Source organism: Leuresthes tenuis, unplaced genomic scaffold, assembly GCF_036924035.1.
Source record: "Leuresthes tenuis unplaced genomic scaffold, fLeuTen1.0.hap1 SCAF_8, whole genome shotgun sequence".
NCBI lineage: Eukaryota > Metazoa > Chordata > Actinopteri > Atheriniformes > Atherinopsidae > Leuresthes > Leuresthes tenuis.
In genome coordinates, this window is record NW_027325362.1 from 11,019,630 (window position 1) to 11,149,786 (window position 130,157).

Consider the following 130,157-nt stretch of genomic DNA (forward strand, 5'->3'; position numbering starts at 1 on the left):
AACTAAAACTTGTGAAGATAAATTGGATTTCAGATGCACTCCTGTTTGTTTAAAAAATCTTTATTCCTTCTATACCGAAAACGATGACTTACAGGTATTTCTTTTAAGTCTACATTATTAAAATATAGTAGGATGACTGTCTCACATGCACACACACATACACACACAGTGGTGATGAGTGAGTGGGAGCTACCGGTTCATGTTTTGGATCAACTAAATTAATGTCACACATCTGGAAGAAGGCTCCTGCCTGCTCCACCCTCCGCTGTGCTGCGTTGGTGTGATTCCCAGTTTCCCTTTGTGTGCGTGTGTGTGTGTGCGTGTGTTTGTGTGTGTGCATATTGGTATAAAGTTTCCAGTGCACCTCTCTTGGAACAGACCACCCACTCAGAAGACCAATAGAGTGACCACGGGGAGACCAGATACACACAGACACACACTTACACACACATATGCAACTCTGTCCAAAATCAACTCTTCCCAATATTCTCAGAATAGAACATGTTGTTATCAGAGATTGAAGAGATACCACAGCAGCTGACATGCTGACTCAAAGCTAAAGATAATATCTGAAACTGAGGAGAATGTCATAGCAAGATGTTACGTACATTTGAAAAAAAAAATGTTGCCTCAGGTGAACTGCTCAGTAGTTGGAAAATATTAGAGGTTTGAATTCAAACATCCGAGCCTCACTATGGCTTCTGATGTAAACTAATAAGATTCTTCTATGCGGACTGCACCTTCAAGTCCCACACAGAGAACTACTATGACAATCCAGCTGTTATGGAGGTGCAGCCTGAGCTCTTAGACCTAATTGCTCTTTTCAGGTTGACTAGCATTTTGCATGGTGCCCCAGCTGCCATCCGTTTAACTCAGCATTAGCTTTAAATACAAGAGACCAAGATTCCCAATTATCCCTGACTGCCAGGGACCATGTCGATGTGTTTGACAATAAGGCAGATGCAGTAAAATGATAAGCTCATCATGGCTGCTCCTAAGGTTTTTTTTTTTTTTACCTAAGACCATTCTGCCAAAATTTGGTTTAACTGTAAGCTTCTTAATGCCTTCAATAACACTGAAACACAGCAGAAAATTGTTCCTTCGCATTTGTTCTTCATTTATTTATATTTTTTCAACAAATAGTTCAAATTTGAAAAAGTGTCAGTGTAATATTCACTCACTTTTAGTATAATATATGTGAATCAAGTAACTCAGGAAGGTTTGTTTCCATTAATAAAAAAAGATATGATATAGTCACTAAAAAATGTGCTCTTGCAAATGGTAGAGCAGGACATTAAAGGATTATCTAGCAGAGGCCTGAACTAGTCTGACCAGACCAGTCATTACAAGCTCAAGCTTTATATTTTCCTTTATCCAACGCTGCTATTTCTTTATTTTTTTGGGACAAAGAACCGATGTGATAATTGATTGTTCAGGTCAACAAATATCAATTCTAAATTCAAGTGGAGATACAAACAAAATATGTCAGGGAAAGGTTTGAGTCTTGTCCAGGTAGAAAGTTTTGCCTGCTGTAGACATTCCTTCGGTTCCCAGTGCACATATTAAAAAGTTCCTCCCTATTGTGCTTTCAACACAAGGACTGGTGACTACATTTTGAACAAAAAGCAACTGCATCACTTATGTGACCCTGATGTGACTCTTCAGCAGTGCATGTTCAGCCTTCATCAACAGAAATATGTAATAATCCTCCCTTTATGCCTCACGTGGTGAAGGCATGTATTGTGTTAAAATCATTTGGAAATCAACAAGCTTCTTCTCCAATGTGTTGGTTACAACTGTGATGAGTCCTGCCCTACACCATGACTCTGAAAATATTCAGATTTCACATATATACCATTAAGCTACAAAAAAGGTCTTCTTATTTTTTTTCCAGAAAAGTCTGTCTGCGTGTCTATGATATTATTTGAAAATACCAGCCCAGTCTCACAAGAAAACATGAAACATATTGGGTCCATATGGCACAATAAAGGTACAGAAATGATGTGAAATGTTTTTTTTTTATTACCTAACCCTAACAACGTATGTTTTTCTGCCTAAACTTAACCACCTGCAACTAACAGTACAGTAGGAGACTGAAACGTTTTTGGACACGATTGGGTCAGATGAGGCTCAAACTGGGTTCTGTTGTGTCACAGTTTTCTGTGTAACACCATCCTTTATAAGCATTTTTAAGCATCTTATAGATGTGTAATAAGACATAGATTTGAAAACGTAATTTACTATTTTTGAGCACATCTTACAATACCATGAAATGCAAAACAGATGTCATGATTTAAAAAAGGAATACGGAAGCAAGGAGTGATTTGGGGGCAGTGTAGTAACTTTTCAAATTGTTGAGACTTTTTCTGAAACTGCAGTATTTGTGATGTGGACCAACGTAGGTATCAAACAGTCTGTCATAGGATCAGGTTATCTAAATGAAACAAAATCTAACCAAACAGTGACTTAAGATTAAACTGAAACTGACTCAAACTTGATTTAGTTACTAGATTAATAATATCTCAACTGTCATAGGACATACAGCTGCACCATTACAACACCTCACCCTCCAACCTCAGAATGTAGATTTCTTTGAGTCTTTGAAGTTGTTGAATGAGGAAGTTTGTGTGTCAACCAAGAGGGTGACCATAGTGCCTGCACATAATTTCAACTCATTGCATGCTAAAAGGTAGATTGATGTTATGAGATCGTGACCATTTCGTGTATTCCTTTGAGATCAGGTTTGCCGTGTTAAACAAATCCAGTGGATGTTTTCCAGATTTGCCCTCTTTTTTCCCCTTCTCCGAGTTGCTCACAAATTGCTCTGTGGAAAGAGGATCAAAAATAACTAATAATATGCAGCAAAACTGCATACACAGATAAAACACCTAGAGAAAGGGCAATCTTTAATAGCTAAATATAAGAAAAAATTAATATTACAGCAACAGGAACTTGTTTCAACATTCACATGGGTACTGAATATCATTTCAAGAAAAAGATTGTCTTAAAAGTATTAAATTACCCTTTGGAAATATTGAACATTAATAACAGTATTGTCACAATTAGCCGAAATGAGCAGATTTTTTCCAGTACAGGAGCTACAATAGGACAGAAGCGTAAGATCCTACCTGTTAGTATTGTCCTCACATGGTTCATATTTCCATATTTGTATTGGAAAGACCACAGAGAAAGCCTCTCTGGGCCAAGTTAAACTCTACCAGAACAACACTGTTTGATGTGCGATGCTAAAGGCAAACTAAAATGACGCAGCCTGGTTCTGTTGTCTGAAATTGTTCTGTGCCCGATGACCATTTCAAAGGAGCAAGATGATTGAAGTGGGAATTTATCATAGTTCTAGACCTGAGTGATGCAACATATTATTTTATTGACTTTCAGGTGTTCAAACTTGTTCAGCATTAAACTCACTGAAAACTTGTTCCCTGAGAGAAAAAAAAAGATCGATACAGATAAAAAGCCAGAAACTGTGAGCTATATGTGGATAAGAAACAGCCAGCTCAGAGCCTGTTTTATTTCAGAATAAAGAAATAGAACTTCTCACATGACAAACTGCTTCTAACACTTATCTCTCCTTCTACATTGAGTGTAAATGGTTCAGATGGTAGGATGGAAGTGTGAATTGTTACGGATCGATAAGGACAAACAACTCCTGCCAATTATAAAAAGCATAGTAGGTCTGGTCAAAGCAGTAAAAACTAATTAAAATAAGATACCTTGAGAGTCAATGCTTTTTAGATGTTTCAGCTGCTGTTTTCAAGGGTGAAGTCTTTTCTTTATTCACACATTATGTTTTAATTCTGTTTTTCAACATGACTTTTTTTTCCAATGCCTTTCTGTCTAAAACACAAACAAAGGAGAACAACATCAGTTGTCAAGGAGTCAAAGATCTCTCACAATTACTAATGAAAACAAGATGACAAATCTTTGACACTATAAACCAGCATGATTGTCACAGACTAAGAGAATTTCCAGTAAATGACTTTATAGTGGAAAAATCCTGTTGATAATTGATCTATTTAGTCATATCTATACCAACAACACTGAGTCACAACCCTAAGATACTCCCAACTGAACATAAAATGTTATCAGAGGACAAACTCCCTTGGCTTTCCTTCACATCCAGCAAATATCTTTGCGCCTGCAAACCACTCATAGTGACACCCGAAGTGGGCCTTTAGAGGATACAACAAAAACCTTTTTCTTTCACACTTGATGAGTGAAGGGAGAGGGCTCTCTCTGTGTTCTTATCATGATTCATGAAACATGAAGAAAGAGAAGTGTCCACAAGGTCTACATTTTCCATATACATACACTTAATCATAGTTGTTTGTTCACTGAAACTGCTGGACTTTACTGAACACCTCCTTGACCAAACAGCAAAGGCTGCCTCTTGTTTTCTCACATGCTTTATTGCTTCATAGTTTAGAGGTGATGAAGCAAAAGTGGTCACCATTTGTTGATCATACTTTCACAATACTGGAGGATCATTGGTCCGGTCAAACATGTCAGTCAGCTGCAGTAATGGAATGCTACTATGTGTATTTACACAAGTGCAGCACTTCAATATAGTTTAATACAGAGTATTTTTACTTTCTACCTCTGCTCCACTTAATCTGAAATTAAAATATTGTGTTTCACAGCATTTGCTTCATATTGTTGGTTGCTAGTCGTTTGGCAGACACTGCACTGTATAATAAACGAACAGTGAATAACGATCTAATGATATGCAGCTTACTACTGTGCACTACTTGAACATTTTTACCTGGTAGGTCTGTGTATGAATTTTATTTTGTTTTGATGTTAACTATGCAAGCCACATTTTTTAATGGCTATAATAGCCTGCTATAGAATATGCTTGCATATCATTACTGTTAATAAGTGCTCTTGCTTTAATTCTGGTCCATCTACGTCAGCCAGCTGCCAGATGAGCAAGAAAATTTTAGTTTTGTCATGTAAATTTGGATGTCCTGTTTTCTTTATGAGTTAGTATTCTTTTGTATTATGTCCAGGTGTTGGAAGTATATTCTCTCTGGCTCGTTGCACCAGCCTCACCGTGGTTATGAGCAAGTCGTAGTTTCACTGCTAGCTTCACAATTATGTTGCTGTTGTACATTACATTATTTTTTCTCTGTAAAGGTCAAAATAAACCTGAACAGCGTGGATGGAAGTCGAATGGGCTGAACATAAATTGTGAAATTTAAACAAAGATACAAATCTGGTTGAGTTGTGTCAGCAGAAGTGTTGTTTGTACTATGTGTCCTCCAGCTCAGACTATGACTGTGTGGAAAAAGGAGAGGAATTTCATCATCTTCTAATCAATTAAAATATTAATCCACACCATAGTACGCAGTGCAGTTATTTTCAGTCTGTCAACTAGGACTGCTTTGAACTCATGTTGCTTTTCGTAGTTACAGCCTGCTACGATTCAGCAGGTATTGTAATTGTACAGTATGCACACATCAAACACGATATTGTGACCAATTTCACTAAATTCACAGCGTGTAGCTGCTAGCTACACACAGTCGACATGCTCATTTTTTAGCTAATTTATCCTGGATTTATGGGATGTATCTATCTCCATGCCTACATTTTGGGAAACAAATATCGAAGACACAATGTGATCCTGAGGATTTACAGAGATGGGAAATTACAAAAAAAAAAAAAAAAAAAACCCAAAACAGTTAGAAATTACCTGTAAGCTGCAGAAATAATAAGGTGATAAAAACCAAACCAGAAATGAAGGTACAAGTAATTGGAGTCTGCAGTTTGCTTAAGATGACCCCACAGACGTGAACCTCTTCCACAGACTAGCTCTGATAATCAGATGGGCAACTGCTTCAGACACGGCACAGAGGTTATCAATGTAAATTGAATTTGTGTGACATCTCAGACGAAGTGAAGGACACTGCATTACATCAACCCATGGTCAGTTTGCAGAAGAAGAAACTCTTCTTGCTCCTCTGCACAAAATTGCCAATTTTGCTGACGAAAATTAAACGAAAACGGAGAATAGGCAGCACATTTTTCAAAAGTGAAGCACGGCAGTGGGAGTGCCATTATATGGGACTGAATTAGTTCAAAAGGAGTTAGGTTACCATGGTATGTGGACACATCAAATACCAAAATAATGGCGGACAGGATGACCTTCAGTTTGCAGAAATTCTGCAAGCTTCCAAAGATAAAAGGGAAAACTATGACCTGGTCAAGTATGTCATCTGGGTTGACCACAAGAGAACACCTTTGGGGTATTTTCTCTTTCAAAGTCTTTAGTGGATCTCAAGTGGATCTCCTTCTCCTTGTTATTCTTCAGGCTGAGGAGGATTAATAGTTGATGATAGATACCATTATGGATGAAGATAGACAAAAAAAAGTATTGAAAAATCAAAAGATTTTAATCTCAGTCCTGAAAGGTATTCTGACCTCTCTCACTATGGAGACTGGAATAAATCTCAGGAGTTAGTTTTTAACTTTACATAAAACCAAATACCTGCACTTTAAAGTGTATATTATTTTGAATCACATGAAATATGATGTATTCTATGAAGCATATTCTTTGTTCATTTGTTTTAAAATTCTGTGGAGTATGCTGTATTGTGTGTGTGATTTCCCACAACAATCCATTTCCATATCTGTACCAATATTTTTCTAGCAAGCTATCTTGATTTAAAAACATCAAAGTGTTTAACTGATCTTCGTCTTTCGAGCACACATGCCTGAATGCTATGCATCGGATTAGTCATGAACATGTAATCACAATCTTAAAATATTTACTGTGTATAGTTTCAAATATTCATGAGAGTTGGGAGCAAAATGCTATGCAGTGACAGGTCAGTGAGTTGTCAGCATGATCATATTGTGGATGATGAGATGAACCTGCATTTTAAGCGGCTTATTGTGCCGTCTAGTGTTATAGTTTCAGTGTCTGAGATGTATTTGTTCTGTTCCACAGTAAATCGAAAAGGAAGCACCAAGTCTTTGTCAAAACAAAAACCCACAGACACCTTTGATATAAATACCGTCATTCTTAAGTCTTTAAAAAAAACACTAATCACTCATCTCAGACAAACTCAGTTTCAACATTAAAAGTCCCAAAGAAACAGCACTGTTGGGATTACCTGACATTCATAATTTGATGCTTCTTACTGGAAACATATGTTCAGGCAGAGAATAAATTGGCCATTATTCATAATGGTGCTCTAAAGAGATGTTAATGGGAAAATAGATGGGGGAGGTTTCAGTCTTGAGAGTTCTCATCAGAAATGATCCATTGTTTCCCAGGCAGCTGAAATATGGACATTTTTGATACACAGATTCAGAATGAAATGACAAAGTTGGTTCCAAGAGTTCATTGTGATTTTAGAAAGTTAAAAAAAATGCCATTGCTTCGAGTGGGAAAATTTAATGTAAGAGTTTATTTTCAGTTAAACTGAACAGTCTTGTTTCAAAGACAAACTGATTTGATCAGTGACTCAATCACCACATAATCCTGGACTTGAATCATTCTCAACTTTATACATACTTGGTTTGCGGAGAGAGATTACTGTAAATGCCTAGATCACAGAAATGCACAGAAGACTATCTGACATTTTGTTAAACTTAGGAGTGATGTGAAGTTTTGGCATATTTTCTGGAAACGTTCTTCTCAGTTTCCTCCCACAACTCAAATGCATGTGGATTAGACACCTAACAGTCTGTAGGAGTTGATGTAATCAATCTGTGTGGTTAACCTTTTTGTGAGCTCCATGATAAGAAATGTTAAACACTTGGAGTTGTTGAAGCTAGGCTTCAGGACAGTGCAGCCATAACATAAGGCAACATGCTTAACTAAAAGCCAAGCTGTTTCTGCCAAGAGGTCAAAGTTATATTGAAAAATTTACTTTTCTTTCACATCTAAGATGCTTCATTTCTCCTCTCTCAGATTTTCCTCTGTTCTTGGCCATCATTTCTTATCCATTATCTTCTAAACAGAAAACATTTTTGAGGAAAAAACATCAACAGAGAAAATGTTATATTTCAAAAAACATTTTTCAAATGAACAAATCACGTTTCACAAACCAGTCAAATGAATTCCTGTTGTTTTTTGTTGAATGCTGTTTTGTTTTTCATCTTTTTTATTTTATTTGCTCATCAGGGCTGGTCTGCACTGCATCTTTTGGTGCTACGTACAGACAAACTACTAATTTGATGAAGGTTGCACCTAAAAAAGCTGGGGTATATTTGTGATTAAAGAAACATGCAGAAGAAGTCTTAGTTTGATACATTTTCTATTAGATCAACCTTGTACTTTAAGTCTTTCATTAACCAAACCAGTTAACTCAGAGCGCACACTTATTTTTAGCTCTGCCCTGAAGGAGAATCTGCAGTGGGAGGGCGGGTCCAGTTCTCTACCGTGACCATTTGTTGAGGAAGATCGTCAATTGGTCCACACTAGTATTTACGCTCAACTTAATGTTTTACGAAGACTGTTTAACAAGCTAAGATCATACTGACATTTAAAAATGCACAAAACTATGGGAAAAAAATTCTTAGGTGCACACACCACACATACACAAACATGCACACACAGAGAGACATGCAGTCTCTTGCAGATAAAGGATAAGCCCATAATTCTCAACATGAATACATAATGAAAAGATGTTCTGACAGCTTGTCCTAACCTGTCTGACCAGATACTACCCTGTCTGTTAATCTTATGTCTATGTGCATGTGTGTGTGAGAGAGAGCATGTGACACATCCAACAGGTTATAAAGTCTGTAGGTGGACAACCATAGCACCTCTCATTACCCCTCTTCCCTCCTTCTTCCTTCCGATGTGATAAAAGATTATCCCATTATATGATGAAGGCCTCTCTAAATTCCCCTGCTGCAGCCAAAATATCCCCTAACACCTACACAGAGGCACTGAACATATGGCTCAGACACACATATGTAGCGAAACTAAGAATTTCTGAGCTCCCTCCTCCCCTCTTTTTTTCTCTCTGCTTTCTTCTTTGGCAGCTGTGCATCATCTGAGATATTTTCTATGAAACCTGGTATCCATAACTGCTGCTCATGATTCCGCCCTGGAGTCCTACTAACATCATAATGTTTTAATCTGTATGGTCTTGACCCTGTTCTGTTGTTTAGATGTGACCTGAGTGGGAGAAAAGAGGCTCCCTCTGCACACGCTACAGCTGTGCGCCATTGTTTCAATGAGAAAGCATCTATCCATAAAAACGAACTTGCGAAAAGGAGACATGGTGAGTCATGAGGGAGAAACCAGGAAACATGACAGCTAAGTGTGAGATCCCCTCACACACAGTCATGCCACCTGACTGGAAAACGACCACAGGCAGCCTTCAGAGTTTCTCCACACCTTTGTGCAAAGAAGCATTCGTTATTAGAAAGGTCTAATTAGCCTGTGTCAAAAGTCCACAGACAGCGTCATATGAACAAGCCTCTCCCAAAGGCCAACTACCTTGTTGTGTGAAATCATATTTCATTTAAAAATGAGTCGCTGACATTTTCTAAACAATTCTCCTCCAGGCACATGTAGCAGTGTTGCAACAGGGCAGCAGCCAGGGTGTAAAGAAAAAAGGCATCTGTGGTTAATCATTGTACATCATCTGGGAGCTCCTTTCTTTGACAAATGAATATGTAACTAAACACAAAGTGTCACGTTGACGACTGTTTTCATGATTTTGCTCATCCCATCAAAAAAGGATGCTTTAGGACAACGGCACGTCTATCCACAGGTGACGCCTCCTGACACGACACTAACCTCCGGAGAAAAGATACCAAAAGAAATACGTGAATATAGTAATTGGACCTCCAATTACAACATAACAACCTACAGTAGAGGTGTGAGCAGAGGTGTGAGTGTGCAGCTTTAAGAGCTTGATTAAAAGAGTGTGGGTTGAGAATGTCATAACCTTGTACACATAGGATGGGTGGAGACTCCAGACGTTGTGGAGACAGAGGTTATAAACTTGCCAAAGTGTTTTCTCACGAAACACCATTGTCAGTCTGCTTTTGTGTTTCTGATGACTAACGATTGATACTACGCCGTTGAAAAACTGTCAGTACGTGAGTGCTAGAAATACAGGTATTTCGGGGAATTCTTTCAAAACACAAGTTCAACTCTCTCTGTTTTAGTCACCATGTAATTTCTCATTGGACTGGCGACCTGTCCAGGGTGTACCCTGCCTTTCGCTCAATGACAGCTGGGATAGGCTCCAGTCCCCCGCGACCCTAAATTGGATTAATCGGGTATAGAAAATGGATGGATGGTTGTAGATGAAGCAACTAGAACAACCAGATGAGCCAAATGATGTCATTGTGTTTGACAATGTTCACATCCACGTGACCAGGCTTGTTGTGGCACGGTTTGCTAGGGTTAGGGTTAGAAAAGAACAGGCAGCAGAGGTAGAAAGTACAGTACATGACCAGATGTCATGAATGAACATTCATTAAAGGGTGTGAGAAGATATTTTCCCTAGACGCAAACAGAGAAAACCACTGCACGCATATGACGTGAAAGGATTTCCAAAACAGAAATGAAACCTTGTAGTTTTATGAACAGTAAGTGAATGAGTTTTACTGTCTAAGAAGACATTCACAGATATTTACTTCTCTTATTGCCAGGACTCCTCTTAACTGCTTTGTATTTGAAGCTCTAACTCCTTCAGTTCTTATATATATGATACAGATATCACTGAAAGATCAAAGGAAATGTTTGTTTGTATAATACTCTACATTCACCTCTGAATAAATAGATATTCTGCATATATACACAAATGAGTGTTTTATCCCAGTTAGTCATTTCCCAAACTGGAAAAGCACAGTATAATACACATCAGCATTCAGCCTGACAAATAGAAAAATCTTTTTCCTCAACAAAATACAAAAAAAACCAAACAAACAGATGAAAAATCATCTCAAGTTTTTGATCAGAGAAATTAAATTGATGTCAGAGCACTTTATATTTTTGGTATGAAGTACTCCATTTCTAGCACAATGAGGTTCTGAAGCATATATAAAATGTTTTAGAGGAGTTTTTAAAAACACGTAGGAGAGTTATGATCCCCATTTAATGACAATTGCAATTTTAATGTTAAGTTTGTTTAAAAAAAAAAGAAGAGCCAAAGTGATCAAGAGGACTTGTATACCAGTGTGCCAGCAGCTGTAAAGTACATTTTTTCCTCTTGTTTGAATTGTTTTTTGTCTTTGAGTGGACTTTTTTTAAGTATTCTTTTTATTCTATATCCTCCTGTTATGTCTGACTTTAGATTATATTCAGAGAGTATCTTTTAAAAAAGCCAAGAAACTAACTGGACTCTTGAAACAAGTTTCAAATAAAAGGCATAAATCAAAATCACCTAAAGGTTCTAAAGGTGACCATAATGATGATGAGGGTGATGATAATAATAATAATAATATTTAAAGAAAAAAAACACAGATGGAAGGATCAGGAAACAAGACTGTGGCATAACAAGTCTTACAGGTGAAAGGAGATAAACTGGAGATTTAAGCACTGTTGAAGTGATCAGTTAAGAGGAAACAGGTGTGCTAACGAGCAACAAGGAACAGGTGAGTTAAGTGGTTAACTGAAAAACAGACAGAAAGGTGGATGAAAAATAAAAGAGAAAACAGAGATAGAGACAGAGATATACAGGTTAAAAAAACAAACAAAGAACCATAACAGTTGTTGGAGATTTGGCCATCTACACTGTATATTTCCTTCCTTCTACCTTAGATGTGTGTGAAGTGGAAATTTCTCACTTTTTTTACCCCCAAAAAATAAATTCACTTATTTTTCCTTTAACATCAGCATAAAGCATTTACTCTATAAGGAAATGCGTCTTTTGTTTTTCTAATATCTTCACATATCTTTTAATAATTAATGAATATTTTTTTACACTAGAAAAGAAGTTGAATGGATGCTGTTTCTTTGTTTTCAGTACTTTTGAAATCTGAGAAATTTTAACCCCATTTGTAAATTTAGTTTCTGACTCCTTTCCACCATTTTTTGGTGTCTCTCAGGGCTCTGTTCTTTGTCTCCTGTTATTCACAGCTCATACAACTTGTCACGCATCTTTCTAGATTTACTTTCTTGTACCTCAGGACACACATTTTGTGTCAGTTACTGTAAAGTTATTTTTGTCCTCACTTAGTAAATCAGCAAGTGGTTTGTTACAGGGTGTTCAGAGTGATAAATGTCAGCTTATGTCAAACACATGGTTATATCACCCATTTGCTAGGTTCTCTTTACTCGGTCTCACATTCACTGTACAGTTCAGAATCCGGTGAGCTCCATCTTCACTCCTCAGCTTGCTTGGGAGGGTTGAATTTGCAAAAAATGCTAAATATAATGCCTATGCCTCGCAGTCACCTGAAGACATGGAGTGACGTTGCATTTTTAATTACTATTGTTCTGTTTGTAACTAATTTAATTTACAGTGAATAATGGCTTTTTTATTGATTTTTTTCAATGTGAAGGAAACATACTTTAGAAGCAAATATTTTATTTACATCACCACATGTATTGTATCTGATAGCTCTCATAGTTAACTAAAATAGCACAATGGATGAAGCAACAGTCCAGTCACTGATCAGCCCCACCCTTAAGTAATGCTTGCAGATGAATGTATTATAGTGCAGTGTTAGGCAAGACTAATTTTATAATCCCTATTGCATGTTTTTGTCACAAGGAAGTTGACAGTGTTTTGAACAGAGAGCAAATGAACGTAAAGACGGGATTACAAACAATACAAGTAAGAATAAAAGAAGTGAGTAATGGAAAAACGTTACATACATAGAATTACCTAGAAACTCAAGGATAATTGCACGGTGTTAAAAGTATGAATTGTATTGTAGAGCTAAAAAATGTAATTAAAGAAAACCACAGTTAAATGCCCAAATAATGTTAAAGGTCCTCAGTTACATTGTTGTGTTTTTAAGTATGTTTGGTAGAGTCTTATATCTATAAGGAGCATTTCCAGTTCTTCTCTTTTTCTTTTAGTTTTGGACCTCGGTCATATTGAGTCAAAAATATTTGCTTTTGCTGAGATTCTGAGGTTGTTCTACATCTTTTTGCACCTATTTGTCCCTTTTTTCTCACCAGTTAACCACTCCCTGTCATAGGAAAAAAGAGGTGATGCTCAGTGCCTATCTTCTACCCTCACTGTTCGAATTGTGGCCAAATTCAATATTCTTTTAGATCACGTAAGATTCAGTTTTCTACCACCCCATTTTTATGCTTTGACTAAGTCAAGTCTGTCTCGTAGTTCTTATGACGTCAAGGCTTGATTTTCACTCTGAGATACAATGTCCACAGTGGGCATGTGCTTTTCTGAATCATATCCACTGTGCTGAGTTGTTTACAGATCAACTAGTGTCAAATTCTAGATCCCACGGGCCACTGACTAAGCTGTATCATGTTAAAAGGTCTACTACAATACCTGCACAAGTGAAATAATTCGGTCTTTTATTTTCAACAACTTAGCAAGAAACAAACCTGTCTTTGCTTTGTTATTGTGGAGTACTGCATGTGTTTTTCAATGCACCATATTTAATATGACAAACGTGAGTTACTGAAATGGGGGATTTTGAGTGAATAAGTTTATCTTTTGTATTGTCATTGTATTTCAATACTACCATATTGTGCAACTACATACAGTAAGTGAGGATTCCTTCGGTGCAGTTACTTTTCTTTTAGTAGATTATCTGAGTCCTTCTCCAGCTATTTATTTCTATTAGGAACTTGACCTTTCACAACTACTTCTTTTATTTATTTATTTATTGTCTCACTACTATTTCTCCTTTTTGGTTATTTCACTGTTGAAAAAATAAACAAAAAAAAAATCACCAACAATATCAAAAACTGTATGAGGCGATACAATCAGTTTCACTCACTGCAGATTAAGATTTATTGACAGCATAAAACTTGCTGTTACAAGTTTGGGCGTGACTGCAGCCACTTCCACTGAAGTGTGACCTTCCACCAGTCTTTGCCTCCACTAGTCAGACTTCTCCTGTTTGTCGGCTCTTGATGGTCGCGTGAACCCCAGAGACGAGCTGCTGACCGGTGCTCGGCTCTATTGATCTTTCAATTGTGTAACTTCTCCACAGGCTTCTCAGTTCTGTATAAATCATTATGAATCTTGCCTTCAGGCATGGCAGAGAGTCAAGCCTGGTTCATTCTTCATCACTTTCTATACACATACACTAACGCTGCACCACAAACAGTCAGAGGCAGAAATAATATTTTCCTTTAAAGCTTCTTGAACTCTGCAGATGGGAAAACATGCCACTATTTTTGCCAAACCACTTCTTCCTGGAGGTTAAGTTACCTCCAGTTTATGGAGGTCAGCCAGACAGGCTGTTATGGAGTACGCCATCAATAAGGCACAAAAATAATCCAATTACATAGTCTCAATTTGGTGCTCAGACCAGTTATAATTCATTTATCTTCAGTGGATGATCAATAGGCTGTTGGTGAAAGTTAAGGGCGAAATTGTGCTTTGCTGCCCTCTACCGATTTGATCTGACATTACATCTACTTTTTAATGTTGACAATGGCTGAAGCATAGAGATAAAATAATTGGACTGTCCTTGTGATTTTCCCAACAGATCAAACTCCATGAAGATTTGTCATAACGAACCTTTTCAGGTACCTTGGAAGTGAAGTTAAAATCTGCAGAAGTGTGCACATTTCCAACCATTTTTCTGTTGCAATGAGCTCACAAAATGAAAACTGATGAAACTCAAATTGAAAAGTGCATTTACAAACTTGGGGCCTTTGTGTTGTCTGTCTGCATATTGTGTTATTACCCTGCGCTGCCTATTTTATCATTTATTGTAAAATTATATAATTTCCCTTTGGAATAAATAAAGTACTTTTTCATTTAATGTCATATGTCACACACAGACTTGTTCATATAGTTGTTAAATTGATATATTTGTTACTTAGGGTTTGTCCTTTAAACAAGGCACAACAGATACATTTGAAATCGGCGGTAGTTTTAGGAAGCCTTTATAACACTACGTGCTTTTTTATGACGTGTAGAAAAGATCTGCACTATTCTTCTGGGTTTTCTTCTGTTGTCTTTCCTTGCAAACTTTACAGATACCTACAAGCTCATGTGGGGAGGGTATTGCTTTGTTTGAATCCAGAATAGGAGAGGCCTATCACGTCTCCCCATTCCTGCATCTCCATTCTGTCTTCATCAGTCATGTCAGTATTTAACATTTGAAATGTTGCTGCTGGGGCTTCATGGCTGCGATGTCCACAGAGCAATTTACGCAACAATTTATGAGTAAAGCCTGAGTCTGGTCAAATATTTTGAAAGCTTGAGGCTGACAGTGAGTTGGATGACTTCACTAAAGCAAAACAACGCATAATGGATTGGTTCATCACAGTGTGTCTTTTTCAATCTACTTTGTACTGCTTTGTTTCTCTGTCAAAGCCATGCAAATGAAGGATTTCTGTGAAATAATAAAAAATACAAAATACTCTAACTAAATCTTGAAATAGATAAAGATAACGATGCCTTTTGTCTAACAGACAAGCCCTATTATTTTGTTTATGATACTGATCGGTGAGTAAAACAGTGCAATTGTGAAAATTCCCCATTTTCTTTTTCCATGCAGTAGAAGTTCAACACATGAAATACCTCCCATTAACACAACAATTCTCTCAGTGGGGCAGGTTTTCTGAATTAGAAACATTTATTAGATACTGTTGTGTAAGTTGGTGGTGGATGTACAGAGCTTTAATTAGTAGCAGATGAAAGGAGAGATAGATTCTTGTGAGAAACTCATTTTTGAGCCTTGGTTACTTTTAAAATCAAAAGCAAAAAAATGATGGGGAAAAACAGATTCCACACACACATACTTCACATTAACATCAATTCTTGGCGGGAAGAGAAGGAGCCGGATGAGCACACAAGTAACAGAGAGAGAGCCACACAGCAGAGCGAGGCCTTTATAAGTCAGTTCATACAGTGGGGAGAAAAAAACAAGAAGTAGTGTGAGGACAGTATTATCGTATCTCAGCAATAAGCTGTTTGTGTAGCAGGTTGGCTCTGTAAGGTAACTCACAGGTTATTTTAGTGCAGTCAGAGTCAGAGGCCAACAGAAGATCTGCTTTCCTGATAAAACAGCAAACAAATCTTTACAGTGCAGAAAAGCCTCCAGCACACAATAACAAACTTTTGGGACATTTATACTATTTGATTTAAAAAAGAAAAAAAAAACACCCATCTGAATACAGAAAAAAACTATTTTACACTGTAAATTTGCATTTGAAGTGTGTGAAAGTGGATACTTCATATTACAATCCAGCGAGAGATGGCATGAAATAATCAAAGAAGATGTGGAGTCAGAAAGGCAGGGTAAGTCTTTCACGTTTGTTCTTTACGATACTTTTATCTTCTCCAATAATTTTGTGTGATTTGTAGCATTTGTCGTCATATGCAGAGTCTAAGTTCTATTTTTTAAGATCTTAAAGGGGAGCTAATGTTGTTTCAGTCATAGGGAGGATATGTAAACTTTCACACTTTGAAGTAACTTTGATACGGGCCCTCTTTATGAACAGCAACACTCTACCATCAGAGGCAAAAGCAGCCTTTTAGTTGTTAAACTAAAAGTTAATGACAGAGTTAGAAGATTAAAAATCTAGCATTGTATGCACATACACGCACCCCTCTGGCCCCTCTTAGCCCACGTCCACCATTGTAGTTTGGAATAATACATTTTGCCACAGTTTGATACCTGACATTTATCTACTAACTCCTAACGGCATTTTCAGTTTAATAACTCTTTCTTATTATTTTTGAGCTATCAACTATAACAAATCTAATACACTTCAGCATACATTGTTACGAGAGCACCTTATAAGGTCATAGAAATAGCTGACTTCATACATCACACTTTGATTAGTGAATATATTTCACATTATATCCTTGTGAAGCCCTGAGGTTGTATTTTCAAACTCTTGAAAACATCCAAAGATTGTTATTGAGATTCATAAGACAATTGTCTCAAACATAATGACTGTCATCCTTAAAGCACCTTACAGAGATGGCACACTGGAACACAGAGTATACTGAAAACGTGGACAACATCTTAGACACAAAGTACCATTTCCACAACATAATCAATAGCGATAGTCTGATTGGCATCATTGTATAGTAAGCAGATATATCTGAATTAGATACAAATATATCTCTTTCATCTTGTTTTGTCTCATGCACACATAAATTGATGAACGTGAAAAGACTGCATCAGATACCTTTGCTACTAGTAAAGGAAAAAAACATCCACACTGTTGCAGTTAGACTCATCAAAGTGGCCTATTTTCTTACACATTTTTTTATTTATGATAAACATGGCAGTGGGATATCACGTTTTCTGACTTCAATGGGGCTCAAATGTCTCTCCGTCATTCTTCTCACCACCTCAAGAAGGTTCAAGAAATAAGTTTTTACCAATAAAACCAAAAATGAAACTAACACTACTGCGATCTTTATTGATTTATTTACATTTATTTTATATTTTAGAAACAGGTAAAGCTACTCATTAAGCAAGTGAGTCAATTCAGGCCTTTTAGTGTTTCAAAAATCTCAACAGTAATGAATGTAGTTCTGACTCTCAGTGTACTATTACTCAAGATGAGTCAGTGCATCAGTGGAAAGAGGAAACATGGCAGCACAAAACACTTTCAGCATTTATATCTCCTCTGTGGAAGTGATGATTCATTCCTCTAGTCTATTGTTCACAACATGCAGGACAGGGTTTTCACGTATTTCCTTTTTTTTTTCCTAAAAAAAAAAGTCTGATCTATTCAAGTTATTTACATGAACTCAGGTTTCAGGACATCAAATGTACTGAACCACTGCAATGACAAGAGTAACTGAGAAGAAAAGGCACTGTAGAAATACATCTGATATATATCTAAACAATAGAGTGGGCTGAGCTGAGTGACTGGATGATATTTCTGTTTCTGAAATCACATCAGATCAACCTGAGAATTTAAAATGACTCCATGTTTTTGTTAATCACGGGCTACAATACAACACAGCCCTTTAATGAACTAAACAAGAAAAGCATAAGAGGGAGGATAATCTCCTCTGGAAGATGACAAACAGGAGATGTGAAGCTGCTCTGCTCCCTCTTTGCTGCAGGGATGATAGTGTTTCTCTAAGGGTGGAAAAACTTCTAAAGCTGCCTCTTTTTACTGCCTCTCGTATATAATTTGTTGCCAAGCAACCGTGGGTTTGCAGAGTCCCCTGTGAATAATATTTCCTCTTTTGTGTTCTAAGCAGAGTGATACAAGCACTACAGACAACCTCTGCAGATATCACACACATCCCTGGTCAGTGCCATCTGAAGGTGTGTGTGGCATTCAATTCAGCTGCAGGTCTGATGTACATCTTACATCAAGATACTCATCTTGGAGGAAAAATGCATGCTTTAGGATACTATTGCAAGTTAACCTTTCTTCACCAGTTTGTAAAGTAGTCTAAGATTTCATTTTTCCGATGCATTGACTCTCCCTAAACCTGCCTCCTCTGCTGCTGCTTCTCTTAGAACACACCAGCAGCCTTTCCTCAGACTACAACGTGCCTTGCTGGCACACATGATTACATTAAGGCTTTCTGAGGTGAGTCTTAGTGGAGAAATTGGTTCCTCTGACTTTAACATGATGGATTCTTGCCTCTATATATGTTATATGATCATTTAAAATGGTGGAAAGGAAAGAGAAAGAACCCCTGCATGTTTTCAGTGCCGTCCGTCTGTCTTGGTGGATGAGTTGGAGTGTTTATCTCATAAGAGGTGAGGATAAAGTCTCGGGTCAGATTTGTCTCACTTTCTTTAGAATGGCAAAATTAGGTATTAGCCTTGGCAGGGGCTGCGACCTCTGATTCTTCAGTTTGTTTCTGATTTGGGAGGTACTTATCAATATTTTTCAATGCTAACGTGTGGATGGACTGTAGTTCTGTAAAAATTGTTCCTGTTTTTTTGCGGAAATAAGAAAGATTTACAATTACAAATACCGGTAGTAGTTTGGCCCATTATTACGATGTTTAGGGAGTAACCAAAAAGTCTAGAATAATTTAGTGTTTTCTGACTTTTCATTAAGCTACAGGGACATTATTTGCGCTCCAAAGTGTTTTAGTACTCTGATATCACGTTTGTGATATAAGCATAAAAGGTGCAAATTGTAGGAACACTCACACTTTCCCCTCATGTTGTTGAAAAAGCTCTGGTTTCCCTCCAAATTTCATCATGCAGAAAATGGTCAGATAAAAATCTGAACCAATGTGCACCTCCCTCCGCCACTTTTGTGTAAATATTAGTCATTTGCTTGTGGCAGTATCTATTCAGTCAGGAACAATGAAACCACTGTTGAAAAAGCTGGCACACATGCAGTCAAACAAAACATCTTGCACAGTTTAATTGGAGGACAGTCTTTTGACTTCTTTCAGATGTACGGCATTTCAGCTTCTTAAATGCAAATTAAAAATGTGGACAGAATCATGCCCAATGCTTCAGTTCTTTTGTTTTTTTGACCTCTTTGGTGTGCAGAGTGGGGGAGAATGTACACTGTACCCTAACAGTAGAAACTGCTGTTTCACGTTAATATGCTGCAGTCAACTGAACACCAACTATCATAACAACTATGTAATGTGGTGATATCAAATATTGTATTAAAATCATGAGTTGATAAACATGTCACATGACAGAAGTGCCTCCTTTTGGAAGTGAACAGTGATTGAATACATAACAACATCCAGTGGTTCACACACACACACACACACACACAAGAGTAACAACAACAACAACGACGCTTTGGATTAGTGAAAAAGATAAATAAACAACAAGAAAAAAATCACAATCTTGAGTCTCAGTGACAAAGTGATTATGGACGTATACGCTGTCATCTGTAAACAAAACACACACAGACACACTTGCACTCTAAATCTACAGCGGAAATCCTTCCTGTTTTGGTTAGTCGTTGATTTTCAACCTTATTTCACTGGTGTACTTTCACATATATTATCTATCTCATTTATGTACTTATATTTACAGATCTGGTCAATGAGAGCAGTGTAAATTATCGTTTTATTTCTAGTCAAAACCAAAAGAATGAAACTAATAAACAACGTTGCTAACTTTACTCTTCTCAAAGTGCAAGACTGTGACAGGGGAAAGTGCATGAGTCTGGCCAACGAATCACTCAACAGATGCCGTCATATTACAGTAAAGTCTATTCACACATCAAACCATGCTAATAGAGCAAGCACACGCCAAAACTTTCCATGTAAAATCTTCATAACACGATTCCAGCATGACAATAATATGCTGACTGTGTACTGTGCTGAGCAGAGTAAAGGAGACCTTCCTAAAGCCACACACAGCAGTGTTGTACAGTCAAGGGATGGAAAGCGAGAGAATGATTTTCCTAAAGATTTTCTAACAGTATGCAGTATGCCAATATGCAGGTATTATTACTTTAACTCTCATAGTTTAAAAAAATAAGGTTTTGTCTTGTTTATATATTCAGTGTTAAAGCAAGTCTAAAGCAAGATTTGTTACCAATAAGCCACCTATAAGACACCCGTGATTCATTTCTCACTCCCTGGTCCAACAGGAAATGGTGAAACACATTACTATCCAAACCCATTCACACTGGTCAAGACTGTACTTGTTGCTTAGCAACACTGAAGCTGTTGGACATGTTCGGCCCTGCAAAGCACAGTAACCTAAAAAGCAGGAGAATCTGATGAGTTTTTCTGCCAATAGTAAATGGAATTTGCTGTTGGATTTGCATTTGTTAAAGATCATGAAAACCTTTTCTGTGTCGTGATTCTGCATGGGCATAAATATTTTTTATTTAGTTATGGAGTTAATAAAGGCGGTACAGAAGATGAGCTGGGGCTTTTACGACGTTCCTGTCTGGGCTCTTTTGATTCGGGTAGCTGCTATAGGTGACACACTGCTGTGTGCGGCTTCACATCAACTGACAGTCTTCTTCTGGCAAAGACAGTACAAAGCAACATGACACATTGGGGTCACAAGAGCCACACATTTACATCCTCAATGTCACGCACACAAATGGCAGTTCAACTTGCTAAACACATACACACAAACTAATTTTCATAGCTCTGCCAGAGCAGAAATCATTTTCACATCGAACAAGAGAACATCACAATCCAGGTTCTTGACGCATGCAGTGTCCTGTTTACTAAGATTTTGTTACAGGGTCACAGGGGTTTGCAGAATGCAAATATTGAGTAACATGTAGCCTTTTAGCCTGACTTGTGTGATGTTTGAATACTTGCACAGGAGACTTATTCAGGCTTATTTGGAATAATTTCACTCTGATATGATTTAAAACTTGAAGTTGACATCGTTTAGAAGTGAAATCTTCCTCGTTTCATTGTTCCTTCCTCCATCTCTGCTCGTGAAACAGCTCCTGTTGACAAATCTTTAGTAAATCTGTGTGGTTAATAGTTGCAGCTGAGTCAGGTGAACTGTCCCATGAATCATAAATATTGTGTAGAGTGTAGTTGTGTATTAGTGAATATTTACAGGGCTACAAAAGAAAATGAATAATAGGAAGAGAGACAAGGGCTTGGCACTGCTTCAGTATTATCACATAAACACAGACTGAGTAGTCTGTACAACTGAGCTGTGGAGATGATTATGTGGGGATTGTGTTTGTGTGTTTTTGCTGTGCGCTCCTTCTGTCTTCATCAGCCTCCTCCTCTTCCTCCTCACTGTGTGGGGGAGCAGTCGTCGAGATCCAGCAGCTCTCGGACCAGTCTCTCTCCGAACTGCGCTCGGCTGTAGCGTTTCACCGCGTAGGCGTCGGACATCTTGTAGAGGATGTATGCGTTGTTGATGGCAATGCTTATGGTCAACCAGAACACCTGTTGCCAGGTCTTGTTTGGCTTGTGGAAGATAAAGTACCTGTTTGAGATAAAAAATAGCACACTTAATCCAAATTTTCCACTCGAAGATTTTTATTTGGAACCACAATAGTTTACATGGCCTCTCTTTTTTTTTTTTTTTTTTTTTTTTTTTTTAAACACACTGCCAGCTGTGGGAAGTCAGACCAATTAGTCCAGGTTTTTTTTTTGGCTGTTTGTGTGAAAGGTGAATTTAAAGATTTAGCAGTTATCAAAATAGTTAGTTAATTAGTTAATAGAACTAATAGTTGTCATTGAAACTCTACTTTCAATGGCAGGAGGACTACTTTTTTGTTGAAATACTTCTTTTTATAATTTTTTGACCTCCTAAGATTAAACAGCAGTGTGTAAAGCATGTTGGCCCATTTTCATCTAGTTGAGCGTAGACATGCAGGAGTGATTCAACTGCATTATCTGGGTGTGTTAGTCTAGTTTTGCGAAGCTTGATTTGTTAGGATTTCTTTTGTCAGACAAACCTCTGTTTATTGAGACAGCAAGAGTACCGGTAAGGTATATCACATACAGATTCTTGTTTGCAAGAGAGCAAGCGAACAAGCAATATCTTATCTCAAAAACTGCTGCATCATCTTGAACAATTTCATCAATGTTGCACATACTTGCTGTACTTGTCGTCATATTTGCAGATGTAGCTGAGGTGCGCGGCAAAGGCCTCCACAGCCAAGGGACACGGGATCTCTCCACTTTTCCTCTTAATGATAATACCTGCCATGAAGACACAGACCAAAACAGAGCCTTCAGAAACCAAAGATCCCACTGAGATAACTAGATTTTTTCAAGAGTCTGTGGTCACCTGGCCTGAAAACCAGACAAGAAAAACATGAGGTGGGCCACCCAGGTGGGAGCTTCACCGCATTCTTTTTGTTGCTTGTTTTTAATCTGGTCTCTTTGTTCTTTGATGCCTTTAAGGCTGCTTTGTTAATGTAAGAAAACAGGCAGGTTCTGTATGTATCTTAATGATTTCAGGCTTGACAATTTGGAATTTGGGAGTGAGAATTTGGAGAAGGTGGAACTTTCAAGAGTGTTTGTTAAGAGAGACGAATCGAGTTAAAACAAACAGTATATTCCACTGAAATACCATGCTGTTTATAGTGATGTTAATTACTATCTATGTAACAGTTATTCATTCTAGTCCAGTTTGTTTTGCTGTATTCTATATAATAAATAAATATCAGGATTGTGAACTATCCTGTTTTTAATGCAATCTTTCCATACACACCCACACACACTTAAACAGTGTTATACGCTCAGGGCAAAGAAAATCAATGCTAGATAATAACAGTTTAACTGATCTGAGGACTCACTTCCACACTCCTCCATCACAGAGCACAGACACACACTGCAGCCCTAAAGAAGCTTTAAAACCTAACTAAACTGTTTAATCAAGAGCGGATTATGCTGTACGAGGAGGAGCATATCATGATCCTGTCCCCTCCTGAAAATGGATTATCATGGATTAGAAGCTCTCAGTGGTTCTCCTTGACAGGAATGTTTAAACGATTAACCAATTTCTGCGGACTGTAACTGGCATCTTACAATGACAGTGAAGCTAATTTTCACAGAAAATCCTTGATTATTACTATTATTAACCACGGTCCAAAGCGGTTGTGTTTTGTGCAGTATTGTGTATAGCGTGCACAAAAAGGAGATGTCAAAAATTCTTAAAATCAAGACCTTTACGGTAAGTACAGACGTAAGATCAGTTCAGAACCACATCAAGATGCTTTGGGGAGTTTATTCTCTTATGTACCTTGTTTATTAGGGGAATAAGCGTTGGTGAGGAACCTGAAGTGTCCCTTGTTGTACCAGCCGATCAGGGACATGCTGCCTTTCATCATCACACGTGACTGGCCACGCTGCGCTGGCGTGGACCCACAGACCAACATGCTTTGCGGTAAGCCAGTACAGTCGCTCTTCCTGGTGCTCAGCAAACCACAACAATAGATATCTGGAGAAAGACCGCAAGAGAAACAGCACAGCAGGACATTTTCCTATTAGTACAAATAACTCTGGAAGACTCGATTGTACTTGTATTTAAACAGGTGCATCTTTTTACCACTGGAGGAACTGATCTGTTGATTGACAGAAAATTTACTTGCAATCTTTTAATAACTGGGTGATTTCCCTGTTTTTTCTTGACTGGTTTTTGCCCTTTAGAGTGACTGAAAAGACATCTGTTTATATCAGTAAGGCTTTTGAATAACTGCAATGGCAATTTTTATTCATTATTGTACTGTATAGTACAAGCACTCATCCATTAATTGATAAAATAATCAGCCAGTTAAATGAAGATAATCTCTGTGGTTTTCATGAAGTCTGCTGCTGGTTTGTAGAAAAAACAACCGAACTGTTTAGACTGTTTATCTCTCTCAAGGCTCTAACTTCGCCATCTCTTCATTTCTAACACAGATGAGCTGTGGCGAAACAATTATGTGGCTGACTGCTGCTGATTTGTCAGTGCTCTCAATTTGAAAAATGATGTTTATCTATGTAGTTCATGTGTGTGCGTCCACAGCGAGTGCCGCAGAATAATGAAGAGTAATTAACTCTGCTGATTAATCCTGCAAGATAAGTTTGAGAGAAAAATAACTTCACACACACTTTCTTTTGTTCATTTATTTTTTCAACATCTTACGATAGCCTCACCTAATTAAACTGACAAAATATTGATTATATCTCAGGTCTTCTTTTCTTTACTAAGTGCTCTTCCTGTTTGAGTTGTTGGCATTGTTAAAAGAAAAAAACCTTCATAAAAAGTGGGAAGGAAAAACTTGAATTTCCAAATTAAGCTGGGAGATAAATTGTTCTCTCCAGCTTTCCTGATTGACACATTTTCTGGCCTTTTATTTTTATGCCCTCCACTTCTGCCAAAAATTCTAACCTTTCTTGGGCTCTTGTCTTGAGTGCAGGAGTGAAGAGAGGAGTGAAGGAACTCAGGCATGTTCAAGCTGTTCTTCTTATATATTGCTTGCTTTTGGTCATTCTGGTTGACTGACTCCCACCTCAATCTCACTCCAAGCTTAAATGGAAGAAACCTGTCCTTCATTGACTCAGCCCCCCCACTCCCACCCCCACCCCTTTCTGTGTGGCTCCTTCTAGTTTCTGTGTGCCTCCTTCTAGTTCTCAGACGTAATTTCTAATCACTAAAGTATTCACTTTACCTTCTGTTTTTTTTTTTTCCGGCTGTGACAAGGCTAAACACTCCCTTGAATATCCTTTATTTAGTGTACTAGTTGCCTGACAACAGTTGCAGCGATTTCAGTGAAAGAGTCAGTGGACATTAGATGCATGCAAATAAAGTGAACTAATCTCCCATCTGCTCACTGAAAGTCATGAAAGTGAATATGTTTAAACTATCATCGAACCACCCTTAGAAATAATTTAAAAAAAATTAAAATGGTGGAGGAATGAGATGAGGATTGAGATTAAAAGATGTGCTTCAAAGCAAAAACAGAGAGAGGGGAAAAAAACAGGGGACAGATCAATGATTTCATTGTCCCCTGTATACCTTGTTTGCTGAATTCACTGAAAAGGCTGAGGCTCGTGATAGATGGGCCTGTGAAGATGATGGTGTTCTTGCCAGAAATATTCTGACACAGCTGCTTGGCAACGAGGCTGTGGAGCTGAGGTTTGTTCTTCAAGGTGGCCAGACCGTCTGTGCCCTGTCCCTCTTTCAGATGGACTGAGATCTGCAGAGTGGGCGAAACCAGACAGGACATTTACATAAAACAGATACAAAACCAGAAAATATCACTGCACTTCTCGTTCCAAGCACCTTCTTGATCATGTTTAATGATCATTGTATACAATGTCTCCAGTTTAACTCCAGATAAAGACCGTTGCTGTTCTCCCCCTGTGCCCTGTATAAGATGAGACTGCCCCCCCCAACATACAGTAACTTAACTAGACTATGCAACTCCAGGAGGAATTGCAGTGGGATTGCTTAAACTGTCCTTAATCTGTCCTTATCTCTTATTAAATGCTAAAAATTACAAGATGAATCTTCCAATGTGTGTGTAAATAAACAGCAGTGAGAGAAGCTGTTGATTACCAAATGTCCATCAGTTGACATCTCCAAGTGGTAGCTGAGGTTTCCATGGTGATGTTATATAACACTGTGTAACTCACACTCAAATTTCACTCAAATTCTGTCCTGATCTACTGCAATTTAAGGAAAAATTATAACTCCCATTACAACAAAAAATTGTAACTCCCATAGAGACAGTTGTGAACACCACACGCCTTTTCCACACACACATCAATGTGACATTTGTATTTTTGCACCACAAAATGTGGACATACAAACAAGGTAAAAACAGGGTCTTGTCTGGTCTTCACTGAAAAAAAAAACTGGTAAGTTTTAAAGGAAACACGATGCAGTGTTCGACTTCCAAAGAAAGCCATTATCAAGTATGAAAAAATAGAAATGTATAAATATCTGCTGAGGTGATTGGCGTTAGCCTGATTAGCTAGTGTCTAAGTTAGACCTGCAGCTATTAGACTAAGTGGTCAATCTGTGCATCTGTGAGTGTATACAGATGTTTGTGTATCTGTGTGGTGCAATAGGTAATGGGATCTCATCGATTCGCTTCACTAACTCATTTAATTGCTTTGATCCCCTTGACACAGCTCGTTTAGACAGAAAATCTCAGTGGGGATGCACGTCAGCATACAACACACTGGTAATATGAGTTAATGCCAAGTGGCTGCAGTCACTAGGAACACTAATGCTTATTTGTTAAATGGATGTCATAATGGAATGTGGCTTTAAACGACAAGAGTCTGTGATGCTTTTTCCATAGAACTCTTTGTTTTTACACAGGAGATGTGGGATTACAAGAAATAACGTGCATGGCTAAATTAATCAATTCGTATTTTGTAAACAGTTTCACTAAAAGAAAAAGGAAATGGGCAAATTAACATTCTGTTTGGCGTCGCTCCTCTGTCCACTAATGCAATTCTGGCGCATGTCCAAACAGGAGAGGGAAACTTCCCCTGCAGTGTATGTAGTTGTATGCCTGACATTAATATATTTATGGGTTCTGGGCAGTAAAAAGCCTTTACATCATAATGTTGTATTCTTGTACTTTGGTCATTTTCCAGGGCTATTGTTAAATTTGTACTCGGCCATCTCCTTTTCTATTAAGCGGTCATATACAGAAATGTCTGTTCAGTTAGAGAGCAGTGGACAAAAAGTATGTACGAGTTGTTTTTAAAGATGTCAGTAACAGGTTGTCAGCCATGAAGCTGTGAAAACTGCTAGTCTTCCAGACTCCGCTTCTCCTCATGTGTTCTCCTCTCATGTGTGTCTCTTCCCATGTGTGTGTTTCCATATCATGGGTCATCTGCCTCTCATGTTTGTATGGTCACTTTTTCCTAGAAGTAAGTGATCTTCTCTTCGGTCATCATGGTAGAGATCTATAATCTATAATTCCATGATCTTGATTGCCTGTACTGTAAAAAAAACCTCTCAGACGTAGCTCTCACTGTATTCCTTTTTTTTTTCTTAATTGAATTTAACTAAATTATGGGAACTGAACCATGGAGCAGTGTGAGAAAGTGGCCTGTTTTAACAAGCTATGTGTGTAGTTTTGCTTGGCAGCAGCAGAGAAAGCGAGATGACATGATAAGATGCTCTGGGCAATATTCTGCTGGGAAACAGTAATTTGACACGTACCATCTTCTTAAACATTGCTGCAGACTATAGCACAACCTTCATGGTAACTCTAATTTCTGACATATTCAGCAGAAAAATGTGCTTTGCCACACTAAAAAAAAAAAAAAAAAAGTGTTACGGCGTTTACTCTCAGTCTGACTGAGCTACTGTAGGATTTGCTGAAAAAAACAAAATCAAAACAAGTCAGATCCACCTGGCAGCTTACAGGACTTAAATGATCTGCTGCTGACCTCTTCATCTCTCATAGACTCCAATATTTCAAAAGTTCAGATATGTCTAACTACCACAAGGTAACCTATTCAGTCTAACGCAGGTGGTTTTAATTTTGTGGTTGATCTGCATATTTTTGTAAGTTTTCTTCTTTATCTTGTCCTCATTAATCATGCTCACGTACGTACAGTAAACCATAAAGTCATGGTTCATTGTACGTACTTCAGGATTAACCAGGATGTTGAGTCTGATAGCTCAGATTTTTTTTTTTTTTTAAACAAACAATCACATCACAACAGGCAAAGTTTACTGACTGTAGTGTCTCTAATGGAGGCTCTGATACTGACAGCAAAATATAAAATAGATGAGACTGATCAATTTTTAACAGTCCGCATGACAGCTGCAGCTCACTCAGTCCTGCTGTGTGTGGCTGTCTCCTCTGATCTAGTCCAAAATAAACTAGCCTAATTATCTCTGAAAGTTGTGCTTCGACGCTGTGGTCCAACACAGCCGGCAAAATACAGTGTAGTGCTATACCTTCATAATGTTGTAGCTTAAAGGGAGGAGGTACTTGATGTACTTTGAGTTCTTTACTCTTTGACGCACTGAGGTAAGCATAATGCTGTATGGATTTGGTAGAGAAAAAAAAACTGTCCTGTTATCTGGTGCATTGGTAAATGCTTAAAAAGGAATATACTGCAATTTCTTTTCGGTTGAATTTTCCTTTGTGCAAATACCTCTTTATTTCTAGAATTGCAGTGATACAGAGAGAAAGTCCCTTCTACCTGGCACAGTTTTGTGGAAATTCAATGTTTTATTATGATCACAAAACCATATTTTCAATAAAAACAAAGAAATACAGAAGTGATTCTGTATGCTGTCAATTGGAGTTGTCATATCGGAAATCAGAATCAGCCACGGGTCAGACCTACATAAACATAAATCAAATCAGCCATAAAAAATTTTAAAAAACTGCTGAGTGTTGGTTTAAAGAAATAAATCACGGAACAAAACAAATATATCAACAGAAAAACAAAGATTAAAAACAAACAAAGCATCTGTTATCACTCTGATGCCTGGGATCTGAGTCATTTTCCCTGCAGGTCAGTGATCTGATCGAGTAACTAGGACACCATTTCACTAGAAGACATGTTGAATTTTTAATGCGATTTTATTTTTTCATCAAAATTCCATTCACCTCTCTTCTTCTGAGCAGAGGTCTCAGATCCAGACTCCTCCAAGTTCTCCACCTCTAAGATAAATGCATAACGCCCTGTCAAGAATACCAATGCAAATATTTGCATGCGTACTGGTGTAAGCCTGCATGTGTGTGGGTGGCAGATTGGAAGTTCTGCACAACACTCATGCTGTTTTATGACTTAATAACCTGCAGCCTAGAGGAATAATGCTGGACAATATGTGGCATAAACACTGAATAGTAAATATTTGGGGTGGTGTGGTTTCTTATCCTGTTTCATGACTACTGTATTGGTTGGAGTTGGACAGGTCTGTCAGTCCTCCTGCAGAGTTGGGCCTCAGCTAATCGGTGGTGTTACATAAGCAGGCGTAGGAGTGGAAGGGTGTATCGAGGGCAAGGTTGTTATTCAGCAGAGCAGCTCTGCCTTGCTGAGATGTGACAACAAAGCTCTAAACCTGATTCACTAGATATTCGACTCTAAAACAACACAAAAGGGAAAAAAATGTTTTAAATCACACAACCAGTATTTTTACCTTGAGTGCATTTCTCCTGTAAAGACAAGTTTGATCAAGTTCTAAAATTGAAATTTGCAGCATAGAAATCTACCAATGTGAAACAGATTTTAAATTAGATTTTCTTCTTTTCAGCACTTCAGTAACTGGCTGAGTGCAAAATAATGAAACACCAACAACCTGAGTGTAGAAATTTGATATAGATCGAAGCTTCTGATGTTTTCATTAAAGCCTTTTTGACTTTCGGCAGAATGGAAGCCTCTCTCATATTTGATGTAACATATAATAATTTTAGCACAGAATTTCAAAGCAGCACATTTAAACAGAATCAGAGCTGACACACATCATCCATTCACTCCTTTTTCAAACTATTACCACTGTTATTGCTGCTGATTGACGTTTACCCCCTTTCGTTCTGTGTGTCTACCTGACAGATGAATCCAGTGGAGGTGCACTGTCGAACCCAGAGACTGAACTTTCTCTTCTTCCTCTTCCTCAGCTCTCTTTCTGTACAGGTGGTGATAAACACAGGGTCCTCGTCTATCAAGGGCTCATGAAGAACCTGCAGATGCAGACAGTATTCATGATCTGTATTGAATATTTTAAGTTCAGCACAGATCACCAGTCCATCAATGGGCCAACACAGACTCACACGGTCCTACGGACAATGTAGGTCAACATAAACCTTGCTGTGAGGTGACAGCGCTAACCATCTCACCGCCATGTGGCCTTATTGAAATTTAAACATGAAAATACACAACACAACACAACAGTGACACATAGTTTCAAGCTGCATGGCTCCCAACCTGTAAACACAAGCAGTTTCACACAGAGAATTGCAAATGATAGAAAATGAATCCATGTACATTTTGATAATCAACATGCAAATAATTTTTTCTTATTTTTAAACATATGAAAAAAAAACACCTGCTTTTATTTACTTCCCATAATATTAAACTAAATATCTTTGAATTTTGGACAGTTATGGTGAGAGGAGACAGTTTTGCTATAGAACAATGATTCAACTTCAATTTACTATAGACAGTAAATATAAGAAGGACTGAGGCTTGTGTCTGAAAAGAGAAGCAACTGCGGAAAATGTCTTAAACATGCATGCATTTATCAACTCACCAGCAGGTAACCCCTCCTCTGGCTAGAAAAAGAAGCCAGACTATGTAGAACCAAATAAAAAGTGCCGTTTTTCCGAGAAATTCAGATAGCAACTGATGTTCTGACACTTCTGGCTACCTACCCAGAGGAGTCTAACAAACTAAGCCTCTCACTCATAATGACCCTAGCTCCAGCAAAAAAAGATCAAACTTGTGAGAGGCAGACATACAACAACTACAACTATCATTAAAACAAACAAAGTAGCTCAACAATCTCCTGATGGAAATTTAGTTGTCTTCCAAAAGAGTCCCAAACATATTCCCAAGTATCCAAACAGCTTGTTATATCATCACTGGCAATTCAAAGCAGTTAAAAAGTAAAACACTATTTTGAATGGGTTTTTTTGTACTTACCTTCAGGGATATCATTTTAATCTCAACTACTTTTATTTATTACATCTGTACAAGAGGACACTATTCGTCATGAAAACGTTCAGATTTAAGGCATGTTTATCCATCTATGAAACACATCGCGTTAGTCGTTCCACAGCTAGATTAAAGGTGCATCAACAATTTAACATCAAAACACAACAAATATTTGCATTTCAAATTTTTCACCACTCTGTGTTTTTCTGGTATGTTCCCTGCCTCCACTCCACTGTCCATCATGATTTGAATGAAGCTCAAGCAGGTGGGGACTGCCCTGCTGCTGCACTAACAGCAACAAGACATTTCCCAGTCAAATTTGGAGCTATGAATTACTGAAAAATAATGAAGCTATCCCACCTTTGGATGGATGACAGCACTAAACCACAAAGTCCTTCTAAGAGAGATCTCATTTATCTGCTGTCACACGTTAGCACTATGACAGATTCTGCAGGTTCACCGTGGCTCTTTAGCTTGTCCTAACCACTGAGAACAAGCAGGTTGCATTTATACAGCGACTCATTCGCATAAGTTCATTAACCCTGTATTGGATAAAGAAAGAAAGAAAATCCATTTATCTGCTCACAGTCATGCAGTGCAACTGCGACAAATTCCCCTAAAGATTTTACACTTGCAAATCAATACAAAGCAGTGGAACACTGCCAGACTGACAGAAAATATAAAGCATCAAGGCTGATAGGAACTGATATACCATGTTTGTATGTAGCAGCACTGATATTCCCATGCTAGTGCTCATGTACACTCAAGCACACAAAGCTCAGAAAAGCACAGTATCTGCTAAATCCAAAGGTGAAGCTGCATTTTTAACAAAGGGATCCAGATTCGTACTAAAAGTTAATCTGTTTTGCCTTTTGACCCAGGCGCAAATCCCCACCAAGTTGATTGGAATTCAGCTTGGGAATTTTTGCATACTCATGTTAACAAACAGAAATCTGCAACAATCACACCTACCATGCAAAACATTTGCATAATGAATAGTTAGTGACTGGTTTAGCACACCTGAAACAGAGAATGAACAGCTGCCCACTTATTTAGTCAGACTGGACATTAAGGTAAATGGTGGGATTAAAAGAAACAGGAGATAAAACGGAGCATTACAAACACGAGTGCTGCAGAAAATGCAGTATGAAAAAAAATTAATGGGGCTTTTGTAACACAAAAACATGCAAAAATCTGCTACTAGACTCTAGAAATAAAACAATCACATAACACATGAACATATGATGGGGTCATTAAAGTAAAAATAGCTGGGTTTCTGTTATACTAAACCTACCATCTTTGAGTTTTTGGAATTTACTATTGCGTAATTTATTATTTTACCCTTAAGAAGTCCAGAAAAAAAAAGCTAAATTGAGTGAACTACAAATGAAACAAGAGATCAAATAATAACTAAAACCCTTCTTTCCCAGAAAGTTAGTCTTTGAACGAGCAGAATAATGTTACTGGAGGCAACAGTTGGAGTCTGTGCCAGTCTCAGTGTCTGGACCCACTCTGCCCCTGGCACGGACACACAACAGATAAAAAAACTGGCCTGGATGCACACAAACTCTGTCACCGCTGACCACACTCGCACATGCCGTGCGACAGCTAGCCTGCCGTCCTTCTGTTAAATTTGGCATTTTTAGATGGAAGTGAATTGAGAGCTTTTGCATGAAACTGTATTCAACTGAACCCCCAATGATGCTATAATGAAATCAGCTCTACAAGACTGATGCTTCAACCACTCTTTGATGTCTTTCACAATGACTGTAGAACAATTACACTTTACAAACAAGAAACGAAACAGTCACTTTTTGTACATTGTTATCTTTTTAGAACTTCTGCTGCAGAGGTGACATCACGTGGAGCCCGAATATGGTTAGCCACCCACAGGACTTCCTCTTGATGAGGGAATATGAAACAGACGAGACGAGACTCTGAAAGTAAATTGGTTTGCTGCTATAACAAACAAACGGGTAGTTGAATGAGAACATCTCTTAAATTAACTGGAAGCATGACTGCATCTTCTAATGTCAAGCAAAACAGTTTCTTTGGTCAACTTTCCTCACATTCCTCACAAAGTTGAACAGTAATCTAATTCAGCAGAAACTTATAATAGTTGATTTTTATGAGGCAGAATAACACATGTTGGCAACTTTTACTGGAAAATGTTGCACAAATAAAATAAATGGAAGGAATACATAGGTAGTCTCATGCCAACTGTGCTGCTGAAAAGAATTCCAGCCTACCCAAAATAAAGAAGCAAGCCTGGTGCTCCACTGCCCCAGTTGCATAAATGTAGGTCTAAAACAGACTGAGTGCGACAGAAAACAATTTCTGGAAGAACTGGAGGGCCTGTTTAAAATAGTTGCCTTCCGGCATACTTGATGTGTGGATGGTTTTCAAACTGAGGTTTGCACAACTTCAAGCAAAATCCTTTACCGCAGTATTTTACAAAGAAACTGGGACAATCCACATCTGCCGCATCATAAAAAGCATGTAATTCCATGAATTGTAAGGTGAAACAGTATCTAAACAGCACACCATTTAGCTGAGAATGAAAGAAAGATTGAACCAATTCTCAACCTTGTGTTATATTTAATCCTAAAATGTTCCTTATATCTAATCCTAAAAATATTTTTTCTGTGGTTTACCACCTGTAAATTAACTCTTTATGTTGTTTAAAACTTGTCAAATTTCTGGAAATGCTGTGCAAACAATGAAAGCTTATAAACTTGATGTCAGCTGCAATGTACATTGTGCTGATCCCTAAAACCAAAAGAGCTCTAATAGAACAGACATGACCTTCAAACACTAACACCCCAGAAGGAGCCACGACTCTGCCAACTGGCAACGTAAGTGAATAAATAATCAGTGTGAGACTGAAATATGAATTTATGCAAATTGCTGCGTTTTGGAGTCCTGTACATACCTGTGTCTGCGAGGGTCTGAAGGTGCAGCTGAAGGACTGCTGCAGCGAGTCCAGGAAGGGCTGGATCTTATAAAGGCCCTGGTTGCTTCCCTGTGATGGCCGGAAAGCCACAATGTGGAAGTACTTGAGGATCTTCTCAAAACGCGACTGGCTCATCTTCAAGGCGATGCTCCGGTTGCTGAAGAAGCCCGAGCTCCAGATGCTGAGAACCGACTCGCAGCGGTGCACACTGGTTGAAGTGACAAAGCCCAGGAATGCCTTCATCTCCTGGGCTGTGACAGGACGCCAGCCTTCATCGGAGCCGAAGCGCTCCTGGAATTTCTTGGCGTACATATTTGTCTGGGTGACCATGTTTTGGATGCAGTTGTCTGGAACAAAGAGCTGGAAGAAGTCCAAGGCTGTGGCGGTGGCTGACATCTTCTGAGCAGGGCCTGGATCGGGGAAGGAAACAAAACATTATGGCAAAGGAAACAGGACTGATTGACAGACAGAGTCCTACACGGGCTTCCTCACAAAATAACTGTCACCATCTACAAGTTCCTAAACTTTTAAAACACGCCTTCAGTTTGACAGACTTTGCTGAATAAAAGGTTTGTGACATCTTTAGATATGATAAAATTGGAGCTGACATACAACACTGTCAAGGCTGAGTAGGACGCAAATAGTTTCTTGCTTACATAAACTACATTGTCTCCTAAAGAGAAAAGAACAGTACCACAATGATCACTTGGCTTTTTCGTGAATCAGCCACGGCAGCTTTTGGTGTTCATGTCAGACGCCCAGGGCAGCAGTTGGAAAGTTTACACGACTTGACAGCCACCACACTGTGACGCTTGTCACAGAGTGGCGTCTCTCTGCTCGCGGACGGTTTCAGTGTCGCGTTGCTTTAGTGACATGGCAGGCAATGAGTCCAAATCATGTCCCACTGTAGTCAAATCAGGAGAGAGTCAGGACTGAAAGACATCAAAACTCCGTCTGCTTCAGCTGATAAAAGATGACCATTCGCCATTTCGTATGGTCACAAAGAGAAAAAGAAAAAAAAGAAAATATTGCAGAATGTTGCTGAACACATTTGAAATTTAATCAGAAATAAGGTCTCATACTGAATAATCTGGAACACCTGAACATTTCCTGAGAGTATATGTTGACAAGCAAGCTGCTTGTTTGCTAAAGGTGAAGGATGTAGGTGTGGCTCAACAGCGCAAACTGTTAGCTGACTGGATACACAGTTAAACGATTAAGTCTAAGTAGAGAACAAAGAATTCAAATAGCTTAGTTGAAATAAACATAGTTGCTGGTTAATGGCTGAAAAACTTGATGCTATTAAAAGTGATGGATGGATGCTGAAAGACAGCAAAAAGTCTATACTTAAAGTTTTTTCTTTTTTTTACTTTTTAAGGAAAGAGTGAATTATCCCATTAACACAAATATTCATACTTATTCATGAAACTCCCATTTGAGCTTTGCTGCATCCTGCCTCTATCAGCGGTCCTTATAATGCTTCTAAAACTTAAAACTCGTGCCACTTGTGTCCAAGGACACCTGTTTATAGCAGGACTATGTCACAGTCAAGTTATGAGGGTAAGTGGATTGTCTGCACTGTTGACCTGCGAGACAGGATTGTGTCACGGCACAGATCTGTGGAAGGGCACCAAAAAGAATCTCTGCAGCAATTCAGGTGTCCATGTGCACAACAGCCTCCATTGTTCCACAGTGGACAAATCTGAAATAACCACCTGTTTTCTTGGATCTGGCAGCCAAACTGAGTAATCATGGATAGAGGGTCAAACAGGTAACCAACAAGCCAACGATTACAAGGAATGAGATTGGATGGAGCACTCCACCAAGCATGTTTTTGTGGTTTTATGACCAGAAAGCAGCAAAAAATAGACACCTCTGGTCTGATAAAATGAAGATCAAACCATTTGCACATAATTCTCAACAGTGTGTTCAGAGGAAACCAGGCACAGAGCATCACCTCATCAAGAACATCCCTACAGCCAAATATGGCAGCATCATTCCCTGGCTCTGATGCTCCCGATCCAGCCTAGATGAGCTTGGATTTGTCTCCTAGAAGGAGTGGAAGAAACTCCCTAAAGAAAAATGGGCCAAGCTCGTAGGCTCATTCCCAAAAAGACTCCAACATGCCATTGCTGCGAAAGGTGCTAAAGAGAAGAGTCTGAGTTCTAAAGTTCTGAAGTTTTATTCAAAAGTAAATAGGATGTTTGGGTTATTTGAGTCTTTTCAATGAATACAAAAATCCCTTTAAAATAACTGGTTTTGCTTTGAGAGAATGGTGTACTGTGTGTAGATTGATTGAAAAAAAAAATCCTTGTTAAGAAGATAACAAAATGCTGAGAAAACTCCAAAGGGTCAAAAACCCTCCAATAGCATTTCATGACAACATAGCGAATGTACAAATATTTGAAATGCAGTTTAACTGATAAACTGTTTTAAAAAAATAGATAAAAATGAATTGATATTTGACAAAGCCACAAAATCAACAGAGGACTGAAAAACACGTACAAGCACCGAAGGATATAAAACAGCACATGTCATTAGCTGTGAAGACTGTTCAACAACCTGTTCTATTCAGACACCAAACTGAACTTAATCAGACTATATATTTGGAAAAAGTATGCACACTGTACATTTGCATTCTCAATGTAAAGCTCCCCCAGATGGCGCTGAGAGCATTTCAGGACTGCAGTCATGCGAGAGTCAGCTTGAGGTTAATAGTGAAGGATGTACAGTGAAACTGGGAGAAAAGATTGACAAGGCAGGAGTCTTCCCTTCTTAGTTTGGACGAATGTGGAAATTACTTCCAATGTGAAGGGTCTCTGCCTGAAACCTTTTAGGTGTTGCACGTCACACAGCTAATACACAACACAGTGACTTTGGTAAATTAGAGATTTTCTCTGAGCTTGTTCAATAAACCTGAGGATATCTGGATATTTAGCAGAACGACTTCAAGCTCAACTGAACAGCATGATGAAATTATCCCTGAACATTATACGGCCTTTCTCTGGTTCTAAGTGGTTTGCTGCAGCTAAAATACCAAAATGTTGAGTTAAAGATAACGTGGACAAGACTTTACCCTTAATGGTAGGCTGCTGAAGTGTGGAGGAGGACAAATGCAAAAAAGCACTCCCACACAGCGGGTGCTTGAGGACAAGACAAATGAAGCAGCTGGGACACAGCAAAAAAATCCTCTCATTTACATCCCATTAGGCTTAAAAGATGAATGTAAAATTTGATATGGCTTCCATGCCAAGTCCTTGATAAATAATTTCAGACTGAAAGTCTACCAAGGCAAAATGATTCACCTCTCGGAGAGACGCCAAAAATACAACATAAGAGAGGACTCATGATTTATAAGAATAATGGAATTATTGCTTCTCCTGCTAATCAAATATACTATTCCTCCACAGTCCTAATAAATATCTCCCAGCTCATCTTCAGTCTCACTCTGATAAATTTATAATTTACACAATTCTTATTTCTATCTACCGTACTCAAATTATCTGATATTAGTCTACAGCAGCATGAAATAATTAATTTCCCATATTACTCAATATAAAACTCTGTTTACGACACAAACACACACACAGAAAATCCCTCATGATCATCAGCTGTTGTTGTATTTCAATTGTTGAGGGACAAACATCTGCCAGGTAGAGCTTTTCTATCCAGGGATTAAAGAGTGAAAGATTACCGTGTATTTGTGTATAAATCCTCCACGTAGCTCCTGCAAACCAAACATGCTTTTAGCTCTGTTTTTAGTGGAAATTACAGGGAAAGCCAAAGAGTTGAGAGTGTTTTCTGACCATCTTTGCTAAAAGGGTTTTTCTGGGGTAGATTTTCTGATGTCAGTGTACAGTAAGCCATAAAACAGAATATGGGACAAATGTAATGTTTTACCCTAATGCATTACATCAGAAAAATCTCTTTGCATGTGTAAGACCTCATCTCATTCCGTTACATAAGAGCAATCACTTTCAATTAAACAGCTAAATCCTTTAAATATTGGAAAAATGCTGAGAGTTACCCGACTTTGTCTCAAAAGGCTGAAAAAGAAGACCTGGTAGCTTATTCAATTGTTTATTTTTACTCTTTTTTTATTCATGTGCCATGAATAGGGTTTTGACTGTTTCAGTTCTGCATTTTGTGCTTGTATTCCTGGAATGAGTTGGACTTTTTCAGGGAATTTTTTTCCTTTTATGTGAATATTTGGACCAGTGAGTGTCAGTGGCGTGTATCTCTGCTTATCAAAGAGCCAGCCAAGTTCTCATTCCATTCTGTATATATAAATGCTTATCATTTTTTTTTATGTAAATAGACAAGTATTAGTGGCAACATGGAGACAACATAGATGATTAGAAACACAGGGTCAAGCAGATAACCTGGCATATTGTGTGAAGCAGTAATCTAGCAGACACGCTCAGTGAATGAATAAATAGCTCTTTAATTCCCTTCAACATCATGACAAGGTGATTATATAATCTAAGATTTGGACATATGCTTCATAATCTAGTCCTTAGCCTCCTTCCTTGCCCTGCAGGAAAAACCATTTCACATTGAGATGAAGACAACACATCAAGTCTAAGCCTGACCTCGTGTTCACCACATTTTTATGTCAAAAACCCAACGTGGTATCCCAGCCCTGCACCTGTTTCTATAGCAAATCAGCACAATCCACTGAGAGTTTGTATGAGGTTGACTTGATGCTTCCTGACAATGGCTGATGATTTATGAACACGGTGCACAGTGTCCAAAGAGTGGAGCTGTCACATTCACACTGTGTCTGCGTCAGCACAATGCGACAGACAGGGAAATGGGCAGGGGGGCAGACAGACAGACAGACAGACAGACAAGTGACAAAAGAAAGGCAGACAGGCGGGCAAAGAAGTCTAAACCCATGATAGAAATATTACGATGTGTCTATCATAGTCCAGCATGGGGTGACTTAGTGAGAACTTCATCCATCTTAAGCAGCTTGTCATACCATTAAACTCTTTAGAGACACAGAACCATAGGCCAGCGCTCTCACGGGCTGTGCTTGTGTAAAGAGATACCAACTACATTTTAATAAATCAAACCAGAATAAACAAAGCAGGCAGACACACCTGCTGCCACCGTAGATTAAGTCAACAGACCAGGAGAGTCCAGGATGTGAAAGTACAGAGCATCCTGCAACTATCTGTTTTACCAAAGGACCTCAGATGTACCCACGTTGTTTAGGGTGATGGAAAAATGCACCAGTCCATCCATATGCTTGAATTTTACAAAGCAGGATTACTGAAGTTAGCTGGATAACTGGGCCTTAGAAAAATCTGAAAACTCCAAAGAAGAGAGAGCTATCCTATATTTTTCTTTTTTGCTATTGTTGTTGTTTACTCCACTTGAACCCACATTTAGCATGCACTGTTGTTCTTTTGTATGAAAGAGTTAATAGGTTACTGTGTGAGCAAAGTAGGGCTTGTATCATATCTGCTACAACTTATGATGGCTCCAGGATGGCATTTCTGATGCCGTGAATAAAATGAGACAGATTAATGGCATGGTACAGAAGAGGAAAGACATTCATGTACATAAACTTTAAAACATTCAGGAATAAAATGTATAGTCAAAATTGAGACTCTTAACTTGTTTTACAGGTATAAGTTCTGGTAATCAATTTAAGGCCAACATGTGCATTAATTCTGCATGCATACATCACACTGTATTTGTAGAGCAAAGAGAGGCATCATGCTGTTTCTCTAAATTACACACCATGTTCCGCTGCACTGCTTTGAAACATGAACACACACACACACACATGACAGCATGTGTACCACAGCACCAAGGGGTGAAGTATCAAAGGCTAAGCGTTTGTCATTAACTTCATACAGCTATTAACGATGCAGTGTCATGCTACTCTCCATCACTCACCACGCACGTGCACGCGGAGGAAGATACACGCACACACTGGCGGAAATGAAACGAGCATCCAGTTACAGTAGGTTTCAGCCTTGTGGTGCCACAGAAACAGTCTGCCTGACCTGAAAAATATGAGCCTCACTGTTTCTATCCGTGTCTATCCCATCACCTCACAGCCCCGGGGTGTTCTACCCCCCAGCACGGATGACCTTATTCGTGTCGTCGTGCATCTCGTCTCACCGTATGTCTCTTTGTACGGCGGCACCGTGACATCTTGCAGACTCTCCGTCCAGCCCTCCTCCTCTGCCTGATTACGGGACAGAGAGCCGGGGGGACCCGCTCCGCTGCTCCCGGTGATGCCACCACCCGCTCCCCCGATGTTCCTGCTCTCCTTGTCGCACTGTTTTTGGTGGTGGTGCAGCGGCTGCTCCTCTTCTCCTACCTCGGCTATGTAGTTGTCGGAGTCAGAGTCTCCTGAGGTGCTGTAGAAGGGATTGTCGCTGCTGTCATCTCCGGATTCGCCGAACACATCGTCGGATATCTGCAGGCTCTCGTACCTGGAGCGGGCCGCTTCCAGGAGAGACAGCGCCTTCCGCCCGCACTCCGCCATCTCTCTCTGTGGTGATGCTGCTCTCCCCCGTCTCCCTTCTTCCTCCCTATTTCTCACCCTGTCACTACGGCTTCAGTAGCGTGAGAGTGGTCACGATCTTGCAGGGACAGGGATGTGTGTGCCTTGAATGCGCGGCTACACACACTCCCCACTCTAAGATGTGAATTATGATCCACCTGCCCTCCCGGCTCAGATGCGGAGCCCGGTGGTCAGACGCGTGGGGAACCGGGGAAGCTGTGCTTCAAGGGTACGGAAATGATTCCGCCCCTTGCTGTGCCAACAGCGCTGCGCACTGGTCAAATCTATCAATACTTATTAAGACACGACATCCGGGTAGAGGGAGCATATATTTCTCCACACGGAGAAATAGAGAGAGTAGTGGCTGCTGCTGCGTCACCTGACACCGAGACCCCACCGTCCACCAATAAGATCGCGTTTTCTGACCCAAACCAAGGGGAGTGGCTGTATGGAATCACAACGCTGCCATGATACAACAATTCATCTATAAAGCAGAAAGTGAAGAGGATAATCCCACTATCATAAATAAAACATAGATAATAAATAGATAGATCAATGTTTAGTGCAACCCAACGTTTGCTGTCCCGACAATTCTCTGAAAAGCCTCCAGCTGATCCAAAATGCTGCAGCCAGAGTTCTGATGGGCCAGAGAGATCATATTTCTCCACTTTTAGCATCTCTTCATTGGCTCCCTGAATAGAATTGAAAGTTCTTCACCTCACATATAGAGCTCTTAATGGCCAAACTCCATCATATCTTAAAGAGCTCATAGTTCAATATTTTCCCAACAGAGCACTTCACTCTCAAACCACAGGCCCACTTGTGGTCTAGAGTTTCTAAAATTTGAATGAGAGGCACAGCCTTCAGTTATCAGAACTGTTTCTTGTGGATCCAGCAGCTAGTATTTGTTCAGGAAGCAGACACCCACTCTACCATTAAGATGAGGCTAAAAACTGTCTTTTTTATCAAAGCTTATAGTTAGGGATGGCTCAGTTAACCCTGAAACATACAGATACAGCAGCCTAATAGGACCGCCCAAGATGCCTCTTTACTCATTCTGCTCTCTTTTGCTCTCCATGTACAAGAGACATTATTGCTATCATTAGCTTGTTGTTTTCTTCTCAGCAGGTATCCATGACAGAAAATAAGAGAAGACCCAATGCAGAAAACATGTCTAAGGCTCTTAAGACTCACACAAATGCACAAGTAGCCTACTTTCAGGAGATGTTAGGGAGTAAGGGGGAAAACAAGTGAAAATAATTGCTGTGGCAGTTGTTCATATCACCTGCTGGTGCCTGGTCAATGGCGCTGTATCTGCTGCATTAATGAGGTTAATGATGTTCAGATTTTTCAACACAACTGAATGATGACTGTCAACATCATCCTGGGTTTCAGTAAAATGTTCTCAATGACTTAACTGTATCTCTAAACCTAAGCCAGACAAAACCCTGTGCAGGGGTAAACTGCACACACCAGCTGCCGAGAAAATGTTTGTAGTTCATAAGATGTATGACTGTATAGAACAGTGTCTGTGTGTGATTTCATAAGGCCTCAATTGACTTTCAAGGACAAACAGGTGGTAACTTTCAGAAAATTATGCATCAAACATTAAGTTTGTGTTGCACTAATATGTGTTAGCTGCACAAATCTCTTGTCGGACACCAAACCCTCCTATGTGCACCATTTTCCATCAGACTCCCAAAATGAGTCAGCAGGAAAATGTGATCCAATATCACACTAAAAACTCCTCAAATGGAGAGGAGACAGTCTCTGAGTCATTTGCCAGCACTTCAGATGACAACTCCAAAGCAGACAAGGTAGCAGTCTCATCCTGGGCAATCTAATTGCCCGTGTTCCCTTGAGTAACCCCACAACAGACCATTATATATCAGAAAAATGCTGGTAAATTAGGTTGTTGGTTCACTTAAAGTTCTGTGCATTCTTTATCCTTCTTAGTTGTACTGTGGCACTGTGTCATCAAAAGGCTAACTGCAACATGATGCCCAAATTGAATTAAACAGATCTAAAATTGCCTTTGCTTGAACAGTCTGTATGGACAGAAAGTTGTGACTGCATGATAATTTGGTCTTGCTGAAGTATTAAATCAAAGCTGATGCCTGATATTGAAAGCAAACACAAAATGTTAACATTTCAGTCAGTACATTGTGGTTAGAGTTAAATGATCAGATGTTTGCATTTCAACCCTCACACTGGAATTATTACACAAACTTGATTCTCCGCTTATTGAACAAGGCATCACGTAATCAGTATAAAAAAATGTTCAATGTTTCATAAAACACCCCCTTTTTTTAATGTGATCCTATAGAAGAAAGCCTGGCTTAACAAAAAAAAAATTAAAGTAGTACTCATTATTTCTGAGCAGATGTTTAGGTTCTATTGGTTATGTTGACCTTGCTTTTTCCTACATCTCTCTGTTCTTGAATCATCAACATTAAGGTGTGGTTGTGTGTTTAATGTTAAAGCTAATTATGGACAAATACCTTAACAAACAATATTATCATCCAATTGCTCCATTTCATTATGGATGGTGTCACATAAACAACACAGTTGCTATGTAATATTTCATTTTGTGGTATACACACAGTTTATAGAATAAATACACAGCAAAAGTGACCAATGCAGTTTATCACATCGCCAACATGCTGGAAAGTTAACAGATACTTTGGTGATCAGCTTAACAGACTAAACAGACTATGTAAATGCTCCTTATTTTTCATGTTATTGCACAGATCACATGACCATTTGTGTTGTGCAGCCACCCCAAGGCTGAAATGGCTTTTTTTTTCTCATTACTTCTGCCAAGGAGGATATTTGGTTGGTGTAATGTGTCGGTTTACAGGTTTTCTAAAAGAAACAAAAAAAAAAGAAAGCCATGACCAAATCTGTATTAAAATTGGACCACAGATGGCTGGGTCCAAGTTAGAAGTTATTGTTTGTTAGTTTGTTTCTATCTGGCCTTGGTGGAAGCATGGGGTTTAGCTCAAACTGATTTTTTTTAAAAACTGCAATGATGTCAATTCAGCTTTGTTAATCCAACAATGCATCTTACAATGCATCTGCATTTGCAGAATGCATTTGTTGGTATTAGAAATCACAAGAAAACTCAAATAATCAAAGATTATCTATCTAATTTTTCATTTACTGGCTTCCCCGGCGTGAAATCAGACCTACCGCATTCATTAATAACCTGTAAATAAAGCAAACCTAGCAGTTCAGTTCAGCTTTAACTCGAGTTCCTCTGAAATCAACCTTTTAGTTGCCTCAAATAACTTATTCTTTATTTGATAAGGGTCAAGGACATAAATATGATCCTATGGAAGGAAACACTTGTTTTGGTAAGTGCAACACAGCAAAAATCTATGTTGCAAAAATTTGCATTCCATATCTAATGTCAGGTTTTTATTGAGACTAAATAGACGGAAAGAGGTTTTCTTATAGCTCCTTATAAAGTGACAAATAATATATCACAAAAACATTGTCTAGAACCTCAGCAAACAGACACACAACGTCCCTCCCCATTGTCTCAATGGTGTATGCGTGGTCACACAATATGTTATAACACCAGAAGCCTATAGAGAGCGCAGTCGGATCATTTGGAGTATATCCTCTTCTTCTTCGTTGGTACTATTGCCATGTTTGCGGAAGCTTGGCTGTAGCAGCTAGCTCAAGACTTGTCACATTTATTTATAAATATTATATCTAGCTGTCTTTAATAACTAAAAATGAATCTGCCAAAGGGACCAGATTCTCTTTGTTTTGACAAGGATGTTTTCATGAAGGTGAGAATCTGTCAGCGTTTCTTATTCTGAAGAGCTAACGATAGTTTCTGTTATTAAAATTGTTAGCATTATTTCTACCGGTAGTTGGTATTCTTTGATGCTTACATTTCTGTTTCTTGTAACCTCTTGACAGTCAGTGAAAGTACATGTTAAATCCACACAGTTATTGTTTAAAACGCAAACAGTGTTCTGCACTCGCCACAATCAATTTCAGCAAAAGAGCTTCAGAAATGAGAAACTATCTTCACCTCTAGTATCTCTTATTCAAATTATTTCCCACACATGGCTGTTAACAGACCCAGTGCTCTCTCTTCCTTTTGCCTCTTTGTCTGCAGGATGACTTTGACGTTGATCAGTTTGTGGCTGAGTGTCGAAAGCAGGTCCAGCTGGAGGAGATGAGAGAGGACCTGGAACTGTACTATAAGCTGTTGAAAACGGCCATGGTGGAGCTCATCAACAAGGACTATGCAGACTTCGTTAACCTCTCCACCAACCTGGTCAGTAATTATTACTGAGTAAAAAAAAAAACCTCTCAGATGGAATGAGATTGGGGGAAAGTGGGTCAGGTAGATGTGGGAGTAACTAGTTTTACAGATAGAGCAGGAGGACATTTGAATATTAATTTGAGTGAACAGATCCCTTGAATAAGAAGGGATGAAATTCCCTGACAGAGTCCTATAACAGAGCAAGTAATTAATACTAATCAATCTATATATACTGTCTAAACTGCTGATAAAAGTGTTTCATTGGGTTGTTAACGTTTCCTTAAATACTGTCGGAGATTAAGATTTAGTGTGTTTTAGTTTTCTTTTATTTGAAATAAATGTCGTTTATTATTTGAAATGAACATTTATCCTATGTTTAATGTCACTGTAATTTTTTAAAATACTCTCGTACAGTTTTTGTCTGTGACAGTAAATCTGAGTGACTGTAGACTGCTTCTGCTCTGATCTCTACTTCTTTGTCTCAGGTGGGGATGGACAAAGCCCTCAATCAGCTTTCTGTGCCATTAGGACAGTTACGAGAGGAGGTCATGGTATGTACCCCCCTGATAAATGCACTGTGAGTTTTTGTTAAATCCTGCTTGGGGATTGTTTATGCACATTTCTGTTTGTTGCAGAGTCTGAGGTCCTGTGTCAGTGAAGTGATACAGGCTATCGACAACCAGCTCTTCAAACAGGAAGTCTTGCAGAACAAAAAGGTTTGAGTCCTGTTCAACACACTACATTCTGTTGTCGTCATTAGTTATCTTTACAGTGCTCTGTTTTTGTACAGTGTAATATGTCATGTTTATGCCAAATTATGCAATTTAATTACAACAAGTTATATTTGAGGCAAAACAGATTATGAACCAGTTTTTAAATTTTTATGCTACTTTCCTATCTTAGAATGCAGACAATACCCTGCAGCTGCTCTTGTTTGATAGATGACCTCTATAGATAATTTTCCTTTTATTATAATCATCCATCAGGTGTGTGTGTTGAGGCTGATTCAGGTGGTACGTTCTGTGGAGAAAATTGAGAAGATCCTCCACTCACAGAACTCCAAGGATTCTAGCTCTCTGGAAATCAGCAGGTGGGAAACTCAGAAACTTCCTGTATCAGTTAGTAGGTTATGTTTCCAATAATGATCCATAATCATTATTTGACTAATTAGAAAAACATGCCATTTATAAGCTTATCATGTCAGTATCTTTCCATATGGCTGAGTGACTGACTATCTCTCTATGTATGTACAGTCCCTTGTTAGCAGGGCAGATCCTGGAGAGGATCGCTACAGAATTCAACCAGCTGCAGTTCCACGCGGTACAAAGCAAAGGCATGCCCCTACTGGACAAAGTCAGACCTGTAAGTTTAAAGTGGTCAGTCAGAGAGACAGCTAATAAATCAAGAGCCACTTACTCAGTCAGTCAAATCACTGGATACTTTTTTTGTCACTCCATTATAATTACCTGTCAAAGATTACCAGTCTTTTTGCAGTCTTTTCAGTGAATGCTGGATGCTAATAAAGATAACATCAGTGCCTCCATCTACGCTATAAAGAAAGTGCTACACCACGTTTGATGTGCTTTGGCAGCGTATTGCAGGGATCACCTCGATGCTGCAGCAGTCTCTCGAGGGCCTGTTGATTGAGGGTCTGCAGACGTCCAACGTGGACATGGTCCGTCACTGTCTGAGGACATACGCCACCATAGACAAGACTCGAGATGCTGAAGCTCTGGTGGGACAGGTGCTAGTCAAACCATACATGGACCAGGTAAACATGCCAAACATCTCTTAAGATTTGAAGGGACCTCAGCTTTATTGGAGTAAAATATTTTGATACGGAAATTTGAAAAGGTAATAGGTTTAAATTTGCATAGAAAAAAGAAACGATTAAAAAAGAATATAATCCCAATGTTAATACGAGCTGTGTTGTTTCATATATCATTATGGCAAGCGTTTGTAATATGCAAATAGTCATTTTCCAAAATAATTTTTCAGTGTGATATCGAATCTCTTTCTTTCTTCTCATTTTAGGTGATAGTTGAGGAAGTGGTGAAGTCCAGTCCAAGTGGTCTCCAACTGATGTACTCCAGACTGTTGGAGTTTGTTCCTCATCACTGCAGACTGCTCAGAGAGGTGACCGGAGGAGCCATATCCAGGTATTGATGTTTGTGTGAATGCACATGAATTCATATCCATCAAAGATTATTTTTGTTTTCTTTTTTGGGTTTTGAATGAATAAAACTAATATTTCATTATAACTGCAAAGCGTCATTAATAACGTTTTTTGTTTTGAATCAGTGGGGGGAAGTGTTTAAACATTGCATTGTTTCCTTTCCTTCTCAGCGACAAAGCGGACACGGTGCCAGGTTATGATTTCCTGGTGAATTCTGTGTGGCCGGAGATGATCAAAGGAATAGAGGAACGGTTGGCCTACATCTTCAATCCTGGAAACCCTGACATATTCTACGAGGTACAGCTGCAAAGTTGGTGCTTGTGTGTGTAAAGATTCACTTTGCAAACATTTGACACCTTGCGTATGACTGGATAAGTCGGTGAGTGATTGCGTAGATTGACTGAGGTGTGTGTTTTCTGTTGTCCTCTAGCGTTACAGCATCAGTATGGAGTTTGTTCGGCGGTTTGAACGACAGTGCAGCTCGCAGGCCAGCGTGAAGAGGCTGAGAGTTCACACCACGTATAACAGCTTCCACAACAAATGGAACCTGCCCGTCTACTTTCAGCTACGGTGGTTATCAACTGAATACTCTTTACACTTTATACATATATATATATACCTTAGGTGTCATGTTCATATTGAGACTTAAAGCTATGTATATCTGCTCATTACTAATAAGGTGAAAAATATAGTAAAATCTCTTATTTTAGGGAATGTCTATAAATGTTTGATAGGAGCTTTTCTTTAGAGTTCTAGTGTTACCTAGAAATGTTTTGGTCAGTGTTTTGTGAATATGATCAGATATCAGTATAAGTGGAATTTCTGCACAGTGTGCATTTTTGTAGAATTGACAGGTTTAGCTTTAAGGGCTCAAGAGGCGAGCTTAGATTAAAATGGCAGCCTGTCAGCATTTTCAGTAGATAAAGACAAGTTGGCAGACAGTCACGACTTGAACAAAGCCCAATTTTACAGGAATCTGGAAAGTTGCCTGTAGCTGTGGAGTTTCAAACAGAATGATGACTCACAGCAAAATGAAAATGTGAATGTGTGTCAGCGTAATACTAAACACAGCTCATAAACATAACACTTGATAGAGCTCGACAGAATGACCAATGACCAAAAAAAAAGTACAGAAATGGTTCTGCTGTTTGTCAACCTCCTTTCTCCCCCTCAGTCACACACAGTAAAGTACACAACATGCAGATTCATCATTGCACGTCAAAGCAAAGATTTAAGCTTTGCGTCCCCATTTCACAATCCTTAACTCCAGAGTTCAGCTTTTCTGGACTGTCAAAAAATTTCCAGTGCAAATGTTGTTAAGCATGTTTCTATCAGAGCTGATGTAAGAACCACGCTGATAACAATTTGTTCTGTTCTCTCTCGGCATGCTTCACCTTGTTTTTAGCTACAAGGAAATAGCTGGGCGCCTGGAAAACGCCATCAGTGATGGATTAGAACCAGCCCCAGGTGGGACTTAATTTCTTAATTTCTAAATATCAGTGTTTACCGAATGTTTTACCCACAATATGTTTGTGTATACGTTCATTTACAGCTGGCGGTGCATACCACCTGCAGGCATCTGAGGTGTTGTGGACCTGTTTAGTCAGGTGCTGGTCAGACAAGGTGTATCTGCCGCCTCTGGCCCATCGCTTCTGGAAGCTGACACTGCAGCTGTACTCACGATATGCCAAGTTTCTTGATGAGGTAAACCTTATCACTAGAAACTAATGTAGATATTTATAAGGTCGTTGCTAGATTGGACCAGCTTTCTTCTCCAACCTACCTTAAGTCTTGTCGCTCTGATCCTGTTTGCCCAATTAGTTGTCAGTTGCATGTTCTTGTTTCACTCAGGTTTTGACAAAGACTCCATCCTCCGAGGTGCTAAAGGAGCCGATCAGGCCTCTGCCGAGCTCGGCCTCGTCCACATCCAGCCGAACGTCACTGGACGAAGGCGGCAGTGAGAGTGGAAGCCCCACGTCTCTGTCCACCAAACAGCTGGTGTACATTGCAGCAGACATCCAGAAACTGCAGCAGCAGGTGCACTTGCCCAAACTGAGATGTCTATCTTCAGAGATATATACAGCAACAATGGATTCCTTTTGTGGATTGATAAGCCATTATTCAGTTCAGTTCAAGCTTACAGAGTTAATCTTGGCCACGAGTGGGCACTGACTTCACATCAGTGCTCTTGTCTGAATTCAGTTTACCGTTCTTCTTTCCTCACTGACAGTTGCCTTTCTCTTAGGTCCCAGACTTGTCAGAGATGGTCAAACAGCGGTTAGAAGCCACGGGATTCAAAAACTTTGCTGTTGTGGAAGGTAAGCTGTGAATACTATCCGTACAGTAGCTAGTTTAGTTTTCTACTTCACTTGAAGTGTTTTCTTGATCTTGTCCAGCATATATTTGTCAGTAGTAGTAGTAGTTTTTTTTTTGTGATTTAGCAGCCTGTTAAGTGTCTGCTGGCTGTTTCTGGGTGCATTATCGGGTAGAGCTGCACATACCAATTATTTATGATATCGCTAGGGGTGCAATGGATCAAAAAACTCACGTTTTGGATCGTTTCGTGGATTTGGCCTCATGTCTGCACCTATAAACACACCCATAGCGTTTGTGATGGCTTTAACCCGGTCGGATTGTGCAACAAGGGGCTGCATAATTGCCGCGGTGATACGCGGTTGTTGAGCAGCCTTCATTTTCTCTCCTGTCAGGGGGATGTTGCTTCAGATACGTGGCCATGCTTGATGTGTTTCCACTGTCATTTGACTTTGTTGTGCCACAGTGCCTACACACCGTCACGGTTTTACCCACTAACCTCTTTTCCCCGTACAGGGATTTAAATGACGCGGGGCGTTCAAGCTCCTCCGTTCCTCCGCTCGCCATGACCACGCTGTGACTGGACTGAACATGCGCACAACTTTTTTTCATAAATCAATCCGCGGATCGCGTGCGTGCCGAACCGAAGATATTGATCCAAACGGATCACGGATCAATGATGATCCGTTGCACCACTAGATATCGCAATACTGACCTAATAATTACAATTTCACTTTTTCTCCAAATGGCACAGCTGTTTTTTCATGCAGCCATAAATGCAAACACATTCAGTGACATTAGTTTAAACTTCCTTATGATATTGTGCTAGAATGCTATCTGAAAATGTTGTATTCCTTTCGTTGTTTTTTGTTCTCACTCCCAGACTTTAACTGTAGGGCGCTCAGACTGTGTGTATTTGTGTATGTACAGTCACTCTCTTCTATGTCAGATGCTCTTTCAGAATCTAAGGCTGGTCTGTCAAGCAGCATTCCATCCCTGAAAACCAGGATGACGCAGCATCTGACTGAACGCTGCTGCCGCTTCCTGAAAAGTGCCTCAGAGGTTCCGCGGCTCTACCGCAGGACTAATAAAGTGAGTGGATGTGTTTCTGCTGCATTTCATCATGTTATATTCCGTCATGTTTCTTGGAGCATCCATGGGGAGCACTGCTTGACTGATTTGGAGAAAATGATGTGACGTGTTTGAATCGTTATTTCTGTAGGAAATGCTTATATTAAAGGTGAGGCTTTCACCTCGGAAGTTCACCAGCCGGTCAGATTTTGATGCACTGATGTTACATAAAGTAAAAGTATGAATGCATTTGTACAAATGTGACTCATCAGTAATGAGTGTTTTATTATTTTTGGCAACATTTAGACTATTAATGGGCTGATAAATGTTTCAGAATAAACGTTGAATCTGTTTGACTAAAGAAGAAAAGAAAAAAGAAAAAGAACATTCCCGTAATTGAATTGTTTTGAGTGGATCTGAGAGTTTTCTGTCAAACATGCGCTTGAACTGCTCAGTCTCTTTCAGTCTATTTGCCTCATAATGACCAGTGATATCGCCTCCCCTTTGCAGTGCTGCTCAGCTGTGTTTGTCTGCATTTACAACACTGTGTTTTGTTACGATCAGCATTTTCGGTAGCATTGTTGGCAAGTTCCCTGCTGCTGTTATTTCTTTTTGCAGAGTGAACAGTGATGGCACGCTCACACTTTGATAAGTAACGAGTAGTTGCTGATGCTGAGGGTGTTTTCACAACTGAAAGTTCGAGCTAGTGTTTGTGTTTTTGGGGGGATACTGATTAGATTTCACAAATATTCCATCTTCTCCAAAAATGCTTGGACAGCGTTGACTTTTTTATTTTTTTTAAATCTCTTTGGCCATGTTTTAAACTGCCTCTCATCCTCAACAAGAGGAAAGTAATGAGAAGAAACCCATACTCCATCTTTTTGGGCAGAAATGAATTAAACTTTTCAAACTTCCTCACTGTGAAGGATCTGCCGGTGCGTGCATCAGCATACATGGACAACGCGTTACGACCATTACATCAGCTGCTGACTGACTCCACGGGGCTGGTCACCCCCCATACAGCACAGGAGTGGCTGCGAGTTGCACTCTCTGAATGCACACAGAAGTAAGTTTAATATACGCACTGATAGATATAAATAGACCCAAATACAGTCCTAGTAATGAAGACTTTAAAAGGGTATCTTTGCCTAGAGTGAGTTGTTCCATTTGATATACCTACCTGTTCCACCTTGTGCTCAGGTACTACGAGACCATCTCAGAGGTGCTGAGCTCCGTGAGAAAGATGGAGGAGAGTCTGAAGCGTTTGAAACAAGCCAGAAAGGGTGCAACCACGACTACCTCAGCTGGGGCAAATGGTGGACTTACAGATGACGGCAAGATTCGTCTTCAGCTGGCACTGGATGTGGAATACTTGGGCGAACAGGTTCGTGCCATTTGAGTTCACAAGCAGACATGCGTGGAGACGCATGTCAAACGAGGTTCATCACTAACAAATAGCGCAAAGTCTAGTCTAAGTTAGAGTGCAAACTGAAAATTGTGATCCAAACTTCTGTGAGGTCATTCTTTTCTGTTGTACGTTTCAGATCCAAAAAATGGGTCTTCAGCCGAATGACATCTCCATGTTTTCCACTCTGGTGGAGCTTGTGAAAGAGGCCCGAGAGCTTGCTGAACAGAACCAGTGAAAACTCCCCAGTGACTTAAAACCCTTGAACACGCTGCACTCTTCTTCACAATTTCTGAAGACATGGGAAAAGAAACAAACATTTGTCTTGGTCGAGGCAAAAATTGTGGTCTTGTAACAGCTTATGATCATCGGACTACGTGGAAAGAAAAGCACTGACACTGCTGAATTCAATATGCAATCTTCAGAGCTGCAGTGCGCAAACATTTCAGAGAAAAAGTAACTGGCTCTGGTGTTGGCTATTATGGATATAAGGGACTGCATGGTACAGTGGTCTGATATACCACTGCATGGTCAGAGACACTGCTCTGTGCAAACTTGTGCTTATCATAGGTTGGGCCAGAATGTTGCACACCAAGAGGCTCAAATTTTATGTGTAATGTGAGAATATCGGTCAGAGGATATTTGTCTAATTTCTGCTGCTTAATCGCAGATAAATCGTATAATGCATATATGCTCAAATCAAAGTTGTATAAAATGATATGTTTAGCATAATTAACTTGGGAATAAACTAAAGGATTTCAGATATATTTTAGAGTAAGTGTTTTATAAATGACTTTTTCTTTCAGGACTTGTGAATGCTTTTTTGCTGGGTGAATGAACATTTCTGTATTTTAAATTAGGCTTCTTATTTGTTCAAATGGTAGGGCTGCACTGTTGGTGAGAGAAGGCTACACAATCATTTCTGACATGATTTATATTTTTACAGTATGGAAAATGTATTTTTATTATAATTATTTCAATGACAATTTCCTTTAAACTCCCAACTTTTCACACCTCTCCCGCTTGACCTGTTTAGACTTTGACAGTTGATAAAAGACTTAGTTGAAACATTTAAATTGTCTGAGGTATTGACGGAAAATGCATACATTTGAGCTATATTTGGAAATGAGGGTTTTATTTCGGCAATCACAAAACAAAAATAGACTCTCAGTTACAATATACAAGACGTATGCCATTCGAAATACACAGAAATGGTTACTGTACCTATTGTAGTGAAATATACTGTACAGAACGCAGCCAAAATACATTTTACAGAAAAGATAAACCAATTAAGATTTTAGGAAGCTGACTGAAAAAGCTACCCTACAGTAACATGCTTTCATAAATACTGACACAGGATCCCCAGTGACTCCTAGGCTTGTTGGGAAATCGGTTTAGTCTGAAAAAAAAAACCTATAACACTATCGAATGTTGTCAGATCTTTGTTGAACAAGTTTGTGCGTCATCTGGCATAGTGGACATTCTTCATGTCTACGTTTTTTGTATATTCAAAAAACTATCCACCTTTAGACTGTGGGGTTGGTGATCTTGCCAAGCATGAGGATAGAGTTATAATATCCTTCTATGACTGAGAAGAAGAATGGCCTGTTGATTGATAATGTAAGAGGAGTGCCTGCTTCCTGATTCTTGTCCTGAAGTTCTGTTCCCTCCTCAGACATCTCAAACAGCACCTTGTTGATGGCCTGAGATAGGAGAGAGAACTATTAATTAAAGAAACAGAAAGTGATTTTAAAAAAAAAACAAACATATAATGACAAGATGATGGCAGCACTGGTTTACCTTGTTTATGGTGAAGGGTTTGATGTTGCTGAGCTGGCCAAAGTCAGCCTGGGAGCCCATCAGCTTAGCCTCGATCTCTGGGTTCATGTATGTCAGCAGATCCCGTAGGTCAGTCACAGACGACGTGGAGAACTTAGGGAGTGAAAGCTCCACCAGACTGGAAAAGAAAACGGATTTATTTATTTTACAATTAAGTTTTAAAAATGAAATGGGATTTTGCCTGACTTTTTTTCCTCTAAAAATCTTTATAGACTAATTGCATTACATTGATTATATGATTGACTTGTGCACATGGACTATAGTTTGTTAACCTGAAGCTGGTACAAAGCCACAGCGTTTAAAAAAAAAAAAAAGAAAAGATTCTGCAGACTTCCAGTCTGTCAACATGTGATAGGGACAGCATAAGTTGAAGAAGCTGAAAAGGACAATACTAACCCCTCTTTAAGGTGTTGGTGCCAGCCTGACATCCCATTAGTTAGCAGATTAGTCTCTATGTTAGGGAGGTTGACGCCTTCATGAGGGAGGACCAGCAACATGTAGGACCGTTTGCTGAGATTCAGCTTCACAACAGTGCACCCCCTCACCTTTAAAATCACAAAACGAGAATAACACAGATGAGTTCAACCCCCCCGCTTATCATTCTAGCAGCTCATTATTTTACGACTGCAATAAACACAAATACAAAAATGAACCCACAAATCTTCTGCACTTATTTTTACCTTATCGTTCAGGTAGTGGTAGTGACCTGTGCGGGTCATAAATGGAGCCAATACTGTTGTTGTTTCATCCACGTGAAACTCCTGCAGGGAGGTCTTCTCTGGTTGGAAAGCTGTCATCCAGTTGCCTTAAAAGACATGGCCAAAGAACAAAGTCAGGTACTGAAGGGTGCTGTGGTAGTTAATGGGGCTCCAGTCATTTTTATTTGTACGGTTTTAGCTTGTTATATCAGGTCAATGCACAGTAAAAAAAAAAAAAATAAACATTTTGAGAAACTTTGCACCGCTAAGATTCAAAGCTAGTTTTCACATTAAACTATAATCAAATGAGAATATTCTGTAATATAAACCAACACAGACAGACCTTGGAAGCTGAAAGAGGAGATAAACAGAAGATCGCTGCTCGGGTTCAAATCTTTGAAGATGTTCTTCACCTTCCCATTTGAAGTCTTCTCCACAAAGCTGTTCACCAGCGTCTCTGCCTCCTGAGGTATGGAGAAGTCCACGCCTCGGATAAAGGATGTGTCTGAGAAGTCCTGCGTGCCTTTAATAAAGTCCCCAGATAGGTGAGCATCCTTGCGAGCAAAGGCCCAGATCTGGGTAGTGATTTTGTCTTTATGTCCATCATCCACCAGAGAGTTAATGCCCTGCAGAGTGCTGAGAACCTTGTGTCCATCCACTAAGGACACACAGTCCTCTCTGTCAGTGTCACTACTCAGGCCTAGGAGAGCCTGGAAGAAAAACAGATGGACAGTTAAGAAGACAGGATCAGCAGGTTCCTGCTTAACAACAGAAAACCTCTTAAAAACTATCTACACTGTATAGACTGCTCTTATAACAGTACATTAAAAACAGGCACCTGGAAAGCGCTTGCTGTCTTCTTGGAGGCTCCTAGGTAGAAGTTGACAAGCGACCCATATGTGTTGACTGGAGAGAGGAGGATGTTGGTGCTGTTCTGCTTGCTGCTGAAAGCCTGATACATCCTCAGGCCAAAAGTGTTCATCAGCTCTGCCAGGACCGCTGTCCTCACTGTGATATTCTGCTTCTGAGCATCCAGTTTTGACACGTCCCTGGTGTCTGGTGTCAAGACTTCAATATCAAGGGGTACCACAGGAATCGTTTCAGGAGGCTTAACAGTCTGGCTTTCTAGGGTCTCACAGCTGACATTCTCTCCAGCAAATAGATTGAAAGGGTGAACATAGACTCGGTTGGCTTGGCATCCCGAGAGGCAGCAACACAGCAGGAAGACCAGAAGAGGTGACTGTAGTTTCCTCATTTTTCTTTTGGTTTGTTAAATAGATGAGTTCCTCTGGTGAAGGAGAGCAGGACACACACATATTCTTATTTTCAGTTGAGTTAGTGTGTCAGCCTATAAACAACCTGTTGTATCTTGGGGAGTTAGACATTATCTATCAATGTTACAGGATTATAAGCACAGCTTTTGTCACAAATATGGCTACATCTGGTTTTGGGTCTCTGACAGGATTGGTTGTGATGAGCATCCACCTTAGAACTCCATGTCAGTCACTGATTGATTGATCTTTGAGTGTTTTCTCTCCAGCTGGTTGGGGAAGGAGAGCAGGCATTATGTTCAATAGAAAATTTCAGGCCATTTTATTGGCCTGAAATAATATTTTGATGGATTGATCTACATATCTGTGAAGGAGAGTAAGTTTATTGAGTAATCTCTCTTGCAAAAACAGGACTTTATCCCTTGACTTGAACATGGAGACATGTGGACTGATGAACTCTCAGAGGAGGTAAGCAAACAATAGATTTTCCCCTATTTGGACATGCACCACAGGACATGGCCTTGGTCCCTAATCAATAAAACACATGCACAAATGTTCTTAAACATAACCAAAACACATGAGGATTCTGTGAGGATAATAGATGGCTGCCTCGTGATTATTGATCATTTCTGTTCAGGTCCAGGTTTTTCAGGTTTTTATATGATCTGGTTCACAAATTGTAAAGGGAAAAACAAACTGCATTGTACATTTTTACAATTACGCAACCCTCAAACTAAACTTAACAATTTATTTTCTAGTTTTGAAGATTCTAATAGATTTGTTCTTCTAGTTATGTACTTTCAAAAATGTACCCTCATCTGAGACAAAGTGAAAATTTGTTCTTACCTTGAGTGTGTGCAGCTGCTGAATGCAGTTCAGAATGAGGTCCTGACTTCTCTGCTCCCTTACTTAAACCCAAGTGGTCAGCAGCGGTGCTTGTTTTCTGGTTACAGATTAACCAAAGTAGCATTGAGTCAGGGGCTCTGCTGTCACGACTCACAGCCCGCTTTGTACTGAAGAGTTACCGTTATAGATTAATCAGCCTGACAGGGAGAAAAAAAACTGGGGAGTCAAATATGAGTTCACCTTCCACAACAGTGAGGCAAGATAGAGAAGGACAACTGACTCACTGAAATGTCACAATATCATCAAGATGTTTATTTGTTTAAGGAGAGGGTAATAAACTGAGTTAATTATGCGTGTTCTTTGTCATTTTGCTTGCCATGTGGCTCAAACAAAGATCAAGTGAAGAGTCAAACTCAGCACTGGTCCAATTTCACAAGAACAAAGAGTCAACGATGGTTTGATACTATTATCATAAATCTCTCCATATCATCACTGTAAATGTAATATTTATTGTATATTTACAATTATGCCCATTGAAATATAGAGGGAATGATATAAACAACAAATTATGTCACAAAAATAAATAGAAGCCAAACTTTTCAGTAAAGAATGTAGAACATAGGGTTCCTTAATATTACAGCAGTATTGTAATAAAATGACATGTGAGTGGTATGTGCAAACCTGTATAACGTCAACCTGAGGTCATGCTCAGTGGATTCTTCTGCAGAAGCAATATCTAAATGACCGTACTGATAAATATGGGGCAGTGATGGTGCAGTATCAGTTAATGTTACTGGCGCCTGTGGTTGCATTTCTTGAGGTAGATCTACTCTCCATGATCACAGAGCAGGTCCACCATGTGCTGTCATCAACAAACCTGTGTGGGAGAGGGACCACACATTCAAGATAGTACCAGCTTATCTCTGTGCTGCGTCAGTGGATATTTAACTTCCTGACAGGTGAACCGAAAAAAAAAAAAAAAGCAATGATGTTGAAGTGGGCGGACATGTGTCACCCTCCCTCATCCATCTCTCTCAATTTCTTTTCTGGCAACACAAAGAAAGAAATGTAAATGGCCCTGGGAAAAGAGCAAACACTTGTCAAATATTTAACTAGTTCACCAGCAAGCAATAAAAAATTATATTTACTAATTAAGGTGACATCCATGGTCTGGATGAGGAAAATCCTTTAAAAGCACACCTGAGTCAACAGGGTGGAGTACACCAGATTTTCTCACAAGGAATAGGAAATTATATAATGTCTAGTGTTTACAGTCCTGGTTTTATCTTTTACAAACATTGTTCCCGTAATAATGACAACCATTCTGGAAGGAAGAGTCAGCAGAGAAAAGAGAAACATCCATTCACTTTTGCACCCTTTTGCCCACAGATTAATGTTCAATCTGACTGTTATTACACTTTTCATTGTAATTTGATTTAAGTTTGCTAACGGCTGCTTGGAGAGTTTGAAACAAAATATTTTGGAAACATGCCTTTTCACAAGCAGCGTTATTCCTTTCAGCAGTAGCGTAGAATATTGTATCTCTATAGCTTTGCTATTATATACAAAGAAAAAAAATATATTGACATACAGATATCATGAAGAGATAATTCAGTGTTTAAGTAAAAATATTTATATCTGATATATATATATATATGAAGCATTTGTATATTTTGGAAGGGTTAACTTGGATATTTTCTGGGCACAACAAACAGCTGTTGAACACAGAAACTGAAATTCTAATCTAGTTTCTATATTAGCTTAAAAATACAGTATTAGTACACAGTTTTTAGTTGAGACGTGTGGACTTGATGCAGCAATAGTCGTGTCAGTTCTCTGCCTCTATCATTTCTTTAGTACTTCCTTATCAGCACAGTTGCAGCTTTCCAAAAAAATTCACAAGATGTTTAGCTAAACAAATATCTTAAAACACATCCTGAAGCTTGAGGTGGACAATCAAAGTTTATTATAGTTAACCAAGTGTGTGTTTCACATGCTGAGTAATATATTATATATACTCACATATATGTTTGGTAATGTCAGGAACTTTATAGGCACTATAACAAGGTGGGTACAGAAGATAAAAGCTGCAGACTCCAGCACCTGAAGCAGACTGGAAGGTGAACAGATTCACCATGTGGACCCTCTTGTTTCTCAGCAGTGTGCTCGTCACACATGGAGTACTCGGTAATCTTCACTTCCTTTGACATTTTCTTTCTGTATTTTTTTCTTTTAGATAAAAATAATTAGTTTTGCATAGATAGTGTTGGGCAGTAAGCGGCAACGTTTGAGTGGGAATTCTGTTTGGGCTTGTTGCCCTCGTTATCACTCATTCACTCTGACTTTTTGTTATGTTTTTCTTGTAATCCATCAGGTCAGTCAACTGTGGCTATGGAATCAGAAACACCAAATTATTCAGGTATAAACATAAGGACTAAAGTCAGAAATATCACTGAAGTGTAATCACATTGTCTGTATTACTTTTTTTTACCCTATTTGTGGTAGAAGGTTGAGATACTGTTGCTTTTATCTTTTTCTGTTTATTTTCAGCTACACCCTGTGGTGGGTACCTGTACAGCAGCAGTGGCACTTTCTATAGCCCCAACTATCCAAACACCTACCCAAATAATGCCAACTGTGTATGGTACATTAGACCAGGCCGGCAATATATTCAATTAGAGTTCTCTAATGTAAAGTAAGTGAATGCACTGCTTGTGTTTGATTGCAAACTATGTTTAGTCTGGTATTTAACACTCAAAGCTGCTTTTTTGTCTATCACAGAACTGAGTGTAATTATGATGACATTCAAGTCTATGACGGCTCTGGCACCAGCTTCAACCTTCTGGGGACATACTGTCAATCAAGGAACATAACCTTCTACTCCACTGGTTATTACTTAACTGTGCGCTTCAGCAGTGATAGTAGTGTAACCTATTCAGGATTCCGTGCTCACTACAAAATAGTGGGTAGGTTATTCTGATGATGGCACTTTGGGGATTTTGTGGCCAAAAAATTGAGACATTAACAATGGGGATTCTTGTTTGTTCTCTCTAAAGACAGAGGCTCTTGCACAAACAACTGTGGCTATCGGGCTGGACCCTGCTCTTGCACCTCAGACTGTACATATAAAGGGGACTGTTGCTCAGACTATGAAGGTAAGCAGTGATAGAAAGTTACCAAATGCATTCATTCAGAATTCTAATTGAGAAATTCTCTGAGGGACTTCAACATTATTTGAATAATTTCACTTTATGATGTTGTGTACTTTTATTTTTATTATGTTTCAGATGGATATAATAGCACATCTTTTGTTACTTATAACAACACACACACCTATCTATTGTGAATGTTTACCTTATTGGTTAACAAAAACAAACACTGTCTCAGCATGTTGACCTTTATGCATTGTGATTTGAATAGCTGTTAAAGCCTTTAATAATAAAAAAGAAAAGAAAGTTTAAAGAAACAGAGAACATTTGTGTTTGTGTTTCATTGCTGCTGCGTCATCGAAACATCAACACTTTGGATTTATATTGAGACTTTTTAGAGAGGGGCTGAACATTAGGGTGGTGAACCACATTGGAAGTAAAAATAATCAAATATGCCTCTGTTATCCTTAATTATCTGACATTATCCTTCACTTTTTGTCAAATAGCTTACTGTTCATCATCTACTCCGGTCCCAGATTCCACAGGTATGAAAAAAAAACCTCTTAGGTTGCAGCTGATTTATCTTCAGCTGTTTCATTTTTAATGCTCAACCTGTTTTGCAATCTCAGCATTAACCTGTGTCTCTCAGCTCAGCCCTCATGTCGATACAACTGTGGTAGTTACCTGGGAAGCTGCTCCTGCTCAAGCTCCTGTCAATACTATGGCAACTGTTGTCATGACTACAACTGTAAGTGCCAAATCAACAGCATTAGCTGGTTCCTCATTGGAAATGCTCACACAGATATGGTGCGATAATATTAGTTTGTTACAGTTACTCAATAAACAGCTGGTGTGAAATACCTGTGTAAACAGGTGCAAAACAAAAACATTGACTCTCTTTTTCATTTTCCTTCAGCATACTGTGGATCAACAACTACAAGTCCCACCACTAGTAAGAAAACCTCTCTACATCATGTAAATGACAGAAGACACCTGATTTTAATTACTAAGAATGATTAATAACTCTCTTGTATTGCAGCTCATCGTTCATGTCGATACAACTGTGGTAACCACCTGGGAAGCTGCTCCTGCTCAACCTCCTGTCAGTACTATGGCAACTGTTGTCCTGACTACAACTGTAAGTGCTAAATCCGCAGCATTAGCTGGTTCTTCATTGGAAATGCTCACACAGATATGGTGGGATAATATTAGTTTGTTACAGTTACTCAGTAAACAGCTGGTGTGAAATACCTGTGTAAACAGGTTCAAAACAAAAACATTGACTCTCTTTTTCATTTTCCTTCAGCATACTGTGGATCAACAACTACAAGTCCCACCACTAGTAAGAAAACTTCTCTACATCATGTAAATGACTGAAGACCTGATCTTAATTACTAAGAATGATTAATAACTCTCTTGTATCACAGCTCATCGTTCATGTCGATACAACTGTGGTAACCACCTGGGAAGCTGCTCCTGTAGAAGCTCCTGCCAGTCCTATGGAAACTGCTGCTATGACTACCAATGTATGTACTCTGTCCCTCAAAGCAAAGACGAGAAGCCACTCTACACTGCTGAAAAGTATTTTGCATCACACTATTACAACGCATTGCTCCAACATTATTGTGTAGCCAAATATACATACACTTCTCATGGGTTAAAGTGGCAGTTTTTTTTCCCTGCTATCCCTGACTGACAACTACTGATGAAATGCAGCCAGCCAGCTCTGAAAACAGCATTAGGTCTTCATTTTTCAAAAAAGGGACTGCTGCTTTCCACTTAGAAGACTTCAATACTTAAAGAAGACTTGAAAAATAGACTTTGTTCAAATTCATATTCAAATCTTTATTGTACATTTTTGTTTATAGTTACATAACAAACAGTATCTGCACACATCTTACTCAAAAAGAAGAGGTGTAAAATATTGTTAATTCTCTCCTCCTAGCTTACTGCGCGTCAACCGCTGAAACACCCACCCCAGGTATGAAACCCACAACAATTGTGATGTTTTTATTTGAATGAATCAGTGTCTAATTTATTCTGCCAGCAGGAAATATTGATGATATCTTATTGGTGTCTCTCAGCTCAGCCCTCATGTCGATACAACTGTGGTAGTTACATGGGAAGCTGCTCCTGCTCCAGCTCCTGTCAGTACTATGGCAACTGTTGTCATGACTATTACTGTAAGTATTCTGGCCCTCAAAGCAAAGCAAATAAGCCACTGCACACTTTGATCACAGCTGCTGCTGAAAAGCATTTTTTCTTCACACTGCAATGTATTGTTCAGCATAATAACTTAAGCAAAGCCTTCCTGAAAGAATTTGTTGAAAGTTCTCCACAAATGTTATATGTAATATCATAAGATTTCTAGACAGATTATGATGCAAGTAAATGAAATAAAATGAGGTGAGTTTGTCATTTGACATGCTCATTATTGACATCCTGGATCTGAAGATTAGCAGATGATTTACTTACTGATTTGATGTATTAGATTGGAACAGAATAGAGTATTTGCTATTGAAGTTGATGGTAAATATTGAGGCATAGACTGTGTCTTTCAGTGTAGTGCCACTAAAAGCCACTAGTAGCTGTCTCCAACAAATTGACTTTCAAGGAGCATCAATATCTCTAATGACAATCTAAATCAGTTATGTCATCCCACCTGTCACCATTGAAAATAATCTCAGAATTAAGTAGATATTGAACTACACAATATTTCCAATTAGATTTGCACTCTTTAACTAGCTGTCTTATCTAAATTTGGTTACTTTTGTCTTGCTGGTTATGTATTGCCTTATGTTGTCGGTACTTACATTAGGAATTCACAGTTCTCCATAAATGTAATGTTTAGAACCCTGAGGAGTTAGTTGTGGGTAAGAATAGGACAAACTCTTGCACTATGCACTTATTTAAGAGTAGGAAAAATACTTCAGATTTCCAGACAAACTCAATTCTGAATGGCATTATAACATCTCCCCACATGTTTGAAAACTCAAAGAAACTACCAGTACGTAGAAAACAGAAGGTTCAGGGAGAAAAAGAGGTTTCAGTGCTGTAAAACCATCAACACACACCTCTTTATAGGCAGACTTACTGCATTGCTATGCCTGACTGATAAATACTATAAATTGTTACACATTTTCTACTCTCCACTTATCAGAGTTATTAAAAAAATAGGTGTTTTACATCCATCCACAGAAATAGATCAAACATTTTTTTTAATTTTGAAATATTTTATTTCACTGTGCAAAGTCTTATTGTGTATTGCTCTTAACAGCTACATAATGAACCACATCTGCATGTGCTTTACTCAAAAAGAAGAGGTGTAAAAGATTGTTAAATATTTTCTCTCCACTTAGCTTACTGTCCATCATCCACTGACAGACCCACCACAGGTATGAAACCCTCAATAACTGGGATTCTTTTATATCCGAATAAATCAGTGTATAATTTACTCTGCCAGTAGGAAATCTTAATGATATTATGTGGTCTTCTCTCAGCTCAGCCCTCATGTCGATACAACTGTGGAAGACACATGGGAAGCTGCTCTTGCACAAGCTCCTGTCAATACTATGGAAACTGTTGTTACGACTACTATTGTAAGTGTCGCATCATGCAAAGCTCGACACATTCTGATCAGTTTTCAAAAAGACAAGTAACCATTTTCTTTTTCAAACAGCTCATTGCGCTGCCACAACACCCACAGGTAGGTTTCTCAGTGTCCAAAATGAGTCTGCTGCAATTGTAGTTCACTCCAGTGACTTGTTGTCCGCCTTCAACAGGGCAATGTGGAGGCTCTCTGTTTGGCTCGGGCACCTTTTCTAGCCCTAACTACCCCAACTACTACCATGACAATGCCTACTGCGTCTGGCAGCTCAGAGCTGCGTATGACCAAAGAATCTTCCTGTCATTCAAACACCTGCAGTATGTAATACATTGTGAAAATTATCAAAGGGGAAATTATGTTTCTTTTCCTCCAGAAAATACATACAAAATCCACCATCATCATGCTTAAATTTGTCCAGATTTTTTTATTTTTTCACTTATCACAGTGTTATAATCTTATTAACAGACTGGAAAACTGCTGCTCCTGCGACTACATTTCCATCTACGATGGGCCATCTGATCATCATGGATATTTGGGGAAGGTGTGCAACAACAGTCTGAGCACTTTTTACTCCTCTTCCAACTACATGACTGTGGTCTTCCGAAGTGATCGTTCTGTGGTCGCCCAAGGATTCAGGGCTGAGTTCATGAGCACTCTGAAACCCAGCTCAGGTACAGTTAGAATTAACTGTGGGAATCATACATCCTGTTCAAATTTCATTACGTGTGTAGATGCTTAATTGTCATTTACCTGATCACCACAGTTATTAAAGCTGTTCACTTGAAAGAGAAGTAAGCATCTTTGCCATTTTGCCGTACTATTCTATCACTGGGCGTCTTATACTGGGGGGTGTCCTGTGGACTGCTCTGGCCCGGGTGGCTGGAGGGCTCTGCCCCTTGGTGTGGGGTCTCTTTTCTGCCCGGGTCGGGACCGTCTCTGTGGTGGCGCTCCCTGTGGTTGTGGACCGTGAGCCCTCTCAGTGTGGTCGGCCCCCAAGTTGGCTTTTTCCCTTGCCTTAGGTCTGGGTGCCCGGCCATGACTCTGTCTAATAAGTGCAGTTGGTCTGAGTCTGTTTGTCTCCGTGTCTCTCTGGGTATTTATGGGGGTGGGAGGGTTGGTATGTTCTATCATTGTTGTTTTTAAGCCTCTGTGAGTCACTTTGTGTTGCTTTTAAAGTATGAAAGGTGCCATATAAATACATTTTGATTTGATTTACGCTTTCATCCTTATGGATATTTAATTAAGAAGCTGTAATTCATTTGTCAACACCATCTGTGCCAGGTGGAGTGGACTGCTCCTCAGACAACATGAACATCGTGATTGAGAGAAGTTACCTGAACTCTCTTGGCTATGACGGCCACAGTTTGTACCTGAATGATCCACACTGCAGACCACGGGTCTCCAGCTACCAGGTGGTCTTCAGTTTCCCCCTAAACACTTGTGGCACCATTAGAAAGGTACACAACATATCATCTTCTGGATAACATCAGAAATATGCAGCTTTTTCTAACCATTCTGACAAAAATGACTAATATATAGGACAGGCATGCAGATTTTTATTTTCCCGTGTCTTCTACATTGAACAGTTTGACGGTGGCAGAATTATGCACACCAACAATATCCGTGCCTACGCCTCCAGCCATGGAGAGATCACACGTCAGTCTCACTTTAAGATGAATGTCACCTGTTTCATGGAGCAGGACTCAGTGTCTCAGATTATGTTTGTTGTTAAAAACGGCGGTAACAGCACCATCACTGGCTCAGGCCGATACAATACCAGCATGGCCTTCTACACATCGAGCAGCTTCTACAACAAGGTGTGTTTGCGTAGTGAGGGGACGACTATGGAGAAAATCGCTGTTGGAAATGCAGGATGCTGACATTTAGCTTTCTCACGCACACACAGGTGACTCAAGTCCCATATGAAGTAACTCTCAACCAGAACTTATATGTACAAGTGGACCTGAGGAGACGTGACAGCAGCCTGATACTCTTCCTTCACACCTGTGTGGCATCACCATCACCCTTTGACTTCAGTTCTAGACCATACTATTTGGTTCGTGATGGGTAAGATGTTTTTTTTTTTTCAGCTCTACAAGCAGTGTTGACCTACACTGGATTCTTTGCCTGTTTTCTAACTAAAAACACGTGTATTTTTCCCTGTTTCACCCTCAGATGTGCTATGGATAACACCTACTGGCCTATCAGTTCTGGCTCACAATCTTTGGCCCGTTTCGGTTTCAAGGCCTTCCAGTTCCTGCGAGCCACAGATTCGGTGTACATCCAGTGCAAGGTCCTGATATGTCCTGCCACGGACGGCAATTCTCGCTGTCGCCGTGGCTGCAGCAGACGTGGGGCCAGAGACCTGGGATCAGAACACGACAGCCAAACTCTGGTTGTGGGTCCCATTAAACTTAAAGGTCGGTATGCATTAAAACATAACTTTGAAATCAACATTGTTGAAAACTTTCTGAGCCAGATGAAACTAAATTTATGACTTCTGTTTGGTTTGTCAGGCCCTGAGAAAAAGGATGAGGGGAATGAAAAGCAGAAAAAGGCTTAAGTGGACACACCAGCAACATGCTCCAATCAACTTTCTGTTCCCTTCTTTGACATACTGAATTATACTTACCATTTTCTGTCTCTCTTACAACCCGATTAAAAGCATCATCAAAAGACAATCTGTGTCTTGCATACTTCAAAATGCCAATTCACAACTGAACATTAAATACTGCTGCTTTTAATCTGCGTTACAGAGTAAAAAAAAAAAAAAAAAAAAGCAGAAATAGAGAACAAAAGGTGAAGGTTCGGTTAGAAAACACTTTACTTATAAATTAGTTGGAATAATCCATCTCACAATAAAATGATTTGCTCAGGGACCGCCAGAAGGCTTAAACATTCACCACTACCTATGAACCTACGACACAGAGAACATAAGGCCATTACTGGATGTCCCCATTACAGGTAAATATGGTAACAAGGAGGTGCTTCTAAAAACAGTAACTATGTTTCTCCACACATGTTGCTAAGCAATAGACAACAGTACCCAAGACAAAGGACAATCCTTCTAAAGTAGCAGTCTTACTGCAACACAGTTTTGATTTTTTGACACTAAACATTGATCTAACCAGTCAGAATACAATACTCAGTAAATATTTAGAAAAGCACTGCGATTCAAATGATGAATCTCAGTTATCACAAAGGCTGAAATGTGGCAACCCCGGTGCTACGTGGCAATTCTGAGAAAATGTTCACATGAGACACAAGACTTTGTGATTCTGTCCTAAACACAGAGATACTGGATACAATATAGAAAGATTAGAAGATGACATGATGCAATTAAAAGGATAAAACCCTTTAAACAAAAGTAGTCATCGTGTTATCGTGATGGAGGAATTTCAAAACAACACGACAAAGTAGCTGGCTGACCAAAAACCACCAATACAAAGTGTGGCCAGGTTTTTACTGCTGATGCCATCTATACATTAGAGCTGGCATCGGCTCTAGTTTCTTAGCAGCATTTAATAAACAGAAATTTGGCCAAAAATAAAAAAATTAATAAATAAAATCATAGCTACCATAGTACAATTACAATGGCCAAACTATTTTATCCTAAGGTTCTGGGTCTAGCTATTGTAATAAGAAGAGGATATTGTAATAATATCTATTCGTCTTCAATATAACAGTCCTCTCCAACTTGGACACAAGAAAGTGACTATGTCAGGCACTGCAACGAAATAGCGATAATGCACCAAGCAAAGAAATAATTTCAACAAGGCTTAAATGAGATCTCTCAAGGCAAATAGTTTGACTTTGAGTTAATGTCATCAGAGGGATAAGTAGATGCAACTCCACGAGTGTTGAGAATTTATTTGTGATGCTACAATTTGCAAAAAAAAAACAAAAAAAAAACCGGTTTCATTTGTCTGAAATTGACTTTGTATTTTTCTAAAGTAACATACAGTTGAGAGCTTGTGTGAAAAGTTCTTGACTCTGGTGAGCGCAGTTGTGCTTTTGCAAGACGTGATGCGCGTTTACAGAGATTTACCACATATGAAATATTTCTTAGACATTTTTTATGGTCAGGAAAGCTAATCTGTTCATTTCAGGTGTTTATGGGAACGTCCTACATATGAACTGCATTGAATAGTAAATAAATGTTTTATTGTTTTTTTTTCAATTAGAGCCAAAAGTCAAAGTTAATCCAATATTGGGTAACCTACATCCTGAAATAATGTTCTTCTGTTGAGCTAAGAAGGGAAATGGTTAATATGGTTTATGACCATATAGAAATGCGACTGCCTCCACCACAAATAGATTCCCAACCTGTCAAAAAACACTGATCATTCCTTTGTAATACACTGGAATGGGCACCTTTCGTTGTACAAAATTAAATCATCTGAATGTTGATATTCTCCTGTGTCAGTACAGCTTTTAAAGACTAAGCTACATAAAGGCCAAGTGAAAGACCAATAAATAAAATGACTTTAGAGTAAAACAAAGCGGTCCATTAAAAGTTCTCTCTGTGTTCAGCTGTTACTTGTGCTGCCCACGTGCAAAGTGGCAGGCAAAGTCGTACTTGCTCTTGCACTTGTGACCACAGATGTTGCACTGGAATGGGTTTTCATATCCATGGCACCCCATGTGGATGGTATAGAGTATGTTGTCAGGAAAGTAGATGTCACAGTGCTGGCAGTGATGGAGCATGTGGGGGTCCTGAAGAGGGGCAGACAGGCCCGGGGCCGGTGTGCTTGGTTGGCTATTGGAGATACTAGGAGTGCTGGTGCGCCCGCTGTGCTCGCTACATGGTCCACCTCCAGGACTGCAGTTACTGTGTGGAGGGGCCCGGGGCTCTGGGGTAACTGGTGAAGAGGAAGAAGCATGAGCCATGCTGGCAGTGACAGCCACAGGAGCTGTGGCAGGGTGAGGCTGCTGGATGAGGAAAGGCTTCTCATCCACGACAGACTCTGCTCCAGGAGACATGGGAGGTTGAGTCTGGGCCTGGGTCTCTGATGGGAGGCTGGCCAACTGGCCTGCCAGGGTGGACAGTTGATTCAGGGGATTGTCCATGACCATATCGTGATGATGGTGACTTTGATTCGTGGAGAGTCCTTCCTCGACGCCTCGACTCTGATTATCATAGGTTTCCTGACGTAAGTGGGGCAGCTCGTGGGAGAAGTCGTTCACATTGTCAGCCTTGTGCACCACCATAGAGGGGGGGCTAAAATTGATGAGGAGCCGTCGACCATAGCCCAGCGAGCTGGCTTTTTTCTGTAAAACACTCAGCATCTTTTTATGGGAAAGTGACCGAGCGCCTTTCATAGGCAAGAGTTTGTGACGTCTGCGTCGATGGTGTGATAAGTTGCTACGGTCGCTGCAGCGGAAGGAGCACAGCTCACACTTGTAAGGCTTCTCACCTGTGTGTGAGCGCATGTGGGCCTCCAGGTGACGCTCATAGGCTGAAGCAAATGGGCACAGGTGGCAGCGGTGTGGTTTCTCTCCTGTTTGTTAAGAAAATCAGGCTTAATAGCAAAATCTTGCCAGAACAGCATTTCTCATGATATTCAAGTACTCTAAGACGCTCCACTGCAAATATCGTAAATACCAAGAACTTTGTGACAAATTAATAAACGAAATAAAAAAACCTACAACTGTGCCGTTCTCTCAGATGGTTACAAAAAAAGATCAAAACAGATCAATAAATAAACTATTATGTCTTGCTAAAGTAAGTCCATGTGTGGGAAACACTACAGTATTATCCACAAAGCCTTACCTGTGTGAATCCGAATGTGTTCGATGAGTCGGGCTGTGCCTCTGGTGGCATAGTTGCAATAACGACATTTGAGCTTGCCATCATAGGTCCTCTCAAAACCATCCACCAAGATCCCTGAACTGTCTTCCAGTGATAAGTCAACTGAGGGGTGATCCAGACCATTCTGACTGCAGTCTGCAGGCACCAATATTTGCATTATATATAACACAGAGAGAAAGTAGATGAACGTCACACTAGCATTCTGCAACATAACATGATTACAGCACTTTTCCATTGTTGAATAAAACTATGGTAAACTGTATAACATGGGTCATCTTCAAAATGGTGATTAAATATTCTCCAAAACTCAACATTTTGTGGGATTTGCTGTAAAGAAAAGTGGTCCAGCCAACTAGAAAGGAAGTAAAAACATGTTACATTTAGATCAGCAGTACTGTAAACGCCTTTCTCACTTACTTTAACTTATTCAACTGTTGCCTGGCCTTAAATTGGCAGCATAAAGCTTATATTTTATATATATATATATATATATATACACACATATATATATTATATTATTTTATATAACATTTTCACACTGAAATACGAAATCGAAATACCCTCACACTTCTCAATACTATCACCTACAACTAAGAAATATAATCGAAAGGAACAGAAATATATATTTTGTGACAAAATCATGTTAAAAAAAAGTCTAATTAACTGATAAAATACAAGTTTGTGCTCTCAATGATTTAACACTGGCATTCATCAAAGACATGTACAGATACTAACAATAAACATGAGAGCATTCACGAGACTTCCAAGAGACTCCAAACACATACGGTTTTACGCTGCAGATGGCAAACAGCTGGTTACCTGCTGGCAGCTCATCTGCCTCCTTCACGCCGCTGACAGAGCCCGATATCATGTTGACATGCTGTGTCTGCTGGCTCAGATACTCCTGGAAATCCTTCACAAAGTCCAGCGTGTCCGGCTTTTCCTCCCCCATTGGAAAAGGTGATAGTAATGCAAATGCACACTGAAACAGACATTAAGACACGTCTTACTGTGGCTGACAAAGTCATTGAGGTGTGTATCACAGAGATTAATCTGCATCAAGAACTTCACTTGTAACACAACTAAGATTTTATGGGAACAACCATGTAATTTAACAGATTTCAAAAGAGTCAAAGTAACAATGTAGTTGACACATCAGCAAACTGATTTTTAAAAGATTCATACCAACCTTCTCGAAGACAACCAGCTAGTTAAATGTAACCAATTTTGGTTGCTTTGATTAGCCGTTTAGATGCTAGCCAGACACAAAGACAATATAACCCAGCAAAACACTGATTGACAAGCAGGAAATCGGCACGATCAGATGTCTGGTCGGTCGCTGCTATACGCAGCTTCTCACCATCGTCATGTTGTTACCAAAGCTACGTACGCTACGTTAGCCACACAGCTAACGTTAGCCTACCTTGGAGAAAGCCTTTTAGTCAACAGCAACGCCGAATGTTGAACAACACGTCATTATTTAAGAGTACAACGACGTTTAAATATGTTTCCCATTCGACAAAACCAAACGATATTTCAGACAAAAACAGCCTGCTAAATCAAAACAATTAACCCATCGAGGGGTTAAAGTTCACTATGAGTGCTCTGATAAAACCTTCCCGCTACAGCTACAGCTACAACATACTCTCAAAGAAAGGTTCCTACCGGTTTACAAAGTCCACAGTTTACAAAGCAATGTGGTGTACCTGATAAAGAGTTTAAGAGAGTTTAATACAGTTTGAATCATCTACACACCATTACAAAAAATATAGAGGAATGCAGTCAAATGCTAGGCAATTTAAATTCAAACAAAAAACAAACAAACAAAAACAACAACCTGGAACTAAACAAATGAAAAATATTAGAAAAATAATGTCCAGGTCCATGCTAGTTGGTGCATAAAGGAGTTCTTGAAGCGGTCAATGGCCCTAAACATTTTTTTTAATTAGATTTTTTTTTTAAAGGAATATTGAATTTATTCAGTATTATGGCAGGCTGAACAAAAAATAAACATCCTTGCTCATATTTATACCTTAAAAACAAATAATTAGGTCTTATCATTTAAGGTGGAGATTTTCACCCTTTTTCTCCTAATTTTATGTCCAACACCAGTCCAAGCTATTTTACGAAACATAAATTGAGAAACTAAATGAAATATTGTTTTCATCGATTGTTCATAGAAAGTATAAGAATATTTAATATGTGAATCTCTTTAATTTGGATTTTAAAATAAACATCTTTGGCTTTACTGTTGAGACAAACTTTTACTTCAATTAATTTCCCCACAGATATTTTCTCAAACAAACTTGAAGATAAAACACATAATTGGATGACAGTCCCAATTTCAATACAGTTTTCTGACATACGTAATGAAACAATTGCTCCTACTAATTCCAATACCTCTGACAACTATGCTGCTGTTGTAAAAGTCACTTGCTGTCTAAGTCTTAATTATTGTTCCTTTGAAAATTTGCATCATCTCTCATATTAACATCAAACACTATGGCGTGTTCCTTGCAAGTGAGTAGAAATGAACTTTTCAAGAGAAAATCAATTAGCTAAATCTAGGCATGTTCTGAGACCTTGGGCCCCTAAGTCCCTGTCTGGTAGGGTGCAAAAAACATACTGATAAAGAGCAAGATTATGAGCTGCGACAGTGAAGTTATGCTGTGCTCAAGGTTCCCTGGTATTCTCTGATTTTCCATGCTTAGTTTTAGCATCAACATATAAAAAAATCCCAACATCCGTCTTACAGACTGATTATTGTTAATCTTTGTAAATTCTGTGTCACCAGATTCTAACTTCAGAATTTTTCTGTAGACTATACAGATGAATAATCACAATTGATACTGACAGGTCCTCACTCATCAAAAAAAAAAAAAGCATTAGTATTAAACTTTGAATGTATCATATTTCACAGGTAAGACGGATCTGAAACACCCATCTCTTGTCAACAGCTAATGAAATTAACTGATAGCCTGTCTGTTCACGTCTATGACATGACACACTTTCAGATGTACAGCTTGTAATTATGCCCAAGTGGTAAATGAAGCACAACAATTACAATACTTCCAGAAGCTATTGACACATTCATTCATGTTTTATCACAATCAATAATTTAACAGTAAGCGCGCAGTGGAGATCACATTGCCCCATTTGTGTCAAACTTGTAGGAAAACCAGTGAGGAGAAGATGATAAATGACCAATTAGATAGAGACCTATGTATCCTTTTACTACATTACAACTGCTGGATTACAGCAGTAATGTAAACCTACCATGGGTGATCTCTAGACTTTGTAACATGAGTCACTCCTTTAGTGTTGACTTTAGAGTTTATCCACCTATCTACACTGGATTCTTTACAGCAAGTGGGCTTGTGTATAATATGTTTGGATGGTATTTGAAAAAAAACCCAGATAATATTCTGCTATTGTAACTTCTGCTTTAGACGGATACAAGCGTCCCCATGTACAGCTGCTATTGTATGGCCTCAACATATAAGTACAGTTGAACAAACTGGACACTAGATGGCACACACATACCATTGGTGAAATAGCTGATTTTTATTGTGCCTGAAGTGCTCCACTTGCTCTATGGTGCTGCCCAGCTTCATTCTTCAAAACTCCACCTATCAGGACCACCCATCACTGTGTACAGACTTTGTCTGTCAGCTGACCTCGGCTGGTCCTCTGGCAGGACCATGTACAAGAACAAGGGATAACGTGACAGTCGACCATGTCAGTTGAACCATGACCACCGCAGCAGCCAATTACATCACCCTTTAACAGCCTGTCCACACTAATGTTATTTTATTGCAGTTTAATTATGCTCAGGTTTCTATGAGGGCTTGAACCTGTTGAATAATTCACACACAGCCATGATGATTTGTGGGAGCCGAAAGATAAAGTGCACATTTCTCCATGCTGTAATTTGTTTAAATAGTTTTGTTGCTAATTCCTCCAATTATGAATTATTAAACCCCTAATCCCATTTTTAATTTACTACAAAGAATTTGCTGATGTTCAAAATCATGTGGCATTAGGACTGAAGAAAGCATTTATTATACTAAAAAATACAAAAGGGAAATAAAGTGTCAAACTTAATTTTGCATTCATGATACAATAAGCTGCTCTGGTAAAGGACTGCTGCTCTGCTATTCAAACTGACAACAAGTAATACTCTTACATTATATTGAACAGATTCTGAATTTAACATGCCAATCTAAAACTTCTATCAGTTTTGAATCAGCTATATAATTACTTTGTATCCTCTAAAGGTCTTTCTTGAGCTCTAAAACTTTATAAGACTTATAACACGAGTGAGCTTGAATATACAAACTGTGACACGTAGAAAAGCCTCAGTGTTATCCACTTGCTCTTCTTCACATTTGAAAGGCCGGAATGAAAAGGTTCCCCCTTTCCCCTCCTCTTAATCACTTGATTTACAGACCATTTGTGGTTTGACGCCACACAAGACAATTCATTTGCTCCTCCTTTCCTGAATTAAATTGGAATTTAATTTAAAGACAGTCTGCAGCAGTTTCTTAAGGCTGGGTGTCATTTGTTGTGCTTGTGTAAAAGAAGCATTAGAGATCACCCTCCTGGAAAAGCTTTTTAATCCTGGACAAGTGCAGCCATAGTAACGGCAGACGGGAGCCTCTTGGAGGCAGAAGGGTGAAGGGGGACTTGGACGAGATTTATTCTTCTTTGACTGAGACTGTTTCTTTCTTGAGGTCTCCAGCTCCACGTGGAGCATTTGTAAAAGAACTGAGAGGTGGGGGATAGGATAAAGGAGGTATATATTAAGCTTTTCTTTCCTCTCACCACTTAATTTCCTTGCAGGCGCGCCTTGCGCTGTTGTAATGAATGTAATTGCTGCCTTTGATGAGAATGCTATTATCTGGATCACACTTTACATGGGCAAACAAGACTGGCCCTCCCTCCACCTCCAACTCCCATTTAACTCAGCAGTCAGACCCCCCAATTATGCAGGGAACAAGTGGCTTTTCATAAAACCAGCGTGTCGCTGTTGATTGGTGAGGCTTGGGGCTGGCTACATGTGGACAAAGGATAGATTAGATGTGATATAGGCACACCAAAAACCCCATTTCCTTGATTAATTTCCTGCATGCCCCACAGAAAGGTTTCACTCTCCCCTTGCTCAATTCTATCTCTCCTTTAAAGACAAACTTTCACCATTTGATATATGTGACAAGTCAGTGGACAGACAGACAATACTGAGGCACTGCTCAACATATTCACACACACCTTAGTCTGACTCTGACAACCCACCATGATTCTGTCCAATATTCCAAACAGGCTGAGATATCGAGAGCAATCAAAGAGACTGTCACATGTGACAAATTATACTATTACTCCTCAAAGATTGTCATCCTGAAAATATATTCATAGCCATTTCTTCTTTACTGGTGAGTGACTATTCTTCTAAGCAAGCAATTCCCTAGTGATAAATTGGTAATCAATTAATTTGACCATTGAGCTTTTAGCATAGCTGCAAGCGATCGGCAGCATTCACTTGCATTATCTGGTTCTAACTCATTGTGTTGTTGTGATATGATGGATGCTGGCTGCTTGACCACCTGACTCTTAAAGGTTTATACCATCAGAAACAGGTTGCCATCCGGACCCAGTCATCGCTGAGAAAGAATTGGCCAATATTTTTGACTGAAGTGGCATTTTAGCAGTATTTATTTGATGGTCTCGCTACCAAAACCATAGGCCACAAATAAAGAAGATGGTATAATAGCTTTTGACTGGCCAGCTAGCTCCCAACTTGAAATGAAGTGTCCAGTTGTGAGTTATCGTGGCCAAACGTCATTTGTACAGCCTGAAAAGTGGGGACATTTTTCTAGCTTGTCACTCTCTGGCTATAGCTCATTGTCCTGAATGATGCCTCTGAACGCACAGTTGCACTAATACGAGCATTTCACTCTTGCTGTGAGAAGGCTGGTAATGGATTAGCCTGTCCATAGGAGGATAATATAGTGCATCCACTGGCACATCTTTAAACATCACTGGTTAACATAGGGAGTATCAACTCACCGCATGCCTGCCACCCTGCTCACATTTAGCAGTCATCATCATTATCGCTTAAACTAAAACAAACCAGAAACATCTTTTTTTTTTTTATCTTAAGCAAAAATCAGTCCATTGCTGTATTTTCTCAAATGATTGAGTTTTCAATTACTTGTTTGGTTTATGGAATGTGAAAAAAAATGTGAAAAAAACAAAAAGTTGGTCTTTATGTATGATACAATATCCTCATATTTATTTCTCCCGATTAACAGTCGAAAATTCAAAGATATTTACTTTACTATTCGACAAAAGGCACCTTTGCTATTTTTTTTCTTTTACATGGCTGCTCAATTATCAAACAACCATTTCAGCTTTGTTCTTATTTACTTTAGATTCAGCCAGTGGCACAATCAATTCAAAAGCATTTCTGATTTTGATTTAGCACCGTTTTATGCTTCTTGCGCCTTGGAAAGCAGTTTAATTTGCTGTTCCTTGGCTTTGTTATGAGACATGGAGTTTGATATTAACAAATCAAAAAGGTCACAACATCCTTTGAAACTCTTTTTACTCCTGATTTTGAACTGTAGAAAATATTTAACATACAATAAATGTCTTCATAAAAACCTTTAATTTCCTCAACGAGACAAGTTATGAAATATATTTTTCTTTAGAAATTTGGATCCTTATACTCATCCTTATGCATCAAGAATCTTAACAAAATAGGTCCCAGTATTCTTTGATCAGATCTGTTGAAGCAGTTATTGAGTCTGAATAAAAAGTGTTCTGAATTGGACAGCACTGCTAATGTGCAGGAAGTTTTAGATTAATGAGGCCTCTGCTCTTTGAGGATATCGATCAAATGCAATCTGGCCAGGAACGATTTCCCATGCTCCCCTGCTGTAATGTTAATAATGTATCAACATCATGAATGAAATTGGTCAACGTATTTCTTGTGGCATATGCTGGATAAAAAACTCAAAGCTCCAGGAAATGTGAGGGGCACTTTAAATGATCTGTTTTGATCTCTGTATGGATCTACTGAAGTGGCTGAGGTTGTGTAGTAGAGTGAGTGAAATGAACAGTCTTAATGGGAGGGGAGGTTTGGATTAATGAGGTATCAGCCCCTCTGAGGGTAGACACAGAAAAGTTTCTTTTTTTCTTTACTCGCAAACAAACTGTGAATCTCTACAGTCAAGATTAAAGAAATGAGAAAGAGATTCAGGTGGGAAAAGTAAGTTTTACTCAATATTATAACTTTTAAAAGAATTTACAAACAACTCAAATGCATCAGCAAACAGTATTGCAAATTCAGAAAGCGTTAACATCATTGCCATATCGATGACAGTATGTTGGTCATTTTCTGAAAATACAGTCATGCTTAAAGGATTTAGAAAAGAAAATGCAAAAACAAGTTCAACAATGCTTTATGTACATCATGTTTTGCAGTGGAGGCCACAAAAAGATAAACGAAGAAACCAGAGAGACAGAACAGTTTTTACTTGTTTTTATGCTAATTCTCAAAGTGAAATCCATGCTAAGATCACCATATTTGACTCTTTTCATCATTACCAGAGATGGACCATATAGAGCTCTAACAATAACAGTTATTGACAGTTTGATCAGGAACAATTTCCTATGCACCCTGCTGCTTTTTTCCTTTAGTCAGAAGCAGCTCTGGCATTTCCCTGAGGCCATCTCTATAGATATAGTTGGATTGCTATTTTGGATTAACTGCCTCTGCCGAGCAGGTATTTATGGGCAAGGTTATTTAAAATGTTACACTGAAAACATCTTGATCCTGGACATTTCTTTTATCCAGCTCTGAGGGAGACATGCATTTTCTTGGCCCTCTTGCATTTGATTCTAGTTTGATGATATATTTTTAAACTACAATGTTTGCAAATGATAGCAAACAGCAGCAGCACCAAGATGCTGTTGTGTTATGCTTTAGTATTTGGCTCTGATCTGTGAGGGCTGACAGCTAACTGCAATAATTTAGGTTCTTTTGTTCAGAAATGATATTTTATGATAAAGGGTTGATTTGTAAAAATCTTCTGAAGCATTGTGGTGGAGAATATTGATATGGTAAAACAGGATAGAATATGGTGTATACTGACAAAATAAAGGTAGCTGCCCTGGGAGGGGCTGTAGGTTTTTGCCATTGCCAGGCTCTAGAAACCACACCAGTCTCTGTCAGAAGCTTCTAAAGCTGCGTCCTTTATTTGCAGTGGCTCCCTTGCCTTTGCTCCTGCAGGCATCGTTAGCTTGATGATGATGGGAGCTACCTTGGCCATAATGGGCGGGTTGACTGACCTTTGACCCCTCATTGATCTGCTGGCTGTGTCCAGCTGGGCCTTCCTCAAACCCAGTCAGCTGGAGAGATGTTTAAAAGCTAACACTCCAGCTCCCATCCATACCACTACACCCTCATTAATTACATCATTTACCTGTGACAGTGACAAACCTGCACAGCCACACCACAGTTTATTAAGGTCATTGTATAAAGCCCAGGCCAAGCCCAGTCCTACAGTGTGTGTGCGTGTGCGTTTGCACTCAATGAGAAGTAAAAGACTCTATCCCATACAGTGTGAGATTATGAGTACAGATGCACGCTCCAAGGAGAGTGGGACTGCTTTGTCCTGACATGCAGAGCTCTTCAGTAAGGAGTTTCATTTGGATTTATCTGACATGTTGAAAAGCAAAGATTTCCAATTATTTCATACAGACAAGAGTGTGAGCACAAATGTTTGCAACACAGAGGAGAAAAATAACTATCCAGCAAGGTTTATCATTGTTGTCCTTATAAAACACTACAGGGGAAGATTTTTGACATGTTTTTGGATGAAATATAAAAGCTTGCAGATTTAAGACCACTTTCTCTTTATGTCTTCTCTGTTTTTACTTTCAGTGCCAACATGCTGACTCAGTTCCCCTCCGGTCTTTGTTGTCTTTGCTGCTCAGGAGCAGCTGGATGTTTGTGTGCCATTTATTCCTCAACTTTTGTTGCTACATTTGCATTGACTCATATTTCTGCTAGTGTATCCAATTCCATATCCACCTGAAATCACCCTCTCGCACTCTCACCCCTATGTCTTTTCACCTCTTACAGTATACCCCTTCCTTTTCCCTTACCACAGCCTTCTACACAATAAAAGACTATTGGTTTCCTCTTGCCATACTTTTCCCACTACACGCTGGTATTTCAATCTCAACTCAATCGAGAAGGCTGACCTGCAGACATAAAGAATTGGCTTTAAGGCTTTCAAAATGGAACTAAATCTCCTGCAGGTCACACTAGGGGAAAATAAGCGGCAAATGTAAGTAAGCATGAAATAGTTTTTCATAAATAATCCAAATGACAGGTAGCTTTCTAATGGTGCCAGGGGGCTGTAAAAGAATATGTTGGCAATCTCTCCCCTATTAAAGTGAAATAGAAAGCCAAATACGTAATGCCACTGACGGAAGAGTTGCATACTTGGGGCCGTTGGAGGAGATTGAGGACGCAGTTGGGTATTAGAGACAGTTGTAGTTGGAGGTAAGGTGGTAAAATGATTGCTAGCCTTACAGTCTAGGTCTTTCCACTGTGGGGAAAAAGAATGCCTGTCCTTCACATCAAATTAATTGGTCAATAACTGGCCCCTTTTCCTGCTTGTGGACAGGTAGGCAGCTCTTATCTGTCAAGGTGAAAACCAGTATTGATTTGATTTGCACTTATGTTTTCACAGATAATCAGTGTTCTATTTTTATCAATATAAAATGCTGTGGCAATTTGCAAAATGTCGAAGACTAAAGGTGAAAACAAGAACATATGTATGAGTATTACTGGAAATATCAGTGACAAAGGAGATAAATAGCAAAATGCCTCACAAAAACCCTAAAATAGCACAGAGTCAGCTAAAATCAGAGGCTACAGTCACCAAGGTTCTACCTTGCATTTGAAAAACCCATAATGGGACAATCCTAACTAGTTGGAAAATTTCATGGCAATGGTCCCATCACTAATTTACAACCAACACACAACAGATAAAAAAGTTTACAGGGCTCCTAAATATCTGGTAGGTTTAGCTGGCTCCCTGACAGCCATTTATATTGACAATTCACACCTTGTTGTTCTTTGATAGAACACATTTTGAGGTTAAAAACTTTATAGTGATGACAAATACAGTGAATAAAGAATTGTGGGTGTTTTGAGAATGGCGAGTTCACACAGGTGTAACCTTGAAATTTCAGAAAACAAAGGAGTCTTTTGAAGGATCTTTGACTTTGGAACAGTCCTTTAGCGAGATTTGACAATTGGCATAGATGTGGCAAAGTCAGACAAAATGAGAGATGAGGCAAGGTGAACCCTGTACAGGCACAGCTATACCTGTGAATTTTATCTCATGTTTTAGAGGCTGAAAAAAACCTCCCAAAAAACTATATTGTCATAAAAAGAACAAAAAATGAAATCTTCTAGTTGATCTGAAATACAGTTAGATTTTCCTGATTCACATTTTTTAGGGACCTAAATGTGTCTTATGTGTGAATTAGATCTATGTGCAATGCAATAAGCATTGTATATATTACAGTGTTGTATTTTGTAAGATAGAACATTTTGAAAGGCTTTGGTGTGAAATTTACTAAAACTGACATGAGAAAAACTTCCTCTTTAGACTGAAACAGCACTGAGGTGGCTGACTGACATTTAATCTGTGAGGCAGAGATGATCTCAATTAGGTTATAACTTAAGTTTCAGTCTCTAATAAATGACGTAATATGGATGATACTGTTCTGTATTTCTGGTAGGACTTGATACAGAGCACTAAAATTAATGTCTAGAATCCATATACATGTTTCATTAGTTTTATTAGAGGAATCATCCACAGCTGCAATCTCCTATAATTTACAGCCAACACATAGGAGGGGGAGACATGATCATGATCATATTCTTTTCATGAATAACCTGCATACAGAGCCAAGCAACGCAAACATGACAGAAAAACAGAGCTAATCAGTTATTACTTCCCGATAGCAACAATGAAGCTAACTCTGAATCTGTCTGTCATCCTGTTTTTCTCTGAGCTCTCTCCAGCAGTGCAATCCAATTTAATGCTTATTCTTGTCCTTTGTCTTGCTCACACACTCTACCTCTTCTTCCTTACTTTCTCTCATAGCGTTGTTTTGGATCTAGTTGCTGCATCTGCCACATTTTTTTGGAGCTTTACTTGCAATAACAACAGTGGCCTCTGTGTTTTTTAAAACTTTATTCATTATGATGAAAGTGTAAAGTCATGTAAAAGATTGCTAATTTGATACTAGCCCTGTATTAGTAGTGTTGAGAGTTAAAAGTGTTGAGTGGTTGTGGTTGAAATTGATGTAGTTGGTTAGATCTAGAATTTTTATATTAATGTGCCACAATTTGAGCCATGTCACCTGAACTGTGCCCAACAATAGCCTGAGGATAAGTTTCCCTCCCACAATTAAAAATCAGGAATTCTGACACCACTGCATTTTGAACATGTGGGCAATGTCACCTATTACATGTTTTCTGGTGAGACTGCTTTGAGGTGTCAAATAAATGTTCATTTGAATAAATATGTTTTGTTTGAGTACATTCTATTCAACTGGTGTATTAAAATCTATGCCTTTACCCTTCTGTGAATCTGTTTAATGTAAGAGCTCATCGTCCCCTCCAAATAACAATGACCATAAAATAGTTCAATCACAAAGACCGCAGTATTTTAGTTTATGTAAAGCTGTAATTTTCTTTATGGTTGGTGTGCACATAATGATGAAAATAAACATTCAGGTCACACATAGCATCTATTAAACGGTTCATTTTTCTGTGTCTGACGAACGTAGGGTGTGTTAAGATGTGAGGGAGATGGAGTTGTCGAGGGTTAGTGTGAATACTTAATTAAATGTGCAATTTTTGGGGGGCAGAGATAGTGTTTGACTCCTCACCATCAGTAAGAAAGATTGAACATTTAAAATGACATCTGTTTAATTCTATAAGTTCTTGATGATAATTAAGATAAATTAAGTTCCAAACAAAGTATGAACTAGTGCGTTGATATTCATTTACATTTATGTACTCTACAGATCTTGTTAATCATCCTAAAAAAAGGTGGCTTATTTTGAAAGTGCACTTAATAGAATTTGGTGTAGAAGGTATTCTGTTTCATAGACTTGATACACTGAAGCCACTTTCATGGGTCAGTGCCTTTTAAGCATATGTAAATCTGTTCCATTCTACTTACAATGCTCCAACATATAAACTGTCCAACAACCAAAATATGTGATGAGCAAACGTCTGTGGAGAATGACAGAGCTGAGATCCTGTGGGACTGCTGGATCCAGACTAATAAACTGGTAATGGCTAACCAAATGATCACCGTGGTGGTTGTCAAACAGAAAAAATGTTGTTAAAGCAAAAAAGGGTTGATTGTACCATTTTATTATTGAAAATGTAGCTGTGTGCAGTTGCACGACAACTTGATGATGCATGACACCAAGATGCATTTTAACCACATTAATTGCTAACAATAAACTGATCATTGATTAAACAATTTATTTGTATTATGAGGGCAGCTGAAATTCCCATCCCTATAATTAGTTTAATATAACTCATTCAGAGGCATTACTCCTGTTACAATTCAGCTTTCTTTTTGTATCCATTCAAAGATGAAATAGTCAACAACAACAAAAATCATTTATATATTCAGAAAAATGACAAAAAATACAGAGATTATCATTAATAATGCCTAACAATGCCTTTCAGGACACTCAAGGTCATTGTGCAGAAGTGTAGAATAATGTGTAAAACTTAACAATCAAAATAGTAAAAAACATTAATTAAGAGTGAATGAAGAATGGACAATATGACAGATGGAAGACATTTCTCTTTCTGCTAGTATGAATAAGTAGTACCCCATGAAGAAAATGTGTCTAATTGGGCGGTCCTTTAGAACAGGTTGTGAACAAGTTCAATAATGAATAAATAAAGGCCCTGAACATCTACCATACTGCATGTGACGTTGAACAACTGATTCCAAATTAATGGACTTTGACGCTTCCATTCCTCTGGCTTTTCACTAGATAGTGGCACATGGCTGCAGTCAGGAGGCATTGTCATTTTGAAACAAGCATGAGTTTTCCTCCAGCTACTGCAAAGTTGGTGTTGTACCAAATGACAGGTTGTCCTCATAAATATGAATCTTAATCTCACACTGGCTCTGCTCTGCTCAAGTTTCCTCTTGAACATGCAGATGAGCCATGCTAATCAGGTGACAGTAATAGCCCTCTTTACCACCCTGTGACACAAGAGAGGGAGATAAGAGAGTAAACAAACACCCATTACTGTCCGTCACAAGGAGGGAGGAGCAGGGACGATCAAGTTTCGACATACTTTGTGATCATGTGCTCCTCACTATATTCACCTACAAAACAAGAGGGTCAGCAAAGTTGTGTCCGTGCGTAGGATATTAGTGTCAAGTACGAAAACACATTCTTTGGTCTTCGACCTGGGAATTAGATTATTTTTTTTTTGTTTAACAGTCTCGTTGCTGTTTTGTGTTTGCTTGTTCCCTCTGTTCTCCTCTTTAATTTTGGAGCATTGATCCTGTAGTGTGTCAGACAGCTGGAAGTTCCCAACTAGGCTGATAGAAAAGCAGTAACTGGCATTTAAAGTGCTGTTAGTTTTGATTGGTTAGTAATGGGCTCTTATTCATTACCCAATTTATTGATCAATCAGTAATCAATTTTAGCTCATTCCTAACCCATGAGCTGGATCTCAATCCATTTTCTGAAGTGTCTGATGTAAGAGGAAATTGACCCCAGTCCTGCACATTAGTATTACTGACGGGAAGCTCTGATGACGCTTCCTTATAGAGTTCAGCCATTTAACACTGGATTTCACACATCAGTTATGTGTATATGTTCTGCTTCACCAGATTCAGGGGCTGTCTGAGAGATTGAAGTTGAGGGGAGATTGTCAGCCATCTCTGGCCTGTGGATGCACCCTGTCTGTGGTTCTTATCGCTCTCAAGTTTGATCTGCTTGTAGGGCTCTAAGGTAACACTTTCTCATTCCTCTCATGATCACATCCTAGATACCAACAGCTCCTCAATTATGCAGTGACACAGAGAGATCACCTGTCTCACTGGATGAGGACAAGATAATGTGGTGACACTCAGTGTGCATTACACAAGCTCTCTGGGTCAAGGCTTTGGGTTTGTCAAGCTCTTTAATAGGCAGTACAGCCAGTTAACCTTATTTGATTGTGTCTTCATAGCCACTGATCTATGAGAAGGTACAAATATTTAACTAATTTGCACGAGTCATACTTTCAGTATGTTGCATGTGCAAGCTTTTAGAAAGTAAAGGGATTTATTTCGGTTGTCTTATTTGATGCTTTTATCATTTTGTAATCTCTACCATGCAATTTTAAATTGAAATTTTCTCTTTGTGAAGCACTTTGTAACATTTGCTCTTGAAAAGTGCTATATGAATGAAATATACTTACTGTCTTACTGTAGGTGTGACACATTCTATAAAAATCGTGACTGGTTATCGGTTAAAAAACACTCACAAAAAAAATAGTTTATAACAAAAACAGTTAATCTACTTAATTCAGGATAAATTAAGTCTATCTTATATGAAACACATTGATAAATAAAAATGCACAGTAAGTAATAGTGAGCATAGAATGAACAATTAGATCAATAATGGTGTAACTACGTTTGTTATATTGCGCAGATGACATCTCTGTCGATACTAAGAGACAGAAAATGGGTCGGCTTTCATCAACTGCTGTAATTTCTTGCTTGTCTCTATCAGTAACTGTTGGTTAGCAATCAAATACAACAGGCTGGCAAAGAACCATTACCTCAATTAGTTGATTACCTTAACAGCTACTTTCTAATAAAAGCCATGACTTCTATAACATTACATTTTTCCAGTTATTTTGCTACCACTTTCAGATGATCTCATTGCTCTCTTAGAACATTAATATACTTGTTAGAAGATAAGAGTACAGCATCCTGAAACACCTCCTCCCTACTCCTAAAAGTTTTTCACTGCAGAAGTACTGTTGAGGCTTGAAATGCTTTATGAAAAATTAATCTCAGCCATGATTTTAGAAAATGTCACAATAATATAATTACTTTTATAATTATAGTCACAATAATAACTTTTTCTAAATTAGATTTTTATCACCAGCTCAACATGTTAGAAAGGATAAAGAGGGAAAAACAGACCTCTTAGTGAATGTGACACCTGAAATTTCTGCTGGAAGTGACCAAACAATCCATACTGAATTCTTGACAATAGTGAATTAAAGTATTTTTTCAAATGAATTAAACAAACAAGATTCGATAAGTTATTGTGGAACTTTGGTTTTGTTTTTTTAAGAGTCCAGGGTAGCTATTCCCCCAGTTTCCAGCCATCGTGACCTGTTAAGTTAAGCTGTATACTTGCAAATATACAGAAGAAGAAATCCTGATTTTCAACACTGAAAAAAGCATTGCTTCCAAAATGTCCATCTCATGCTTTAATTTTTTTTTTTTTGCGTGACTACGTTTGCATCAATCAATTATGTGATTAATAAGATATGAAACAAACAAGCTCCTTTTTTAAAAACGACATTCTTGGTTGAATGGATCGCCGGGGTCACATTTAGTTATTGTTAAGTGGCTTTGAATAGCTCCCTTGATTTCACAGTTCCAAATGACCCGCGATAATCAGGTCATTAAAATGAGCCCATTCTCCACATCTGACACACTTCCACTCCCGCCTCATCTGAATAACAAATAAGCTCCAGAACGCTTTTTCAAACAGAGGCAAAAAAGAGGGAAATAGACTTTCTCTTTATTTTGAGGTTAACCTTGTCTCTTTATTCAGACAAAAAGATAGTAAGTAAGCCAGAGGGGGGAAAGGGCTTGTCAAAAGTACTAGTGCCTCTGTGAAAGTACCCAGTTTTCTTAATTCATCCCTTAGGACCGGATAAGTCTATCAATCTGTTAAATTGGAAAGCCATTAGGTGCCCTGGTTTATGTGTTTCAAGCTGTTAACTAGAGGCTGATTGATTGTTGTTCCTTTGATGGGATATGCTGATCTAATCTCACTGTGTGCACGTTTGCCATAAATTACACAATTCATTTCCCCCATTTAGAGGGGGGAAATCACACCTCCAGGCATGCCTATGCTCTGCAGGCAAAAGAGCAGGGAACCTATTTTATGGTGCCATTTAGCTGGCAAGCTCTCAGCAATCCCAGCTTTCTTTCTAGCCCCCTCCCTCGCCCTCTATCCTTCCAAAAAATCGAAGCATAATCAAGGTGTATGTTTAGAAAATTTATTGTTATAATTTTACCCCATAATCTCCTCCATTTTCCTGCAGCTGCGCTGACATAGATCATCATCTAAAAAGAGAAAATGGATAGCAGTTTAAAATTTATCGGTCTTTGATTCTCAATTATACGTGTTTATGACTTCATCTGTCTTCAGTGACTTCAACCTTTTCCATTATGGTGGAATATTATTTGTACGAAATCCATTAAATTCACAAGGCAGGACTCTAATGGTGGGGCTGCAGCGATTTGCAGAGGGAAAAGTTTTGAAAGGTTGGCTTTAGGAAAAGCGTGGCTGTTATGACACAAGAAATTGCTTTATTGATGGTGTGCTCTGCTGCCTGTGCATTTGGCCATTTGTTACCCGGCCTATATCTATATTTCAGGCTGACACTGATGAGAACTTTTCTGCTACCTTCTCCAGATTACCGACTTGTAATGACACATACAGGTAAGGGTGGGTAAAAGCTCACGATCCAGTGAAGACTTTTTGGAAGAACAGAGGATAGACATTGAGGCTGGGTGCCTGCAGGGCTCCGATAAACCTGCTCATAATGGAGAAAAAGGGCTACATCACTCCAATGACTGTTTCTATCCAAACTTTACAGAGGTCATCATCCCTGCTCAGAAACAATAAAGAAAGAGAAAGGGTGATAAAATGGAGATAAAATGAGAATAGGGGGAATAAAAAAGGAGACTATGTCTTCTACGTGCTCATATGATACATGGTAGGCAACATGCTTTCTGAATGTTTTCTTATTTCAAAAAGAGAGTAGAAGAGCTGTCCTGCTCATCATTTAAACATGTTGTTTTCTGTTTACAGAGGAAGTAACAAGATTCCTCTCAGTTAAGATCAGCTGAATGAGATTGAGCTTCTTCGACTGGCTGGTGCAAGGCGCCATATAAAAGTTAATCAGGCCGTAATTCAAGATTTGTCCGGCAACTTACAATCAATACCTGCACAATCCCAATCAAAGCTTTCCGGGTCAGTGGACGGCTACTAATTCCTTTAAATGCAATACTTAAATCTAAGCAATCTCGGTGTGGCCTTCATTGGTTTAATGGCTCGTTGCAGCTGGAATGGACAGTTAAGAGAGCAAGAAGGGCACAGGGTGGACAAGTTTCTGTGATAAACGCTGCTGTTTGCATGAATGCAGCCTGATACAACGTCTGATGCTGTGCAAACTCTGTTTCAATTCGTCATACCCAATGAAAACAACATGTTCATGAAAGTCACGTATATAGATGTTATTCCTCGGCAGACTCTTGCTTACTTTATTTCACACCAGTCGTTTTTTCAAAACAGAGGCCAGTAAAAGAGCACAATGCACTTCATATTAATATTGTAATGTGTTTAATGTTTTTTAAATGCAACTTAAATCCTCTCTTAACAAGTAGACAAATACATTCTAAGATCATGTGGTGGAAAGTTACTTTTCCACGTGCTTTTTAGCATCTACATGTGAATGTTATACCATTTTATTGTTTCATACTGCTACATGTTAGAGAGTCTTTCCCTCTTAACCCTTTTTAGCTTTGGTAACTAGTGCATTTAAAGATTAATTAATGGAATGCAATGATGCATCCAAAACATCTGATTATCTTGCTGTTAAACGAGCACAAGTGAAACCACAGTTAACAGTAAATCTAATAGCTTGAATTAAACTTGACGATCTAGAGCAGAATTCATTTTTTTATGCCTTCAGATCAACTCCATTTTGGAAAAGGTCAGAATTCTTTTTAAAAATGTGTATGTGTAAACCGAAAAGGGTCATTTGCAGGTCCTTCAAATCCTCTCAGTTGATATAATCCTGTAAAACGAGCCCAATCAAATGCTGAGAACAGAGTATTTAATTGATTTCTGAAAATATATGCTCAACAGCAATCTGATGGCTGCAACCTCTTTGAGAGAGTCTGGAACTGGGGAGTTTTATCTCTGTCCTATGTTTTTGATCCTCTAAAAACAGTCTGCAAGAGTTTGGAAACAGGAGACTTAGTTTGTAAAGTGTAAAGTTTTCACATTTTTCTTTCATAAGATGTTTCAGCTGCTTGACAGTTCAGACCCTCCTTTGTTGTATTTTTGATTCATAACATACCAAATGTTTTTTGTAGCTAACAGATCTGAACTGCAAGCAGAACTCTTCTCTGTCAGTACTGCTATGAGCATTGTTCACTGTGTACAGAAATTCCTTCAAATTATCTGAATCCTTTAATAACATTGTGAACTTTATCCAAATTCAGTTGTTTTAAAATGACAAGTTATTATGAAAATTATTAAGTCTTTGCACACATATTCTTTGAGACTGGTGGTCTCCTCACAATCTTAACTCAGATAGTAAAGAATGCAATTTTGCACATATTTTTCAGAGAAACACCACTCAGTTTAAAGAGCAACTCCCCCACTGAACAGTCAGAAATTGTATGTAGTTCTGCATTTTTCCAGTATGACATCAGTTTTTTAACTTAATCAAATTATCTGAACACTTCCTCCATCACAGATTTTCTAACAGTTAGATATAACGTGCTTAAGTGATTTTCTTTTACCAGAAGATCTGCCAATATGTAACATATAATGCATATAAATTAAGCAAACCGCAACATAATTTGTCTGGACAAAAGGTAAAATACTTTGTATTCATTAATGCATCTAGAATAATACTAAAATCCTAATTATATACATATATATCTATATATATAGATATATATGTATGTATTTTATTGTGCATTTTGATATTGACATCATTTATTTATAGGTCTGGAGATTTGCCTTTAATTGTGTAAATGTCTCAGTGTTGATATTCTCACTCGAGTAAAAGATCTGAATTCTTCCTCCACACTACTCAGAACTCACAATAACAAACTGACAGTTCCACTGTCAACATCTCTTAGCCTTGCATTTTCCCCTATTCTCTTCCCAGTTTTCTTCCTCTGCGCTTTTGCCATTGTCTTTTATCACAATTCTGACCCACCGAAAGGAATTCTCACAAGATATCAAAACAAAAATCTATATTTAATATGGGAGCAATTACAAAGCAAAGTTGGCTGCACAGGGCTGTTGTCACCAGAGCGCGTGTTTTTCATCAAATAGGTCATTAGATGATGATGGATGTAAACCTATAAAGTATCTAAACTGGGCCTTTTAACAAACCACGAGCAACACTATCATTTCTCTAATAGAACCTGCTGACCGTGTCATTCCCTCCTGCCATTTGTCATTTTTCCTTGTGAAATAATCAATATCTGGGCGCTTTGAAATAAATAATATAAAAGTCATAGTAACCTACCAGAGGAGCAACAAAAATAGACTTATGGAGCATTCAGAGGGCTTATATGGCCTCTGGGCAATGTTCACTGCATGTTTGTAATCAATGCATAATAAGAGCTGTTCTTCTTTCAGGTTCTTAGTTTCTTTTCAAGATTAGCATCTGCTGTATTCTTTGTTTCTAGCATGCTGAACGGCAATGATAATAGCAAAGCATGTAGTGTTAATATTGCTGAACCCTGCAATAAATTTGTACAAGAGTCAGTGTTATAATCCCACTGAAGTGCTTCCAAATTGCATAGTTTGTCACATAATAGTCCATCAAATGCTGTTTGCTTCCACATGTGTATTTTGATGGGATATGAGGTCAGTTAAGCACAAGTCTTTGTTTTTGTTTTCTGATGAATCTTACATCATGTTTATATGAAATTGATAAATATTTTGTACGGATAGGTGGGGAGTATTTTCTAAGCACTTAGATTATTGCAAATTGTAGCAGAGTTGCTCTAAGTAATCGCCTTTATCCTCTCGTAAAACATTCCTATCCCAATGACACTGTTCTTTTCCAGGATGACCATTCCTGCAACCATGGAGCATGAGGGGTCACTGAATAGCATGATGAGAATGACGATGATGTGAAAGTTATGCTAAAAACTTTCACGGTCTCTAAACCCAACTGAACGCAGTTGCACTGCACCAGGGCTCCCCACCACTAAACAAAGGGATCTGTTTTGAGGAATCGCTGCAGCAGAGTTCCAGAAACATATGGAATCAATGCCAAAATACACTGATGCTGCTCTGGTGGAACTTGGGGTTGGGTTCTGTTCAGTGTCTTCATGGCCACTTGTGAAAAAGAATAAGAGAATCAAAATAAGTACTAATGTACACATCTGAAATATGATCTCAGCGGGTCAAACTATTGCAAGTGAATACTTTTTAAGATCTCTGACCCAGTGTTGACTAGCCATGATTATCAATTGGAATTATTGGTAAATTGGTATTTAATGCCACTTCTTTTTGGACTAAGCTTTATTGAACACAGTGACAATATCAAAACAATCTTTAGCGATTGGAGTATTGCCACAGCAGCAAAACTGACAAAGAAATAAATGACATGATCTAGATATAAATTTGTAAAGTCTGCATACCAGATTTAAAAAATAATTCACTCTCAGCATCCAAAATGAATAAATATATAAGACATGTAAGAAATAAAAAAAAGATACTGACTGACTTTTGTTAGAAGGATGGGACTTCTATAGATATTTGTACGGTCATATATGATTGCTAATCAGTTTCAGAGGGCTTTTACCTGCAACTGTGACATGGAAATGCTATCATTACAATCTCAAGATTTCTATTGAGCAGCAAACTAAACGATAAACTCATTAAACGTATATGACAGTGTATGTATGAGCTCTGCTCTAAGCTTTCTTTTGAGAGACATTGCATCAGCTGGTATCAGTTGCCTGGAAATTTCACCATGAACAGTACAACCCTATTCTTTTACTTAACTCTTAGTGCTCTTCTTCGGAGTTTCAACAACGTGACGACTGAGACGTTGTAGTCCCCACAACGTGGTAAAAAAAATCAATCACAAACACATGTTCCACTCACGTGTATTTCCTCCTCGTGGCCCACAGAGGACGCTGTCTCTCCGTCGTTCCTCCCAACCTAATGGGGTGCCTCTTAACAAGTCAATTAATATCAATGAGTGAATATACATAGCACATTTACAAAGAGTGCAATCTGAGGGATAAATTAACGAAATCGATTAGGGATGAAAAAATGACTGCGCGACTTGCAGACATTGTGGAAGTGGCCCTCGCTGGAAATCAATGATTTAGAAATATGAATCTAATCGCCCATTGGTGACACGTTGAGGAGCTGCAGCCTGCTCGCGGGCCTTTTTCATACCGTGGCTCAGAGCTCAGGGTGCAAAAATTGGGAACCATTTAACGATTAGAGTGCTGGCAGAAGTGGTGTCTCTCCTGTTGGCCGTATTTGTTTTTATTCAAGCCATGATGAAAACAGGCTTATTAATAACTCTGCAGAAATAAGTAGACTTTACTATCGATCTATAATCACATGATTCTGATACCACAGGGGCTGTCTAAGCATGGCGGTTATTGTTGAATGACTTTGCCTGGCAGTGGGGAATCTGGGCCAGTGAGTTGTTGTGTAGATAAGATAGCTGCTAACCTGAGACTTCACACCTATTGGTGGGATTTGATTTTATCTGTTTTTCTTCTTTTTTTATTTCTTTCATATATATATATATATATATATATATAAACAATGTTTCAGCAAACTCAGTAAGTTAAAGCAAGTTCAGGCTATGAGCGTTGAAAGCCTGCAGGTCTGCACAGGCTTTATAACATGTTTACACTATAAAATGTAGATTTCTGATCATTCTGGAAGTTCAGGACTCCGCTTCATATGTTGGAGGTATATCAAAACAGAGTATGAATAAAAGAAAACAAACACTATATAATTAACCTCACGGAATGGACTGTGAGTCATTTATTTATTTACTTATTTTTTGAGGGGGGGCGCTCGCTCTGTCGGTCCAAACCCTCTTTTTGGCGGTAACGGCACCGTGTTTATTTGCTGCTAATTGGACTGTATGAGACCAATAACAGGGGAGCGCACACAGCCTGCAGCCAGAGCTCACAGGGAGGGGAGGATGGTCTCTCCCTCTCTTTCTCCCTCCCCTCACCGTCTCTCCCTTAATCCCATTTGCCATTGTACATGCCCAATCGCCTATACTTTCCACATTTAACTTGGATGACATTTTTATTTCATCATTAGCATCAGACGCCCGACTGACTGACACGGTGGACACAGTTTGCGTTTTGACGGAAGACTCCGGGATTAGACGTGTCCATGTTTGTACGTGTCTTTTTTTTAACATCTCAAACACTTTGTTTGATTATTTTTCCAGCCTAGAAGGACGCATGTTTCCAAGCGCTACCCGGGTGTGAAATCGAGTTTAAGAGCAAAAAGGAACTTCTCGCAACCAGGATAACCACAGTCTGTGAGTCAGTCGTGCTTTTCCCCTCCCGTTTAAAAAGAAAAAAAAAATCCTGCTTCCGTGGTCCCCCACGTTCAGACCACGACGACAGCGATGCCAGAGACAACGCAAGAGACGTGCGCTCCGGCCAAGGATTCTCCTTTCTTCATTAAGAACCTGCTGAACTGTGATAGCAAGCCATCCAAGCCCAAACCGGTACTGGCTGCTACCAAGGCGGCCTTAGAGGGAGGATTTTCCCTTTCTCAAGTCGGGGACTTCAACTTTCCACGCTTTGACTTGCCCGCACAGAGGTTCAGTCTACCGGCTCACTACTTGGAGCGGACATCGGCGTGGTGGTACCCCTACACCCTCAGCTCAGCCGCTCATCTACACAGAACCGAAGGTAATAGCAGCAGCTGTGACACTTTGATTCTGATGTCTAAGTCTGACATTTACTCTCCTTTGTCATTAAAAAGCCTAGACGTTGTAAATCTCACTATTCATAGAAACAGCAACCACATATTAGAACCTTGCGCTATAACAACTACAAAACCCATTGAACTTCCGTTTTACAAATTTAACCAATAAAAGTAGATTTCGTGCGTTTTTTGTGACTGGAATAACTCTCCTTCTCTCTCTCCGCTTAGTGTGTAGGCTAATGATTTAACACCCTGTCCTCTCTGAAGGCCTATTTTGTTATGCCACGACGTGGGATGATAGATCAATAAAGTAACACACTGTGCATAAAATGAAGTAGACATCATCAAATCGTTGGATGAGGGTGACGATGCGCAGCGTGCTTTTGATTTGTCTCTTAGCGTCACGGTGCACATCTTACCCCCGCGGCTTGGTCCCTGACAACCTTTCTACCCACCTCTTACTCTGAGTAATACATGTGGAATTACAGCACGTAGATATAATTGGCACGATTATAATGTAACGAAAATACAACTGCAGTTATTTTTTAACACTTATGTGTCAAGAGACGAATTTTAGATATTCTAATTTAAAGCATATTGAACTTCCTTAATGTACCCAAATATGTTCTGTTTATTGGTATAAAAATTACAGTCTGAATAAATTTGACAATGGTGCTATTGGTCACGTCTACCTCTGATATGATTTATGTATCGTCTGTGACAGAAACCATTTATCCTGGCACTGTTTATTAGTCTACCATTTTAGGTTCCCCAAAGCCCACTGACTTTTCAGTATCAACAGGCTGTAATACATGCTTAAACACATAGACCATTGTGTTTATAACCACATATCACTGCATGTATTCTCATTTCAGTTACAGAGAAACCAGCAGCCAGAGACTCATCTCCAACCTCAGGCACGGACAGAGACTCTCCGGACCTTGTACTCAAATCCGAGCCAGACGCCAAAGACGACGACGAGGACGACGATCACAACAACAACAAAAGCAGTGACGAGATAATCCTTGAGGAAAGCGACACAGAAGACGGCAAAAAAGATGAACTGGAGGAGTGGAAGAAGAGGGACGACGACAAGAAGCCGTGCCGCAAGAAGAAGACGCGTACGGTTTTCTCCCGGAGCCAGGTATTCCAGCTGGAGTCCACCTTCGACATGAAGCGCTACCTGAGCAGCTCGGAGCGAGCCGGCCTGGCCGCGTCCCTCCACCTGACGGAGACTCAAGTGAAGATCTGGTTTCAGAACAGGAGGAACAAGTGGAAAAGACAGCTGGCAGCGGAGCTGGAGGCCGCCAACCTGAGCCACGCCGCAGCGCAGAGAATAGTCCGGGTGCCCATCCTCTACCACGAGAACTCGGCCTCTGAGGGCGGAGGCGCCGCTGCCAACGTGCCCGTGAGCCAGCCACTGCTCACATTCCCGCACCCCGGCGTCTACTACTCCCATCCCATCGTCACATCTGTGCCGCTGCTCAGACCGGTTTGAAACCAGCGGAGTTTTGTGGCACAAGTTGGTGTCTCATAACTTATCATAAAAGTTTAAGAATAGACAATATTTTTATACTACACTGCTAGTGAAGACACTAAGAAAAAAACTAAGAAAAGACTGTCACTGTCAGGCAACCATGGACCTATTTGGCAAATAAATTGTGTCATTTTCAATAAGGGTGCCGTTTACACATGATCCGACATTATTATTATTATTATTATTATTATTATTATTATTATTATTATTATTATTATTATTATTATTATTATTATTATACGAGTATCACCTCAGGACCCATGACACTGCCTGATGAGAGTTTTTTTCCTTGTTTTCACACCATGACTGTTGCAGGACAGGCCAGCTCTATGTGATGTACAAAAACTACCTTGTTTACAACGAACTCGCGCGGCCAGCTTATCATTTAGCACACTCATTTGATTTTATTTACTTTTTCCACAACTGATGACAGATGATGTGCAATACACTGACTGTGTGCTGTGAATGAATGCTTCCACTAAACGGGAAACACCAGTTTTGTCATCTACCCATGTCGGAGTACAGTTGACGCTTTGATGTAGTTTCTTTTTCCCTCCTCTTTTCTTTTTAAAGCGCTTGACGGGGGACAATCAAGACACTAGAGCTGTAAAATTCCCATGTAGCTTTATGCGTTAGCAAGTCTTTCTCTCGCTCCTTCTACACGGACACGTCTTTCGAGCACAAGTCTCCTCAGTTACTTTGTGTTTTTGAACAGGAGGGGTTCAAAATCGACTACACTGGTGTAAAAAATATGTAAATGTATATATTTAATGAGGCGCGGGGATAGGAGATTCCTCATACGGCTTCTCCTTTGTAAGATAAAGACAACGTTTTGATATTGTATTGCTGAACCATGTTGTGAAATAAATGGAGACTATTCCTTACGTTTTTGGGCATGTTTGTATTATTTTCTGTAACGAATTTTAAAATCTGTTTTTTCTTTTACATTAATTTTATGTTTAAAAAACAGATGCTAGAAAAAAAGAAAGAAAAAACTCTCAATACTTCATGCCTGCCCACACGCCCGCACACTTGGAGCAATGGCAGGTGGGTTTCGTTAATCATCTTGGTGTTCTGCACTTTAAAACGTTATTTTACATAAAGAGTGGTTCGGTCAATTAGATGCGTAATTGGCACCATCTTGCCAAAATTATGGGTAATGTATTCAGAAGAGGAAATTACTCTCGAAGTATGAGCTGCTGTCTCTTAACATGTTTTTCTTCCCCCCTCTTCCGTGGACATATGTGTGTGTGTGTGTGTGTGTATGAGTGCAACATGTACGGCACGTTTCCTGACTATTTTGTTGTTGCTGCGCACCGTTTTTACTTCTAAATAATCACTTTTATTTCATATTTAGATTCAAGGCAAGATTTACGTTTAAGTACAAAACGTCGTCATTTGACTACTTTATGAACTTAAAGTGATAGGACGACTGCGGAATTTGTTTCGGGGTGTAGCGCATACAAAACACATCTTAGTGGCAGTGTTTAATCTTCTTTTTTTTAGCTGTAAATAAGCATCTCAAAGTATCTCCTCAGTTAAAGCCAATATTAATGTTGTTGTTTTAATTAGTGCGTCATCCATAAGAAAAGGTGGTGTAAAAGAAGATGTAAAATTTCAAATTAGAAATGAATAATTAAAGAGGTACTTTGTTACACAAGATCCTACAGGTGTCAAAGGACGACAGAGGAGAGTAACTTACCGTAGAAACACATGGCTGTGATGTTGAAACATCTGAAATTCACATACATGTGTGTACACACACATATGTATATGTATATATAAAATTATATAGATTTTTTTCTATAGAATAGAAAAATAGATGATCATTTTTAACTTCTGAGCCGCTTCTAATGTGCCATTCCAGCTTCACAAGGTTTGAGAAAAAAGCTGCCGTTTTCCATTGGACTGGACAACGCACAATTAAAACACTATTTCGACAGTAATGACTATTTTGGGGGTATTAAGGGATAATCCTCCACATGATTGAGGTTATACCTCACACTGACAAAGCCGAGCGAAAGATCTTACAGGGTTACACGTGTTTTTGCTAAATGTGTCATTTTCGAATTTTCTTTCTATTTCTTTTTCTTTATTTACTAATAATCTTTTCTCTGATATCTGCAAAATTTACGAGGGGCTGAAACTTCGACGTTTGGAGGCGGCACGCATGTTAGCCTCTGTTGATCTGCGCAGAAATTAGATAAAAAAAATAATGATGATGAATTAAGATAATAGTTTAAAGGCTGTTTTTTTTTAGAAAACTACAGTTTCTGTATCGTTGAAACACGAGCAGATCCACCCCATTGCAGTGTACTCGGTATCTGGCGCACGAGCTGCCAATCTATTGCTTCATAGTTGTTTGTTTGTGACAGCTTGCAAAGCCTGTAGCGCACGAGTAAAATATCTTGTAACAGACAGCTCCCCACTACATTTGCATTCCCCAAGCGTTGGAAATAAAGTAAACAGGTGAAAGTCAAAGCTGAACAGATGAGATGATGTGTAAACCAACTGTGAGGCATGTGCGTTTTCAGTCAGAACAACCTTTGAGGCCATTAATTGTTTTCATCTGTGGGCTAATACGGTTATTGGAAATTAATCAGCCAGATATAAACTCTCTATGATGACCTCATCAAGAGACAAAGGGTTCATTCAAATATTATCAGATCACCCGAGTATTGACGTATACCTACCATGCACGCTCAACACGGCCCCATTACCGCAAATTAATAGATTAGTATGGCATTATTCCTCTGGCACATATCGATCTGTGAACGTCTGCAGCATGCTGCGTCAAGTAAGAGCAACGTTCACACGCAGCTTCGGCTAAGCTTCTGACCTTGATTTGCGCGCATAAATTGAAAAAATTACCACTCGATAATTTCCATTTGTGCTACATCTTTATGTAAAGGAGGAGAAAGAGTGGGGGCAAAATCAGATAAAGCACATTTGCACGAACGGGGATAAACGGACGTGGCCATGACAGCGCTCAGTGCATTACATTAAAATGGAGGGCTGGGTGTGTAATTTTAAGCCCCATCGTGATTTTAGAGGCAGTTTTGGAACCCACAAGTGGTCCGAACACCTTGCATAATGCCCATCTCTTTTCTGCAGCTGCTTTCAGCTCACGAGTGGACTATGCCTATTAAAGTTTGATCTAAGCTTTTATTTCAAGAATTGTTAGAGATTTTGTTATGGCAAAAGATGAACGAATAATACGCGTGACATATGAAGTTAGGCAGATTCCCAAGACACAAATCTATAGAGCAAATACATCAGATGGAATGTTTACACTTTCAACTTTAAAGTTTCCAATATCTATTACAGATCAAACAGCAAACATCCTCCTCGGTGGCTGCCCCAAGCAAAGGGAGCCAAACGTGACTGTTCAGGAAAAGTTCAACACAATCCTCAAAAGCACCTTTCATGTAGCCGTCTGAGCTTATCCCGTTACAAACACACTCTGCTTGTATATTTCCATGATCACAGGCCAGGGAGAAGCCCGTCGCGTCAAAACTCGTCTGTTCGAACAACTCCTTCTGACACTTCTTGAAGAGCAAATCTTGTTTTATACCCATGCCATTTGCTTTTCTGATTGAATGCGAGCATCAGATTTTCATCAAAGTTCTATTAAGTGAAACATAGGTTGCGGGGCACCGTCTGATTGGAACAGTTTAAATTTTAATTGTGTTTTTAATTTGACATATAGTTGCTGTGAAGAATGACACCGAAACGCCGAGGGGCGGTCGATTTTCTTAATTTCTCCCCGAGGAATTGATGAGTCTATCAGGGCAGTAGATTGGAAAGCCATTAAAACTCAATGGTTAGGTTGTTAATTGGAACTTGATGGATAGGAGCCCTTGGATAGGCTGTACTGATCCAATCTTCCTGACTTTGTGTTTTCCAATAAATTACCCAGTTCATTTCCACACTCAGATTACATAAATTGTACACCTCCAGGGCTTGGGTGCTCTGCTTGCGTGTTCAACTCTCTCTCTTTTTCTCATTCACATGCACACCCATCCACCCACTCACCCACCCACACACACAAACACGTACGCGCACGGACGCACATAAACGCCTCCTGAAAAAAGAGCAGGCCCCGCTTTCTTGAATGAAAATCGAAACATAATCAACGTTTATACTTAGAAAATTTATTGATATCATTTTCTCTGGTAATTTCCTTATTTTAGAATCGGACACGCCATATATCATAATACACACGTGTAAAGGGTCTTTGTTTAATATTTATCGAAGCTTGATTCCCAGATCAAAGCGCCTCATAACTTCATCTGTCTTTTTCAGACCTTTCTCCCCTGCTAAAGATCTTGTTCTGTTATTGCGGTAGGGCGGCTATACACAACCTATCATTGTGATAGAGCACGAACTTAGGCCCGCTCCTTGCTGTTTGGGCCTCGCCGGTCCTCGCGACAAAGGGACATGGGGAGGGGATGAACATTTCCATACAAATAAAAGGAACTGCAGCGCTCGGCCTCTGCGACTGCCCCATAAACGCAAACTCTGGCATAAAAAACAACAACAACAACAACAACAAAAAAACCAACACGTGTAATTTATTCTCTTCAGCACAAAAGCAGCTTGTTGTGTCTACTATCACAGTCATGAACCTATCTCACTTGGTTTAAGTCTTCTGAAAGTGATGAAGGCGGCTTCACTGACAAGGGTCTTTGTATGAGAAGAAAGGCATATAAAATAAACCCATTTAACTGTCATTGAAGATTTCACGCCGTATGTGTAACCACCATAAATCCAGCATCCGCCCTGCCCTCATATATTTGCACCCACCCCACCCATCCACCCACCCACCCACCAGCGTTTTAGTAACACCGTTTAGCAGCTGCCGGCCTCACGCCAACTAGGCGATATTTACGCATGGATCCGGATGCCTCGGATAATGACGACATAATCTGATGTCATCAGTCCCTAATCAGCTCAGGTGTTTTCTCCTTTCCCAAACTGTCTAAACAACACATACCTGTTGTATTCGTACCTCAAACCCTGATTAATACTGACCATTTACGACGTGTCGTGTTAACAAAGCTGACCAACTGGGAGGATGTGTCCGAACCGTCAGCCTCGCATCTGTCCCGCAGTCAGACACAACCACTGGGACACGCGCGCACACAGAACGTGAGTGGTGAAGGTGGGAGGAGCGCGCACGCATGCACGCGTGCTCATACTCAGCCCCCACCACCTCCAATCAATTTGTCAATCAATTAGCCGGCCGCCACTCCAGGCGCGGTCATCACCAGGCAGATTAGCTCGGTAATGATCAAATTAATTCTTAGATAATGGATGCAGAATGAGTTTATTATTTTCAGGGGACAAATGAGTTAAGCCTTTGTCTTAGTTTCTGGGCTTTGCTTCTGTTGCCGTCACGCCGGCCAATTAAGCATGTGTGGGATGAGAGAAAACTCCAACATGACAGTTTTTGATTCGGTTTATTCACAGCTGACTGAGCTTTTCCTTGATTGGGCATGTTGAACAAACCACATCAAAATAAATATGAATTTAAAATAATCCCTGCTGCACATTTAAAACATAGTCCAAACTCTTAGAAGCAAAAAAAAAGAAAAATGGAAATTTTCTATTTTTCGTAAATCTCAATGCTGTTATAGGCGAATATAATGCATGGTTTCCCCGCAGAGAGCATCTGTTTTCACAAGTTATCCTTGCTATATATTCTGAATATTACCTGGTGTAAGTTGAATGTAGAAAACTATTCTTCTTCAGCTCTTTCCCTCTCCTCATCCCATCTCAAAAACATGACAGGAGTTTGAAATTTCCGGGCTTATGTTGGCGAATGCTATTGGCCCAGGAGGAGCTTACCTACATGCAAATGAAGCAACGCAACCTTGCTGTTTCTGATCCAGAGCGTGAAGAGGAGGACCAGGAAAACACTCATGTTCCCTGAGCTCAAGAAAAAAACACCTCCAACTCCTTCAATGTTAAAACTCCACAATTAAACAGGCTGGGGTGGGGGGAAAAAACAGCAGACAAAAGACGCTTTCGTAATTTTTACTCACCAGTCGTGCAGAAAGCAATCACGGAATACAAGCGGACAGAGCGATTCAGTCAATACTTTCATACTGTTATGAAGCGAGAATGAGTAGCGCAGAGGACAGCGGGAGCAAGTGCTCGTCGGGCCCGATTTCCAGCTTTACCATTCAGTCTATTTTAGGCACACCGTCTGATGAGCCGCGCTCAGGGACCAAGGAGCTCTCCAAGGGGCCGCAGCCACCGCCGCCGCGGAGGCGCTCGCTGTCCGTGTCCTCCGAGGAGGAGTGCAGCGGTGGGGAGGACTCAGCGGACTGCTTCTGCTCCGACACGGGTCACAGCGAGCCGTGCACGCAACACCAAAACCACAGATTCTCCTGTCTAGGTGAGAAAATGCCATAATATTATTAACATTATTATTACTGTTGTCATGTAAATTATTATCCTGCATATTATACTTCTTACTCTACTGTAAAAGAGGCCTCTTTGTATTTTGTTGGTTTGCTTTTTCTTTGTATTCCAGGTCACGTTTCATTAACTTGTGTTTGTAATTGTAACACTGACAGGCAGATCATCCACTTCCACTCGTTTGCTATGTGCAGACTATCATCGCAGCATAAGAGTGGAAGGTCAGATAATTAGCTCTCTATGTTACCTCTCATTTCAAATTTAATTGAGCCTGCTAATTGATTAAACATGTTTCCAAAAAGGCAGGACTGCACGTCGTCAATAGTGCGTTAAATAGAGCGGGATTTAATTAAGAGCTTACTGTAGCCATGCCGGGAATACTCACGGGGAAGAGTTTGTTTTAAAAGTCACAGGCTTTCATATATTGATTTAATAACTTGAAGTTCACTCCTGATCAACTTTAAATTTGACTGTATCTTTTTTTTATTTTCCATGAGCATATTTATAATGCATCCTTGCAAAAGCGGGTAGACGTGACACTCATCTCCTTCTCGTGCTGCATTCAGGTCCCCCTAAAGGACTTCTGTCTGGCAATGAGGGGCTCGCACGGCGGCCGCACCTGTCACAGCCTCTACTGCAGGATTATAAGGAGGAGCAGGAAAGACCATGCCATCAAATGTCACCGATGTCGGAGGAGAGACAGACGGACGGTGCGGACAAGCAGGGCAACTCGGCCAAGAAGAAGACGCGCACAGTTTTTTCCCGGAGTCAGGTGTACCAGTTGGAGTCCACCTTCGACATGAAGCGGTACCTGAGCAGCTCGGAGCGGGCCTGTTTAGCCTCCAGTCTACAGCTGACGGAGACTCAGGTCAAGACGTGGTTTCAGAACAGGAGGAACAAATGGAAAAGGCAGCTCTCAGCTGAACTGGAAGCGGCCAACATGGCCCACGCCTCCGCACAGACATTAGTGGGGATGCCGCTGGTTTTCCGAGATAACAACTTACTGCGTGTACCGGTTCCCCGATCTATCGCCTTTCCGACGCCCCTGTATTACCCCGGGAGCAACCTGCCAGCGTTACCTTTATACAACCTGTATAACAAAATCGAGTACTGACTGACTGCTCTGTATGTTCAACACTGCAGTCCACGTAAAAAAGCATTACAAGAACAATACAACATTCTTATAAGTGTCTCCACATAACCCCTGTATATGAATTGTATCACTTTATTTGTTGGAAAAAAAAAATCTTATTATGCAGTAACTCTGAGTCTCACAAGAAAGCAGTCAAACTTCCCTATATGTACAAAATACACCATGTGTATAATTAATAATAGCAAATTTGTACTTTTGTTTTATTTTCCTTTTCTTCCTTTGACTGATAAGATACTGGATTTAAAGCTTCATATCACATCTGAGAAAATTGAATTAAAAAAGAGCTGCTATAACTCTTTTTATTCACAATTGGTTTGGCATAATGTTACAAATCAGTCATTCTATTTTACCAAAGGACAAGAAAGGCATTCTTCCATATGATGAAAGATATCATTGTTTCTATTGTAATTTAAACCGTCAGTTAACTACATTCAATAAATTTTTCTATTTCAGTGAAAATTGGACTTGCTTGTTTTTTAATTGACTTTTTGCATTTGAAAACTTAAATATGAACAGTGTATATTTCAACACAGAGCGCAAATGCTGTAAGAAAATAATGCAATTCTATGCTCTTGATGCGACACTTTGTGTCCTTTTTGAGCACCAAAAGAGCATTCTGATGAAAATTAAAGTGTGCTAATCTCTATATGTTAAAAGATTGGCGATGCAGTGGTGTTTGTTGTTGTGTGGTTGCTCTCTGGACTATAATATTTCACAAAAAGGTGTTTTAAACTAAGGGCATTTGTATGCTTTTACCATGGCTAAAATTAGGGTAAAGAACCCGAAGGACATTTAGTTAATTAACATAAAACCACACAGCTTCCTGTGAATTTCTGTTGGATCGCTCACAAATAGTACAAAGTTCACATGTGCATTTGAATTCCAGCTTCTGTGGAATGAACATATATTTATAGAAATACACTGTGAAATATAATGTAGTTATTCATCTGCAAGGCTATTATCATAGCTTCGAGTTGTTTCATTCCTCAGCCTAGAAGTGGAATAAAATATCAAGCTTTGTCAAAAAATGCTGGTGTTTTCATCAAGGGATTTTTTTTCATACTATATTAATAACTACTAAGTGACCACAGTACTCTGCTGTAAAAGATGAGGTCAAAACAGGTTTACAAGAAGTAGATAAAGCACATTTCAGGCTGGAAATGAGATGCACACTATCACTAGCCAATCATGCCTCTGGGTGGGATCTTCTCTCATTTGAAGTCTGCCTTCAATAGCTCCGGAGCATCAGGCCTTGTAAGGGGAAACTTAAGATGGAGGCATATTGTAAAAGTTCAAGACTCTGGCTGTCACTGAGATGTACTCCTATTCTCCATCTGTGTAATTGATTGACGGATCAGTCGCACTTTGAATTCTGGACAGTTTGTCTTCATTCTTCTGAGGCTAGGTCAGATTTTCAAAAGGCCCAACAAACCAACTCAAATCTCCCAACCCCAAAACAAACAAAAAAACCAAAAAAAAACACAAAAAAAACTTCTTAACAATTCAGTTCATGCAAATATGAAACACACACCTAGATCTGATCGCACATAGTTAGTCACTGCCAAGCACACACACTCAGATATCTTGTGGTTGATGGGAAGCGATAAAATTGTGTCATTTGCCAGCTTTTCTTGGGTGTCACATCATGTACAAGGGAGCCCCCCTTCACCCATCCCACCAATCTCTCAGTGTGTGCTAATGGCTACATTACCAAGCAGAATCATGACTAGCCAGGCTCTGCTGCCTCGGAGATTATGCCTGACCCAATTTCTGCAACAGCCGCCCTGTGTTTCTGGGAAAATGGATAGCGTTAGACAACAGCAGTGATTTATGGGTAACTCCAGCTACAGCGAGGAGGTGAGGTGCAGGAGGATGAATTTGTGACAGATAGGAGAGAAAGAGAAAAGAGAGACAGAAAAGGGATGGGGGACAGTAACGCTTATGAAAAGGAGCAATAGCTTTGGTTGAATGAAGCTGTTTATTAGTTCCAAGTGGTCATTATGTCATCATATGTGACTGCAATGTGCTGCTCTTTTGGATGGATGTTTGTAACCCACTGACTTGTAGGAAATCTGCATGACCTGTCATCTGGCATTTTTTAATTTAGAAGACAGGGAGGGAGAGAGATGTGCAGAGATGCTACTCGGAGCAAAAGCGAGAATAAGAACCAGAAACTGAAAGTGAGGGAATAGGTAGGAGGCAGAGGAGGGTGCTTGATGTAACTATGTATCACCGCAATGGCAGGCGTGAATTACAAATTTTAATAGCAAGGCAATGAAAATGATTTGAAGTGGTTTAAACTGCAAAGAGACAGCGACTGGCACGGTGATGAAGATTTGTTGAGATGATATGTTGTGCCTTAGGATTCATCAAACCTGCCTGGTAAGGTGAAAAGCAAGTGTAATTCACTCTGTGGGATAATTTATGATGGGAGTAATGGAAACTGTGGGCTACACACACTGCGGGGAGGGAGAGGCAAAGAAAGAGTGCATGGGATAAATTGATTCTCAGGATAGTATTTAGAGCATATTTACAGGATCATTAGAAATTATACAAAAACCTCCAGATATCACTTCTTTTACATCTTGAGATAAAATGATATAGATCAAAACTAACTTAATCAAGACTCCATTAGATTTAAACAGGCTAAAACAACATTATCTATCCCTTTAATGGTCTCCTCTACTATCAAAGGATCTAATTTTTTTAACATATTCTAACCTTTCATCATTTATTTGGATAAGGGCTTTTCAACTAGGTCCCAACAAATTTAGAGCTATTTGATTTAAAGAGGGCATGTGTGGCTCTCTGTTTGAGTGGAAGGATATGAAGTATAACACCACAAGCAGATGCAGAACCTCGGGTCTGCCTCAAGACAAGAGTTTTAAAAGCAATCGCAATGCATTAAGCCAGACAACTCTCAAGACCTGTTTGCTCCCTAAATGAATTTGAGGGGACCATAACAAGGTTTTTGAGGCAGGCCCTGTCATCCGCTGGCTTTAACCAGCTTCTGTATTTATGGGTTAATGGTTAAAAAGGAGAGCTTGGAGCAGAAGTGATTTTTCATGATTCTGTTTTATATCAACTGGAAATGAAGGAGCTGAAGGGAAATTGTGTTTGTCCCCCCTCCCCACCTCTCCTTTCAGAAGTCTTTCCCCTTAACAGTAGAGGAATATGCTACCAGGCAAAGGGTTATGGTAAATGCAACATATGGACAAAATAAGGTAAAATTATACAATTAGACTTGAATTACTGAGAATTACTTGGAAGAGCCAAAATATCAAAGGACGTATGAATGTAAGCAGCGACATTAAGTTTTTGAATTAAGTTTTCAGTCTGTCATCTGGTTAAACCAAAACTGAACTAAACTAAAAACTGTTGCATCAGTTGCTAAACATAATGGATAACACTAAAAAAACTCAACACAACATAATTATTAAGGTGTCTTCAGTTAGAGGCTTCTTCACCTCCACTGCAATAAGGACCTGTACCTGAGGTAATTCCTGCAAACAATAATAGCATTATAAAATTACTCTTCATGTCTATTTGTTCCCCTTATTATTATATAGTTATCATCTAAACTGCAACAATAAAATAAACTATCACTGAACTGAATTAAAGTCTTGATAATGCCACTGATTGTATTATATGGGGAATTTCTAAATGTTTAATGTTGAAGGTCAAACAGAGGCACCACAGCTATTTGAACAGCAGCATAAACCTGTCTGTCTCAAAAGTTAAACACCCCAGAACAATATTTGACCAAAAATGTGGATTATGTCTTCAATGGTGAATTGCATTATGCTGAATTACCGATTTCTTGAGCTCTCTGCTTTGAAGTGCCACTCACGGTACAATATGCATCAAACTATTATAGACTACAATGTGCGTAGAAAATTCAGCTATTACTCTACAGATAAGCCCATTAGCATTACCTTTGACACAATAATGGATGTTAGATACAATTTTCTGCTCTCCATCTTGTATTTGTAAGGATAATAGGGGGATTATCTTGAAGGCCTTATGCTACACACTCAAGCGTGAGACCACCGAGACAGAGAGCTCTGCAACAGTTGTTTTTGTATCCTCCCCTCTCTTCCTCAGCCCTTCCCTTTGCTCCTAGACCCTCTCAGAGAGGCACGGAAGATAAAGCATGTCATTATTCTATTAAAGACCTACAATTTTTGTAATGGGACTTGCAGTGGTCGGCAGAAGTGCAGGCAGCTTCTTCAATATCCTGGACATTATTTGCTCGTTTAGTTAAATGATGTTTCTAATTCCCTCATAATTACTTGTAATGAGGCTGTCTCCCTCATTTTGATGCGTCTACATCTTAATACAGCATGGCATTCTTTTTTAGGGATAATTACCTCTCATGAGGCTGGGGAGCAAGGCTGGGGTTTGCTGTGTGCTGCACACGTGGCAAATTGGCTTGTTTCCTGCCATCTTGTCTTCCTGCAAATTGGTAAATTAAGTTTCTCGGCTGGAGCATTAGAACTGTTAAGTTTGCTTTCTCGGCTCCTTCAAATGATTGGCTTCACTGACAGAAAGATGTTTTTTATATAATGTGTTTTGTCTCATTAACTTTGAAGACTTTGCATTTGGAAAGTATACAGTTAAATGGTATGAGATTCAAACACTAGGGCATTATGAAATTTGTCAAAGATTTGATATTATCTGGATATGTATTTCAGATTGCAAAGCAACAAATATAATATCATGGACTAAAATACTGTTCATTTAATAGGTGAAATTTTAAAGCAACAAAGCTGGAAATTTCAGACACGGACACAGACATGGAAGTTGCAAAGAACTGAATATTGTCAGGGTAACAAATAGGTTAGGATATTGTATAATGCCAATCAGCAACAATGGTGGCAATGAATACACCTCTATTTTTTTACCCTGTGTCAAAAGAAGTCAAAGGAGCACTTCCATATAAGATAATTATACCTTAGGGATAACAAATAAACCAAAAAACATTTGATAATTCTGCGCTCATGCTGGAAGATTTAAAAATGCAGAGCTCAGGCTTGGAATAGATTGTATCTTTCCTGCCTCCCCTCGGTTAGCAGACCCGTCTGTGTTGTCCCTCTGAAATGATCCAGCTGCCGTTCTCCAACCGCAGCCATTGCAGGGTTGGCTGAGGGGTTTTTATTTCTAAGTGCTGATGTGTCGCAGACAGTTTGGCTCTACAAGGGCCTGTTACACGCCGATTAAAGAGAGGGAAGGAGTGCTCCCGCAGGGCGGCCTTGTACATTTACCCTGACCACAAAAAGGTCTAACGTTTACGCCCTGGTGCTGACATGACCTTCAAACAAGGTCCCTCTGCTGCCTGGGTGGATACTGGAACTGTCTGGAGGAGACCTGCAGTGGACTTAACAGACAGACAAGAAGAAGTCATATCGTTATATCAGGAACGAACTGCTATATCCTGGGAAGTAAGAAGATATGGCTTTTATTGGAAAATACAGTTATTTTTTGCACTTATATGGGAATATGTGATTGTGTGTTTCCAAAAAGGTTTTTGGTTTTGCTAGATTCACTGTATGTTGGAAAATGATGTTACAAGTATGTGTCCATAAAGAACACTACACTGAGCAATCTGGCAACACAAAAGCCACTAAATAATTCAAATCCAAATCCAGTCATCAATCACATTCACTGTTTTTTGTCTTTATTTGTGAGAGTACAAACAGATTATCAAGTGACCTGTTGTTTTTGGAGGGTTAGTGATCTGTTTGTTATGAGATTTGATATAGAGGTCTTCTTAATACAGCGAGTAGGGATCTCTTTGTAAAGACCAAGTGGTGTCTTTCAGCTGCAGGGGTCTGGTGTATCGAGAGATGATCTGTCACTTCAGTCTGAGACTGACTGCTGACCACATAGCCTGCAGCGCAGCAGCAGGGAACACAATGAGAGCAGCGCACTATCACCTGACAGCTAATTAGGGATCACTCCCCTGGATGGGAATACATTGTCTTTGAGGGAATGAGAGGAAAAGCAAGAGGTCAGTGAAATCCGTGTGAAGTGTCAGTCAAAGGCACAAGCCACCTGCAATTTCTAAAGGCAGCTCCTTAAAGAGCGTACCTTTGGTTATCACTGCTGAAAAGTGTGAACCTCCTGTAATTATGATGGCAAAATTCAAGCCTTTCAGCTTTTCTGTCTTGTCCTAACAACACTAAACTAGAACCTCATATCTCAGTATTAGCAGTTCTTTTTCAAGTCTACCACTTCAGCAACACCAGTTATTAATAATTTTATCTGCCATTGTGTCCATATTTGTGGCACAGTGTGTGTACATATGCACATCCAGGGGTGTGAGTGTGGTTTATAGTAGAGACCAGGGATTTCTTTGAAAACACATTTGTAACCATTAGTTGAGTGTAAGGTTTCATGTGCAGAGTGCATCCTCTGGACTGGTGTCAGAGTTTCTGCTCAGCTCTGTGGCAGCCTCTTCAAGAGGGACAGCGCTGAGAGGAGGAGGATGGAGGTGGTGGTTGGGCGAGAAGGAGAGGGGGGACGCTGGAGCCTAGGCGTCCCACCAACAATGCATCACGGCGGGCAGGGTGTAACCCGAGCCCCCCCTCTGGCCCTGGTGTGGGCTACCACAGCGCACTCCCTCTCGGCCCTGTTTGCACCCCCTAGATGCTTTTAAGGAGATTTGGTCAGCGAGAAAACAGTTCTTCAAAAGAATTGTCATCACATTAGAAAGGAATTAGCCAGGCCTGAGGCCAAGGATTCCCTGTCCTAACTAATTCTGCACCCCTGAACAATCCGTTTCGGTGCTAGGCGGCTGGTGAGGCACGCTCTCTGTGTTTAGTGGGGCAGATGTATTTTAGCAGGGGAAATTCCCATGGTCTTGCAGGTGGACAAACCTCACAAAGGTCATCGGGAAAGGTTATTGGCTAATCCATCTGAATCTCAGTCAGTAGACAGATTTTAAAGATATTTCATAAGTGAAGCACAGTAAGAAGTGAAGACTAAAAGAGAATTCAAAGAATCCTAATGCAAATAGAAACTGTTTATTCAACTTCACAATTACACTACAAAAATTCACTTTTCAGTACCGACTTGAACAAGCATTTTTCTGTATCTGCTCAGAGTTACTGGACACAGTGATCGCATTACACAATTTTTGGAGGTTGGAGATCAAAAGTCCTAACATGAACACAGGCTTTCATTAACATAATTTTTCAGATCAATGCAGGAAAATCATTTCAGCGCTTGGCCACCTGTTCTGCGAAGCCTGCAGGGCCCACTGTCAACAAACTTTCCTCTCTCTATTTGACAAACTAATCTGATTGAGAAAAAGATGGAAGTGGGGAGGGGCAGAAACTTACAAACCACATGCTGCAGGGTGGGACACGACACCACCTCATTTCCAATGTCTCTGATGGTTAAAGAGCTGCGAGAGCCTTCAGGACAATCAGACAAACACACAGTGGGAGGCAGGGTGAAGATAAAAGAGACACTCCAAGCAGCACAAACAACAACAAACCCCCCCACAGATATCAACATTATTTACATTCAAATTGGGATTATGAGAATGTGCACATTCAATAATGTTTTCTGCATTCATATGAAGTATGAAGTTTCACCATTTAAACCTTTTCATTGCATGGTGATTCCGTTGTGTTTTTTAGCAAACATATGAATATCCAAAGTGGCAACAACAATTCACTCAAAAGCCCTCAGCACTAATGGTGTAACACACTGGGGGTGTGGGAAGGAAAACTTATGCTTGTTAAACTAGCAGGGCCCAGAAATGGCACAGAGCAATTGCCCAATTAGGAAGTGGCCCATCATGACAAACTCATTTGCAAAGGGAAGGCTTAACCCTCAGGGTTAGAAGGTCTGGATCAAAGGGTGTCCCCCTTGGGACCGCACAGAGATCCTCAGAGAAACACTGATCCCAAGCTTTTGTAAAGGAATCTTCTAATTACAATAAATCTCCACTGCTAGGTAAAGACAGGAGTGCTTGGTACAGTGGCTATATGATATCTGTGTCCCGAGGGCCTGCAGGTAGTCTATAGATGTCTGCATAGAAGACTGATAGGAGATAGTGGTTGCCAATAGGGTTGTGGCCTCTCATTTGCCCAGGTCAGAACCTCGGAGTGTGATCACAGGCTCTGCTACTAAGACTGACCAGCACCTCTGGCCCATTATTGCCTCTGGTGTGTAACTGGGTCTTTGACCTTGCCCACAGATTAGTATCAGTATCACTGCTAGTGCTGGATTGAACTCTCCTATTCTCAGTCCTTTTTCTTTTATTGTCTTGTTTTCTCATGAGGGCATGTCAAGCTTGAGTTCCTCTCAATAGAAAACACCCTTTAAAGAGGGACTCTAATCCTCTACTCTGAACATTTGTGATCAGTATTATGTTAAACTCCAGTCTATTTGTTTAAAAAAAAAATTGGTCACATTAAACTAATGCTGTGTGTTAGAAAACACTGTGACAACCTCATCTGCACATAGTAGAGTTGAATATTATCATATATCATAAATTTTTGATGTAATCACACCTGCAACATTTGGAAATCCTGTTTCTTCGAGAAGCCATACCATCGGCAGTGAAAAAAAGAACCAGCTAACACTGTCTGACCTGAGATGAAGCTGAACCTGATATTTAAAGATGTTGAGACTAAATTAGAATACTGTCAGACTGCACACGCTCATAGTGAATAACATGATGACTATTTAGCTTTACGTTCACTACTGAATCTTGCTTGCAGAACAATCGTCTTTGTTTCCTTTTCAAGCAAAGCTTGTTAGCTTTCTGTGCTCCTCAGAGGGTTGCGACAGTTGCCCTTGTGGGGAGGAGAGAGGAAAAGAAGGAGAGAGTAGCAGTTTGTTCTTCCTGCAATTAGCATTCACGGTTAGCTAAGCAGAACTAATGCAACGAATCTTTGAGTTTCAAATTACCTGTTCTTCACTGCTGGAGTACCTGCAGGCCAGATTAAACTGTAGCGAAACGACAAACCCCCATATATCCATTACAAGCCTTTTATTATTAGCTATGTTATTGGTAATTCCTTTTGAATGGCCATGACAAAAAGTATGCATAGGCTGAGATAGCCTTAAAATAATAACAGGATACTGCATGGGTGTGGATAATGTGCTAGCGATACCGTAATTTTGAAAACAATCAGAGTCAGAATTACGTCTGCACTGCTGTGGCATTGTTTGGCAGTGCTGACGGAAGACATGAAGACACAACTCCCTGCGGCACATTTTGATCTGACCTGTTTTAAGTGATCGGCTTCTCATGACAACAGTTAGTACTGTCACATGTCAACACAAGAGACGTCACCTCTCAAACATCATTCCCTCACCAACTTTGTTCTTCCCTTTTTACTCATCTTTAACAAACATATTTTCTTTGTCAACCAGTGAGCTGTTGTCTTCATTTTAATGTTGTCTGTCTTCATTTCAAGAATAACTTATGTGTCAGTGTCATCACTGCTTCTTTCTTCAGCATCTAGGTCAAGACTGAATGATCTCATGACTCCCTTTTTAACCAGGGCATGATCAGGATATGAGCTTTCTGTGTCATCCTTATAGGAAATGATCTCATGAGTCTTAAGTGACACAACAAAATTATCACTTAAAAGAACTTGTCACGCAGTTCCAAGAAAAATGTGACAATTCAGTTTTATTTTCATGTAAGTGATTGGTTGTAATTCTTTGTCTTTGGTTAAACACATTCATATCTAATCAGATTTTAAAATGGGGAAAAAGTAGTACAGCACTTATATTTGTTGCAAAAACAATGGACGATTAATGTTCCAGGCCAGTCGTCTTCAATAAATTTCCTCATGTTGTCCTCTTCAGTATGTTGATTTTCTGTGTTTGTCCTTGCTTAATTATTACCAGTTGTCTGAAGTGTTGTCTTATCAGTTACAAACAGGTACAAGCGGCACAAGTGCTCCCAATTGATCCACTAAAGACTCCCACTGTCATGAGGCCACTGTCTAGTCGCACTGAGCCCAAGAAGAGACACTGCTCAAAATCAATAAGTCTTCCTGTGTCGCTGGCTCTGCTAAAGTCCACACTTCCAATCGCCCATCATTGTGAATGTGTGAGGTGGTGAAGGAAATCATTCAGAAACAAGTGATACTCAGTGCCACAATATTGATGCATTTATGATTAATTGCAGTTGTTTAGCTATTTAGCAACATGAAACCTTACTACTGCAAATGGAATTTTTTACACTTAAAGAAGCAAATGTTTTTCTGATATTGTCAGACTTTTTCACAAACATCTCTCCTGTTACGTAAACTACAATGCAGGTCTCACATCTATTTTCCTATGGGACAGAAATTTTCTAGTAATAGAGTAATAGTGGTTGCAATCAATGGACAGTAATTTCTGGAAAAGGTTACAGCGCATTGTACCAAATGGTTAGAGGCAGTTTCATTTGATTAATATAGTAGTCTGTGGCTTAAAGTACATGGCTTTAGCAGGAAATTGGTAATGCAGCTGGACAATCGGGCTCAGAAAACTAAAGCAATTTGCAGTGGAATTACAGGTGAATCTTGTGGAACCATATAGATTAAAAAAATGATCACACTTAGCTTTTATTGCTTGTTGTGTAGTGGACACAGATGAATCTGATTCAGTGCTTTAGCCTAATTCAAAAACCTGTCTGAAGTGTTTAACCAAGTCAAAGTTTTGACAGATACAAAAATATTACTGAATATATTTCAAGTCTGAAGTGCAGCCCCAAGTGCCTCTGTTGCTCACTCTAATATTCCTGTTTGCATCATTATGCCTCCTTGTTGAACCACAGCAACTTCCCACTACTTGATATCTAATCTAAATAAGAAAGATTGTAATATAATAAAGGACCCATAGACCCTACTTGTACAGTACTTTTTGAGTGGAATATTGAGATTTATACCATGCCTCTCAATGAGAGATAAAAGGAGAGAATGAAGAAAACAGTATTTCTCCATGATTGTGAGGAGGGGGGGTTTAAGGTTACCAACTAATTTCCCAGTCATTACCTGCCAACAGGACTACATCCGGTTCTCTCAGTGTTTTTCAACAGGGAACAGTACAATCTGTTATACTGTAGGGGTCATCAGCTCTTCCTCAGCTAATGATTATAAGTAATTACCTGTTTTTCTCTCTTCCATCCCTCCCTCCATCCCTCCCTCCATCCATCCATCCATCCCTACCTCCTCCTCTCTCTTCCCCTTTCTCCCATGAGCTATTACCCTAACTGGCTGTTGTGGAGCAAAGAGGAGGTGTGTGGAGAACAAGGCAGGCTTTTATGGACTCCCCACCAGCGCCACTCCACACCGCTCCATTTTGAAATTATCGGGTCCCCTTGCTTTTGAAGTCTCTGTAAGCGCACCCTCCTATTTACGAGATGGCTATGTACTTAAAGGTCACAGATTGATCAAGAGGTCCTAAAGATGGCCTTTTCACTGAAAGTACTGCAATACTGTGGCTTCCACAGGCCATATCAGTGGGGGGAAGGAAAATAAAATGCATCACTCCTCCAAAGTCAGACATATTCAGACTTTAATGTACAATTCCATTTACCCTGGAAAATGCTTCAATTGAGTATGGAATTCAAAATGAGCAAAGCAATTTATCAGTGCTTTTTTGTCCATTTCAGTTGGCTCAGGCATAAGAATATTTTACTCACTGATTATCCACAGGTCATTTTGTAAATGTGTCAGACTGTAAGCTTGCTTGAGCATGAGACCTTAAATCTATTGTTTAGTCCATTTTAGAAAATACATTTGACACACTCACTGAAAATCACAGCAGTGTCCATGTGGGGAATAATGATAATCTGGCTGCAGTACTAAAGCCAATAGGATATCAGACAGATATGTAATGAAGCTGAAATGATCGTAGTACATCTTTTGTCACATTTGTGCCTTATCTGAAATTATTTCCTATCCTTTCCTTGGTTTAAATATTCTAGTATTATCTCAATTAGTACATGACAAAAAAGTTTGCTCCTTCTTTTCATGTTTCTCATTTATAAGATGATTTGTTTGTACCATTACTGCTTTATTATTGCTAAGAGTTATAAACTTACACAAGCAGAGCACAGTAGGAAGAAACACTCCTTGTGTTTTGATGGGAACTTCATCTTGGTTTCAGCAGACTTATGGACATGGACTCACTTGCTAATGAATGGTTGGAAATATTTGCTTTATGACAATATAGAGCAATCGTTACCAGCAAAGTGTCCGGAAGAGCACAACTGCAGAAAGCAAATCCAGCTTTAAACAGCTGGACAAATCATAAATTGTGTAACTTTAAATGAAAAATCAATCATTCATTGTTAAATTTATCCAATGGGTTCTCCCAGTCACCCAAGACTCTGGATGCATTCATATTGATCCTTTATCGTTTTCAATGCTGCCATGTTAGTGTTAGATAAAAATAAAGTTTGGGGTACATTTGAAATTCGAATTCGAATTCCTCAATTTTATTGCTATTGTCTTTTATATAACAATTTGAATAATTTCAGTAGATACCTTAAGTATAAGATCAAGGTAAGAAGAAAAGTTTAAATATTTTCTAACATAATCTTATGGACAAGAATTAAGCATGTTTTGTACAACTAATTTGATATTAGGCAATTCTTACCTTGGATTGTGAGGACGATTTTAAACTTAAGGTGCTTTGTGCAACTAGTCCCAGGTCTTCCATATTTCAGTACAAGCAAAGTCTGTGTGTCGAAATAAATAGTGTTAAATAAAGACTGCTAAGAAGTTGGTGGATGATACAGTATATGCTTGACAAAGCAAGCAACTCTTCTGGCAAATGATAAGTTGGCTCTAAGAGAAATGTGAAGATGTCTACTCATTCCACCAAGGTGGCAACTGATGCATCTCAACCCTCAATGCACCGCATTGGATGTTACTGACTGTTCTGGGTATTGGCATGCCCAGGAAGGTTACTAACATGGTGAGAATGGCGAGCAACGAAATCAATGAGGGCATGTTTCCATCTCTGTGGTCAAACATAAAACTTAAGCGTGTCCCCTATTCAGACATTTAAATGTGGTAGAACTGGACTGAGCAAACAAGCTATGTTTCTTGTTTTTCCAGGAGCCAAAAATTAAAGCACAAAGTAAATTTATTGAAATGTAATGAATTTGTTACTGTATGTATATTGTTTTTTCATCGCTAATATCAATACAATTTTTGGTTCCAGGGTCTCTTTTAAGTAAAAAATAATGTCTTCACATATCGTATTTGTCATTGTAGTGTCGGGAAATGATGACATAAAGATGCTAGCTCCCTACTTCAGCTCACTGACAATGGCTAGATCAGTAGCTGTCTCTGGCAAGAATATAGCCTCTGCCTGTTGCTCATTAGACCTTCATTCGTGCATTTTTGGTTCTCCTCAGAAAAGAAATGTTGTTGTCCCATGAACAAGAGATTTTTCTTGCAAGAGCCACATGCATTCTAAAATTCATCTTAGTGTAAACACTCCTCTGGCTACACCATCTTTTTTACTGTGTGACAAAAGTGAATGAATATGTAGATACATTTTTTATTTTTTTAACCAATGCATGAAAGTTAAAATGAGCTGTTGCCAGGCTTCTATTTTGTTAAAGCCGAAATGATAAGGTATAAAATGTCTAGTACAGATTTATAGATGTCATCTTTAGTACAACATTTTCGAGTAACATTTAAATACATTTTCTTTTTAAAAAATTAGGGTAAATACAGCTGCACGTGGCTGTCCATAATCTAAGTTAATCAAGGACTGAACTGCGTAGATGGCTGTTTCAGTTTGATATTTATGTAGCTAATTTAATTCCCTGAAACAAAGTGTTTTGTCTAAGACTTACTCACTCAGAATGCCAATGTGACAGCACCAAACAAAGCTGTGCAAAGGTACGCAAGCCTCGTTCATCATAAGCTCCTAAGCAAACTCATTCTGTTATTATTATTGATAGTTGGTGCCTTCGGGAGGTCTTATTTATCAATCAACTGGGGATGAATAGGAGACTGCTGACCTACATATACAGCAGAATGACACTTTGACCTCATGTTTTAAGATATTCACACATTGGGTAACTTGTAGCAGCGCAGACTTTGAAATTTTACTGACTGTGTTGCTCGCAAATAATGTGATGCATGTCATATCTGACAATACTATAAGAAGAAGGGCCAGGGCACTAGGACTAATGACACTGTTTTGAGAGGGAAAGCGGAGAGATAGATGTTGTTTTCTACAACATTAACCTTGCAAATGGCTGCCAGAGAGCAGCAATGGCTCATACCACATGCACATTCTTGCCGTCATCACTGGCGATTTCCTGATGGTTTACATTAACACAAAGCGAAAAATCTCAAACCATTAAAATACCTGTACTCATGCAGTGGGCTAAAAGTAATATGTTTCAGAGTATATGAAAATCTTATTAGCCTCACAACAGTGCTCATGGCAAAACACTGGGTGATTTGAAAAGTGTCTCCTGCTGTCTGCTGTGGGGATGACAGATGAGGTGAGGACGATGTAAAGGGATTGGTGTGGAGCAGAGATGGGGTTGGGGTGTTTTGCGTGGTTGCAAAGGATCAGATCCTGAGTTAAAGCCCTTCAAAATGAGTAATCTTACATAATAATATCCTCATGCGTCTTGATAAGAGCAAACGCTGAACAAGCCGACAGCATCTGTCTGCACGGTCTATGAAAACTCACTAACAATGTTATGGATCCTGAAGGCAGCTATATCCATGGTAAATCTGCTCTGTGAACCTCTAATTTGGAAGCTATATCTTCTTTAACGACACCATTACCGGTGGCTATCACCATAACTGCATCCCGAGCAACAATCCTCACAAAATCCACGATGTGAAACAACATCAAGATGGCTTCCATAACGTGCGGCTATGTTATTACACACACAAACAGCCTCCAAATACTCACAACAAATGGCAATAAATGGTCTCTACAGACTGAATTAGCTGTCTGGTATTGTTTTAACTGGGAAGTAATTAACTGACTTGGTCAATAGGTGGAATGGAGAGCCAGTCTGTGAGGTGTTTATGGGTCCCGAGAGTCATAGATGAGGTGAAAGGGCACGATAGAGCCCATCTATTCAAACTCAATGACCTGACAGAGGCTCAACTAAAAGCTCACACTCATATCAATTATTGATGATATAAAAAGAGACTTTTCTCTGACAAATACTACTGTCACCCAAAAAAACACTGCACAGTTTGACTGATACAGATTTGTGCCCGTTTGTGTGTTTGACAGTGTTCATGCTTTCTACATGTTTGTTTGAGAGTATATATTTGAATGTGCACATATCTGTGGGTGTGTGTTAATCAGATATGCTGAATGTGCTCCCTTTTTATTTTTTAACACTCTTTATGGAAAGGCGCTGCGAATCGGTAAATGGCTCCCTTTGCTAATCATCTCTGCTGTAGCGAGGGAAAAAGGGAGAGATAAATGTTTGAGTGGAGAGGTTGAGGGCGTCTCTTTCAGACCTGCCCCTGCTGTCTGTGAATAAAAGCCTGAAAAGGAGCCACAACGACATGCTAGAAGTGAGTCCAACGGGGCTTTGAAAATGCTGCCTCTTCTCCAAGCCTTGGTGCTAATGCATCTGACTCAAAGGCTGTAAGCCAGTGAGAGACACAGAAAGGCAGGAAGAAAGGAAAAGAGAGAAAAGGGTTGAGAGACAGGGAACTGGTGCTACAGAGGACAAAGGGCTCCAAGGTGTGCACTCGGTATTCAGTAATTGGTAAAAGAAGCTTCATTTCTTACAGTGATTTCCTGTCTTTTTACTGTCTCTGACAACCCTGATGCTTTTAATAGGGGTATGAGTATGGGCTATTCTGTGTGCCCACACCCCTCCCCCCCTCACCGAGCCCCTCGAACATCAACCTGTCTGGCTGCTTGGCGCTCAGCCTGTCCACCCCTCCCGCCTCCTTCTCTCCTCACAAAATGGGAAAAGAAAAAAGCATTAACCATATTCTTTCTGTCATTCTCTCCCCTTGAATACCTCAAACCCCTTTAGCTTTAATCATTTCTGGATCAGGCTCAGTCCAAATAAGCCAAGCCATTTTCTGCACTCAATTACTCCCTTAACAGCATCAAAAAGAGAAAGGATTCAGGTATAGTGAGGAGAGAAAGAGGGTGAGAGGGAGAAAATTGTGAGGCATCTTCATCCGCCGAAATGCTTTGAATGCCTCGAAAGGCTTTCTTTTTTAATGAAAAACCAGTAATAAGAGATGGTTCTGACTATAACAAAATGTTTACTGTCTGTTCGCTAGCTGTGAGCTCTTCACTCTCGCCAGATAAATTGTTGAAGAGGGAGAGGAGGAATAAAGGCTTGAAGAAATGGGCCTCCAAATTACTACATTTCCACCGAACCCTACTTTCATTACCAAGGAAAATATATCAGAAGGTACTTCACTCCGAAAGGTATTTTAATAATACATTACTTTTCTCATAACTACTCTTAACCTTTAGATACAATGCATTTTGGATGAATGTAGCTGTCATGGCTTGGTGTTCAGATAATGAGACATCCAACTCTTATTTACTGTTCTCTGTCTGAACAAGAGATTTCACACGCTATACAGTGTGTCTGGCCCCATGCAGCAACATCTATCTATCTATCTATCTATCTATCTATCTATCTATCTATCTATCTATCTATATGCCTCTGGGTATTTCATGAAATGTATGTAGGAAGTGCATCTAAATAGGTTCCTCTTTTTCGTGAAGCAGCACTCAATCTATAAGCATGGGCTTCAGGCTTAAAAACGCTGCCCTGTTTTTTCTCATTGCCCAAATTGCCCACATTGTTCTAAATGCCCGCCAGTAGATACAAATCAACTATGAAATGTGTGAACACCAACAGAGGTCAATAAAGCATGTCCGCAGTAATATAATGTGATTGATTTTTCTCTGCAGCCCTTTCCATACAGGGTTTTGCAGCAAGCACATTGATGATGATTACACAAAAACTGCTGATGGTTAATCATAATGGCCCAGGGTGAGCACTTTACTTTGGCGCTCCCTCTTTCTCATACCCTGCGCTCATTTCCACTCTTAGCCAGCCGATGGCCAGTAAGGTCAACATGACATGCATGCATCCCAGAATGCCATCCATGCAGGCAGGGGCAGAGGCTGCTATTTGGATGCCTCACCAAGAGCCTCTACTGGTGCTGGCAGTTTCTCTCCACGCCCTGTCATTATATCAGCAGTGGTACAGTGGGTGCTGGGGTCGAACACTGAGTACAGGGTGGGCACTTTCTAGGGTCCTCAACAGAAAAATAATATCTTTGCCTGCCAGAGGAATACAAACAGTAAACAGAGAAAGTAAACAGGTAGATGTGAACCTCTTGTGCTGCAATCAATACTCTGGTTTGGATCCTGGAAGAAACAATTTCATGAAGTGTCAACATGCTCTGTTTGAAACTATGTTTTATGTTTTACATAGTAGACTCTACAAACCATATTCTTGTCTGACCATTACAGTGTCATCAGCAATCCTGTTTTATTTATTGTTGTGCACTTTTATTAAATAATCTTCAGTTTGAGCTAGGAAGTCGCATGATTGTTGCTAATAAATCCATGAGGATCACACCTATTCTTTACCAAATCAAAGCATATTACAAAAACACTGGGGATGACTAAAGCCTTGCTCTAACATATTACTTTTGGCACTAAGGTGGACAAAGGGAAGTTATGAATTTGGGCTGTGAAAAGAAGGTTTTGGAAGTAATTCAGAAAGCACCTTTTGAAAACATACTCAAAATTATAGCTCTCATCTTTGCTGAGATGATCATTTACTGCACACGAACAAAGCTGCCAGCTATCTCGGATGTTAATTAAATCTAGATGCCTTTTAATGCATTTAAACACCCACTTTATGTTCTCCACTTTTCATCTTTCCACAAGGTGTTTCACCGTTCCCTTATTATGCTCTTTTAAGAAGAAAATTCAGGCCAAATGAATGTTCACTGAGGAGAACAGAAGCTTTGACTCTTAATGGGCATGTTACCGCGGCAAAGTCGCTAATGGATGACGCTAATTATCACAAGCTCAGAAGGCCTCACAATGGGAGTAGATCAATATATGGCATGGTGTGCTTCATTCATTTATAGATATTGGATGATAACATTCGCTCGAAACATGGCACAAGATAAGAGTTCATTGTATGGCTGGGATGGTGGTGGTGACTGGGAGGGTGAGGACCAGGAGGGTTCTGCTCTTTTATTTTCAATGCGTTTTTCCCAAAGAGGAGAGCTAATGCTCTAATAAAGGCAGACAACAGGTGAGAGGAAGAGAAATGTGTGTCGGTGCACAAAGGAAGACAAGGTAGCCTTGGTCTAAATAAATCTGGTTGCGAAGGCAAACAGGTTGTCAACACAGGAGAAAGTAGTGGAGAAACTGTTATCAAAGGGAAGGAGCAAAATCTTTCGAAAGCAATGTGTCTCAGTGTCCATCAGATAGATTGCAGATAGATACATTTAGCATTGAAACAATGAAATAAAGGATGAATTCAAGTCAAGCTGTACAACCATAGGAATAATCCATACAGCCGCTAATTTATAATTGGAATTACATTTATCCAACAGAAAAACAGCACGGCCCAGCAGCATAAAGGATGTGAACATATAAAGAACATGCATACACTCTGAATGTGCATAAGTTTAAGCCTGATGTTTCACGTATCACACTGCTGCAGATCACAGTGCTGTCTAGTTTCGCAGAGATTTTATTTCTAAATGTGATGCTTTTCATTAGTCTTTGTAGTGAATTCTCATTTAATTGCGATTGCTAAAAATAACTGCAGCTATGGATGACTGTCACATGCAGGGATCGGTGCCACTTTTGTGATTTGAAAAAGACAACTAGTTTTCAGAGATTATTCAGATTTTGTGGCATAAAATAATGGTCTCCTGCACTGGACTGCTTTTGAGCTCATGTGCTTTTTTGCCTCTCATTTGTAACTGGATCACTATCCTTGGCTCTGAGATTTAATAGCTTACAGAACTTTTTTTTTTTTTCCTTTTAAGAAGTTTTTGTTTTTAATTTGATTTGAGAACTGAAAACAATCAGTGGAGTGTCTACAAACTGTCACGGCTAAACATTAGAGGTGAAATCACGTTTATGTGATTAGACACAATTTCCAAACGTTTGGCCAGCAGAATGTAAAGGCAGTTTTATACTTAAAACTACACACAGTTGTATGCTTTTGGCCCTGGGACTTTTATGTTCTAGTTACAAAGTAAACTTCAATAGATGTGCTTTTAATTGCCAAAGAATGCTGTTTCACATTCACTTTGTGTTTAACTCAGAGTTTCAGCACCATATTTTTCAGACATTTTAAAAATGTTGCTCTTTACAATGGAGCTTTTTTCCTGCAGGCGGAGGGGGTTATGTTTCAGTTCTCTGTGAAAACTAACAATTTGGAGTCTTTCTCCTAAAAGTAAAAAGCACCGACACTAACAAGCTTTATTAGAGACCATGTACAGGGAATGGCTTTCATTCAGAAGCTCAACTGTCTGTTCAGCTTGTTAATCACTTTCCTGTTCACAAACCTGCTTCTTTTCCCAATTTACAGGTGAGCTGCACAACTGCTTGACAGCATTAGATTCTGGTTCTCGAAAAACAGCCACGTCCTGAGCAATTACATCTCCAGTCCGCAAACACATGAATTCTAAAGAAGCTTTATTTTTTCACATCAGCTTTAATTTGGCTGGTGTTGTGAGGGATATCTCAACAGAATAAAGCTTGTTGGACAATTCTTTGTTTGTAATTTGTAATGCTATTGTAATCTGTAATGCTAGTCCCAAAGACAGATCCCTGGCCAGTGTAGCATGGGCATACAGCCAAAACAGACAAGTGAACATTCAAACTAAAACATCTGAACAGGTAACTGGATCTCCCACAACTTTGGGGGTAATTTGGACACAGCGTGGCACACTTTCATTGGGGCAACATATCCTGCATCAAACCCCTCCTCCTTCCTTCTACTCCCAGAGAGCCCCATTGATCCACTGACTAGTGAAGCCTGTGTCTCCAGTATCAGGATAATTCCAGGTGGGATTGGTTTTCCCTTGTTACCTTGTAGTTGGGAGCCCTGTTCCTGCCCCTTCCTAATTCTCTCCGCCTTAACTTCCCAATGGCAGTGGACAAGACCAGTAGACAAGGGTCTCTTTGTCCCCTGAATAAGGCAGGAAATGGAGGAGATGGAGTTGGGAACTGAAGAAACATGACTGAAGATGTTTCTTCTCAATCAACAGCATGCAGATATAGAGCTAAAAGTAGTATACATGAAGGCTTACCAATGTAATACTTATCATGAAAATGCACGTCAAGTGTTTTGTCCTTCAGTCTCCCCAAGTCACACTGATGTGACTCATTTGTTTCTGATTAAAAAAGCTAAAGGCCTCCTGGGATTCCCACAAAATTTTGTTTCAGATTATATGCCCTGCTTTCTTAATCAAGACATCACTCCAACATTACCTTACTGATTATTATTTCCCTCTTGATAATATCTTGGTATGGCCCTATTTTTTTCTTCCACTCTATTTTTATGAAATTCAGTCTAATCTCAGTTTTTTTGTTACTGCTTTACAAGTTTATTTACAACTAAAATCAAATTACTGTGATGTCGTTTTTATAATGTGTATCTTGTAGAGCATGTCTTCTGTGTGGTACACATTAGGTATTATGGTGACAAACCTTTTAAATAATTAATCATGATAAGTTGAGTGCAGTGTTTGACTGCAACTTTCTATGAGGGGATGGATCTTTTGTAATGATCATATTTGCATTTAAAAACTATTATTTGAATTCAATTAAAAAAGATTAAAGAACAACATAAATTAGAGATCAATGATTTCATTTATCAAAAATGTCAAACACTTGAGGACATTTAAGAGCTATAAATCGATTGATAGCTTGTCAGCACACAAAAATCTACTCTGCTTCCCTTTTCTGTTAACTGTGCCAAACAATTAAGAAAATTCATAAAGGTACTGAAAAGAGGGCACAGAGGCTAATCATTATTTCATCTTTAAGCCAGCATGTATGTATGAGTGCTATCAGTGCAATCATACTCTCAAAAACAAAAAACTGCACTTCCATAATAGGAATTTGGGCTGCCTGTGACACAGGACATCTCTTTTATCCAGCCCTGCACTCCTCTTGCCCTGGAATAATGCCATGGAGGCTTTCTCTATAAAAGTTCCCTGCACACAGGCAATTCTTATTTTCCTTTCATTGTCCCTGCCAGACAAGACAAACAAGCAAACAAGGCTCGAGAGCACATGGTGTAATTTCCATATAGATGAAATGTGTACAATATTTAATTGAAGTGTCCAAATGTCCATTTGAACACGAGACACAATGGTCTTCATCTTGATGCTTCAGTGTTGTTCAAAGTGCTTCATGAATTACCTGAACAAAACACTAAATAGGATGGCATTCACTATATTGTAATTCTGAAAGTGTACTAATAGATTTTGACAGTGTCCGAGCTCTTGAGACATTATGGAGGTTAAAGCAACACGAGGAGTGAGAGGATAGCACTTCTCTTCCTTCCTGTTTACACCAGACAATATTATACACACTTATCCACACTTGTGACTGTGTCTAGCTCCTTTAGGATCTTTTAGTGTCATACACCATGTGCAACAAGAAACGTGTCTGTGTGGAGGATATTTTAAAGCTACACAGATCATTTATACCCACTCAGCAATAAAAAATTTTCAAAAATACCATGATGTCAAAACCTGGTAAATAAGTCAAGCAAATTTGATTTTTCTTGAGACATTCTTAAACTTTGGTTCTAAAATATTTATCCACTTCCTCAATTCTCTGCCAAAAAGAACAAAAAATATGCATTCTTTTGTTCAAGTAATAAAGCCCTCGAGTGATAAGTGAAACTTGTAGTTATAAATGTAGTTATCGAATCTGAGAGTGTAATCTGTGAAACTGATTTATAAGAAAAAACATGATGGACAAAAACATGATGAGGTGCAAATTATTCAGAATAACTTTTAATAGAAAACAATCTTTTGGGGATATTTAAAAACTAAAACTAAAACTGGACTTTGCAAAATGCATGTAACATGTGAAATTGAAATTTTTCTAAGTTGGAATAACACACCAAGATAATGTAGCAGTTACGTTCTACATTTAGTTGGCATAGGCGCTCTGCACATACTCCACAATTAACGGACAGGGTCATTAATCAAATTTCAGTTACATTACATTTTTGACTTCCCAGGATTAGTATGATTAGGAAATTATGGCTGACCTTAAAAATACAGCATAAAATGTATTAAACAGAAGCAGCTGCACCACCACACAACACAAACATTTTATTTAAACTCTCACAGGGATCTATGACCAATTACTCACAGCACAAATATCACCAGAAGTTAAATGCTTTGCTAGCCATAGCTACACAACTATCAATGAAGTAGATATTTTATAATGCAGCTGCCAATTCAAGGATATACTACATAAGGAAATCCCCCAATTCTTGCAAAACAGTATTGACTTAGATCAAGAGATATGATGGTCTCAAATATGAAGGATCATTTTTCAGAATCGCGATTTCAATCAATCAATCAATCAAAAATAATCACTGTGCAGCCCCACCTGGCTTTTAACCTGAAAGTAGAAAAGCAGCCTGTGGATAGCACCACACCTCTAGGGATGGCATCTATCTAATTAAAAAAACAAGTACAAAAATCAAATTGTCCATTGTACCTTGAATGCTAACAGACAGGTTTCTCATATGAAAGTATTATTGGATGGGTACAACCCAGGTGCAAATCAGTATCTAGCAGTCATAAGATGATGAAAAACTTCTTGACTCAACATATAATCTCATAGTTTGTAAATTCTTGTTGGTTAAATAACTCATTTATATCTTAAAATTCAAAGTTTTAATATCAACTTGTGGAAAATGTAAGCTGACAATATTTCTGAAAGATGTACTGTAGGTTGTTGAAATGTTTCTGCTCTCCCCCTTTGACAACATCAGCAGCAGTTGTAAAGCTGATATCACTGATCTCAATAAGTATAACTATGTATAACTTGCTGAACCCTAGTCGGTCCTTCCTTTTTCTGTAGTGGATCCACACTCTTCTTCTGATCTAAGCAAAGGGATCCCATCAGAATATTGAACAATTTTGATTCATCTTTTTGGGTGATTGGCACAATTATGTGTTATCTTTGTCTTTGCTAAACAAACAAGGATCAGCACTTCTTTTAGCCCCCTGGTTGTGCACACAACTCTGTAATGATATAGCTTAAAAACTGTTAACTGCTCAACCAGAAGAAAACTCATTACCATCAAGCTGAAATGGGGCCTATCACCACCTAATATATCAGAGTTGAACATACGTTAGTCAGTGAATGGATTTCCCTTTCATGTTTGTATACTGGAACAAGGACAGTAGTCCAATTAAATGTCCTAGTTGAGCTGTAATCTTAAGTCGACTGAACTGTACATGTACAGTCACCTCCCCATCTTTATTGTGGCATGTGGCACTGAGGCTCTGACTCAGTGGTGGGGGGAGCAGGCAGGTAAGTGAAAAAAATAACTTTTTATTTTAAACAAAAGGCGCAGCGAGGCTGGAGACAATAATCAAACATCGCCAAAAAAAACCTAAAAAAACTCAGGAACTGACAAAAATCACTAGGAACCAAAAAGAAGTGGGGGAACCAAAAACAACAGCAAACCGGGAAAATAGTCCAAGGAGAACAGAGGATCTAATGAATAAATGACAACTGGATGTTTAAACACAGAGGAGAGTGATTAGTGAGTGAAGGCAGCTGAAGGAAGAAACACAGGTGAAGGGAGTGAAGCTGATGAACCGACTGGAGAGAGACAGAGGAAGGTGAGGAAATGGCAAGACAAAACTAACTAGAAACTAGAGACTAAACAGAAAAACAAACACAGATCATGACACTTTCTGAGTCTTTCATCGTCCCTGCAACAGCTTTTTATTGACCTTGTTAGGTGCACGTTTCTAAAAACAAAAAGAAAATTAGGTTTAAACATTTGATATGCTGTCTGTATGACAATAGAATATGATTAACTAAATGTGGGGTTTGTGATTTTTAGGTATTTCTTTTCTTATCTTATTAATCTTATACATGTCTACACTTAAAATAAAGTTCAACTTAAATAAAAATCTTGGTGTAAATTGTGATGACGATGATACTACTTCACATCAAGAAAAGGACAGACTGAAGTATAGCAAAATCTGAAAGACGTTCAGTTTTAGGAAACCTATATAGAGTTCTGAGAGCTGTAATGATCAAGGTTTATATTTCTTTGATCTGCACAGCCCCCGTTCTTTACCAAACCTCTCAGGACCAGTTTCTGGGCTGACACACACCAGTATCTCTCATCTTGTGATGAAAAAGCTTGTGCGGTACACAGCTAAACAATATTTCACTCCCAGGTTCCAGGTCCTATTTGAAAAGATCACATCGAGACATGAAAGCACTCTTTTTTTTTTTCCTTGTGTTCAACCCCACTCATGTTCCCCTGAAGCGTCGATCCTCTGATGGTGGTAAATGAGTTAGAGACAATCCAAGTCTTGGGTAAATGGAGTAGTGAGCTGTTAATGCTGCTCGAGTGGTTGTAACAAAGCACTGAAGAGGCATAAAATGCAGAAATCGAAAAAAAAGCACCACACTATCTAAGACATGTTGGATGACTAGAGATAAGCATGGACAACACATTAACAAGGCACTGAGAGCTGAGCTGATGGAAGCCAAAATACACAGTAAACAAGACCCAAACTAACTTCAGTTTTAATGTTCAACTGCTCACAACAGTCTTACGACAGTAGTCATAATTATCGTAGCAATATCTAACTAAGCATCCATGGATAAATTATGCTAATGTTACAGTTGAATAACTTTTCTCCTTTCATAAGAGGTTAGTAGTTTTTAATCTTGTCCAATTAGCACATTAAACTCAAAGCGCTACAGAACCAAGCAGCACTGGAGCAAATGAGCCCACCAATCTAATTGGGAATTAATGAATGCTTTAAAGTGGTAGCAGCCAGTGCAATTGTAATTCAAAACAAGACTAAATTAATCACAATAATTTCTGGGGAGAAAAAGTTAGCATTAACATAATTGAAGCAGAGAGGATAAAAAGGCCATGGTAGCACGACTAATCAGTAATTCTCCATGGAGGAAATTGTTTGTTATTCCAATTAATTATCTACTGTACTTAATCACCTAAATTGCAACTGAAAACAATTATTTGCCTCTTTCTCTAGCTTTCATATCGCAGAAGATGAACTGTCCAAGTGTGTTCGTCGGTGGGTGGGAGAGGGTCACTAAAATGGCTGTAATGGGAGCAAAAAAATGTGTATTCAGATTTTGCTCAGACAGAACCCTAAATACACACAGTTTAAGCTAAACAACACCAAGGTTTACTTGTGTCCTGATTTGCCTTTTTAATTTGTTTCCCTTAGCTTCACTGTTCAAGTGTATTTCAGCTCTGATAGGGATGAGAGACACTTTCTCACAGCCTGAGCTTGAGCACAAAAGGCTTGAAAAAATAGAATTAACAGGGCAGTCATACAGTCTGTCGTGTATCCTTAGTCCTGAACCAGCAGCAACATTTATCCTGGACATGGGTATGATTGTAATGATGTTTGGAGGGAATGAATCTGTTGCTTTCAGAGCATCTGTTGCCAATGCAGGCGCAATGGCATTGGCAGCAAGAAGCCATGGAACATTAACCGCTCCCAACAGAACTTCCAGATGGATTTTGTTCTAATGGCATCATTATACGCTAAATTAAAAGGCGGGTAAATGGAAGTGTAAAAATTTAAATGACTGAAAAAGAAAAATCTCTCAAGCTTGAGCTGGCTTTAGTGGAGGCCTCCGACAGAGAAATTGTTAACTGAGCCATGCAATCAGTGTTAATCATGTGCATATATAAAACAGTAATGATGAAATTAATAGTACAGTAGGGTTGCAGAACACATTACACTATGTTATGTTTAATGCTATTTCAGTCTCAGCTGCTCTGAGACTGAAATGGCTGCTTTGTAGTCAAAATATTTAGCTTACATTTCACTTTATAACCTGTTACCCTGTTACATACTATTTAAGTGATTTCTAAAGCTAATATTGGAACAGAATGAAATCACCTGAAGTTGTATATTTAGTTGACAATATCCTTTCATCATCATTTTCTCTATTTTTCATATTAGATTATTATTAATATTTTGTAATGATGATTTTGTTCAGTTTTAATTAACTTTAAACAGCACAGTTTAAAGAAGTGGTAACCTTCACCTACATTTGATATCTACAAACAAAGGTTAAGCAGTCTCTGACAGACATTGCAAAGAGATTTTAGATTTATTTTTTACCAGTCAAGAAAACACAGTCTGTCTACAGTGAAAAATACAGGCACACACAGAATCACGTGTAAGCATGCCTTCTATGTGGACATTTTTACTGTGAGACAGGAGAACGAAAAGGAAAAGTATCATGTATAAGATCTGGGAGATGAAAATAAGTAGTGGGGGAACAGCCACCAAAAGACAGGGATCAGAAGAAGTGTTGTATCTCAGTGGGAACTGTTTAAATAAAGGATAAATTAATTAAATTAAGCTTAAACCAACACTAAAAATAGCCTCATCCTGTTGAACATATCCAGTATGGCAAAGCTAAAAAAAAAAATTGTGAGAACGGCCAGCCAGCAGCCTTAGCTGTATTTTATTGATATCAGCAATGAAAAATTAATACATTATGGAACTATTGGAACTGGATAACCAGCCCATTCTTTAAATGGGAATTAAAAAGAAAAAAAAAACACCTTTTGCATGTTTGCATGTATGCAATTCTGCGCAGGAGATACTTCTCAGACTTTGTGCTTGCTAAACTGTTTAATCTGGTTTCATGTCACAAACAGGTGAAAGCTAGTTCCACTCAAAGTAGCAACCAGTTCCATAATGTACTAATGATGTTCAGTAACATAGAGCACAGTACTTTTTGAGTAAATATTGAATAACAGAGAGGCCTGGCTGTGTAAACTGGTTAAACTTTGGAGAAAATATAAAAGTTATGTATTGTCAGTGTTTTATTATGAACAGAATGTAGTTTTCAATGAATGAAAAAAACCCAAAAACGTTTCCTTTGCCTTGATTGGTTGAAACTGATGACCTGAGAGTCTTCTCCTTTCACAAAGTTTCCATCACTACAATCACCCATCATTCTGTCCTTCTTCAGGATTTCAGGCAATTTCTTGGTTTTCTTCTCTAGACAACTGGGGGGTCAACCCTGTGTAAGGGTACTGTCAACACAAACTACCTTTTATTAACTTGACATAATACATCGTCCACTGCCTTCTGGTGATCTTTTTCAGAGCAGAAGTAAGCATGATTTCCTATAGCAGACATTTGAAACGCATCATTGATTCAAGATCATATTTGTAACATTAAGGCTAATTTTCTGAAAAGTTGTCTATATGAAGTTACACTGACTCTCTGCTGTCTGCAACAAATAAAGGAAGTTGGAGTGAAAGTGGTGCCTGATACACAGACAATAAACGAGGGCAGGCTTGGGGTCATCTGGTCTCCTGACCCTGACTGAGACCTTCTGACCTCTGTTTGGCCCTCAACAGACAGACATGGCCTTAACCTTTACCCTCTGACAAGCTGTTGCATTCAAAATCATCCACAAGATCCATGTCTAAGATCTAGTTCTTTCCTGGATCGATCAAACTAAAAAAATAAAACTTTTGGAAAGAAAGAACAAATCATCAGCATACATAGGGTCTTTTGAATAGGAGTTTTCATCATATTTTTAATAAAACAGGTTTTGTACAAATAAAAGGCAAGTCATTTGAAAAACCGACAATTACAAATAATAACAATTTAGATCCCTTTCATGTCCTTGCTGCATTTCTTTGTTCAAACTGCTCTCAGAGAAGAGCATTAATAAAAAAAAGTAGAGTCTACTCTTTACAGCAGTGGTACAGAGTGTTCTGCATTGCTGTTGGAAGGGTCGGCCACACTCACTGATTTGAAGAGGGATGAAAGAGAGGGAGTTTGAGCTGCTGCCCTCTGGCCTGATAATTAAAAAAAGAGAGATGCCACAAAATGCCATTATCAAAACAACTCTCCTAAACCCATTTAACACGGCTTACTTGCTGAGCACATAACAGCTAATGTAACTGAGCAACCCTCATGGTGATAATTGCTAGCAATGTTCATATTGTCTACATTTAGCACGTTTTTATTGTTAATTGTATGGGCCATTTTTTCACACTGCTGTTATGCAGCTATGACTGCAATAATTCATTCTTTATCTTTTAAAGTAGGCAAACCTTAGCTGTGATGTCTTCATAATGTGCGTCATAACTTTGCTGCCATTAAGTTTCATGTGAATTTAACTTTGAAGTGAAAGATCATTTCTGAATGTTTTTCCCTCTTGCTCCTCACCCCACTTGGAGCCGCAGTCCACCATGTTTGTCTGCTTTGACAAAGGCTTCATTAGAAAGTGCCAGCCATCTCAGTAATTGGGCCCATTTATTTCAAAGGTACATTTAATGGTGCCTCCTATTTGTCAGCAGTGTGCTGAGGATTAAAGTACAATGGATCACAATGCTTCTTTTCTCATGGTTCTATCTTCTTCATTTTAGAGGTGGTCAATTATTAAATTATTTTCACTCTTTCTTTCATCTGCAACATATAATAAATTGTGTGGACCTCTTTAGTTAATGGTGGTGGCAGTGGGTGTCCGTGTGTATGTGTGTATAAGTCTATGTGCCCTACATGCTTGTGTGTGAGCACGCACATTTGTGTGCCTGTACATGTGATTTTGTATGTCTGAGTGTATTTCATATACTGTAAATGCATGGCATTTACTTATGTAAGAGTGCACTGTATGTCTGTTTGAGGA

The 130,157-nt window shown here is 39.2% G+C and overlaps 7 protein-coding genes and 1 long non-coding RNA gene across 9 annotated transcripts; 5 read left to right on the top strand and 3 right to left on the bottom strand.

Annotated features, from left to right (window-relative positions):
• Positions 1-19,554: 19,554 nt before the first annotated feature.
• Positions 19,555-40,925, bottom strand: pgbd5 (piggyBac transposable element derived 5). Its single transcript, XM_072390820.1, has 7 exons — positions 40,216-40,925; positions 34,057-34,487; positions 30,017-30,151; positions 25,501-25,681; positions 23,743-23,940; positions 22,592-22,697; positions 19,555-21,975 (listed from the first exon to the last, which is right to left on the bottom strand). The coding sequence occupies exons 1-7, from the start codon at positions 40,583-40,585 to the stop codon at positions 21,780-21,782; spliced, it is 1,617 nt and encodes a 538-aa protein (XP_072246921.1). The 5' UTR covers positions 40,586-40,925; the 3' UTR covers positions 19,555-21,779.
• A 3,327-nt stretch (positions 40,926-44,252) lies between these two features.
• On the top strand, positions 44,253-52,622 carry cog2 (component of oligomeric golgi complex 2). The gene is made up of 18 exons (XM_072390821.1): positions 44,253-44,403; positions 44,739-44,900; positions 45,374-45,439; positions 45,524-45,604; positions 45,875-45,978; positions 46,142-46,250; positions 46,480-46,659; positions 46,923-47,047; positions 47,235-47,361; positions 47,495-47,634; positions 48,470-48,531; positions 48,617-48,768; positions 48,916-49,101; positions 49,310-49,382; positions 50,327-50,469; positions 51,375-51,514; positions 51,649-51,832; positions 51,993-52,622. The coding sequence occupies exons 1-18, from the start codon at positions 44,347-44,349 to the stop codon at positions 52,089-52,091; spliced, it is 2,190 nt and encodes a 729-aa protein (XP_072246922.1). The 5' UTR covers positions 44,253-44,346; the 3' UTR covers positions 52,092-52,622.
• A 345-nt stretch (positions 52,623-52,967) lies between these two features.
• Positions 52,968-56,610, bottom strand: agt (angiotensinogen). The gene is made up of 7 exons (XM_072390822.1): positions 56,508-56,610; positions 55,229-55,678; positions 54,734-55,100; positions 54,373-54,497; positions 54,089-54,237; positions 53,654-53,810; positions 52,968-53,556 (listed from the first exon to the last, which is right to left on the bottom strand). Exons 2-7 carry the CDS (start codon positions 55,643-55,645, stop codon positions 53,380-53,382), a joined length of 1,392 nt encoding a protein of 463 aa, XP_072246923.1. The 5' UTR covers positions 55,646-55,678; positions 56,508-56,610; the 3' UTR covers positions 52,968-53,379.
• Positions 56,611-58,555: 1,945 nt separating this feature from the next.
• LOC140312561 (uncharacterized) lies at positions 58,556-59,196 on the top strand. The gene is made up of 3 exons (XR_011916984.1): positions 58,556-58,694; positions 58,882-58,926; positions 59,058-59,196. It is a non-coding gene; the product is annotated as an uncharacterized lncRNA (long non-coding RNA).
• Positions 59,197-59,324: 128 nt separating this feature from the next.
• Positions 59,325-65,934, top strand: LOC140313480 (CUB and zona pellucida-like domain-containing protein 1). The gene is made up of 19 exons (XM_072391583.1): positions 59,325-59,473; positions 59,564-59,662; positions 60,163-60,201; positions 60,306-60,404; positions 60,573-60,608; positions 60,696-60,798; positions 60,963-60,998; positions 61,084-61,182; positions 61,602-61,637; positions 61,741-61,839; positions 63,157-63,255; positions 63,336-63,362; positions 63,439-63,580; positions 63,729-63,934; positions 64,545-64,720; positions 64,850-65,080; positions 65,170-65,330; positions 65,439-65,683; positions 65,780-65,934. Exons 2-19 carry the CDS (start codon positions 59,657-59,659, stop codon positions 65,824-65,826), a joined length of 1,887 nt encoding a protein of 628 aa, XP_072247684.1. The 5' UTR covers positions 59,325-59,473; positions 59,564-59,656; the 3' UTR covers positions 65,827-65,934.
• A 129-nt stretch (positions 65,935-66,063) lies between these two features.
• Positions 66,064-70,684, bottom strand: ikzf5 (IKAROS family zinc finger 5). Of its 2 annotated transcripts, none has more exons than XM_072390824.1 (4): positions 70,499-70,684; positions 69,895-70,057; positions 69,037-69,210; positions 66,064-68,764 (listed from the first exon to the last, which is right to left on the bottom strand). In XM_072390824.1, exons 2-4 carry the CDS (start codon positions 70,025-70,027, stop codon positions 67,800-67,802), a joined length of 1,272 nt encoding a protein of 423 aa, XP_072246925.1. In that variant the 5' UTR covers positions 70,028-70,057; positions 70,499-70,684; the 3' UTR covers positions 66,064-67,799. The 2 variants fall into 2 exon arrangements, with proteins under 2 accessions (XP_072246925.1, XP_072246924.1); XM_072390823.1 differs by having other exon boundaries at positions 70,265-70,684.
• Positions 70,685-91,457: 20,773 nt separating this feature from the next.
• hmx3a (H6 family homeobox 3a) lies at positions 91,458-93,868 on the top strand. The gene is made up of 2 exons (XM_072390343.1): positions 91,458-92,114; positions 93,006-93,868. The coding sequence occupies exons 1-2, from the start codon at positions 91,826-91,828 to the stop codon at positions 93,626-93,628; spliced, it is 912 nt and encodes a 303-aa protein (XP_072246444.1). The 5' UTR covers positions 91,458-91,825; the 3' UTR covers positions 93,629-93,868.
• Positions 93,869-99,565: 5,697 nt separating this feature from the next.
• hmx2 (H6 family homeobox 2) lies at positions 99,566-102,011 on the top strand. The gene is made up of 2 exons (XM_072390344.1): positions 99,566-100,070; positions 100,660-102,011. Exons 1-2 carry the CDS (start codon positions 99,794-99,796, stop codon positions 101,205-101,207), a joined length of 825 nt encoding a protein of 274 aa, XP_072246445.1. The 5' UTR covers positions 99,566-99,793; the 3' UTR covers positions 101,208-102,011.
• Positions 102,012-130,157: the final 28,146 nt, after the last annotated feature.

What these genes read in the sequence shown, in the direction of transcription:
- pgbd5 (XM_072390820.1), bottom strand. Translation starts at nt 40,585, where the DNA reads ATGGCGGAGTGCGGGCGGAAGGCGCTGTCTCTCCTGGAAGCGGCCCGC. An exon ending in TCAGACCCTCGCAGACACAG is followed by an intron (nt 30,152 to 34,056) that starts GTATGTACAGGA and finishes CTGCATCTGCAG; the next exon opens with GTTCTTCATGAGCCCTTGAT. An exon ending in CAGTGAATTCAGCAAACAAG is followed by an intron (nt 23,941 to 25,500) that starts GTATACAGGGGA and finishes GTCTTTCTCCAG; the next exon opens with ATATCTATTGTTGTGGTTTG.
- cog2 (XM_072390821.1), top strand. Translation starts at nt 44,347, where the DNA reads ATGAATCTGCCAAAGGGACCAGATTCTCTTTGTTTTGACAAGGATGTT. An exon ending in AGTTACGAGAGGAGGTCATG is followed by an intron (nt 45,440 to 45,523) that starts GTATGTACCCCC and finishes TGTTTGTTGCAG; the next exon opens with AGTCTGAGGTCCTGTGTCAG. An exon ending in AGCTCTCTGGAAATCAGCAG is followed by an intron (nt 45,979 to 46,141) that starts GTGGGAAACTCA and finishes ATGTATGTACAG; the next exon opens with TCCCTTGTTAGCAGGGCAGA.
- agt (XM_072390822.1), bottom strand. Translation starts at nt 55,645, where the DNA reads ATGAGGAAACTACAGTCACCTCTTCTGGTCTTCCTGCTGTGTTGCTGC. An exon ending in CTCCTCTTTCAGCTTCCAAG is followed by an intron (nt 54,498 to 54,733) that starts GTCTGTCTGTGT and finishes ATGTCTTTTAAG; the next exon opens with GCAACTGGATGACAGCTTTC. An exon ending in CACCAACACCTTAAAGAGGG is followed by an intron (nt 53,811 to 54,088) that starts GTTAGTATTGTC and finishes TTTCTTTTCCAG; the next exon opens with TCTGGTGGAGCTTTCACTCC.
- LOC140313480 (XM_072391583.1), top strand. An exon ending in TGTCCTGACTACAACTGTAA is followed by an intron (nt 60,799 to 60,962) that starts GTGCTAAATCCG and finishes ATTTTCCTTCAG; the next exon opens with CATACTGTGGATCAACAACT. An exon ending in CTGTTGTTACGACTACTATT is followed by an intron (nt 63,256 to 63,335) that starts GTAAGTGTCGCA and finishes TTTTTCAAACAG; the next exon opens with CTCATTGCGCTGCCACAACA.
- ikzf5 (XM_072390824.1), bottom strand. Translation starts at nt 70,027, where the DNA reads ATGGGGGAGGAAAAGCCGGACACGCTGGACTTTGTGAAGGATTTCCAG. An exon ending in GGCAGATGAGCTGCCAGCAG is followed by an intron (nt 69,211 to 69,894) that starts GTAACCAGCTGT and finishes TGGTGCCTGCAG; the next exon opens with ACTGCAGTCAGAATGGTCTG. An exon ending in ACACATTCGGATTCACACAG is followed by an intron (nt 68,765 to 69,036) that starts GTAAGGCTTTGT and finishes CTTAACAAACAG; the next exon opens with GAGAGAAACCACACCGCTGC.
- hmx3a (XM_072390343.1), top strand. Translation starts at nt 91,826, where the DNA reads ATGCCAGAGACAACGCAAGAGACGTGCGCTCCGGCCAAGGATTCTCCT. An exon ending in TCATCTACACAGAACCGAAG is followed by an intron (nt 92,115 to 93,005) that starts GTAATAGCAGCA and finishes TTCTCATTTCAG; the next exon opens with TTACAGAGAAACCAGCAGCC.
- hmx2 (XM_072390344.1), top strand. Translation starts at nt 99,794, where the DNA reads ATGAGTAGCGCAGAGGACAGCGGGAGCAAGTGCTCGTCGGGCCCGATT. An exon ending in CCACAGATTCTCCTGTCTAG is followed by an intron (nt 100,071 to 100,659) that starts GTGAGAAAATGC and finishes TGCTGCATTCAG; the next exon opens with GTCCCCCTAAAGGACTTCTG.